The sequence below is a fragment of the Pituophis catenifer genome, unplaced genomic scaffold, assembly GCF_029215685.1.
Source record: "Pituophis catenifer annectens isolate HBS135680 unplaced genomic scaffold, rPitCat1.0.hap2 SCAF_2, whole genome shotgun sequence".
Taxonomy (NCBI): domain Eukaryota; kingdom Metazoa; phylum Chordata; class Lepidosauria; order Squamata; family Colubridae; genus Pituophis; species Pituophis catenifer.
The window spans coordinates 54,675,929-54,820,107 of NW_027256882.1; the positions used below are offsets into that span (position 1 = coordinate 54,675,929).

Consider the following 144,179-nt stretch of genomic DNA (forward strand, 5'->3'; position numbering starts at 1 on the left):
CTTTGAATCTCGCTGTTTGAGGAAGTTGCATAACATTCTCAGAGACTCTTCCCATCCTGCTTACAATCTTTTTGGACTGTTGCCTTCTGGCAGAAGATACAGAACAATTAAAACTCGGACCACACGTTTTCTGAATAGTTTTTATCCCAGAGCCATAATTGCACTCAACAATCAACTAAAGGGCCACCATCAGTGAGCTGTTGGACAGCATTACTTGGTCTGTTGTGTGGATGTTTGGGTGGTTTAGGGGTGGGGAATTGTGATGGGTGGGAATGTGTTTGGGGATTGTTATGTGTGTTGGACCTGGTCTTTGGGTGTTAAGTGAATTTCGTTGTATGGGTATACTGTGTATACACGTATAATGTTATTATTATTTAGTATTGTGGTTATTTCCATAAGAAACGACAAGAAATTTAGTAACAGGGACCTATCCTATCCTAGGCCCATTTGGACTTTCGGAAGGTGCATCACAATTAAATGAAACATAGCCAATGATGTGCATTCAGGAGTGTCAAACTCGTGGCCTCACGGCAGCGTCATATAACATATCGGGATTTTTTTCTCCTTTCGCTACACCAGGCGTGGGCGTGGCCAGCGGATGATGCATCTGGCCTGTGAGTTTGACAGCCCTGCCTGATGTACATTCGTGGAAAATTATTTAGGAAATACTATTCAATTCTATACAATTGAATTGTATACAATTGTATACTGTACATTCTCCCTCCCACCCCCCCCCAAAAAAACTTTACAGCCCTCTCTAAGCGGTTTACAGAGTCAGCCTATTGCCCCCAACAATCTGGGTCCTCATTTTACCGACCTCGGAAGGATGGAAGGCTGAATCAACCTTGAGCCTGGTGAGATTCAATCTGCCAAACTGCTGGCAGCTGGTGATCAGCAGAAGTAGCCTGCAGTACTGCACTCTAACCACTGCGCCACCGCGTTTTATAATCCCATGGAGAAAACTGCTACGGTAACAAATTAAAATATTTCATCCATACACCTGCCATCTCATGTGTAATGAAACATGTACACCCACAAGGAAGCAAACAGAGGAATGATTAATGAGTAAAACTAAATGTGCAGGTAGTCCTCAGTTAATAATGACAATGGGTACCAATAACTTTATCAAGAAGTGACAATGACTACACTGATTTATGACAACAGTTCCAGCAGCTCTATTGCCATTAAAAGAACCTTGTCATGTGATCGCTATTTGCGACCTCCTGCTGGCTTCCCCATTGCCTTTGCTTGTTGGAATCTAGCAGCAGGAGTTGCAAATAGTAGCCATATGACCACAGGATGCTGCAATCATTGTAATTGCAAGCCAGTTGCCAAGTGCCTGAATCAGGATCACAAGACCATGGGGACGCTGCGATGGCCACAACTTTGAGGACCAGGCACAAGTCTCCTCATTCAGCCCTGTCATAATTTTGAATGGTTGCTGAATAAATGGTCATTAACCGAGGATTACCTGTATAATGACAGTATAATGTGAAATGCATATAGCAATAGAAACAAAAACATGGATAAGTGTATTTCAGAGAGACACTTCCCTTTTAATTAAAAATGAAGTCAGAGTGCCAGATCGGGATTGCACTGCTAAGGACTTGGCCCCTCTGTGAATTTCATGCCAAAATCCCCTTCCCTCAGCTGTGATTTGCTACTTTAAAAAAAGTGTAACATTTAAGCAAGTCACACCTAAGCTGCATTATCAACCTGATTTCTTAGCTTTTCCATTACATAAAAAAAAATACTGACTAGATGCAGCTCAGCTGGATTTTCATTTCCAGATCACTGTCAGTGCTGAGGAAGGAAGGAAGGAAGGAAGGGAGGGAGGGAGGGAGGGAGGGAGGGAGGGAGGGAAGGAGGGAGGGAGGGAAGGAGGGAGATACGAGGCTGCAAAGGTCTTGCTACATGTCACAAAAAGAAGCAGGGGGGGGGGAAAGGTCCAGTGTGCTTATCTTTCACTTCACTGCTCTGAAGCAATGAAGCTGACAATCCTAAAATAAATAGGAAGATTATAGTGCAAACATGGTCACCTTAAATAGATCATGCATAATGCAAATTCCTCAAGTAAATTAGGACAGGGATTGTCAGTAAGAAAGTAATAATACAGAAATAACATGCTTGGAGGGAGACATTATATATGACTCCTGCCCATTTAACCTTTTTCACTTTTCCCTCTTCAAACAAGTTCATAATTCATGATTCTACTTCAAAAGAGCCGACATTCTGAACACTTTAGTATTTAAAAACTCTGCAAAGGAGGCCAATTATCTGACCTAGAATTCATCATGTTTTCTCCTAAATGGCCATTTGGAGTGTTGTGACACATGATCAGCTGCCAACAGAACCAGACGGACAAATTCTTCCACATCGAAGGTATAATTTGTAAACTTTGGATGTTTTCCTAATGTCGGGTGATGCCCCTGAAGAAATAGGAGTTAAAATTATTTTAAGGAAGCACGGAGGTAAAACTAGCATATTGAGTAATTATAATAATTCATAATAGCTGATTTATTGATCCACCCCAAAACTACCATATCAGTTAGAAACCCCTCACAGCAACGCTATTGACAGCCTAAACTAATGGCCAATTAATTTCATTACTCTTCCTCCCCCAGCTATTAATATAAAATGACTCCTTAATCAGAGCAGAGAATTTAATTTGGGCTGTAGAACAGAATCATATTTCATGTAGAAGAACTGAGAAGGGTAATACAAAAACAATTAAGACCCAAGGAAATAAAGTCCTTTCCATCCCACCACACCTTCTAGTACCTCATCCTGAGGGAACACTTTATCCTTCTTCTGCCAGGTGATGTAATGGATGCCTCTCAGCCTTGCAAGATCTAAGTAGCAACGTTCATCTTTACAATTGTACCTACGGAGATGCAGAAATGATGGGGATTTTATCAGAGACAGTTTTACCAGAAAACTAAACAGCTGTGTTTTTCTTTTTCCAGCTCTGTCCCTATAGAAAGGAGAAGCAAGTTATGGAAAGCCAAAGATCAAATATTTCATGTTTATCTTTGCCGGTGTGTAGTTGCATCTCCTATGAAACCAGAGAATAGAGAGAACAGGAAACTGCAGCAGCCACACAGTTTTAAAATATAGTATCTTCATGGACAGCAAAAGTAATCCAATTGACAAACTTGGCCATGTTCTCATGAGAGAAAAGATAAAAAAAGAAGCAGCCACAAAGAGCAAGCATATCGCCTTTGTGGTTGATAGTCACATGACTTGCCTCAGAGTGAAAGATTAGATGTGATTTTGAAGGTCTGTTTAAAAATGATCCAGGCAACAACTAGTTTTTCTGACAAACCACCCAGAAAAGGAGACTGGGTTTAGCCTGGAGGCTGCCTGCTGTCAACCTCAATCCAATAAAAGTCAGCAAACAGGGTTACCACATCGATTTGAAGAAGCATTTCTTGATTTTTACCAATTACCACCCAGGTAATTTTGACAGCTCCTGTGACACAGGAAGTCGCGCCATCCTTCACTGTCACGCATATATTAAAAAACACAAATTTGGAGCTTTCTCCGCAGCAGGAAATCCATCTTCGTGTACTGCATGCCCACACCCTCATACAAAGATATTAAACATACAAGCATAACTGCCAAGGAAAGACTTACAGTTCAAAGATGACAGCCCAATCTGGCAAAAAGAGAAGATGAGTAAGGCCTGCTCCATGCATTCCAATGAAGATATCAGAATTGTGGGTTATCTTCAACTGCTCCTTAAATTCGAGCTCCCTATATAAACCAGCATAAGGAAGACTATATACACGTATGTACACACACACACACACAAAACCCCAACATATACCTACACACAGACACACACAGACGCACACACACACACACACATTCAAGTACAAATCTATATATACACAAGTATGCGCATGTCAGAAAAAGCACAAGAGATCACTATTTGAACACAGCTCAAGGCTATGAAAAAAGTCATCTCGGAATGTAATGCATAAGAAACACATTAAAATAAAAATGTCCTTGAGCTACATCATCTTGTGTATTTCTAAACTGCCTCACAACTACACTTCCCTAGGTAGTTTGCAAATCTATTTAAATGTACAATATAAATCAAAGAGACGCAAAATGACCAAACGACAGCATGATAGTGATTAAAACCACTAGCAATAATAGCAAATGAAAATGCAGCTGACAAAAATCAAAGTAGAGCCAACGGCAAAACAGAAACAGGATTTCCTAAAGTGCCTGAAATAATAACATCTTTCAAAATGTTCATCCTGCACATTATTTCTGGGGAAACAATTTCACCGATGGATACCAGCAATAAGAAGTCTCCTTCTCTAACAAAATGAAATTCAATGGTGAAAAAAGTAAGGTTCTACATTTAGGCAAGAAAAGCAAAATGCACAGGTGCAATATATGTGGTACTTGGCTCAATAGTAGCAATTGTGAGAGGGATCTTGGAGTCCAAGTGGACAAATGTTTAAATATAAGCCAAGCAGTGTGCTGCACCTGCCAAAAAAGCCAACACAGTTCTAGGCTGCATAAACAGAGGGATAGAATCAAGATCAAGTGAAGTGTTAATACCACTTTATAATGCCTTGGTAAGGCCACACTTGGAATACTACATTCAGTTTTGGTCACCATGATGTAAAAAAGATGTTGAAACTCTAGGAAGAGCGCAGAGAAGAGCAACAAAGATGATTAGAGGACTGGAGGCTAAAACGTATGAAGAACAGTTGCAGGAACTGTGTATGTCTAGTTTAATGAAAAGAAGGACTAGGGGTGACATGATAGTAGTGTTCCGATATCTCAGGGGTTACCACAAGGAAGAGAGAGTCAAGCTATTCTCCAAAGGACCTGAGGGTAGGACAAGAAGCAATGGGTGGAAACTAATCAAGGAAAGAAGCAACCTAGAACTAAGAAGAAATTTCCAGACAGAAAAATTAATCAGTGGAACAACTTGCCTCCAGAAGTTGTGAATGCTTCAACACTGGAAGTTTTTAAGAGATTGGACAATCATTTGTCAGAAATGGTATAGGGTTTCCTGCCTAAGCAGGGGGTTGGACTTGAACACCTCCAAGGTCCCTTTCCAACTCTATTATTCTATTCTAAGGTACCTGGAGAAGGGTCTATGATTAAGACTGGTCAGACAATGGATCCATTCACTGCAGTATCTGACTGCCTAGAAGCACCTTACAAGACTGCCATGCAAATATACATTTTTAAAAAATGTGTATTTCATTGTCTAGGACCAAATCTGCTGCCAGCTCCTCTGGCCGCTGGTGGATCACAACAATGACCTTTAAAGCCCTACACGGCATGGGGCCAAGCTATCCAAAAAAAACCATCCTCAACCCATCACATTAACCTGTACCACCTGGATAGGAAGGGAAAATATCTTCTTTTAACCCTCTCAGTTAAAAGAATTTTGACTGGCAGTCTGGGAAGAGAGCCTTTTCTCACACTGTCCCTGCTCTTTGGAACATTCTCTCCCTCCTCAGTTAAGCAAGGTGAGCCCCCACTCTCCTGGCCTTTCATAAATATTTAAAGATTGCTCTGCCTTATTGCTTGGGACTCACCAGTGAGCACGCAGCAATGGGGCTGGTTAGCCCCCTGAAATTCTCCTCCCCTCCCTCTTTTTAATTAACTCTTAATGTAAAAACTTTAACTCACCTTGCCTATTTTAGGTTTTATTTTAGTTTTTATGTTTTTCACATTTTACTTCTACGCTGCCCGGAATCCCCCTATGAGGGAGATGGGCAGTTCCTAAAATGGATGGATGATAGATAGATAGACAGATAGACAGATAGACAGACAGACAGATAGATAGATCGATCGATCAGGGGTGAAATCCAATTTTTTTTACTACCAGTTCTGTGGGCATGGTTTGGTGGGCATGGTGTGGCTTGGTGGGTGTGGTTTGGTGGGCGTGGCAGGGGAAGGATACTGCAAAATCTCCATTCCCACCCCACTCCAGGGGAAGGATACTGCAAAATCCCCATTCCCTTCCCACTCCTGGGATGGTATTTGCCGTTTCTCCGAACTGCTCAAAATTTCCGCTACCAGTTCTCCAGAACCTGTCAGAACCTGCTGGATTTCACCCCTGAGATAGATAGATAGATAGATAGATAGATAGATAGATAGATAGATAGATAGATAGATAGATGGATGGATGGATGGATGGATGGATGGATGGATGGATGGATGGATGGATGGATGGACGGACAGGACAGGACAGACCCCCATCCCTGTAGATACTGATGTCATATACTGATTTGGTATGAAGAACTGCAGGCTAGCTCTACTTCTCCTTTCAGATATACTTACTTGTACTTGTAATTCACTATTTGGACATCAAATAATGGCAGTGTTTTTAAAGCACTGGCAAGCTGAAGAGGGAGAGGAAAAAACAAAAATGTTCAAGGCAATATTAAAGTTACCTTTTTCTATGTGGCAACCATAAAGCAAAGAGATTTAACCGAAGGAAAAAATGAGCAAACCTCATTCTGGTTTAATATCTTTCTATACTCTGTAGTCCGGGCAAGTATTGTAACTCTGATTTTCCCATCCTATTGAAAAACAAAAACAAACAAATTCAGCAAAAACAGTTCATTAATCAATTCATTTCACCAAAACAAAGAAAAGACCAGTAGAGTGACAACAGAAAAAATTACTGGCCTTAACAGCAACAATTAGTAGGGCGATTAAACTGTCTTTTTCTTTTAATCACCTCATTTATACAATATGCAAACACCTCAGCTGAAGCTTTAGTAGGAGTATTTGTCACAAACAACAAAGCCATTTAAGAGATTTTCAGCTACCTCTATGCCAACTCCCAGAATGTCCCTGAAGAGGCATGGGCTTTTAAATACTTTATATTTATTGAATATAAAATTGACAACATTACTGAATATTATTACTGAATCTGAACAGGGCCACTTAATATGCAGGTGAGTAATGGAGGAAAAAAGTAAGATTAGCTCTCCAAATAAAGTTATTTTCCTTCCCAATTTAAAAAAAAATCATTCAATCCTCAAGGGTAGAGTGTAAAAAAAGGAATACAAAGGTTTAACAGCATGAAATCTATTAAGATCAGCAGGAAACGTGTAGCAAATGGATGTGGAAAGCTGGAAAATGTTAGTCCCTTGTGATGAATATGCTTTATATTCTATAGTTAATACTTAAAAGAACTGAACTAATTTTTCTTCCGTAGCCTGTAAAAACTGACAAAAGTAACAGCCAAGTTAACTGAAAAATCAGCAAAATTACTGAATAGGAAACCAACAGTGATCAAGGATTTATCAGGTGGCTTTTAGAGAATAGACTTCCTAGTAGAAGAAAAGGAAACTCTTGAGTAGTGAAAATTATTCTGGGGTGACTGGATATATCAGAGCTACTGGACTTTGCTGTCCAAGGCCCTATCCTAGTTATCATGTATGTATTGTTATTTGTTTGTTGCTTTTTATGTTCCCTTTCCTCTATATCTCCATTGAGAATGCATATAGCCAGCATCCGCTTGAACCCTGCAGGAATAACTGTAGAAGATGACCAGGCTGAGCCTGAGGGGTCAAGCGCACCATCAGTCTTGAGTCTCTTCATGTCCACAAAATATCTAAGTCCAGCCCACTTTGAATTCCATTGATTCTTATCTACTGCCAATTCATTTGGACCGTTAGATGTTCAAATTCTTGTAGAGAATGTCAGCATGCAATAAACCTGTATTCATTTGAACTGCTTCGGTTCCTGATTTCCTGCACTTGACAAAATCCTCACAATCTTGTGGGTATCTTGAACTGAGAGGAAATGATTGGCTCAACATAGCTAGGAGGTGGGGGATGGGGTTAACTTGTGATATCTTCTGCCCTAATCCAATTTTCTGGCAATAGCCGTCTTTTCAAATACAGAATTCTCTATAGTGTCTTCCCAAGTAAAAAATAGGAATACTTAAACTACAAATACACCGATACAGGATATCAGAACTGTGAGGACACCGTTTCTTAAAAAAAATTCTGTCAGGATTCCTTCCTACTTTTAAAAAATTATGGAGGACCCCAAAAGAGATTTCGCTTATGTGGGTTATATTTACTGATATTTACTGTATTGAAAATTAAAATGGACACATTCATAGAATAGTTACTTACTGACTCATGTAAAAATACCAATATTAAATCCATTAGATGCTAACCCATTTTACATTAAAAATCCTATTATTTTTTAAAATAAAAGTAACAATGAGAAGAGTGACATTGTTTTTGCAAATACTGTCAAAATCTTGTAAATAATTTTGATTTCATAGATCCTTGAATGGACTCTCAGGGGTATCCAGACCACACTTTAAGAAACACTGTCAGGATATGAGAAAAGTCTTGGAAGTGGAAATTGGGGGTGGGGGGAGAGCATTCAATTTCAGTTTCATTTCAGCACAGTCAGTCTTCAAGTTACGATTGGTCATTTAACTGGTCCTCCCACTGCACTTTGCATGCTTAGCAACTGCCTGCATTCACAGCTGTTTGCAATATCCTGCAGTCACATGACTGCAAATTAACCAGCATAAGGGCCCAGATTGTTGGAGGTATTTGTGCTGACTCTGTAAACTGCTTAGAGAGGACTGTAAAGCACTGTTAAGCGGTAAATAAGTCTAAGTGCTATTGCTATTTACTTCTAGTTTCTGGCAAAAAACACCAATGGAGACAATAGATTAACTTAATGAATGCAGTATTTGCTTAATGACAATGTTCACATTACTACCATCATATTCATTTAATGACCACTACAGAAAAGTTTGTAAAATTGATCAGTCACATCATGAGTGTAAAACTCGCGGCATCATGTGGCCATCATGTGACGTCACGTGATGTCTTCCCCCTTCTCAGAGCTGGGGTGGGCGTGGCCTGCGGGTGACGCATCTAGACTGCGGGCCGCTAGTTTGACACTCCTGAGTCACATGGTTAACCAGCATAACTGTAATCCCGGCCTAAGTTATGGTCATATGTCAAGGACTACTATTGCAACCGAACTAGTACCTTAGGCCCATCTTGGGTGATATTTAATCTGTGCAATACGTGTTGGGAAAAGGCTCTGAATAATCCTGTCCCATGACAGCCGGAGATCTGCAATTAGACCAGACACAGGAATAAAATTTAAACATGTCTATGCTTTAATTTTTTTACCATATATAGAATGAGAGAGAGAGAGAGGGATAAAAACCATCATGTTTATTCAGACCCAAGTATTCTGCTTGTGTGTGTTTTTTTTAAAAGAGTGTGGTAATCTCACCAGTTTTACTCACCAATGGTGTATTATAAAACAGGCCAAACCTCATTCGAGGCAATAGTGTAAAAACTGCTTCTTTGAAGCAGACCTGGAAAAGAAGATTAACCATTTACAAGGATTTTCCTTAATATATAAGGAGAGAGGCAAATAAAGAGCACAGAGAAGAACAACAAAGATAATTAGAGGACTGGAGACTAAAACATATGAAGAACGGTTGAAGGAATTGGGTATGTCTAATATAATGAAAAGAAGGACTAGGAGTGACATGGTAGTACTGTCTCAATATCTGAGAAGCTGCCACAAAGAAGAGGGAGTCAAACTATTCTCCAAAGCACCTGAAGGCAGAACAAGAAGCAATGGATGGAAACTTATCAAGGAGAGAAGCAACCTAGAACTAAGGAGAAATTTCCTGACAGAGTTAGTGGAATGACTTGTCTCCAGAAGTTGTGGGTGCTCCAACACTGGAGTTTTTCAAAAACAGACTGGACAATCATTTGTCTGGAATGGTATAGGGTTTCCTGCTTGAGCCGGGAGTTCTTTATCTTTATCTTTTATTAGATTTATATACCGCCCTACTCCCGAAGGACTCAGGGTGGTGAACAGCATAAATAAAACAAATATAATATAAAATTTAAAAACAGTTAAAAAAACATATTAAATAGATTTGGCCCACTAATTAAAACACCCCTATTTTTAAGAACAGATTCGAATTAAAATTAAACAATTAAAAAGGGTTAGGCCAGCCCCGCTTATTGGAATAAAAAGGTCTTGAGGGCACAGCGGAAAGTGCGCAAATCCGGGATCCTCAGTATCTCTGGGGGGAGCTCGTTCCAAAGGGCAGGTGCCCCCACAGAGAAGGCTCTCCCCCTGGGGGCTGCCATCGACACTGTTTGGCCGATGGCACATTGAGGAGCCGCTCTCTGTGGGAGCGTACTGGCCGGTGAGAGGCTACCAGTGGCAGAAGGCGGTCTCGTAAATAACCAGGTCCTGAGCCATGAAGCGCTCTAAAGGTAGTAACCAATACCTTGAAGCACACCCGGAAGACCACTGGGAGCCAGTTCAGCTCGCGCAGGAGGTGTTACGTGGGAGCACCATGTCGCTCCCATAACCACCCACGCGGCCGCTTTCTGGACCAGCTGGAGCCTCCGGGTACTCCTCAAGGGGAGCCCCATGTAGAGAGCATTACAGTAGTCCAGGCGGGAAGTGATGAGGGTTTGAGTGACCGTGCATAAGGAGTCCCGATCCAGAAAGGGACGCAACTGGCGAATCAGGCGAACCTGATAAAAAATCCCCCTGGCCACAGCCGTCAGATGTTCTTCTAAGGACAGCCGTGTATCCAGGAGGACACCCAAGTTGCGAGCCCTCTCCGTGAGGGCCAACGACTCACCCCCAATAGCCAGCGATGGCGTCAACTGGTTATATCGGGACGCCGGAAACCACAGCCACTCGGTCTTGGACTGGTTGAGCCTGAGTCTGTTTCTCCCCATCCAGATCCGCACGGTCTCCAGGGACCGGGACATCACTTCAAGGGCATCGTTGGGGTGGCCCGGAGTGGAGATGTACAGCTGAGTATCATCAGCGCACTGATGGTACTTCACCGCGAAACCACAGATGATCTCACCCAGCGGCTTCATATAAATGTTGGACTAGAAGAGCTCCAAGGTCCCTTCCAACTCTATTATTCTGTTATGAAGCAGGATCTACCATATTAACACTGTGATGGAAAGTAGTTCAGAATACTTTTGGTAACTTTGTTGTACACTGCCCAGAGTCACTTGTTTGGGAGATGGGTGATTTCTCTTGTGACATATGATAATTATAAACTCTCATAACATAAAATAAGATAAGAGCCTTGATAGTACAAGGGTTTAGTGCACCCTGTTATTAACACAGCTGCCTGCAATTTCTGCTGGTTCGAATCTCTCCAAGGCTCAAGGTTGACTCAGCCTTCCATCCTTTCTAAGGTAGGTGAAATGAGGACCCAGTTTGTGGGGGCAATAAGCTGACTTTGTATAAAATATACAAAAGAATGAAGGCTATTGCTTAAAGCATTGTAAGCCGCCCTGAGTCTCCGGAGAAGGGCGGCATATAAATCAAATTAAAAAAAAAAATACTTTCAAGAAGTATTGTAATGGTAATTTAATGACGAAAGTTATGGCACGATTTTGAAAGGTAACTGGCATCATGTTGCCATTCCAGAGATGCACTTCCATTTACTAATTTCTACTATCATGGACAACAAAAGTTTGAATTATTTGTTATTTATTTATTATTAGACTTCCATGCTGTCCATCTCGCCAAGGTGACTCTAGGCAATTCTAGATAGCGTTTGACATTGGCATGTCAGATGATGATCATGGTAATTCATTAATCTTTTCAAGTTTCATAAATTATGTTTTGTGAAACTGGGAGGGACTATTATAGTTTCCTTTCTTTTCTCTTTTCTTCTTTTCTTTTCTTTTCTTTTCTTTTCTTTTCTTTTCTTTTCTTCTCTTCTCTTCTTTTCTTTTCCTTTCCTTTCCTTTCCTTCTTTCCTTCCCTTCCCTTCCCTTCCCTTCCCTTCCCTTCCTGTCTTTTGGGATTCACTCCTAGCTTACATTAAACTATAATGTAGCTCCTTGATTCATTCAAATTCAAGTAAGATGACTTCCTGGTTTATGCAGCTGGGTCAACTGCAAACAGGCAAATTCTTATCTTTAACTATTACAACTCCAGCAATCAAAGGACCAGAAGAAATTAATCACTACAAAACGTTAAACACAAATACTACAAAACAAATTATTCATTACGTTTAAAATAAAACAGTAACATTTTAAAATGATACAATATTCCATACCCTTTTTGAATCATACGATTTCAAATGTATTATTTCATAGTCTGTAAATGCTTTCCATGTTTCACTGAATAAATCTCCATATCCATATGTACTCTGAAAAAACAAACAAACTAATGCCAATAAGATTTCCCTTAATATAGTCCAAATTTGTATGTGTCCATTTCAAACAATAAGATTGGAAAGAATTTCTAAAAGAATATAGCATAAGAGATAAAATATTAATAGAGAAATATGGTAAAAATAAATATAAATTTTAGTAGTCTCCAAAGATTAAAAAAGGAAAATACAACTAAAATATGTGAAGAAAAATATGACATTGGTGCAGACTGTAGAAATATGATCTGATAACTGAACATGTTCTGTTCTGCATTTTCAATGCTCTTTTTCTGATTTTAATAGCCAAAATAATAGTGTATAATAAATATATTCTTTAAAAAGTTCTTCTTCAGCTTTATACAGTGAGTTAAAACAGTACACTGGCACCATCAACTGGCAATACTAGGAATTAAATATACTATAACAAATTTTGAAAATAGAATAGCTTAGGACAAATTCGCATTACAGCAGGTTCTGACAGGTTCTGGAGAACCGGTAGCGGAAATTTTGAGCAGTTCGGAGAACCGGGAAATACCACCTCTGGCTGGCCCCAGAATGGGGCGGGAATGGGGATTTTGCAATATCCTTCCCCTGCCATGCTCATCAAGCCACACCCACCAAGCCACACTACGCCCACCAAGCCACGCCCACAGAACCGGTAGTAAAAAATTTTTGATTTCACCACTGCATTACAGTATTATCTAGATCAGGGGTATCAAACTTGTGGCATCACGTTGTCGTCACGGGACATATTGCGATTTTTCCCCCTTCGCTAAACCGGGGATGGGCGCAGCCAGAGCATGACGCATCTAGCCGCAAGTTTGACACCACTGATCTAGATGTATCAAAAATGCAGAAAGAATGCTTTTTTTTCCAAACAGGAGACAGTCAAATGAGAAATCCAGCAGAAAAACCACATGTTAGACAAGCAGGTAGTCCTCAATTTACAACAGCCACTTAGTGACCATGCAAAGTTATTATGGATGCCCCAAAAGCAACTTCTTACAACTCATTGTCAAAGTTATGGCAGCCGCACACATAACCCCACGGTCACGTGATTGCATTTTGGGTGCTTGGCAACCAGCTCAACTTTATGGCTGTTTGCAGCATCCTGCAATCGCATGACTGCAATTTGCAATGGTGTTTTTTTTGCTGCTTTGTGGAATTTATTTCTGGTTTCTGGCAAAAAAAAAACACCAGTTGGGGAAAATTGATTCATTTAACCATAGCATTTGCTTAACAACCACCACAAAAAAGGTCAAAAAATCAGATCCGGTTAAATGATGCCTCAATTTACAATCACGAGCGCTTTTAACCATAATTCTGGATGTGGAGTGATTTGTTGAAATACAGCCTCATAGACCGGGAACAAAAGAAGAAGATAAGCATTAAGAATAAAATTACAAATACTTAATAAAAAAGCCAAATCTTATTCCTTGAGCAGAACCTTAACCGAAAGGTAAATGAGGTAAATAGTTACCTCATTTAATCATACTAACCGTTTGCGGTAGTTTATACCAATCTACAGCTGACTAACAATCCTCCCACGATAGCATAATTACAATTCATCCTAAACCTGGAACTGTTTACATCAGACAAAAAATAATATCTCAAATAATGTCACGTCCTAACCTAACCCTAACTATTCTTATGCTGCTACTTACAGTATCCCACATAACAATGTTGATATCAGTGCTGACGGTGTTGGTAACATGCTGAGTGATGTAAAGATTCACAAAGTCACAAAAATGATGGTACATGTTGACACCTAAAAGAAGGAAGAAAAATTAAGCTTGTTGTAGTAAACACAACCAGAACTACATAGACAGTCATTTACAACTAAGGCATAGGACTATGCAAAAACTATGTTCCATAGGTGCACCCGTGCCACAATGCTAAAATACAGGTACAAAATTGTGAGTTACCTAATTAATTCATGAAGTTGCCATTAAAAACACATTTAAGAAGCTGAACAAGGATGAGCTTTGAGACTAGCTCATTATTATTGCCAGCATATGGGTTTTAAATGAAATCCAATCATAAGAAGCTACTAATTTGATCAGAGCAGTAATCTTGGAGGATTTTATCTCCTTGATAAAAAGGTTTTTAAGAAAACCTTAATGAATTCATGAAAAAAAAAATCAAGTTATGATAGTTTGCTCAGCTCAGCTTATTTCACTGAACTCCAAGCTATACAGATAGCCCTCAACTTATAGCCATTTGTTTAGTGATTGTTTGAAGTTGGAATAGCACTGAAAAAGGTGACTTATGACCGTTTTTCCCACGTACGTGAAACGATCATTTCCTAATTCACACGAACAAATTATTTTTGGTCATGCAATCAAAATTAGGGCATCTGGCAACTGGTATATATTTATGACTGTTCCATTGTCCCGGGATCATGTAATCATAATTTTTAACCTTCCCAGCTGCTTCCAACAAGCAAAGTCAAGGGGAAAACCAGACTCACTAACTCAAGTGCATGATACACTTAACAACTAGAGTGATTTGCTTAACTGTGGCAAAAAAAGATTTGTAAAATGGGGCAGAATTCACTTAACAACTGCAATGGAAATGTAATAGGCTTTGTTAATTTGGGCTCAGTATGATATACAAGCCTCTCTATTACTAATTCACTTTATGTGTGAATCAGGTCATTAAGGCATGTTCATATCAATATGAGAGTAACTACAATAAGAGTTGGCAGTTATATAGAAACAATACTTTAAAGCAGGGGTCTCCAACCTTGGCAACTTTAAGCCTGGCGGACTTCAACTCCCAGAATCCCCCAGCCAGCTTTGCTGGGAGTTGAAGTCCACCAGGCTTAAAGTTGCCAAGGTTGGAGACCCCTGCTTTAAATAACTGCATAGGTTTACGCACAGAGAGTCTTTAGACCAGAGTTTCTCAACTTTAGCAACGTTAAGATATGTGGACTTCAACTTCCAGAGTTCCACAGCCAGCATGTTAGCTGGGAAACTCTGGGAATTGACATCCACACACCAAAGTTAAGAAACACTAACTTTAAAGATTAATCAAAGTATAGGTAGTCCTAGGCTTACGGCCACAACTGAACCTGAAACTTTCGTCATTGTGGTCGTAATTTGAGACACCACATGACCAGACTTCAATTTTAAATTCTTAAATCTTAAATTTGAATTTGTATTCCCACGTTTAACCTTATTTATTGGATATGCTGTTTTAATTTGTTTTTTAACTTTTGTATTTTCTGTTTCTTATTGTTGTGAGCCGCCCTGAGTCCTTCAGGAGAAGGGCGGCATACAAATCCAATCAATCAATCAATCAATCAATCAATCAATAAATAAATAAATAAATAAATAAATAAATTTATTTTACAACTGTTTTCATGACGGCTGTTACGTGAATCACTGTGGTTGTTACCCAAATCACATGGTCGTAAGTCTGAATGCAACTTATCCAAAAGGCATTTCTTGCCAATAAACAGCAAAAAAAAAAGTCACGAAATGTGAACTTGTGACCATGGGATGCTGCAATTGGTCATAAATGCAAGCAAGTTGACAAGCACATGAAAAACAATCACATGACATGGAGTAGTACAGTAGTCATAACTTCAAGGATAGGTCAAAAGTAACTTTTTTCCAAGTCCATTGTAAATTTGAATGGTCATTATGCAACCAGTCTTAAGTCAAGGAATACCTGAAGTTTATCATTCGTACCTCCTAATGTTTACAGAAATAGATCCTCTCTTATCAGTATAGAGAAATGAGGTTACTTTTTGGAATTTGAAAACACTGAAATACCTTGTACCTGCATCAAGCTTCATGAAATATGTTGGCTTCTCAACAATGACATCACAGCTGCCATCTTCCAATGGTCTGGAGCTCATCTCTGCGTACGTCTGGAGTTCAGCAAACCTGTAAAGTGAAGCGTAGAGTAGAGCACATCTTTCTCCTTCTGCCCTGGCCATTTTTTATAGAGGCAAGATTGAGAGCATTTTAACAAACTGCATCACTGTTTGGTTTGGTAGCTGAAGTGCCTCAGAGAGAAAGTCCCTACAGAGAGTGGTAAGGACAGCTGAGAAGATTATAGGAAGCTCGCTTCCTGTCATTCAGGATACTGCTTATAAGCGCTATGTGCTTAGAGCTCAAGGCATTGTTAAAGACCCCACGCAACAACTTTAGGGCTTGTTTCTGTTGCTCCCCTCTGGAAGGAGGTTTCAGAGTATTTCTAGCAGGACTTCCAGATTCTGTAACAGCTTTGTTCCCTATGCCATCCATGTGGTAAATTCGAAAGTTTCATTTTTCTCGCTATGTACATGTATACATCCAAACTAGACTGTGTTGTTTCTCTGTGTCATATAATATATGTGGGTATGTGCATATTTATTTATTTATTTATTTATTTATTTATTTATTTATTTATTTATTCATTCATTCATTCATTCATTCATTCATTCATTCATTCAAGTTTATGTAGTGTATATTGAAGCTGGTGACCCTTTGAGAGCTGTATGCAAAGAAATTTCATTTTAATGTATATCAATTAATGTACATTCAAAGTGACAATCAAATTATTTTTGTCCAGGGGTGGCAAACTCGATTTCATGAGGGCAGCATCAGGGTTATGTTTGACCTTGTGGGGCATGGCCAGCTTGATGTCACTCGTGTCAGTGTGGCCTGTGGCGGACTGAACACTCTGTCAGGGAAAACGGGCTCCTAAGCTCCGTTTTCAGCCGCGATGGTCTCCTGCAGCCCTCTGCCAGCGAAAACGGAGCTCAGGGGTGCCGCATGCAGCCCTCTTGGGCCCCATTATCAACCATGATGGCCTCCCGCAGCCCTCTGCCAGGCTCCATTTTCGCTGGCAGAAGCACTGCAGGCCAGTCCTTCTCTGTTTCAGGGCAGCCCTGCAGGCCAGATCTAATCATTCCATGGATCAGATCTGGCCCGCGGGCCTTGAATTTGACACACCTGTTCTAGTCTATTCTCTATTCTATTCTAATTACCACCATTTAAATTAGGCTTTGAAAATGTATTCCAGGCTGATTTTTAAGCAATACACCACATACACTTTCTCCTACTGTTGGTGAAGTTTTATCAAATTTGACAATTAAAATTATTTTTAATTGTAACTGAAGCCTCTTCTATAAGGCTTCAAAAGGTTAAGCTCTGCTTTGAATTCAGCCTTGTGCAACGTCTTTGATCTATAAATTAAGGGTTGGGAAAAGTAGAGACAGTATTCCCTCTGTCCAACTTTCATAGATCTAGCTAATTGGAAGATTCACGTCAAATGTGTTTACCATGAATTTCAAGCTATATCAGCAAAGACATAGTTATTAGTGACTGCAGCTACATAACAGATAGAATTTGAGACCAATTAGCAAGATCCACAGAACAGTCTAGCATGAGCAAGTTGCCAGGAGGAATTATCAGCTTTCAAAAAATGCTGTAACGGAGACTTACAACAGGGTAGCACTAGGTCCCTTCATTAAACATGATCATCTTGCAGGAAACTAAGGAAACTTGCTACTTTGTACAATGCCTGCCCTCTGGAATAGTCTCCCTTCTGAGATTCTTAGCCTTAGAAGACCAACCTTCTTAGCCTTTTGAAAGGCCATTAAGACCTGGCTAATTTCCCCGAGGGACGTGGTGGCTCAGTGACTAAGATGCTGAGCTTGTCGATCGAAAGGTCGGCAGTTTAGCGGTTTGAATCCCTAGTGCCGCATAATGGGGTGAGCTCCTGTTACTTGTCCCAGCTTCTGCCAACCAAGCAGTTCGAAAGCACGTAAAAAATGCAAGTGGAAAAATAGGGACCACCTTTGGTGGGAAGGTAACAGTCTTTCGCGCGCCTTTGGCATTTAGTCATGCTGGCCACATGACCACAGAGATGACTTCGTGCAGCGCTGGCTCTTCAGCTTTGAAACAGAGATGAGCACCGGCCCCTAGAGTCGGGAACGACTAGCACATATGTGCGAGGGGAACCTTTACCTTTATTTTCCCCTGGGATTAAGCAACAGAATAAAACAATAACAGAGTTGGAAGGGACGTTGGAGATCTTCTAGTCCCACCCGCTGCTCGGACAAGAAACCAATTTTCAGATAAACGATTGCCCAATCTCTTCTTAAAAGCCTCTAGTGATGGAGCACCCACAACTTTGGAAGGCAAGCTACTGATTAATTGTTCTAACTGTCAGGAAATTTCTCCTTAGTTCTAGGTTGGTTGTCTTCTTAATTAGTTTCTTGATTAGTCTGGATATTAGAGGATCTCATAATATGTAAATTGACATTGTAAAACGTAAAATGTAAATGTAAAAATACATTGAAAAAGTTCATAATCAAACAAAAATATAATAAAAATAATCCAATACAAAAGGAAATTGAGCCACCATGTAGTAAATAGGACAAATAGTAACATGGTGGCTCAGTTTCCTTTTGTATTGGATTATTTCTATTATATTTTTGCTTGGTTATGAGCTTTTAAAATATATTTTTTAATAAACTGTCTAGATTTATGTATTTAAGATGGGCAGCCATACACATTTTCTAAATAAATAAATAAAAAACTTATTGCTCCCATATTGTCTCTATGGAAGTGCTTTGAAAATAAAAATTGTAGGTAATTGCAGTTTGGTGTTGTGTTTACAAGCATATTTACCTATTCCTCCCAAAAAAGAGTGTGTGCTAAAAGTGGTAAAAGTGATAAGTGGTGGGGAGCATCCTCACCAGTTTTGTCTTTTGACAAGGGATTTTTTCTAGCAAGCCAAACTCGTAAGAGCAGCTACTTGGTAAATAAGCAAATTCCCCCCACTCTCGGGAGAGACGTTTGCTGAGCATAGCTTGAGCATGCTCTCAATGTTCCAAAAGTAAACACCAGCTGAAAAGAGTTGGGGAAAACTATCTTACAACATTAGAATAGAATAGAATAGAATAGAATAGAATAGAATAGAATAGAATAGAATAGAATAGAATAGAATAGAATAGAATAGAATAGAATAGAATAGAATAGAATAGAATAGAATAGAATAGAATAGAATAGAATCTCCTGCTTGAGTAGGGGGCTGAACTAGAAGACCTCCAAGATCCCTTCTATTCTATTCTATGCTATAATTGCACTCAACAATGAACTAAAGGGCCACCATCAGTGAGTTGTTGGACAGTATTACTTGGTCTGTTGTGTGGATGTTTGGGTGGTTAGGGGTGGAAAATTGTGGTGGGTGGGAGTGTGTTTGGGGATTATGTGTGTTGGACCTGGTCTTCGGGTGTTAAGTGAATTTCGTTGTATGTGTATACTGTGTATACACATACAATGACAATAAAGTTTATTCTATTCTATTCTATTCTAATCTATAGCAATTTAGATAAGTGACTGTCTAAACTCTTCTTAAAAACATCCAGTGATGGAGTGCCCACGATTTCTGCAGGCAAGCTGTTCCACTGGTTAAGTGTCCTCACTGTTCGGAAGTTTCTCCTTAATTCCAGGTTGCTTCTCTCTTTGATTAGTTTCCAACCATTGTTTCTTGTCCTGCCCTCAGGTGCTTTGGAGAATAATTTGACCCCCTCTTCTTTGTGGCAGTCCATCAAGTACTGAAATACTGCTATCATGTTCCCCTAATTCTTCTTTTCTCTAGACTAGCCAAACCCAAATCCTGCAGCCATTCTTCATATGTTTGGTCTCCAGGCCTTTGATCATTTTAGTTACTCTTCTCTGAACTTTTTAGCATAGTGGTTAGAATGCGGTATTGCAGGCTGACTCTGCCCACAGCCAGGAATTCGATCCTGACTGGCTCAAGTTTGACTCAGCCTTCCATCCTTCTGAGATAGGTGAAATGAGGAGCCAGATTGTTGGGGAAAATATGCCGATTCTATAAACCACTTTGAGTGTGCTGAAAAGCACTATGAAGCAGTATATAAGTCTAAGGGCTATTGCTATAGCCCAGTCATGATTACTGGAACAGAAAAGGAGCATCCAAGATGTCCATTCTGCCAAGATGTTGTGAAGAAATAAAACAACATACTTACAAGACTTACCAAGATTGCAAAGGACTCTTTTGTTGACCTTCAGCAAGGAAAGCTTCAGTATTCATATTGCAGTGGCCACCTATTTGACCTTTCTTGAAGAAATCTTCATTAAATCTAACCAGGGAAAGAAAGAAGATTAAAACAGGATTTTAAAAAATTAAAACCAAAAAAAAAAGGCTCATTTTTGAAATTTAGGATTTAGAAAATGCTTTATCTTAGGCTGAGCCATGAAAGCTTTGTTTTTTTAAATGTGCTAGAATTATAAAACAGACCATAAGGAAAGAAATCTGGTTCATTTCTAATGGTTTTTCCTCCACTAGAAGCAATCAAGTAATATATGAAAACATTTTTCTTTTTTTATAACACACAAGAATTCTAAGGGATTGTTAGCTGGTTCGGGTACTATATTTCCATGTACAATCCAACACATAAGGAGTCATGAGCGATTCCTTTCTCTCCAAATGTATCACTGAAAATGTGGCCTCCACAGGCTTTGGTTTATTATGATACCTCAAGAAGAATTACTGTATTTTTTGGACTATAAGACACACCTAAATTTAGAGGATTTATTGCGTTATTGCTTAATGCATTGTAAGCCGCCCTGAGTCTCTGGAGAAAGGCGGCATATAAATCTAATTTAAAAAAAATAAATAAATAAATAAAAAAAATAAAAAAAAGAGGAGGAAAACAAACAAAAAAAGTTTTTGGCCTCCGTGCACCTCATTTCTGGACCCTTTTTTTGGGCCCTTTTCCAGCCCATTTTCAGGACTTTGTTCGGCCTGTTTTTGAGGTATTTTAGGCCTGTTTCTGAGGCTTTTTTCAGGCCTTTTTGGCAGTTTTTGAAGTTTTTTTGGCCCATTTTTGAGGCTTTATTCAGCTCATTTTTGAGGCTTTCTTGGCCTGTTTTCAAGGCTTTTTTGGCCCGTTTTCGAGGCTTTTTTCAGCCTGTTTTCAAGGCTTTTTTCAGCCCTTTTTTTTAAAAAAACAGATCTAAAAAATCCTCAAAAACAGGCTGAAAAAAGGCCTGAAAACGGGGTGTGCGGAGGCCAAAAAAAAAAAAAAAACCCGATGGATGGGTGGGGGGCTTTGGCAATATTCGGTCTATAAGACACAGAGACATTTTCATCCCCTTTTGGGAGACAAAAAAGTGTGTCTTATAGTCTGAAAAATAAGGTATACATGTTCTGAAGTTTCACAGGTTCAAAGAAATTCCAATAGATGATAAAGAGGAATTACTTTGTTGCAAATGGAAAGCTTAATAGTGGAATGAAAATCTCTCCTTGGTTGCCGTGACTGTAAACCTCCAGCTTATGATTTATTCCTATACTTCCAACCTGAAAGTCTCTCTCTTAAAGCTGACAATAGTTCCCTACAGCAGAAGCCTTCCCAAATTAGCAAGTTAGAAAGTTTGTTTGAAGAAAGCAGAGTTATAAGAACCACTACATGAAAAAAAAAAAGTATTTGTTTATTTATTTGGCCCCTTTCAAAATTTGCAATGCTCAAAGTGTGTTTTGAACAGTGAAGTATTAGTACCGTTTTATAAAGCTTTAATAAGGATACACCTGGAATACTGCAACCAGGTTTGGTCACCACATTAAAAAGATGTTGAGATTTGGGAAAAATACAAAGAAGAGCAACTAAGATGATTAAAGGCCTGGAGACTTAAGACATATGAAGAACAATTGCAGGATTTGAGTTTGGCTAATCTAGAGAAAAGAAGGACTAGGGGGACATGACAGGAGTACTCCAGTACTTGAGAGGCTACCACAAAGAGGAGGGGGTCAATTTATTTTTCAAAACACCAGAGGGCAGGACAAGAAACAATGGATGGAAACTAATCAAGGAGAGAAGCAACCTGGAATTAAGGAGAAACTTCCAATAGTAAAGACAATTAACCAGTGGAACAGATTGCCATCAGAAATTATGGGTGCTTCATCCCTGGAGGTTTTTAAGAAGAGACTGGACAATCACTTGTCTGAAATGATATAGGATCTCCTACTTGAGCAGAGGGCTGGACTAGAAGACCTCTAAGGTCCCTTCTAGCTCTATTCTGATTTTGACAATTCTATTTTGCTTATTAGAAACTGATATACGATAGACCATGGTTACAATTTAAAGGGAGAGCGTGACCTTTAGTTCTTTAGCAAATTTGTCTCTCACAAAAAGGGATTCTGGGCAGCTTACGCAGTTTGACATGAAGAGGTTGAATCGCTGAAAACTTCCAAGAATCTTAGGTCTGAACTTCTTGAAAATATTACCAGTCAGTGTTGACATTAGTGAAGTAGATAGCCCATAAATCTAATCTGATCTAAGGCAATTTCTTATAAGAAGCAGTGGTTGAGGGTGGCTGATAAGATACTGGACTGATAAAGGTGACTAAGCACAAGAGCCTTGGTACTACAGTGGTTTAAAGCACCCTGTTATTAACACAGCTGCCTGCAATTTACTGCTGGTTCGAATCTCTCCAAGGCTCAAGGTTGACTCAGCCTTCCATCCTTTCTAAGGTAGGTTAAATGAGGACCCAGTTTGTGGGGGCAATAAGCTGACTTTGTATAAATATACAAAAGGATGAAGGCTATTGCTGAGCACATTGTAAGCCGCCCTGAGTCTCCGGAGAAGGGCGGCATATAAATCAAATTAAAAAAAAAAAAAAAAAAAAAAAAATCTGTTCCCTCATGGAAATGCAGTAGATTATTTCTGATCTTTTAAGCTTCTTAAAGTAATTCATTCTTCAAGCTTTTCTCTACAGCTATGAAAATCAGTCACACCCTCTGTTAAAAACGCTGTAGATTTCTGTATCCCAATATTGATCTATTAATAAGTGGAAATAAAAGAAGAAAAACAGCAAAATTTTGCTGCAGGACCAAGTGCCTTAAACTCAGAATGCAATTCCTTAAACAGGATTATCGAATAATTATGAAATACGAAGATGGCACAAACCTATCATGGTTTCTTTTCGGATGCCTTAAATCAATATATAAATTTGTTGCTTTGCAATACTGAAGGTAACGGGAACATTCAAGTGAAGCATCTCCCTGAAAGGAAATGACATAGAGATCTGTAGGTTACTATGATGCAGGCTGGCTGGCAAGTGAAAATGAATTATTTGAACTAAATCAAAAATCTGCAGCTCTATGGGTTTGAATATTAAAAAGGTCACTCATTGGGGCTGAGGTGGTAGTGACTGCAAATGTTCCCTGCTCCCATATTCAACAAGACATTTTTGTCTTTGAATCCAAAGTGTTGCACAGCCTTTGCACAGTTCCATCTTGGACACAAATCACAACTTTTATCATTCAACAAACTGGTTGTAACCTAAAAAAATGCTTCAGGGTTTAAGATCTGGATGCAGGAAGCCCTCAATTTACCAACACAATTGTGACCAGAATTCCCATCGTAAGTCATTGCAGCTGTAAATCAAGTCGGACCTGATTCTATGAAAATGTTTATGGCGTTCATTAAGCAAATCACTGTGGTGGTGAATCCATCTTCCCCAAGGGATATATTTTGCCAAAGTTGACAAAAAGGTTCGCAAATAATAATCATGGGACTGCAGGATACCGCAACCAGTGATAAATGTAAGCCAGTTTCCAAAGACCCAAATTGTGATCACAGAACCATGGAGGGCAGGGGTGGGTTCTAAATTGTTTTACTACCAGTTTTGTGGGCGTAGCTTATTTTGTGGGTGTGGCTTGATGGTCATGTGACAATTATTTAGGATTTAGCAGAGGTACTGGTCTACCAGGCTTTTAACTGCTTGCAGAGCTGTACCGATCTACCCATTTATTTTTTGCAGGCACTGGTCTACCCATTTATTTTTGCAGGCACCGGTCTACTCATTTGTTTTCTTTTAACACTGATCAGCTGTAGGGCAGCCCTTTGAAGCCGAGTTTAAACAGGCAAGAGTTTAAACAGGTTTTTTCCCTCTAGCCATCAGCTGGGACTCAGGAGGCAGCAATAGATTGGGGGTGGGGCCAAATAAAAGGTAAGAATAACGTGGAGGGTGGGGGGACGCCGGGGGGCAGAACCGGTTCGGTGACGTCATATCGTCACCGCTACCGGCTCGGGAGAACCGGGCCGAACCGGGATGAACCCACCACTGGTGGAGGGGATGTGACAGTTTAAGTGACAGAGTTGGTCATAAGTCACTTTTTCCAAGACTGCCATAATCCTGAACCATCTTTACACAAATGGCTGTAAATGGAAAACTATCTAACACTGTGATGGCAAACCTATGGCACGGGTGCCAGAGGTGGCACGTAGCACCCTCTCTGTGGGCATGTGAGCCGTCGCACCAGTTCAGCTCCGCCACGCATGCGTGTGCGCCTCCCGCCGGCCAGCTGGTCATCAGGTCTCTGCTGCGCATGTGCAGGGGGCAGGGTGTGTGTGGGGGGTGCGCATATGTGCAGGGGCAGGGCGCATATGCTGGAGGCACGCATGCATGGGGGTGGGGCACATGTGGGGGTGTGCGCATGCGTGGGGGTGGGGTGCATGTGCTGGAGGCACGTATGCGTGGGTGTGGGGGTATGCGTGGAGGCGTGCGGGGCAGGGTGCATGTGGGGGGCCGCATGCACATGTGCATGCGAGAGCTGCGCACATATTGCATTTTGGGAGTTCAGAGGTATGCACACGCTTTCGCACACATGTGCACTTTGGGCATTCGGTCCGGAAAAGGTTAGCCATCACTGATCTAACAGCACGACTATTCCTTCCTGATTCATTCCAATCTGGATCAGTATTTCTCAACCTGGGCAACTTGAAAATGTGTGGACTTTAGAGTGGTGGGTGGGGAATTCTGGGAGTTGAAGTCCACACATCTCTAGATTGCCAAGGTTGAGAAACACTGCTCTAGATTAAAGGATTTCATAATCCCTTGATTAGACATTGTCCCCATTTGGGCTATGGATACATGACTTCTCAGTAGCTGAGATAAGCATCCCCCCAGATATTTGAAACACACATACACACGGTTTTTAGAAAGTTAGTGAAGATTTGGTTATTCCACCAAGACTCAAGAGGCAAGGTCCTTATACTATCCCACTAGAGGATGAATTCGTTTTATTATACGTTGAGTATTAACTCCCAGATTTCATATAGCTTTTTTTTTTAACCAATGCTTTTAGTTTTAAAATCTGATTAGCTCTTTTTAATCCCAAATTAGAAATCTGGGGAATTTTATACCACTCAGTTGATTAGAGTGGCCTACACTCTTTGTAAATAAAAATAAATATGCCTACCGCATTCTTAGGCTTGCAATGAGTCTTCACATCTTTCATCTTTTCTTTAACGTAACCAAAATCAGCTTGCTTCCAGAAAATATCCTGGGCTTCCTCAATGGTATTAGCCCTGACATACGAAACAAACAAAAGGAATCTCTTTGAGAAAAGTGAACTACAGCAGAACATCAGGCTACAGACTGCTATGTTCTACTGCATAATCTTATAAACCAGGGGTGTCAAACTCAAGGCCCGGAGCCCGGATCCGGCCAGCGGGGTGCTCAGATCTGGTCCACAGGGCTGCCCTGAAAACAGTGGATCAACCCATGGTGTTTCTGCCAGTGAAAACGGAGCTCAGGAGAACTCAATTTTCCCTGGCAGAGGTTGCAGGAGGCCATGGCAGCTGAAAACAGAGCTTGGGAGCCCATTTTCCCTGGACGAGCGCTCGGACCACTACAGGCCCCTCCGACATGAGTGACGTTGAGCTGACCATGCCCAACCTTGGCCACGCCCCCCTCCCCCCAAGGTCAAACACAACCCTGATGCGGCCCTCAATGAAATCGAGTTTGACACCCCAGTTATAAACGATGCCCTAAATTAGTGAAGCAATGAAAAGGACATTGTTTTCAACTGTTCTCCCCCTATGCAGAAAAAAATAACACTCATGGATACCTTGATTAAAACAAAAAAGTAAACAAACCTTTAAAAAAAGGATAACCTCATGGTGGCTACCTGCACACAAACATGCATGTTTTTTGGCAATGTGTAGTTTCTGTATGTTTTTTTTTTCTTTTGTGGTGTTTCTCGACTTACAACCTCAGGATTCTAGATTGGTATTACAAAAGTCTAAGTTTGCTCAGCTGCCAAATCGAGTCAACGACAGCCAGCTATTTGACTGATTATGTGCCATCAAGTTGTTTTTGACTCCTTGCAACCACATAGATAGATCTTCTCCATGACAATCTATCCCTAATTTGGCCTTTCTAGTCTTATAATGTGACTTATCACCAGATACAGATTAACAGAGTTGGAAGGGACCTTGTAGGTCATGTAGTCCAACACCAATACCCTACACCATTTCTGACAGATGGCAGTCCAGTCTCTTCTTGAAAGCCTCCAGTGATGAAGCTTCCACAACTTTCGAAGGCAAGCTGTTCCATTGGTTGATTGCTCTCACTGTCAGAAAATTTCTCCTTATTTCTAGATTGAATCTCTCCTTGTTCAGTTTCCATCCATTATTCCTTGTCTGGCCTTCAGGTGCTTTAGAAAATAGCTTGACCCCCTCCTCTCTATGGCAGCCCCTCAAATATTGGAACACTGCTATCATGTTTCTCCAGTGTAACTCAGTCCGTCCACCCTGCTGCTGGTCATCCTCCTCTCTTTTCTTCCATATTTCCCAGTATTAGAGTCTTTTCTGGCCAACTTTTTTACTAGAGATTAAATAGTATTGATTTCAGATTGCTAAATTATTCTATTCTATAAATTAGACCCTTAATATCTCTAATACTGTATATATTTGTGCAACAAATCAGAAGGTTTAAAAGCTACTCCAAACAATAACTATCCTTCTCACATTTTGGAATGCATATACGCATCACTGAATATTTAAAAATAAAATAAACATGAGAATGTTTAGTATTGGAGTTGACCTAAGGGAAGCAGTAAGTGGGCAATTTAAATAGAATAGTTTTTGTTGAAAAGTATGAAGATTTTTTTGGCTACGGATCATGGGAATGTATCTAACATTATCCAAGAGCAAAAATATTCGCCTTTGCTGTTCTCCTTCCCTTTCTGGAACAGATCCAGGGGAAATACAAGAGGTTAAAAATAGAGAAAGGTGGCAGATATAGTTTCTTCCAACTCTCATCTAGAAGTGGACTACAATTCTCATAAAGCCAGCAACATATTGGGGTATGTTAAGGAATATTGTTATAAGGAAACGATCCAAGAACAAACAATCCCATTTCCATCTGAAACATTTCTTTTTGTTCTGAACTGCGATGAATCTCCTCAATTCCATGATGTCCCAGTGAGGAGAGGGGGGATTCAGTTGTTTCTTGAAGTAAATCATCTGAATCCATTTGAGGTGGTCCGAATGCAAGATTTTCTCCTTCAGGATTGAAAGACCCTGGAATGCCTCACACTTCTTCAGAGGTGAAGAATTTACTTCTAGAAACTACCGAATACATAATCTATAGAGCTGTGGTCCCAGATTGGTGTATTGTGTGTATGTGTATGCCTAGTTCCATGCCTATAAATTGGCCTGACTTTCAGTCTTTACTTGTTGCAACACTGCAGGGCACTTATAAAGCTCTTAACCTTCTACTGGGGGACAATAAACTATCTTCCTCAGCAACTTAATTTTCTAAAGATTTCCAGCAAAGTAAGATCCTTCTCTAACTTAACAAGTGGAAGATACTAGCTTGCATGCATGTTCGTGGGCATATGGCTGCCCCGATCACAACCTGAATTCTGCCACTGATTTACATGGCCTGGTCCCACTTCCTGGATTTGTTTGGACTGGCCTCACTTCCCTCCATGGGAACTTTTAAAAACAATTGGTTCATGTGAATTAGGAAATGATCTATTCATAAAATGAAGCTTCCTCTGTCTTTTTATGTCCAAGAGTTTTTCTCATTTCTGCTGAAGGATGAAGGTGAAGAACAAAAATGATGCAATAAACAAACCAAGGAAGGGACTGAGACAGTGGTGGGTTGCTACCGGTTCGCCCCGGTTCACCCCGGCTCCGCCTGCCCACTCAGACGTCATCAAATATGCTCCACGCATGCGCAAAAGCTTCTGTGCATGCGCAGAAGTGGCACGCAAGCAAACCGGTAGCAAAGGTAAGTGAAACCCACCCCTGGACTGACATAAAATGGCCCAGTTCTACCCTCCTTGCCATTATTCTATCTGTCCTTTTTATCAACACCATTTTAATGCTTTCTAGTCTTCCCTGGCCATACTCATTTCTTCATTACTCACTTCCTTCCAGTAAACTGATAAGTTTTCCTTCCCAGCTACAGGTAGTTCTCGACTTATAACCGTTCAAAGTTACAGCAGCACAGAAAAAAGTGACTTATGACCATTTTTCCACACTTATGATTGTCGCAGCATCCCCATGGTTACAAAATTTGGATGCTTGGCAACCGGCCTGTATTCATGATGGTTGCAGTGTCCTGGGATCACGTGGTCGCCTTTTGCAATCTTCTGAGAAGCAAAGCCAATGGGGAAGCCCACTTAACAACTGTGTTACTAGCAATAGCAATAGCAATAGCACTTAAGACTTATATACCGCTTCATAGTGCTTTTACAGCCCTCTCTAAGCAGTTTACAGAGTCAGCATATTGCCCCCAACAATCTGGGTTTTCATTTTACTGATCTCGGAAGGATGGAAGGCTGAGTCAACCTTGAGCCTGGTGAGATTTAAACTGCCAAATTGCAGGCAGCCAGCAGTCAGCAGAAGTAGCCTGCAGTACTGCACTCTAACCACTGTGCCATCGCGGCTTAACAACTGCAGTGATTTGATTAACCCCTGTGTCAAGTAAGGTCATAAAATGGGGCAAAACTCTCTGAATAACTGTCTTGCTGAGAAGCTGAAATTTTGGGTTCACCTGTGGTCGTAAGTTGAGGACCACCTGTAATTCGGGTTTTCTGGCCTGAATATGTTCAATACACTGGTGGGAAGGAGAGAGTGTTTTCCTGCAGTTTTCCCCCAACTACTTTTGTTCGTCCATGAACATTCTGCATTTTTCTGTATAAAAGTTTTGCAAATACACAGGAATAGTCATTCAACAATCCCTTTCAAATCCAACTAATTTATGTTGCTAAACATCTGCAGTATTCTTAAAGACAGAGATCTCCATATTACAAAACTTAGCCAAAGTGGAATTTCCTAATCCAAATGTTTATTTTTTTTCAATAATCAAGAATCTCATTTTTTTTTAAAAAAGACAAATTTCTAAAGTATCCATATCAACATAGGGCAGGGGTCAGCAACCTGCGGCTCTGGAGCCGCATGTGGCTCTTTCACCCCTCTGCTGCGGCTCCCTGTCACTCAAAATATGCGTCACAATCTCCAATGTGCAACATCCACCAGCACGTGATTCATTGAGCTTTTCAATCCAAATTTTTTTACTACCGGTTCTGTGGGCGTGGCTTGGTGGGTGTGGCAGGGGATGGATATTGCAAAATCTCCATTCCCACCCCACTCTGGGACCAGCCAGAGGTGGTATTTGCCAGTTCTCTGAACTACTCAAAATTTCCGCTACCGGTTCTCCAGAACCTGTCAGAACCTGCTGGATTTCACCCCTGTTTTCAACCCCCGGTAAGCCAACCATGGATAAATCCAAGAAAAGAAAAGTTTCAGAAGAAAATAGAACGTTTAATTCAACTACATATGCTAGTTTTGTGGCCGCTCAAGAAATAGGCATGGGAAGGGTTTTGTGGCTCCCGGTGTTTTCTTTTCTGTGGGAAACGGGTCCAAATGGCTCTTTGTGTGTTAACATTGCAAACCCCTGACACAAGCACCCAATAGTAGCCATTTTGTAATACTCATGATACTGTATGTGTTCAGGTGTTCAGTAGGTACATAATATATAAACACTGAATTTCATATGAAATTTTACTTCACCCATTTTTCTTCACACTTACCATCCAATTTCAGCATAATCACATGTTGGATATCCAAACCTGTTTTCTGGCTTGCAGAATTTCTCATAACCCCAACAAGCTTTCAACTTCTTCAAATGTTTCTGTCAATACAGAATTACCATTAAAATGATGCAATCAAAGTTAACTTACTCAAACATCAATTAAGATGGTCAATTTCTGCTTTTGAAAAATGTGATTAAACATTTTTAAAAATCTCGGGGGGGGGGTGTTGCAAAACAAAAATAAAAAAATCAGAACTGCATATATTTTATATTCATTGCTTGCAAAAAAACTACGAACGTATCATATTCTAAATTCATACCCACCAGACTACAAAAGAAAGAAGCATCACTCTAATACAGTCTTTCAAACTGTCTTATAAATCCATTCTAGCTGGACATTCTGGATGTTGCAATCTGAAGGTCAGGGAAGTGAGTTCTAACACATAAGTAAATAAATACATATAACAGAGTAAACATATTACTCAGTGCCACCAGCCATGCATTATACCGCTGTTATGTTATATCAACACATAAGATCGCCACTTAACTTAAAAAATAAAATTCTGGCAGGTTCGGAAAAACAATAAAACAAAACATAGATAAAAGCAAAAATTTGGTGCCTCCAAGCTCTTCCTCCAATGTGTTATTTCCCAAGTTCCAACTTCACTTCATAGAGAAAAAACCAGCTTTTTACATGTTTCTGGAAGGCCAAGAGAGTGGGGCATTGGCAAATCCTAAGGGGAAAGGTATTATAGCTCACTGAGCATTTGCCATTGTGAACAATATTCATGTATTCCTATTGTTTTCCTATTCGACTATCATCAGGGAATAAGGATCCACTGTCTAACTCAAGGCCCGGAGTGTCAAACTCAAGGCCCGGAGGCTGGAGGCCAGGGGGGTGGTTATATTTGGCTCGCGGGGCCACCCTGGAAACAGTGAAGGACTGGCCCACAGTGCCTCTGTCAGCAAAAATGGAGCTTGGGAGGGCCGCACACAGATCCCGAGTTCCGTGTCAACCCTGGAAGCCATCTTTTACTTTGGGGCTTCAGGGCTGCCAAATTTAGTGCTGTGGCAAACTGGGAGGGGGGGATTGTATGGAGCTGGAAGATATCTAGTCATAACATTCTTTCCTCTGAAAGTCAAGGACAGCCTGCCCTGCACCTGGAGTGGTGTGACTGGGAGGCATCTCCAGTTGGGACGGTATATTGATTTGTTGTTGTTGTTGATTTTTTGTTGTTGTTGTTGTTGTTGTTGTTGTTGTTGTTGTTGTTGTTATTATTATTATTATTATTATTATTATTATTATTATTATTATTATTATTATTATTATTTCTATGCCGCCCACTCTCCAAGGACTCTGGGCGGCTTACACCAAAGACAGTATACTAAATAGCATATTGCCCCCAACAATCTGGGTCCTCATTTTACCCACCTCGGAAGGATGGAAGGCTGAGTCAACCTTGAGCCGGTGAGATTTGATCCGCTGATCTGATGAACTAGCAGTCAGCTGAAGTAGCTGTAGTACTGCACCCTAACCACTGAGCCACCTCGGCTCTTTTTATTCTGTTTTTGCTGGCAGGGGCCGTCGCAGCCGAAAATGGAGCTCAGGAGCCCGCTTTCTCTGGCAGAGCGCTCGGGCCACCATAGGCGCCCCCGACATAAGTGATGTCGAGCTGGTCACACCTACCCTGGCCAAGCCCACTCTGGCCCTCCGAGGTCAAACACAACCCTGATGCAGCCCTCAATGAAATCGAGTTTGGCATCCATGGTCTAGTATCTTCAGTGGCTATGATTCTACCACCGAAGCTAAAAACTGATTAGAATTCATCTAATGTTTGCATCACTGTTAACCGATACAATTCTAAGACTGAAACAAGTCTCCATTAGGTTAGGAAAAGGAATACTTACTTTATATGGGCAAAAAGGATCTTGCCTGCAAACAGTGGCAATGCCTGGATTATTGTATAAAAAATATGGGATGTGTTCTTCTGGCAACATGATGTTTTCATAAGGATACCTTGGCTCTTGAAAAACGCTGCTGCCATTGTGAAGATATTCATCTGGTCCCGTGGCCGCTATTTTTGGAAATAGAGCTCCCAACGTAAGCAGTATTAACATGGCAGTGGGAAAAACCTAAAGAAAACACACCAAAGATTTATGGGCTGTAGAACAGCAATTCACCAGCCCTTAAACGTTTATTTTTAAACTCAAGCAGTTATATTCCCTGACACCAAAAAATTCTTGCCACTGGCATACTGTTAATATTATAGATACTAAACCAATGAGTAAGAGAAATCTGTCATCCCCAAGAGATTCTTGGGAATCAGACAGGAGAAACTATGTAGGTTTCCCAAGAGATCTATTTTCTCTGCTTCTAAAAAAGAATGGAAAGCCAAATAAACATAGTGCAGAAACATCTGATAAGACAGTGTATTCAATTTTATAAAATGTCTATCTTGTTTCTCTGAAAATAGGGTTGTACATGTGCGTTAAAAAAAACGTTTACATTTAGCCTTATAGTTAAGGAAGGGTTAAGGTCAAGGTTAAGTCAAACTCTATTGCAAGAAGTTTCTTTAAGACATGAGGAGGGATCAGATCTGATACAAACTCCACACAAAACAGTATCTGGAATTGTTTTCATGAATACACATGGGTATGTTTGCATCTTTTAAGTGGTGTTACTAACTTTGTATTTTTTTAAAAAAAAAAAAGATCTTGTTTATTTGAATTTATATGTCACCCAACTCCGATAGACTGGTATTAGTAATATAGAGAAAAAAACTTGTGTAATAAAATTGGCTCCTGCATTTTTGTTTTTGCTCACCGCTAGTGTGAAAATCTGATGTACAAAAGGTGTTTGCCTACAGCAGACATAATTAATTAATATAATATCTAGGCTGTGATTACAGTATGACTACATAAACTTTCAGAGGTAACTGTCAATAACCTTAATACTAACCCACTGGATGAGAAAAAAAGTACATGACAGCCAAAATAAGCAGATGGATTTGAGGAGTGCACTAAACTAAAACCAGCTGGATTAAAAAAGGAACAAAAGCAATAAAAATCATTTAATTGATTTATGCACTAATGTATAAAGTATGCAGCACACAGGTAGTCCTCAACTTATGACCACCATTGAGCCCAAGATTTTCATTGCTAAGCAAGGCAGTTGTTAAGTGAGTTTGTACCATTTTATGCCATAGTTGTTAAGTAAATCATTCCAGTTGTTTAGTGAAATATGTGGTCATTAAGTAAATCTGGCTTCCCCTATTGACATTGTCGGAAGCCAGCTGGGAAGGTTGCAAATGGTGATCACATGACCCCAGGACAGTGCAACTATGATAAATACCCGCTAGTTGCCAGGCGCCAGAATTTTGATCATGTGACCATGGGGATGCTACAATGAATGTGAGTGTGAAAATGGATCATAAGTCATTTTTTTCAGTACCATTTAACTTCGAATGGTTACTAAACAAATGGTTGTAACTCAAGGACTACCTGTATTTATGCACTTAGTACTGGATGTTTATTAACCTTTCAAAGTTCCAATGGAACACCCCCCCCCAAGAATACTTACAACCTGGATTTGAAGGTCCCTTGACCAGGCCCCCCCCAACCATATTTTAGGCACTCAGCAACCAGCCTGTATTTATGTCCGTTTGCAAAGTCCCACATTCACATGACTGGTGTTTGGTTTTTTTTTGCCAGAAACCAGTGTTTACTTCCAGTTTCTGCAAAAAAACTGCAGCAATGGAATTGCTTAACAACCATGGTGTTTGTTTAATCACCTGTGATCTACTTAGCAACTATCTCAAAGAAGGTCATATAATCAGTCCCGCACAACTTACAACTATAATTCTGGATGCAATTACAGCGGTAAATCAAAGACTATCTGTACTTCTAAATATTCAAAATACTTCATATGTGTTAAGCAATATTAATATAGTAAATTTTCATTTATATAAATTTTAGTTACAAAAACTAATATGGTTTTGCTCCTGAACAAGATCTCATCTAGTATTTTAAATATTTACAAAATACATACATTGAAATATTTGTAACAAAATATTTTATTTGATTGCATAAATAAACAATTAACAGTCTGCCCTTATAAACAAGTCTTATCTTAGTCTATTAAACTCAGGATTTACTGTAATTATACAATTATAATTATTAAATAAATACTATAGTCCAATATACTGTATAGAGGTCACATCATACTATATAATGAAGTGATTTATTTGGCTTGGGCTTGACATGTTGTGTAAACTCAACTAACAAAAACTTAAATAGATTTAGCCTAACTTAATTTGCCTTGTAAATCCTAGAAATTTAACAACTGATTTCTATTCCATAGTATAATATAAAATATGCAGGACTATTTTTCACTTTTTTTAAAGCGTGAAATTTAACCAGCCTGCAGGTATTCAAATGTTGACACCATATTTCAAATTGACCATTTTAACTTCTAATTCTATCTTTTGGTTTTTCTCTTCTTAGAGATGGGTTTGCAGGGAGAAAAATGGAATGGGAAAGGAAGCCAAGCCAACCATCAGCATTCCTGTTTTCTTCATTTAGACAAAGAAACAGCCATCTATCCATCCCCATTATCTCTATGCCCTTTGAGGTTAAGAAGTGTTATGCAAAATGTGGAAAGGAGTTAGAAATAGTAAGTAAAAATTATTCAAGATGTGAAATACGAAAAAAAGAAAGCAGACTTGAATCTAATGAGCACTACCATACCTTTCTATCCCTTTTAGGTCCATACACTGCTTCTCACACTGCCTAGAAAGAGGCCGGATATTTTTCTCCAGTGTCGGATCCAAAACTGGGGAGCCAAAATTGTCGTTTATTTTAATCAGTCATTCAGTGAATTAGAGGGATTCGTCCCCAAATCCTGCGTCATAAACCAAAAAAGCTGAGTTCACAAATTGTACAAAACCAAGCCAACCATATTCTGAACCTTGCCGCAGACTGCTTTTCTCTCATTGCAACATTTATTTCATCTCCGAGATGGTATTTATTCGGTAAACAGAACCTGTCTCCTTTCTTCCTCAATGTTCCTCATGTCTACAGCTATCTCCAAGTTTACATGGACATGATGACTAAGACGCTGAGCTTGTTGATTGAAAGGTTGGCAGTTCAGCAGTTCGAATCCCTAGTGCCGCCTAATGGGGTGAGCTCCCATTACTTGTCCCAGCTTCTGCCAACCTAGCAGTTCGAAAGCACGTAAAAAATGCAAGTAGAAAAATAGGGATCTCCTTTGGTGGGAAGGTAACAGCGTTCCGTGCGCCTTTGACATTTAGTCATGCCGGCCACATGATCACGGAGACGTCTTTGGACAGCGCTGGCTCTTCGGCTTTGAAACGGAGATGAACACCACCCCGCCCGTCTTGATCAACTACCACATATGTGCGAAGGGAACCTTTACCCGAAACCATCTTATATTGTTCTATTCATCTGAAAAGTATCTCACTTTATCCCCCCCCCCACGTGTCAAATTCTAAAATGTAAATTCAGATTATGGCACAGGGAACAATGCACAAAAACTACAGGAGTAAGTCAGCCATAAACCATTCAAAAGTTAGCACTGCAGAATTGGAGAGAGGAAGGGGAAAGGTTTCCGTAAACTAGAGCCAAGTTTCCAAAGACAACAGAGGAAGGGGACAATGGAAGCCTGAGTATACAAAAGCCCACATCTTTAGTTATCCTTCCTAGGACTGATCCTGATGGGTGAAAAGGGAAGTCTGTAATCCAAAATATTTGGACCACCAGCTTGGGAAAATTATAATGAAAACAGTGGTAATAAGCGTTTTACAGGGCAGGTGAGCTTTCTGAGGATATTTAAAAGAGAGCAAGAAAAGATACCAGAAAAATTGTTCAGGAAGGCATTTTCTGGTAAAAGAAATCTCATCCCCTGAAATCAGCAATGCTCTTTACGGAGACAATTGACCTGGGAGGGAGATCTCTTATTTGGACCTTGCAAATACTCTGGCTTGAGATGAATGGGATTTCCTGCCAGCCGCATTTTACTAAAGGAGAAGAGCCCAATAAGCGATTTCTTATTCTCTTCCACGAGGCTGGCATGGAGCGAAAGCCCCATTCCCCGCTGCAAATGCCCGACGGGACGAGCGAGACCCCCAGAAGAAGAGCCCCCGCAGCTGAAAGGCGGGAAGGTCCCAAGCGCCCGTCCCGGGAGAGTCACACTTACACCGGGACGCGCCAAAACTCTCCAACCCCGATCGCGATGGGAAAAGCGCGCAAGGCGAGCGAAGGGGACCAGAAACACCTCGCCTAGTTCTCAGCGGCCACCTCTACGGAGCTTCTCCGGCCGCGGCCCGGACCTTCCTTCCTTCCTTCCCTCCCCCGCGAGGAAAGAAGGCAGGCAGGCCGGCAGACAGGCTGGGAGCCCCGATGGCAGCTGCGGAAGGAGGAGCCAGCGCGGGAGGGCTCGGCCCTCCGGAAGCCAAGCCGCGCTGCTAGGGAAGCGCAATTGGGGAAGCCGGGAGAGGCTTCTCCGCCGGCCTTGCGTCCCCGGGGATTGCGAGGGCAAGAGACCCGCGCCGGATAGTCCGAGGCTGTTTTAGCCGGGAGGATCGGCATCCAAGCAGGCTGTGGGTGTCTCACGGGGGCCTCTCCTTGGCAACGGCCACAGCTCTCTGGGATGTGAACAGAGGCTCTTTCCCACGTTCACGTCATCTCGGAAGATGCCCAAACCCTTGAGAGTCTTAAAACAGCATGTCTCCAACTTTAATAAACTCTGGAAGACCAAACGACATTTTAAAAAAAGTAAAATCAGGGACACTGAAGGTTACTTCTTTCTAAAAGGGGAGGAATGAATACTGAAATGGGGCATATTTTTCATTAAGCAGCAGGTGGGGAATAAGAGAAGGTAACTAGATGCAGCTTAAATGTCTGTGGAGATTCCCAGTCATCCCAGTCATGGTTGTGATAGATGCAGCCTAGTTTGGACAGGGAATGAAGATTAATACAGAACTGTAATCATACTTTCTTCTCACTTGGCACAGCTTGGCATCCAATTCTACCATTTGAATGGCTTTTTCTCAGTGAAGAGTCCTTGCTCCCCTCTTTCAGAAATTAAAACGATTAAGGATTTTAGTTGAATATAGGCTCTGTTGTTTCTTTCAATGAACTTTTTCCTTTGGGAGTAACAAGTACTAGCATTCCACAAGGTAGTCAACTTGAGTACCTTTGTCAGCAAAAGTTTTGCCCTATGATGCACCAGTTAAACTTAAAGGGGCAAGACTTTTAATAATATATAGATATATAAATGCCAAAAATACAGCAAATAAGTTACCGTATTTTTCAAGTATAAAACACACTTTCCCCTCCCTAAAAGAGGGTGAAAATTTGGGTGTGTCTTATACACTGAATGTAGCCCCGCCAGAGGCAGTGATGGTCTGTGGCAATCCTTCAGCCTGGAACAGCTGATTGGGGGTATTCCGGGAGGCTGATCCACCCGCCAATCAGCTGCTTGTGCTGAATCAGGCTGCAATAATGTGCTGAAGCTGACCTGGCTGTTCGCTATTTGCTGCAAGGACATGTCAGAGTTTGCAGCAGCAATTACATCCAGAAAGCACACAAGTAACTGATTCAGCAGGATTCAATAACTTCTCTTTATATATAATATAACGCATGAAGTAAATATATAATACCAAAAGCAGGTTTTCCAATGTGGTAGTAAATACAAGCAAAACACAAGCAGAGGAGAGGAGTTTCAATTTCAGTTTCAGAGCTCAGCACAGCATGCAGCTTTAGTACAGAACAGTTGAGCTAAGCCACACCCAGGCTCCTTGCTGTCTCCTTGTTGCTCTCACACAGCAAATACTGTTTCAGTTTCCAAACAGCCTTCAACTCTATCACACACTGACAGGACACTAGCCAGATGAATACCGATGGATGCTGGTAGGCAGAGGCAATTTTTTTTTTATTTTTCTCCCCAAAACTAAGGTGCATCTTATACTCCAGAGCGTCTTATACTCCGAAAAATATGGTAAAATATGGTACAGTAGAACCTCTGAACGCTTCTGACCACAACCAAATTGGGTTCCGACCAAAAAATTCACCAATTTCTTTTCCCCGCAGCTGATTTTCCCTTCGCCATTTTTTTTGTAAGCACCAAATTTCCAAAATTAGGTTCGGGTCACAACCAAATTGGGTTGTGACCAAAGTTATGGAAAGGATTATGGTTGTAACCAGAGGTTCTACTGTACCTTGGAAGAAAGCTTGTTTAGGAGAGGAAAATGGAGAAATGTCAAAATGTGCAACTAGTGATAGAAAGATAGTTAGGTAGTCTTGTGAATAAATTGTTGAAACAAGGTACTATGACTATCATAAAATTGTGTGTCTATCCTTTTTTTAATATGAAAGTGATACTTGAATATGTGGGGAAACCCCTCCCTCCCGAGAATTATGAAATATTTTGGGGGATATTAAGAGGCAGAATATATTTCCCCAAAGGAGGAATGAAGAAACATGCTCTTAAAGCAGAAAGGATACCCAGTTTTTCTTAATAGCCTCCAGTAGATGCCTGAAGTCTTTAGAGATGAATATTTTGTGCCCATTAAAGACTGAGGCAGCCTATTCACAAACAAAACACCTTCACCTCCAGCGATGGGATTAAAATTTGCATTCCCCCACCCAAATTCTAAGGCCAGGACGTGACCTTTTAGGACATAATAGGTGTCAACCGTGAAGTTGGCTTAACTGTGGCCATGTTCTTTTTAGTAGCTTTTCTCTAGGGAGGTTTCTCTTCTCACTGCTTCAAGGTTGACACAGCCTGGAGTGAAGGGGCCAGGAAGGGGGGTGTAGAGATAGCTGGGGTGCTGTAGCCTAATTAAAATTCTTTCCCCTGGGAATCAAGGACGTTGGTGCTGGTGTTCGAAAGGTGGAGACTGAGGTCACCTAGCAAATGGACTGCATGCTGATTGGACCACGTCACTGGAGACTCTGGAGGGAAAAGTGACAAAAGTTTTACTATTAATTGGGTGTAAAACGGGTGGGAACTTGCCAGTTTTCCACCAGGAATGTGCCAATTTGATATGTCCCAATAAAATGTTGAGGAATTTTCCTGCTTCTGAGTTCTTATTGAATGGGATGCATTACTTGAAACCTTGATTAACCCACCACCATTGAAATAGCAAGAGACACAAAAGCCCCTTCATTGCACAATCCCAAAAACAGTTCAAACTTCAAAGTCACAGAAACCTATAAAGATCCATCCACTTTCTCAGCTGTCCCAGAACCACACGCTGGTTTTGCTCATCAATAAATGGAATCCTTCTTTCCAATTAGCCTCCATTTTATTTCCAGAGCCTTTCTCCCAGCTTGAAATTGAGCCGGATGGATTTTTTTTCTTACAGGTACAGCATGACTAACAAAAAAGTTGAGTCCAGTGGGAATGTGGTATCTAAGAAAGTTGTACAATGACAGATGAGCATCAACAACTAATAGGTACCGATTAAACTATTATGAACACTGTACACTGAGTTAGTTTGACTGTATAGGAAGAATTGCAAAATAAATATATTGAGGAGGAATGAATGAGTCAGCAGAACGAAGATCAAGAATTTTGTGGCTGAATGGAGTTGAAGAGAACTTCAAAATAAAATATGAGAAGTTTAAAGAACAAAAGGCAATATAGAAAGCACTGTATGAACACTGGGAAGTGTAATAAATAATGTTACAAACTAGCTTTAACTATATTTCATTTTGTTGTGTTTTGTCTTTAATTTCTTTGGCTTATTATTAATACTTTTTGCTTACCTTAAGAGAATTGTGATAATTTTGTATCACCGTATGTACCCATAAAACCCAACCCATGCATTGAGAACCTATTTAATCACTGATTATTTGCTTGCAAACTATTAACAGCCACTAGAATACATTATTTTTAAGAAAACAAAAAACATTATTTCAAATATTTTACTCAGACCAACCAAAATTTAAACATACTATTTACACAATGTTAACAGTGTTTTATAGTACTGTACCATATTAATGTATATACCTTATTTAAAACTAATTTACTTTATAAAATGTTAAGATTTTCTTAGACAGCTAAAACATAAATCATGTTAATACAGATACAATGAAGATTTAAGCAACTAAAATATACTGCTATAATTCATTATATTTTTTATTAAAAGCCAAACTAATATTCCCACTGGATATTAAGAAGGGCCTGGCCTGATTATTTGTCCCACTCAAATGCACTGAGATGCCCAAAGTGCCTATTGGCAGAAGTATTTTACTATATATTCTAAACTATATATTTCTTAGTAATTTGTTTCTCAAATCTTATTCTCTGTCCTTTGCAATCAAATGTGCAACTTTATTTCTATAGTAGAAAAATAATAAAAGTAACAGTATTTACAATCTGTTATGAACTCTTGCTTCTTGCAATCACTTTTTATGTTAACATTATGAAGATAACCATTTTTCAGACTATAAAATGAATATATTCATGTCCTTGTACATATCAAAACAGTCATGTGTCTACAGACATGCAAAAACTGTGGAACAGATTTATAGAGGAAGAACACATTAAAAGTGATCAAACTATTTTCAGAATAAAATATAAACAGTCTGAAACATATATTTTTAAATTTTTAATTATTTTAAAATGTAAAGGTAGGTTAAATTTCATAGACATGACATTTCTTGATTGAAATTAGTAAATTGAAGAAATATAAAGGAAATAAGATGTCAAACTGCCAAAATTACATTGCAGATTGCCTGTATTTTAGATCTATGTTTAACCAATGGTTATGAATTGGCCACATGTGATAATAATTATCTAAAAGGACAATTTATTCAAGGGTTGGATTAAAAACCTTTTAAGGATTTTGTTCTTAAGGCAAACAGAGATGTCCCAATAACAGATTGTATTCCTCTTCTCAAAAGTGAAGAATATTTATTCTAAATTAATGTAATTCAAATAAAATATAGAAGTAATTTAAAATTAAATAATATGTATATCTTTTTATAAAAAGTCATAGATTGAATTTTAGATCCAATAATCATGTTATTTTGTATTTATTAATGTACTATTTTGGTGACTAGTCACATATTATAAAGGAAAATTACATTGTCAGCAACCATTGCTCATTTTTATTTCAGAATTACTGAATTGCTAACACAAGTTATTTTTGAGTCAGTAGATTTTATCATTAGAGTGTACTGCAGTTCAATATAGTCAGGAAAATGTATGCATACTATAAAATATAAACATTTCACGTTTTCTTGAATAATTTAATTTACTTCCTGAAAATGAAACATTTCAAAATATAGATGGGTGATTCCTTAACTAAATAATTCCTAAATTTAAAAACCCTAAATATAGCAACTAACAGATGGAGAATCCTCAATATCTGTGCTACAGCTTTTTACATATAGTATAAAAAATTATTTTCCTCAGTGTAGCAGGAGCCCGTAATACAACACTTTCTTCAACTATTCAGAAACAATTTAGTTGCAGGAGGTTATTATTATATGTTTCTTCCAAGTATGACTCATATAAGTTAGTTACCAAGTTTCTACTTTAAGCTAAGTGAAACCTTTGTGGAGAGTTACCCTAGGGAAAGCAAATCTTACTAACATAAGATAATTCTCTGTTAACCAGCTAAGAAGTAAGTTACCTCTCCATATTTTCAGAAAGTGATCTTTATCTGTTTGCCAGCAGGTAAAATTTTGGTAAACATATTAAATAATTTTTCACTTTTTAGGAATATATTTTTAAAACCTTAAAAGATTTATCAAGTCAAATATCTCAGTTGAATAAAATTAATTTTCTAAAAAAGTTCCTTATAACCATGTAAAAACAATGAACCACAATAAGATGACAACAGTAATATTCTGAAAACTATATGAATATAAAGAATCTGATATTGGTGATTCTTCTGCTTCACTTAAAGAGTTAGAAAGACAATTTAAAGTACAATACTATTACTCATTTATATTCTGACAAATATTTTCTTAAAGATTAGTTTTCAAGCCATTGCATCTCATTTGAAACATTTGGAACAGGTTTACTCGCTTTTGAAATATTAGTGCACTGACACACACTGAATTAGGCCATGACGCATAAAGAACTATTTGAGTGTGAACTTTCTTACAAACATATCCCTGCATTGCCTTTCACAATTCTTTAAACTAATAAATGTTAGGCTATCTGTTTCTCTATATTATGCTGAAACACAACAAAACATTTAAAAATATACCAAATTGTATCAAGTAGAGGGTATCTGGTTGCTTTTAAAATGTAAGTTGCTCTGTGTTGTTTGCTTTAAAGAGGCAGTATAGTAAATCACATGAGCAGGATACCAAGGGTACAAAGACATCCCACCTCTTTTATTGCCTATAGCAAATCAAGTCATTGCTATTAATATAGTTCAAATACCCACAGTATTTTCCTTTAAATATCCATTTCGATAGGAATAGATAAGTATGAAGAAGTAAATTCATATCAGTGCAAATTTTCAGATATATTTTTTGAAAATCAATGCCATATTAATATATTTTGCACAATAGAACATTTCCTTGCTTTCTTCTTTTTCCAATTTTTGTATTTTTCCTACCCAGAGATTCCCAACCTCTCAGCAGTGCAAGCATTGCAGAGGTAAGAGAATCCAAATTGCCAGCAGTATCCCTTTTACTGGCATAAGGACATAGTACAACACCATCCATGTGAGAAATTCAATCATATGTTTTCACAATTAAAGTTATTACTGTACAAGTAAATGTGTATACTATGAGAGACAAGAGAGTAAGCTGGAGATAAAAATTTTTAAATATTAACAAATAATTTAATGGCTGACAGCCGGTCATCATAAAAGCACAATGATTCCTGCCATCACATCAACTCAACATTATAATCACTTTATAGTACATTTTTTTACAAATTAACTACATTTACAGAAACAGCTCTACAGTTTAATGCAACGTTGTTTTCAGATCAAAACCTGAACAATAATTAACTATGCCTTTGCTTCAGAAGTTCATCAATCTGAGTCTTGTACATATTTTTTACATCCTCAAGGTCCAATCTCAATTCTTCCGCTTCTTCTGCTTTCTCTCCATACATCTGCAGAATGGTATTGTATCTCTGATCCAAATCCTGGAACAATATTGTCCAGTAATTATAAAATTGTCCCCACAAAGATTCTTACTTTTTTCTGTCATTCCTTTTTTGTTTAATATAAGATATAATACTTTTTATGCAGTCAAAACAACACTTGTTACTATCCACTTATTATTTTATTGTAAAAATAATAGTAGTTGCTAAATGTCTGCTGCTGTTGTTCACTGCATGGTTTTACATTAGTAAGTCTCCTTTAAGTTTATTCTGAAATAAATTGACAGAAACCTACCCTTAATTGTGCACGTAACTTTGGAATCTCCTTAATTTTTTCTTCTAAGTCATCATTTTGATTTGTTAATTTCACCAGCTCTTCAGCCATTACTGATCGAGTTCTTTCAAGGTTTCCAATTTCCAACTAAAATAATATTTGACAATAAGATTTCAAAACCCATTCACTAAATTTTTAATTTAATTTGCTTTTTATTAGTTTAAGTGTTTCTAGTGCAAACCTATGTTTTATATTAATAGTAATGTATGCAAAGTAAGAGCCTAATACAAATAAAGAACACATCTTAAAACCAATTCATTCATTTATAATGTAAGTCTGAATAGTCATTGTGAACTTGGGAAAGACTGCAGACTTCTATATTTTCTAACTTGATGTACACAGGATAAAGTAAAACGAATAAATGAAAATACTTTACTAGCACACAAAAAAACCCTCAGATTTGACTTAAGGAGATGCAAGCTCATGAAATCAACATTTAGAAAAGTCTTCTATCTATGCAATCATTCTTCCTCCCTAAAGATCTCTCTCAGCTATGATTCTTCGCAAATAATTATTAGGAGTAATTGTTATTTCAATTACTATTTTCTTATTTTTGGCTTGCAACAACAGAAACAATCTACCCTGTTTCCCCGAAAATAAGACATTCCCTGATAATAAGCCCAATCGGGCTTTTGAGTACATGTGCTAAAATAAGCCCCCCCTTGAAAATAAGCCCTCCCCAAAAATATTTAAACGCATGCGCAGCCGGTCCTCGGCATTTCCTCTGGTTTCTCCACGCACCCCAAAATAATAAGACCTCCCCGAAAATAAGACCAAGCACTTATTTCAGGATTCAAAAAAATATAAGACAGGGTTTTATTTTCGGGGAAACATGGTAAAACATATGATCGTCCTACTATATTAATCCAACTACAGTTGGATCTACATTAGTTAATTACTCTGACTGGCATGTTATTAATCTTGATCACACGCTATCTAAAGAATTGATACATGATTCTCTGTTTACCTGGAGATGAGAAACCTCTCCATCCCGTAATTTTAATTGTGACTGAAGATTTTCTATAATACTTGAACCTGCTCCCATTCTCATTACGTCATACAGATTGGTCCCACTTGCAGACACTGAACCAAAGGAATGGTCATACTGGTCATCCTGCAATGCGAAATAACCATGAAATTAAATACTGAGCAAATACAAGTTAGACTGGAGCCAAATTATTTATGATTTTGTACCATAATAATGTTGATTTAAAAAAAAAAAAAAAACTCTGAAAAGAAAGCTAATAAAACGTCACGGTATGGCAACGTGGATAGACCAAGCAGACAGAAATCCCTGCATAGCCATGACAGGCATTAAATGACCTCTAGCTAGTCACTATTTTTACAGCCTAATGTATTTTTCATTTCTTGTAAAGATGTAATTGTTTGGAAAGAGATTACATATGACAGATGAATGTAACTTTTAAGAGATTAAAAGATGCCTTGGAAATAATAGTAGCAAAATGATTACTGTTATTAATTAATGTTCGAGAAAGTTTACTGCAAAATCGTTTTATTATCTGATCTTACACATGAAATATAAACTTTTTAAAAAATTTTATTTATTTATTTTAATTTGATTTATATGCCGCTCTTCTCTGGAGACTCAGGGCGGCTTACAATGCGTTAAGCAATAGCCTTCATTCTTTTGTATATTTTATACAAAGTCAGCTTATTGCCCCCACAAACTGGGTCCTCATTTCACCTACCTTAGAAAGGATGGAAGGCTGAGTCAACCTTGAGCCTTGGAGAGATTCGAACCAGCAGTAATTGCAGGCAGCTGTGTTAATAACAGGGTGCTTAGACCACTGTACTATCAAGGCTCTTTAATCTGAATTCACCAAAAGTGGATTAAGACAAAAATCTAATTTTATTTATGCCCCATATTTTGCTCTGCAGCCTTTACCGTTTCTATTTCTACTGAAAATATGCCCTCATCTGAGCAAAGAAACTTTTAGTGGATTCAACAAAAATGCTAATAAAATGCTTTAAACATAATGCTCCAGAAACATGCACAAACATCAAAAAAGGGTTGAAATGTATAAAGAGCAATACCTGACATATGAAGGATGTTTGGAGTCCTGCCATATCAACTCCACTTATGGAACTTGAGCGTGAGAGTGTTGGGGTGCTGGACACAGTTTCCATTGTTGATGAAATGTATAATTTACGCTCCTGGGAGGAAAAAGAAACAAGAAAACCATGCAAAATAGCATTTTGGAGAGATAATAAATTCCAATAGCGCAGACATAGAAAATGCAATTTCTTCTGTTACAAGTAGAATTGTCCTATTTTCAAACAGTTTAATAGCAATAGCACTTAGACTTGTATACTGCTTCATAATGCTTTAGACCATTCTTTGGGCAGTTTATAGTGTCAGCATATTGCCTACAAGAATCTGGGTCCTTATTTTACTGATGTTGGAAGGATGGAAGGATGAGTCAATTTTGAGCCTCATCAGGATCGAACTTCAGGCTATACACAGAGTTTAGCCTGCAATAGTGCATTCTAATCACTTTGCAACCAGGGCTTTAGATTTATCCCTTTCATTTTAAATTATATGTAGAAGCTGCTATTCATTCTGCTCAGGCAGCAGAATGAGTATTCAATTTTCTATTAGTACCTGATGCTTCACTAAATCATTACTGTTTTGTGTCAGCTGTAATTTATTTAATACAATGAAATAAACATCTCAAATTATGTCCAGTTAATATTCCAACAGAATAAGAGAGGATTTCTTAATACAACCAAGAGAAAAACAAAATCAGTAGAGGAAACACAATGAAACAGGAAATAGTAGGCCATGCATTAGAAAGATCCTGGGTTACCCAAAGCATATAATATATAATGCAAAACCTATATTGATGCTGACTAGAAAAGATGATACTTTCAAGATATAAACCAAAACTAAAGTACTAAAAATCAAAATTATCTCCCATCTTCCAACATTTGTTTAAGTTTCTCACATCCAGAATTATTGGACAGACAAGATCAAGTACCTTTTCTCTTGCAGATTCTTGGACAAATATTGTTTTCTTTTTTTCTTGTTCAACTTTCATTTTTTCCATTTCTAACTGAGTAGATAACAATATCTGAGGAAAGCAAAATAATATTTATTAACTGATTCTTTTTCCTGGTGAAGCAACATTATACAAAGAATTGTTAGTTAAACAAACCTTTTCTTTCTTTGCCCCTTCAACAACTTTTACATATTCTTCTTTAAGATTTTCTAGCTCAACTTCATACCTTTGTGAAAAGGAAATTATAGAAAAAAGGTATTACACATATCCTGAACTGGTATTAAATGTGCAACTGTTTACTAAATTATTACACTTATAATTTACATGAATATAAAATGACTATAAAATCTACACTCGATCAGTTTGGCTATATGATATGATCACCATCTGTGTTTATCAACACTACAGTTGGATTTGGTTGCCACGGAGTGGTGCATGTTGTGATAATAGCACCTATTCACAAATGTATCAGTGGTTAAGATCCTAATTCATCATATGCATTAGCATTACAGCAATTGCTTTCAAAATATTTTTTTAAATTACACCTCCATCGCATCCCAACTTTATTCATTGAACTGTGTGCATGCAGTTTTTACAGGAATTGAGAGATTATAAAATTTTACCTATTGTTTTCATTTTCTACTTTCTTTAGCCTGGATTTTTCTGCTTCAAGTTGAGCTTGAAGGCGACTGTTTTCTTGTCTCAGGAGACTATTTTGTGATTCAGTGGAAGAAAGTTGGATCTTGTTGGAAAGAAGTTCTTCTGTAGCAGCACGTTCTCTTTCAGTTTGTGCTGCTAAGGCAGCTTGAGATTCACCTTGAGCGGCAAGAATGAAAATATGGTGCACTATGAATTCTTACGAGTTTACAATCTGGTATTTTAAAAAGCACAACTTTTCATGAAAAATGTTGTCAGGGAAGCCCAAGTAGTCATCAGTCAAACTAGTCAATCTAATACATTAAATCTGATATAGTTATTTGAAAATTGTTGCCAGGCATGGGCTTACCCTGCACTGTGAGGAGAGCTTAATTCTTCTCTATGTGTCAATTCTAATGACCCCTTCTCCCCAACCCCCAAAGCTCTACTTTCATGGGAGAAAGTATGTCACTAGGATAATAGCAGGTACGCAGAGAAATTTCTTCAAGATATAAGCATAAGATGACAAACATGAACTTTTCCTTTATTTGCCTTCTATACTCAATAACTACCTCACTATACATTTATTATTTTTAAGAGGAAAAACAAGATACATTAAATTTCCACGCTCATCTAGTTTGGCCTTCGGATGTGCTACACAAGCAAGAAATCGGAAATGACATTTTGAGGGTGATCTCCATATTTGTATAGGCTGCTTTCCTACTGTAAAGAGTGGGAATGGGGAATGAAACAACCTTGTGAACAAAAGATAAGAAGTTTACCTGCCATAACTCCCCACCCCATATCCATTCTCTCTCACAACTGTTTTCTAATTTTACTAACTAGTTTTTAAACAAATGACAAGAGCTTTTCTGCTACTAAGAACTATTGTGGATTGAAAAGAATTACAAAAAATTCTCTGAAGAGATGAAAAACGGAATAAAAGACTATAGCTACCTGGAGGGCAGCATACCAGGTATGGTGGGGGATGGAAGAAATGTTTCCACACTAAACTAACAACAGATACAAATTCAGAACTGGCCTGCAAACAAAGCCAAGCTGTTTTTAATCTTGGAAAAACAGATTGATATGGCCAAGTGAGATTTAAGGCCAAAATGAACCAAAATTAAAGTTCATTAATTCTACTAACATGACTACAGCCAAAGAGCCAATTTTAGGAGATCTATATACCATTCATTTTCTGGACATGAATTAGTTCATCATATCACAGCCAGTCTAATGCTGCTAACAGAAATTCCAGAGCCAGATATATATTTAATTCTTCCAGGAATATGTGCATATCCACAATCAACTAAAGTGCTCTGCATAAAAGGTTTCTGACACATTCAGTCTAAGAGAGTGACAATTTTTTTTCCTTACCAAGTCTCTCAGAAAGATTTTTCTCTAGTTTTTCCCACGACAAGGTCTGTGCTCCCAGAGTAGCTTGCAAGTTTTCTATCTGCCGGAGCATAGGCCTAGTTGCAGATGTAACACTTTGACTGAGCTCTTGGTTGCGAGTCTCAGCTTCTTGAAGTCTCTGAAATTTTAAGCGGGATAAGTATCACTTGTGTTCAAGAAAACCATGAGTAACATGAAATTTTGCCAGAGCCATTATATATGGTCAAATTCCTTACAGGAAACACAACCCAAAGAATGTTAATTAGTGTTTACATGCAGTGCACTGTTCTTTCTAACACAATTAACACTGCTAAGGAGGATAAATTCTGCTACTGAACAATTTTGTTAATATTTCATACATGAATGCTAAGCTGAATTCAAGTACCTGACAGAAGTGTGCCTAGCATTTTGAATTGGAACCACCTGAGCTTGGAGTAACTGTTTTAATTGGGAAACTGGTCATGCTGATCTTGTCTGGATTGTTCTGATCTTATTAAAAGTGGTTTGAGCTGCAAATAAATGCACTCCAGATTAAAAACACATCTAATAAAGTTGAGACAGTTATTTCATGTTTGAAAAATTTTTTTTAAAAAAAGTTTTAAAATGTTTGGAATACACGGTGTCATCGTCATCATTTTAGCCATTGTCTATCCACTACAGGATGGAGGCCTCTTCCACATGTTTCTGACTGATACAGTCCTGAGTTTTCTTTTGCCAATTAGGCCTGCAATTCTTGCTGATGTCATCGATCCATCTTGTTTTAGGTCTCTTTTGTGGATGCTTTTGATCCAGTGGGATCCATTCTATGACTGTCTTGGTCCACCTGCCATCAGTTCTTCTTGCTATGTGACCAGTCCATTTCCATTTCAATTCTTTTACTCTCTTAATGATATCATATACTTTTGTTTGTTCTCTAATCCATGTACAGGTCTTTCTATCTTGTAATGCCGAGCATATATCTTTTCATGGCTCTTTGCGCCATTCCTAGCTTTTGTATCAATTGTGAGGTTAGTGTCCATGTTTCACTGGCATATATATGTTAGAGCAGGTAGCACACACTGTTCAAAAACTTCCCTTCAGACATAGGGGGAGGCTGATCTTGAAAATTATGCTTATCTTGCCAAATGCCTGCCAAACCACATTTAACACGCCTTTCAATTTCCTTTATTGTACTTTATTCCTTTATTGTACTTTGTTCCTTTATTCCCTTTATTGTTATTAAAAAATGTTAATTCTATTAAACGTAACCTGGCTCTTTTTCAGGTTTATTTTTAAGCCAAATGGTTCTCCTGCTTTGTGAAGTTCTTGTATGTGTCTTTGTATCTCTTCTGGGTCTTATGAGAAGAGAATATCATCTGCAAATCTTAAGTGATTTAAATAGGCACCACTGATTTTTATCCCATCTTTTTCCTAGGCTAGTTGGGTGTAGAACGAAATAACAAATATATTGTTCTAGTACAACCAAAGAATCTATTATTTTCTCCCCTTCTGTCTTCTATTTCTACTTCTGCTCACTGAAAGAAAATCAGAACTGTCAATGTAGCTTTATAACATTACAGAAGAAGTAAAGACACTATATCAATTCAAAAAAACTTGCTATGGTACCTGCTGAAGGTCACTAATTTCCTGGCGTAAATAATCCTCCTTTCTAGCTGCTTGTTGTTCTGCCCGCTGCAATGCAATTCTCAAGTCTGCTACCTATACAACAGAAATAAAGACACAATGGACCACACACTAAAAATGCAAACCTAGCACATTTTAATCTACTAGTATCATACAATATATTCAGGTTGCTAGATTTAGGAAATAATTGTTTGGAACAATTATTCTGCTTAACAAATTAACATTTTTTAGGCATAGTATGGATCACCAGCAAACAATTTGAGGTACAAGAACAATGCTTTAATTGAATTCTGCACAACAAATGTTGCTGCAGAACTGATGCAACAGTGAGATGGGCAGCATAGAAATTTAATAAACAAACAAACGAACAAACAAATCCTTCTAACATTCAAAGGTAGTAATCCATTAGAAATATATAAACTTTCCCACATATTTTACTTAAAATGTCTCATCAGTTTAGTGGTTTCTGACATAATAGTCTTAATAATTTATCTATTCATAATTATAAATATTTTTAGAAAAACAAGACCATTAAGGATAACATCAATTTAAGAACAATGAATATCAGAATAGTAAAAGCAATGATACTGTATGTAATATAATTGCAAAAGCCAGATTCAGAGAAAGAGCAAGTAAAATCTTCAAAGTATTAATTTGGAAATAGCAATCAAAATACCATGGATGGTAAGATGGACCATCCAATCACTTCTGGATCAAAACAAAGACCATTGCTTCCATTTCCTTGAGGAAATTATCAGAAAGCAGAAATTTACAAATTTTGGACATATAATGAGTAGAAACAATATTATGTCTGGCAAAGTTGAGAGAAGTAATGCTAAAGAAAACAACGGATAAAGAAATGTATTAAATTCAATACTGTTTTGGGAAGAAATGCAGGTTATTGATGGTGAGCATTTGTATGTGTATACAAAAGACTTAAACATGGCTTGATGACAACTAACTAGCTATCTGACATAAGATATTTCAAGATGCATTCTTTGATGTTAAATCTAAGCCCTGCAAAATACATTGCAAAATACAGTATTGTAATACCACCTGCAAGACTTATTCAACGTTTAATTGAACACTTACCTGAATTGCTAAAGCTTCTTGTTGTTGATGAGCCTCCTCCTGGGCCTTTTCCAGAATTAAACCCAGCTCCTCCTTAACTTTAATTTCGTGACTTAATGCTGCTTCTTGCACTTCACAGTCTTTTGCAGCATTAGTTTTATGAAGATCTGCAAGTTCTCTGGGGGAAAAAAAATGTTCCCATGGATTATTTTCTGAATATTTGTATCTTGGTATCTTCCAAATGTGGTCTAGGATTAGAAGTAATATCTGAGACAGGTTCATTTTAGTTTAGACAGATTTATAAAGTTACCCAACTCAGTGGCTTAGTGGCTTTGGGCAACATAATATACAAAAACAAACAATAAAGCAGAAAAATAAATCCAAAAGAACATAAAACAAACAGATTATATTTTGTGTATTATATACACAAAATATAAAACAGCAACCAAGAGCAATAATCAAACAATCAAAATGGGTTTGGGGGCTATAGGAAGAAGAAACGAGGAAAATTCTGCCGAGCATGTAGAAGCTCATAACTTAACAATTGATAAAATATTATATTTCATTAATGTATTATTTATTATTTCAATTTATATGGCTATCCCCATGCCATTATAATTAATAGAGTAATAAAACATTGAAATATCACAAAATTTGAGTATATTGGCTGCAGAGTATTAAAAACGACAGCTTAAAATGGGCACATATCAATACACTTTCTGTAATTGTAATGGATGATAATTGTTTTATGTTTTAAGTTTTGTTTAAAAATAAAAAAAAAATCCAAAAAAAAAATATGGGCACATATGTCATCCTGGCCCAGGGACAGGGGAGAGATACAGTAGGGGGAGGAGACAGCTTTTCAAGGTCCTTTTTGGAGGCTGGCAGGTCAGAATCAATGCATCATGTTGGATATATCCTCTATGAGAGCAGCTTTCTCTGACTCCTACCATATTGTTTGATATTTTAAAATGAAATAGCACACATATTGCACAAACAAAATATTTAAGTGCTATAAAGGGAAAGCATTCCTGGCCCTGATTCTGATAACAGACTTACTTGTATGCATTATCAAGAGCTGCCTGTGAACTTCTGTTTTTTTCTTCAAGATCTTCAAGATCTACTTGAAGTCGTGTAAGATCCTTCACTTGGCATTCAACAACGCTATTTAGCTGCTTGATGTTCTCTCTATGTTGTTTTTCAATTTCTTCTTTGCCATCCAACACCTGCAATTAAAAAAAGCTATAACCATCTAATTTATAGTTTTTAATCTATGAAACAATTGAAATTACTTTAGACATGAAATGACTTTCAGAATACTTTTTTTGTTTAATGCAAAAACATAGTTAGAAAAGTAAGCAGTGAAAACAAAACAGCCAGATATTAATTGTATAAAATATTGTAAGTATGACAAAAGCAGAAGACAATTTTGCTGCAACTGATGTGCTTCCATCACTTTTAAAAGCAAATTAAAAAGTGCATGTATTTCCAAAAAATTATTTATTTTGTATGTCAGAAAAAAGTAAAAACAAACCAGATTGTTTTAATCAGTTAAGCATGTATTGATTTATCAATTTATTTAACCCCAGTTAAATTTAGACATTTTCATGAAAAAGAAAAATGTTTTGTTTTGATTTTTGAAAATAAACTTTCATTGTGACTTCCTGAGTACCGTGCATTCAGACAGAGCAAAAGCATTCAAATTATTTCAAATGTTCTGCAAAAGAGAACAATCGAAGCCTGAAATAAACCACTATTGGAATTGTTTTGCTCTAGAGTCATAAAAGTAAGAGACACCATACCTCATGTTGAATGTGTCTGCACCCAACATATAGAAATATTGCCTTCAAAATTATTTAAAATAAAACATTGAAAAGGTAAAATAAAAAATCTGCCATTGAAAAATATGGAAGGCAGAAAAAATTACTTTTTGCAGGCAACTGTCACACCAAACCCAACAAGAAGCAAACAATGTTAGCTGGATTTATGTCAACAGCCCAAGAAAAGCAGCAATAAAATATATAGTTCTTTTTCCCTGTACATTTAAGAGAAGCGTCTTTATAATGCATATGAATGCTCAGATTTAGTATTATGAACCTGGCTTTATTTATTTTTTTGCAACAGCTATAAAAATACAAGTTTGGCAATGCCCCCAAAATAAATCTCTGAATAGCAGTATCATTTTTGCATTTCCAATGCTATTCCACCAAAGCTCAGTAAATATAAGTGTTACTACATGCAATCTCAGTCAACAGTATTTACAGCTCGTTAAGAGTATACTGTACACTTCTGCATTTGTGCCTCCAAAGAAATTACCCCGATAGAGAACAAATGGGACAAATATATTACATTTTCCTCATCACCAGAACAAGTCTTATAATTCTGTGTCTCACTTCCCTACTTCCTGTCTTATCCTATCATATGTAGTCAATAGTATCAGGGAAGGGAGGTGCCTGATGTTTTATTGGCTACAGCTGAAAGAAAATTTAAATAATAAGCTAATCATAATTTGGGAAGCCACAAGTTGGTGATATAAGTCTAAAGACTAAATGTTTCCCACTGCAAAATCTAGAGATCTGGAACAATATGGATTTGAGTATATCCTCATTCTCTGCTCAATTTGAAGGCCTTTTCAAATGTATGAAAGTATATGTGAAAGCATTACTTCAATGTCTAATTCAAAATACCTCATATAGTTAGCTCTTCTCATAACTAGGATCCATATGCCTCAAAATCTACTTTCTCCTGATGAACTGGGTACTTTCAAACTAGGAGGACCAGGAGCAATTTTATTGGAGGTTGTAAAACAATAAAATATTAAGGTTGGTTTTTTTTAAAGATCAGGATTGTACAGACAAAGGGAGGGATGCTTAGAAGTTTGTGAAGTGTGACTATGTCCTATGTAGTAATAAAAACTATCCACTGGCAACAAAGCTACTAAAAATAATTAAATCAAGAAAGTAAGTTGAAAGTTAGTCTTTTATTAATTTTGCCTATAAATTTCCTGGACAAATTTAACCTCAATAAAATTACTAGTATTATTCAAGAGGAGAGTTGCACAAATTCAATTATCATTTTACACAATCACAGTGTCAGGAAGTCTGGAAACTGCTGTAGAAGACTATTGTCTTCTATAGAAAAATCCCTTCTTTGTCTGTCATACTGCTTGAGATATAAACTGGAGCTGTACCATAATAGCTCTGAAATTAACAACATTGCATTTCAGTACATTTCCTTTTGGAAGCTGCATTAGGAGATAAGCTTTACAAAAAATAAAATAATCAGCCCAGGAAGAATGGGTGGTGTCTAAAAGTCTAAAAATTAATCCAACCTGTTTCAGATGTTGCAACTCTTCTTCTAATTCCTTAATTTTCTTATTCTGCTTTGTATTGGTATTTTCTCTTTCTTTCTCCTTGGCTCTTAATTTCTTAATAATGTTAGAATTTTGTAACTGCTGTTTTGAAAGTTTTTCTCCTGAAAAGAAATATTGGATCTAATTAATTAAATCTTATGCATATCTAATAGAGGAGTATAACTTTTTACATTCCGGGGCACCACTCAAATTATCCAAGCAGTTGAAACATTTATTACAAGTAATAATATTACAATTTGCTTTAACTAAGTTCCATTTTAAAATAATACTTCATACTCACCTTCTTCTAGTAATCCTTTAATTTGTTCATCTTTCTCCTTTAGTAATTCTGCTGTTTCATTGCTGTTCAATCTAGTTGCTAGATCTTCTTTGAGAACCTTTATTTCCTAAGATAAAGACAGTTCATCCATATTATTTGTATACATTAAACATGACTTGAAAAAAGAAAATGTCATCTGAGGGCTCATGAAGTAGGGCCTCCCCAGTAAATGTCTGTGTCAGGGTTTTGATCGATCCCATTTTTGGCTCTGGGATAATCTCACCATTAATTAGAGGATGGACCATGGCTTTCTCCAAGTTGCAATATTCTGAAATAAAACCCGAAGAAGTATTCTCTAATAAAACTCTTTTATTTGTAAAAAGTAACAAAACATCTATCTATCTAATTAGCTACATCTTGGCAGCGTTCCTCTGCCGGACCATTCCTGGCAGAGAGAACAAAGGAAAGAGTAGTAATGAAGGAATGGAATGTAGGACATGCGCAGTAAAAATACTGATAAGGAACTTGGCAAACTACAGTAAGTCTATTAGTCCCAAAATATGAAGCTCAGCTGGGAAATACAAGAACGCAGTGACAATCCCCTTCTTTGCCAGTTGAGCGAAACATCAGGTACATCATCAAATAAGGCACATCTTCTTACGCAGATACTCGTGTTGAGCTGCTGGGAGCGGTTTGTTGAGGATGTCAGCAATTTGATCATGTGTAGATACATACTGCATTTTGACAAAACCTTTTTTCACTAAATGTTTTATGTTTTGATAACGGATGTCAATGTGTCTGGACCTAGAACCTGTGAAATGAGATTCAGAAATATAAACCACCGATTCATTGTCTTTCATCACGGTGATTGGTTGAATCGGACGTGTCCAGATATCTGTGACCAAAGCATCAAACCAAGTTAGAGAATTACATGCATCTGAAACACAAGCATATTCAGCTTCGGTAGATGAACAAGAAACAAAATTCTGTTTACGCACTTGCCAATAAACAGGACATCCATTTAAGAACATCATATAACCTGAAGTACTTTTACGTGATTTCTTATCACTCGCCCAATCAGAATCTGCATAACAACATAATTCTGCATAATCAGTATGTGTTGGTTCTAACAATAATTTCATGTGTTTAGTGTATTTTAGGTATCTCAATAATTTCTTAATACATGTCCAATGAAACTGTTTTGCCTTACCTACGTGTCGAGATAAGAGATTAACACTAAGTTCAATGTCGGGTCTGGTCCAACTACTAATGTACAATAGTGACCCAATGACTGAACGATAAAGTGTTTGATCCTCGAACTCAGGACTTGCTTCTTGTGTCAAGTTGTGAAAATCTGTTTGCATGGGTGTCTTTGTTGCGTTAGCATCCTTCATGTTGCAATGATGCAAAATTTGTTCAATTTTATCTTCTTGTGAAAGACTAAACCGCTTCTGTGTTTTTTCAATCTGAACACCTAAATAAGTGCTAATGTGACCCAATGATTTCAATGTGAAGTATCTCTGCAAAGCTTTGGCAAAAATCTCACTCATTTGTTTATTTGGACCAATATAAACAATATCATCAACATAAACAAGAACTATCTCATATGCATTGTTAGATCTTTTTGTGAACACGCACTCATCAGTTTCAGACTTAATAAAGCCCATTGAATTTAGTTTGTCAGTAAGACATAAATACCACATTAAACCAGACTATTTCAGACCATAAAGACTTTTGTTTAGAAACCAGGTATCCCCTTCTTGCTGTCAGAATCCTGGAGGGCTTTTCACGTAGATCTCTTGATCTAGTTCTGCATGTAGATAAGCCGTGTCAACATCAAACTGGAAAACTTCTAAACCAAGGATAGTTGCAGTTGCTAAAGCAATTTTTACACTCTCAGTTCGAACTGTCGGTGAATAGGTATTTGTGTAGTCCTCAGGATAACGTTAAGCGAAACCCTGAGCTACAAGTCTGGCCTTGTACAGTGACTCACCATTTGGTTTCTTTTTGATTCTGTAGACCCATCGAGTGCCAATGACCCTTTTGTTTGCTGGAGGTTTTGCAGGTGTAAACACTTTGAGTTTCTTTAGACTGTCCATTTCAGCTTGCATTGCTTCATACCATTTGTCTTGCTCTGAATCAGGAAGATGTTTGATTTGTGTGAACGTATCAGGTGGAAGTGTAACATTGCAAATCAAAGGCAAGGGTGCTTTTGTCAGTTGCCAAGAATATCATTGTGGAGGGATTCCTTTTGTGGCCCTCTTGGAACGTCTCGGAACAACTGTCCAGTCTTCTTCTACTTCGTCCTCGTCCTCACTTTTGTCGCTAGTGTCAGCATCCACGGCTTGCGAAGACGGAACATCGGGTTGAGAAGAACCAGTAGAATCTTGATCATCAATCTGCGTGGCATCAGCAGTATCATCTCTAGGAAAATAAACTCCAGGATCATTGGAATGAATCCTGGACCAGTCAACATCTTCCTCAAAATTAGCAGATTGGAAAATCACAATTACATATTTAGAGTCAATAAATTTGCTCCATTTTGAGTTATCATCAATACCCATAAATCTCAGTCTCTTTGCTGCTGGACTTCCTTTTCTTCTTTGAGCTAAGGGAATGTTCACCATAGCATATGAACCAAAAATATGGATGTTTTTAAGATCGGGCTTGTAGCCATACAACATGAAGAAAGGAGTCTGATTCATTACACTGCTCCAAGTACGGTTTACAATGTAATTTGCATATTTTATAGCTTCACCCCAGTATATCATATCAAGGTTGGCGTCTTCTAGGAGACAACGCATCATGGTTTGCAGGACCCCTTGTCTTCGTTCTACGACCCCATTATGAGCCGGTGTGTAAGGGGCCGAAGTCTGATGAAGAATTCCATTCTTACGCATCCAGTCCTGGAAACGCTGAGACATGAATTCGGCACCACGATCACTCTGGATTCTGGCGATGCGAACTTGGTGTTGGGTAGAAACAAGGGCTGCAAAGTCTTTAAAGATCTGAAAGGTCTCAGATTTTTCTTTCATAGGGTATACATATCCATATCTAGAGTAATTATCAACAATTGTTAGAAAATATTTTCTACCACCAAATGATGGCAGGAAAGCACCAACTATGTCAGTGTGAACCAAATCAAAAATGCGTGTTGACAGGCGTGTAGCGTGTTTGGGAATGGCTGCTGCTTTAGATTTGGCCTTTTTGCAGACAGCACAATCCAAAAACACCTCACACCCCTTTAGATCCAAACCTTTTGCGAACTCCAGCATCTTCCTAAGAACACGGAAACTGGCATGCCCCAATCTTCTATGCCATTTGTAGATACACCTAGAATGCAAAGGTTTACCAGTTAGTGAATTCTCAACATTAACAGTTTTATGAGGAACCTCAGGCTTGCTCTGAGCAACCTGTTTACCAATTCTATTTTTGTTGGCTTTAGGACCCTTTGGAATAGCAACAGCATCTCTCTCTGGGCCTGTGCTCTCCCTTTTTGGAGTTTGTATACTTGCCTGTGTTTGCGGTTTAGGCTTTGGCTTTAAGTAATAAACACCACCAATTAATATGGTTTCAGCAACAATATCTCCATCTTTAACTATGTAACTTGCATTTTCAAGGTGGTGAACCTGGAACTTTAACATTCTAGACAAGCGACTCTGACTAAGCAAATTACTGGTTGCTGTTGGTATATAATAAACATCAGGAATGAATGCATCGAGCTCTTCAACATAAACAGTTCCTTTTCCTTTGACCTGACAAGGATGATTGGAAAAAGAATAAAGTTCACGTAGTTCAGGTTCAGGCTCGTGCATCTCTGTGAAAAGTTCCTTTCTGTAGGTAACATGCAATGCTGCACCACTGTCCAAAGTCCACAGGAGTCGTCTGTCGTACTCTGGTTGAGGTTGTGGATCATTGGTTAAAGCCAATGTGGCAAGTGGAGCTTGTGGATCACGCCGGGGACCATGACGACCTTGTCTTCCACCTCTGCCTCTGCCTCTGGAGTCTGTTCCTCTGGGCTGGTATGAGACAGGAGCTGGAACTCGTTGGGGACAATCTCGGGTGGCATGTCCCACACGATTGCAGGTGTTGCACCTTGGCATCCTTGGAGCGTAGGCTCTTCCTCGGAAGGGGCGCCTAGCTGGAGTTCTTGATGCGGGTGGTCCTCTCAAGTGTGGAGTAGCTAGCATGAGTGCTTCTTCTTCAATTAAAAGTCTGCATACATTGTCCACTGTGCGTTGAGCAATAGGGACTTGGTTAATCTTTGCAATGGCATCTTTCCATTCATAGTTCAAAGAGTTAATAATAATGCTGATCATTTGAATATCATCAATATTATGGCCTCTTTCTCTCAATTCTGTTCTGATTCCTTTCAGTTTGGTCAAGTGCCCTCCAATTTGTTCACCAGGTTTCAATCTCGAACCGTGGAGTTCAGACATGAGTAAACATGAAGATTCAATTGAGACAGGCCTGTAGCAATTTTCCAATTGAGCCCAAATTTGTCGGGCTGTTGTATTTGGTGGAAAAGTGACCTGCACTTCAGTATCCATGGACATCAATAATGTTGTGCGAGCTCTAATCTCTAAGTCTCTTATTGCAAAAGTCCATGGCTGTGCAGGAGGATTAAAAATCATGCAGTGAGTGCCTTCTCTAAGAAGCAATAGTGTAATCTCACTGACCCAGGCTTTATAATTATGTCCTGACATTTTTAGTTTTGACTCACCAGTTAGTGGAGAGATAGAAAATGCCTGGTAAGGAGCATGCATTTGGTATGCTGGCTGTGCTGGCAGAAATGCCTGTGGTATTTGCTGTGCCTGTTGTGGACCTAAAAATGGTCTTGGTTGTGCCATTGGAGGTGGACCAGGAGCTGGCCCTGTTTGCACTTGTGGCTGAGGCACATATGCAGGCATTTGTGGCTGCTGTTGCATTGGAATCTGCTGTATTCCAGCTGCCATTTGTGCTTGAGTTTGCCTTTGCTGCATTGAGCGTGGTTGTGTTCCATCTAAAAAGACACCAGCACCACCAGGGGGTGTTGGAGATGGGGTCTGTGGAGACACTTGTGGCATTTCAGCTTGAACATTTGAACGAGCGAAGGACATGTTTGCTAGCGTCTGCTGCAACAATTCAAAGTGCTCATCTAAGCTCCGTTCTCTTTCAGCTTCCTGTAGTAAATTACTTTCGCCAGCAGATGGTGCTGCACCTTTAACTTCGGGCAGCCCAGTTACAAGAAATGACTGAGTGGCAGGTTTACATGTAACTTGATCAGGGAGACTTTTATGTGACGTGTGCATTGCTCTCTGTTTTAATTGGCCTGACACAGAATCCACCAGGGGGTGTGTCTTTGGCTCTGAGGAAGAAAGCAAGATGGCGCTTTTAGAGATTCTTAAGTCACGAGGCTCTGTCTTATCTTGCTCAAGCATAGACAAATCCTTCTTAAACCGAGACAGTTCATTTTCATAATATTTTACGTGCTCACGATAGGATTTGATGGCCATCTCACGCCGAGTGAGTTCAAGGCTTTGAGGAGGATAGTAAATTACTTCTCTCTCTATGTGGGAGGAAGAATGCTCGGCAGTTTGTGAAAGCTTTCTTGGCCTAGCACCAAGCACATCATAATCTGAGGGCTCCGGGAGGATAGATTTATAGCATGCAAATTGAGAAGAAAAAGCTACCGACCTCAGTCGCAATTCATTATCTTCAAAAGCAGCTGTTCTGTTATCTCTCCCTTGATGCGTTTCCGAAAGCATTTTTTGATCTTCCTCATCCATGGCCCCTTCTTGTTCAAGTTGCGTGGCTGTAGCAAGGGGCTGGAATCTTGAGGGCCTTTCTATCTCCTGCTCTTCATCCGAAGAGGATAAAGCTTTGGGCTTCATTCTGCCCTTTTTCTTCTGTTTCGGCATCTTAGCAAAAATAATTAGCGTACCTCAGTAGCTAAAAATCAATCATCTAGCTAATTAGCCTAGGCCAGTGATGGCTAATCTTTTTGCCGTCGCGTGCCAAAAGTAGGGGGAGCGGGGTGGGGTCACTGGTGCGTGTGCCCACATCCATAATTCAATGCGCCCTGTCCTCTCACACATGTGCTCGTGACACAACCACCCCCATATTTCCCCCTGCTTTTGGCACGTGATGGCCTGGTGGGCCCGGTAGGCCCGTTTTTCCCCCTCCCCAGGCTCCAGAGGCTTTCTAGGAGCCTGGGGAGGGCAAAAACAGCCTTCCCCATCCCCCCTTCTGGCCTTCCAGAGGCCAGAAACAGCCAGTTTCCTGACTTCCGGTGGGACCAGAAAGCCTGAAATTCAATTGGCTGGTGCCCACATGCACACTGGAGCTGAACTTGGGCAACACTCGCGTGCCCACCAATATGGTTCCCCGTGCCACCTGTGGCACCCGTGCCATAGGTTCGCCATCACGGGCCTAGGCGGTCTTATCAGAAATAACAAGCAAGGAAAAAACCATAATTTCAACCATCCTCTGCTACCAGGTGTCAGGGTTTTGATCGATCCCATTTTTGGCTCTGGGATAATCTCACCATTAATTAGAGGATGGACGGTGGCTTTCTCCAAATTGCAATATTCTGAAATAAAACCCGAAGAAGTATTCTCTAATAAAACTCTTTTATTTGTAAAAAGTAACAAAACATCTATCTATCTAATTAGCTACATCTTGGCAGCGTTCCTCTGCCGGACCATTCCTGGCAGAGAGAACAAAGGAAAGAGTAGTAATGAAGGAATGGAATGTAGGACATGCGCAGTAAAAATACTGATAAGGAACTTGGCAAACTACAGTAAGTCTATTAGTCCAAAAATATGAAGCTCAGCTGGGAAATACAAGAACGCAGTGACAGTCCTCTCTTACTGGAACAGTCATTCCTGAGCTTTCAAAAAGCTATTAAGAGCTGAGTTTTCTAGTGTGCCTTTGGAATCTCAGTTGTCGTCTTTGATCCCATCTGCAGGGAGGGGAATTGTTATATGGGTTGTTTATGCTATCTGGCATATTTTGACATATTTCTTATATTGTTCATAATACAATTGTATAGTTTTTATATCCAATTATTGTATTGTATTGAGTGGTGTGGTAGCCTAGTGGTGAAGACCTTGCCTCCCACTCGGAGGCAGATGTTTCTCTCCTAGGGCACAAAGAGAAAATACCTGCTGTGAACTCCGTCTGGCATCAAGAAGGGCATCCGGCCAATAAACACTCAGCTCCCTCCAGTATCCCAAATTAAAGGATTACAGGGTCATAAAAAATGAGTTTTATTGTATTGGGTGTATAAGCTCAGAACAAAGTTACGATTGGAGTAGTATATAACCCAAGTAAAAATATAAAGTAAGTCAAAAATAAAAATTCAGACAAACTAGAACAAATTCATAGAAAAGGACCAGAAATGAAATCCTAGGAAAAGAGACGGAAGGAACTAAATATACTGAGCCTTGAGAAGAAAGGAGAATAGATATAATACCACTCTTTAAGTATCTGAAAGAATAAAGAAATTTAAGCCCTATTCTGCATCACCATAGAAGGCAGGGCATGAAGTAATTATAGAAAGAAATTATGACTATGTTTAGGAAAATACCGTATTTTTTGGAGTATAAGATGCACTGGACTATAAGATGCACCTATTTTTTTTGGTGAGGAAAAGAAGAAAAAGAAATCTCCCTCTGCCTCTGAGCAATTTTGCCTCGTTGCAAATAGCAAACAGCCTGCTTTACTTTCATTTTCGTTTTCAGCATAGCTTGATTAGTACAAAGGGGAAAAAAATTGCTCCAGCAATTTTCTTCCTTGCAGCAAGCAGCAGAGGCCTGCACAAGACAGCTAACAGCAAAACAGCTGAGAGTCGGGAGGCCGATCCAATCAATTTGTGATAATTAGGCTGTGCTGAAGCTGAAAGGAGCTGTTTTTTTCTTGTTGCTTGCTGCAAGGAGGTAACTGCTGGGAGGCAGAGGCCAAAGGGTGTGGGCCAGTGGCTGGGTGGGACTACATTCAGTGTATAAGACGCACCTAAATTGTCACCCCCTTTTAGGAGGGAAAAAGGTGCGTCTTATACTCCAAAAAATACGGTATTCCAAAAAAAGAACACAGTTCAGTAATGGAGCCAACGAACATGTTTATCTCTATTTCTGAACTTAGCAAATTGTTAGATTTGATGACTTAAATGACCTCTACCAGGTCTATGATTTTCTCTTGAGGTGTATGAAATATTTTAAATTGTACTGAAACTTGAAGTATTTCCATAATTATATCAGAATACTTCCAGTGAGGTCTGGTCAACCAATACTACACACATCTTTTTTCTACCAAACATCACATTTCTCCAGCCTTAAAGTTATTTCACATCATTTATGGTGGCTTCCAAAATAACTTTTATAATATGGGTCAGAGATTAACACATCTCACTCATAAACAAAGGGCAATTACCTTTTTAGCTGTATCTCTTTCTTTGCATGCTAGCTGAACTTTTTTTTCTGCATCTGCTATTCGTTGAGCAAATTCTTCCTTAAGAGATGAAATACTACTATTCTCTTCTTTCATTTTGAAGATTTCACTAAACATAAAATAATTAAATAATTATGTGTGTACTGACATACATTTGAAATCTTTCTAAAAATACATATATAAAACAATAGCTCACAAAATGTAGACCGAGTGGCTGTGGCTTCCGGCATCCCGATATAGTTAGTTGGTGCCATCGCTGACTATTGGGGGCGAGTCGTTGGCCCCCACAGAGAGGGCTCGCAACTTGGGCATCCTCCTGGATACACGGCTGTCTTTAGAAGAGCATATGACGGCTGTGGCCAGGGGGGCTTTTTATCAGGTTCGCCTGATCAGCCAGTTGCGTCCCTTTCTGGATCGGGATGCCTTAAGCAAGGTCACTCATGCTCTCGTCACGTCCCGCCTGGACTACTGTAATGCTCTCTACATGGGGCTCCCCTTGAAGAGCAACCGGAGGCTCCAACTGGTCCAGAATGCGGCTGTGCGGGTGGTTATGGGGGCGACCGGCGCTCCCATGTAACACCTCTCCTGCGTGAGCTGCATTGGCTCCCAGTGGTCTTCTGGGTGCGCTTCAAGGTATTGGTTACCATCTTTAGAGCGCTCCATGGCTTAGGACCCGGGTATTTACGAGACCGCCTTCTGCCACAGATAGCCTCCCACCGACCAGTACGCTCCCACAGAGAGGGGCTCTCAGGGTGCTGTCGGTCAAACAATGCCAACTGGCGGCCCCCAGGGGGAGAGCCTTCTCTGTGGGGGCACCTACCCTATGGAACGAGCTGCCCCCGGAGATACGGCGGATCCTGGATCTACGCACCTTTCGCCGTGCCCTAAAGATGTTTTTATTCCAACAAGCTGGGCTGGCCTAACTCTTTTAAATTGTTTTAATTTTTAAACTGTTTAATTATGGGTTTTAATACAGGGGTGCTTTTAATTGTGGGCCAAATTAATTTAATCGGATTTTAATACTGTTTTTAAATTTTGTGTTTCTTGTGTTTTATCTGTGGGCTGTTCACTGCCCCGAGTCCTTTGGGAGAAGGGCGGTATATAAATATAAACAATAAATAAATAAATAAATTTTAGTTCTCAAGCTGAAGGTACTAAAACAAGTGACAAAGTCAACTGAGTATCATCCATTGAAGAGAAAAAACTCAGTGGCTCACAGAGTCATATTTTCCAGTCGTATTTCTTCTTTAATGATTGAGCAAAGCGCTTATTAAATTCCTTGACACAGTTCATATAGGTAGTATCACAGACCAACCGTGGCTATGTTGGTGTTGCTTTATGTATCCATTTATCCTTATTAAGACAGATTCCAATCAATTCTGTATTATTCAGTTATGTTAATTATGTTAATTCATTTAAAATGTGTTAAAGATTTTAAATGAGCAGTTATAATAAATTAAATTTCAGTCACAAGATCATTTACGCAAAATCCATCAAAATCCATTTACCAAAGGGATCAGAATGTTTTAACATGCTTTGAATAGGAAACTTACTCTTTAAGGTTATCACAGGTTTCTTCTAAGTGTGCCTTTTCTTTACTAACGCTTAGTAGACGTGCTTCCCTCACCTCTAGTTTTTCCGTCAGTGAATCAATAATCTGTAGATTATAAAAATGGTATAGTTATTAAAAATGAAGTCTTTTGGGGCTTTAATGTAAAAACAAAACATAGAGGTCTTCTCAAAAGCTTCCTTTAATGCCACAAAGAAATTTAACAGTTAACCTATGACACTTTGGAAACTTTCCAAAGGATTTTTTTTATTCAGAACAAACAACTGATCACTATACATAGAACTATGCAATGATCTACTTTTGCTAAAGTCTAGAGACTCAAATTCAAGCCTTACTCAGCTCTAAAGCCCTCTGGAAACTTGAAACCTACCACTTTTTTTGACACAAAAACTTATTCCGTAGAGTTATTCACAGGTTCTTGAATAAAATATGTGGCATAAAATATTTTATTGAAGAAGATATTCTCTCCACTCTAAGGGAACATTTTTCTAGGATATAAAATCTGTCTTAGTTTTTATCAAATATATCTCAACAAATCCAAAGCAAATATACATTTTATATCTATGATTTCATGCACAGAATTGAATGCACATATGAATAGGAGACACATAAGTTATTTTATAATATTAATTCTGCAGATAGTCCTTAACAACCATTCACTCAGCAACCGTTTGTACTTAAATGGTGCTGAACAAGTGACCAAGCCTCCTACTTACAACAATCACAGTGTCACGTGATTGTAATCAGGGCACTGGGTGATTGACTTCCAAATAAAATGTTGCAGAGTTCTGGGGTGACTCAATCGCCATTTGCAACCTTCACTCCTGGCTTCCAACAAGCAAAGTTAATGGGAAGAGTAAAAGGATATCAGGAATGGTTAACATCATGCTTAACAATGGTACAACCTTCACTGCTGGCTTCCGACAAGCAAAGTCAAGAGGGAAGCTGGTAGGAAGCTGCAAATCACATGACATCACTTAATAAGGATAGAGGATCCAATTAACAATGGCAACCAGTTGTGATAAAAATAAAAAGCAGATAAAACAGAAACCACATCCAAACAGGTCTAAGCAGAAGAATGCCACACTGCTTTCCATTAGAGAGACATGATATAACCCATCTTAAGAGGACAAAAATAAAAATAAGTATTACCTTGCAAAGCTCTTGTTTTTCACATTGTACAGTAGACATTTTTTCATTTGAGAGCTGAAGTACCACTTTCCCTTCCTTCTGACTTTGTTCTTCATCAGTCTGCGCTGAAATAGCCAAGACATCGGGCTGTTCAGAATTAACAGGGGTTGCACTTCGTCCACTCTCTTCCATTTCCATTTCTTCCATGGGAACAACAAGACTTTCAGTTAGGATTTCATCAGACATACTTTTTATAGGTTCAGTCTCATCACACTTTGGAGTTGGAGAGTTGACAGCGATGGAAGTTGAAATACCCCCCCGACCTGATAATTCATCATCCGAGTTTATTTCACTTATGCTACGACTGTCTAAAGACTGTACACTAAAGGAGTCTATTCTTTCAAAAGCATCAGAGGAACAGCAACTCTCTGTCAATTTATTAAAGTCTTCTAGGCGATTGTATTCCGTACAAGCAGATGCCGTCAGAAGCTGAAAGGAGGTTTGCATCAGATGGAGACTGGCTTTTGAATCAGCTCCTTCTTGCCTTGAACTAGCTGAGCTCTCACTTATAACACTTTCATGGTCCAAAACTTCAATATCACTAGTTGTAGATGTCCCTGAGGAGAAAGTGCTAATTGGAGGTGAAGGGGTATTGCTTTGCCTGTCTTCGCTTTTTCGCTCTTTAGTGTCCAAACTTGAATTTTTTGTGTCTGCTGGCAGAGCTTGTGGAGAGACATCATTCTCATGCCCAGAACTATCACTCCTTGAATCTGACTTCACAACAGAGGTGGATTCTGCTACTGTGACATTCTGAGATGCTTCTTGACAAGTGCTTGTACTATTGTTTCCATCATAGCTGATGGTGAGATTGAATTGTTCTGAATTGGCTTCCTCTAAGCTTTCCTGATCATCGTTAAAGCTCTTCAATTCTACAGAAAAGTCTTTTGTTTCTGTTTCTGGCAGGTCAATATGCAGGGGTTCCTGCAGTGTGCTTTTTATTTCTTCTTTGGGATGCTGCGATTTGGCAGGTGGTTTAGAAACCACTGGGCTTTGCTGTATGCTCTGGACACCGGTTGGTGGGAGAAAGGCACTAAAGAAAGATTCTGATTCATCTACCACAGTTCTCTGAACTGGTTTGGTAATGGCTGCAGGAGATGATATTGGCTGACTTTGGGTTTCTACATTTGTATTGGTCCCCCAAGTAGAAGTATCCCATCTTCCACTTGTTAGAGAACCTTTTCCTATTACAAATGAGAAAAAAGAGAAATCAAAGGTAAACAATTAAACATATAGTATATTAAGAATTACGTAACAATCCAGATCAGTTATATTTCATACATGGTATAAACTACTACAGCAATAATTGTATGCCCACAAGGTTTCTACCTTTCTGTACTTCTAAAGGGCACTAGTCATGATTCCTCAAAAACACCGTTATTTATTACAGACCAATACAAAGGTGGCGGGAAAGTTGGTTGCAGGTATTAGCAAGTAGGTAGGTCCAGGCATAATAATAAATTATGTTTTCTTTTCTAAAGTTCTCTTCATTTAAAAATTAGAATCTTCTGCTTCTATTTTTAACTGACTGCATTTCAAGGATTATGTTAAAATCTAAATAATTTGGAATTAGTTAAATACAGTTCACTGAAATTAAATCTCTAGATGAAGAATAGTCTTTTAAATCAAAACAAATTAAAATCAGCCAGTTTGTATCTTAAACATAGCAGTAAACGTGATCAAATAAAATCTGAAATTGAAAATGGTAACCTCCTTCTCTTAATCACAGTAGAAACGGGATCCAAAGTTTGTTTCCTTAATAGTAAACCTAAATTCTTAGGTCCATATAATATAAAATGTAATTAACATATATTCACTGCTATTCTCAGACTTTTGAACTCCCTGACAAATCAGACAGTGCTCATGCTCTCTCTTCCTCATATTTCTGCTTAATCATTTATATAAGCATTGCTTTAGTGCACGAGTTTTCAATACCGAGAGTTATGCTATTTATATTTTATGTAAATATTTATATCGTTCCAATATGATTCTGCATTATCTGTAGTGCTTTTAATATTTATTAATATTTATTTATTTATTTATTTATTGGTTCGATTTATATGCTGCCCTTTTCCGGAGACTCAGGGCGGCTTACAATGCGTTAAGCAATAGCCTTCATACTTTTGTATATACCTGCTTAGTAGGGCTTTTGCCCCCCCCCCCCCCCGCGGTGTTCTTTTTTATACAGTCAGCTTATTGCCCCCGCAAACCGGGTCCTCATTTTACCTACCTCGAAAGGATGGAAGGCTGAGTCAACCTTGAGCCTGGTGAGATTTGAATTTGCAGTAATTGCAGGCAGCTGGTGTTACTTAACAGTGCTTTAGTCTGCTGCGCCACCAAGGCTCTTATATCTTTAATTAATTAACATAAAAACAAATTAAACACTTCTGAATATTATTATTTCTTGGAATGTTGTAATATAAATGCTGTACAAAAAAGTTATCTCAGTAAGTCTATTGTCCACCGAACCATTGCTACAGAAACAGCTGTCTTTTCTATCATAATGCTATTCTATCAGTGTTTAGGAAGTTTTGCATTGATCATACAAAGACTTCAAAAAAAACTATATCTCAGGAAGCATAGCCACAGAATAGAAGTCTCACACATACATTCAACAGTTATTGGTAATTTTAAGAATTACAAGAACAATGTATCTATAAGACTGGCACAGTCTATTTATAAAGAAAATTGCAGAAAATTTATATTGGACAAAGTTATATTTTGAGAGGCTCAAAATGTTCATTTAACCAACAGAATCAGATGCAACATATGTATGCAAGAAACAATATCTATGTTAGATAAGGAATTTTTAATGATGCATCAGTTGAAGAAATACGTTATTTGGGATATTGTTTAATAAATTCTTGCAGCTTCTTACACTGTTTATAAATTATATTTGTATACTTTGCATTAACATTTTCAAACTTTTTCACAAATACACTCAAGTACTAAAAGATAATTGCACAACTACATTATAGATTGTTTACCTTCTTCCTATTTTTAATTAAGTTTTAGGTAAAATATATATTTGGTAATTCAAAGCTCCAAAAATCATTATGTCACACAAAATTTGGATCAAAGGCTTCTCCTCAGGAGGATGTTATATTATATTCCTTACATAGTCTAGAAATGGGAATGGAAATATTATAAGCCTACATAATTATTTCTTATGCAATTAAATCAAGCAGAATATAGCAATTTGGGAGAAATCAAAGTATTTATATGTAAAACTACTAAGGCAGCATAATTCAAATGAACTTATGTTTTTTAGAAAAGAGTTATCAAAAATAATTCATGTTTTGGTTTTCTTTTGTGAAAAACTGTTCTTTTTTTTTATTTTTATATTTTTTTTTATTTGATTTATATGCCGCCCTTCTCCGGAGACTCAGGGCGGCTTACAATGCGTTAAGCAATAGCCTTCATTCTTTTGTATATTTTATACAAAGTCAGCTTATTGCCCCCACAAACTGGGTCCTCATTTCACCTACCTTAGAAAGGATGGAAGGCTGAGTCAACCTTGAGCCTTGGAGAGATTCGAACCAGCAGAAATTGCAGGCAGCTGTGTTAATAACAGGGTGCACTAAACCCCTGTACTATCAAGGCTCTTTCACCTATTTAATGCATCTATCAACTTCAATCTAATTGAACAAATAGAGGAAAAATAACAAACTTTTTTTTCTGAATAGTTCATTGTGCTACAAATACAGTAAGAATAATTGCTACATTAGTTGACTTTTTCCTCCCACCATTTCAATATGACAATATTCTGTAACTTATTAACTTTGCCATGGCAAACTACAGTTGAGAAAAACAAATTTAACACTCCTCTAAGATAGTGTAATTATACTATTACAGATAGTGTAGTTACAAGACCATAGTGTAATTTTTATACTGAAGTTTACTCAGTACATCAATGTGATCTTCTGTAGACCAAAAAAGCCATAAATAGAACTGAATAACAATGTTCATATTATATAACTAGAGGAAAATATGGAATCATCTAAAGTTGAGAACAAGAAATATGAAACACACAATTGTTATCAGTTAACAAGCACAAAATTTAATATTTTTAAAGTGTCTGCACTGTTATCCCCTCTATCCCTCTAATTCCAGCATGGCAGGATTTCATGTATGGTAAATTAAGATTGTCTAAAAGGAATAGAAGTGGGCGACTTAGAAATATCAGGACACATTTAAGGAAAATTTGAAATGTAACTTTATTCCCAACTTCCTGGAAATGAAAGCCATTCATTTTAATAGGTACATTTAATGGGTACACTGATGTAATATAATATAATGTTATGTTATGCACATATATGTATATAGGATTGTGTGTCTGTTAGTATGATCTATTGGGTTAGGGTTTTTCTTCTTTCTTTCACTTATGAGTCATTGAGATGCATTTTGTGTTTGGGGGGGCTGCACTAAGGAAGGCTCATCCAATCTCATTGTACACATGTTGTGCATTGACAATAAAGGTTTGAATTGGAATTGAATTTGGTACATATTTATAGAATAGCGGTATCAATGAGGATAGCCGCAGGTGTGTGTGTGTGTGTGTGTGTGTGTGTGTGTGTGTTTTTTTCCCAATCCCCATCTAACATCTATCCTAGTCCAAGAAAACACATAGAAATGTGCAGTTGTATGTTCAACGTGCAGAATCCGATCACAGAACCGATGTTATTGTAACCGGTTACTTTCTGCACAAACTTCTTTACCTTTAATCCAGAGCTTTATTAATTATTATTATTATATACTTTATTCATTAAACATGAAACTCAGTCAACTGAACATTCAAAAATGCATCACAAATACCAGTGACTGGTGCTAATGGTTGATACGGATTGCTGCCAGCATCCTAGGTATCAACCAAGTACCTTCTTAAGATGTACGATGTTCCAAGTAGCGCAGTTTTTTGCAGTTCCGCTGGTGTTATTGCAGGAAGCTGCAATTATTATTATTATTATTATTATTATTATTATTATTATTATTATTATTATTATTTTCATTAAATATGAAACTCAGTCAACTGAACATTTAAAAATGTGTCACGAATATCATTTGATTGGTGCTAATGGTTGATGCGGGTTGCTGCCAGCGTCCTAGGTATCATCATCATCATCATGGTCATTATTCAAAGACCTTTTCCAAGAAGCAAGCTTGAGCGAGAGGGCTGACCTCATCATGTTGACACCACTGAAGAAACAAACAAAATACAGGGTTGCCACCAAAGGAGAGGCGTGCAAGAAGGTATATGGGAGGCACGTCAAGCGAAGGGTTTGCCGATGTTTACGTGGTGTGCGCTCCCTCGAGGTAGGGACGGGAGGGGTACAAGTTCTCCCCTTCTTCCTCACCCTCCCCCCCCCCCGCGGCCACCTTACCTGCCTCTCCTACACGGGACGGGGCAGCTCCGGCAGGACCCCCCTCGCCCTCCTCTTCCTCCTCGCCTTGGATATCCAGCACTCGGTCGATGGACTTCTGCGCCTGAGACAGAGCCTGCTTGGCGAAGGTCGAGAGCTGCGATGCGTTGAACCAACTCATTTTCCTCTGCTCGAGCCCGACCGGGCCCCTCCGCCTCGACCTTCCTCCGCTTCTCTCTCTCTCTCTCTCTCTCTCTCTCTCTCAGCGGTCTCCAGAGCTGTAATGCTCGAACCGCCGCCCGCCGTCGGCCATGACGGAACTACCAACCCGGATATGGCACGCGCCCGAGGGGTGAGGTGGGGGGGAACAGTCGCGTTAACTGCGCAGGCGCGATCGTCCAGCTTCCACGTAGGAAAACAAGCCGGCGCGCCCTCGCGTAGCAAACACCGCCCACGTGACGCCAATTCTCGTTGCCATGGTCACGCAAAGCGCCGGTCACCCCGGCGTAGGGATTTCATCGAGGGAAGTTTCCCCTCCTACTCCCCACCTCGCTTTCGTGACGTCACTGGGGAGAATTTTTTTCCCCCCATTTCCGCACAGGTATACTTTTCGACTTTTTGTGGTTATACCGGGGTTCTCCTCTTTCTATTTAAATCGATATAATTTATTTTTAAATAAACGTTATTTTATTAACTGCCAACAGCCCAGCGAGGTTCGGAGGAGCCCCGTTTGGAACATGCAAAGGCTTCTTTTTGCAAAGAACTTCAGTTGAGCTCTTTTGTAGAAGACAGGAAGAAAAAACTACAATATATCATACATTGTCAGTGGGATTTAGTGGGTATTAGATCTAGCTCAGTGTAATTATCCACAACTAGTTGCTTCTTGACTGGCATCTGTTTAGAGATGGCTTTTGCTTTAAAATAATTATTAAAATTTACATTCATTCTGCAGTTCTCAACCTCGTCGTACCCACATAAATTAACAAAATAGGTTAATTTTAGATAGTATTTATTAATAAATAGTCTAGTAGTGAAACACCAATCCTGAATATCAGTGGGCAACACCATGCATAATAGTCATTCATATTTGCCAATATACAAATTTAATTATCCATCAATGGTAGTTGTGTACAATCTTTCACTCAGTTTGGGGGGGGGGAATCTAAATTTGGCAGTACAGATAGCTGACAATGCAATAAAGGCATTAACTAAAGTGAGAAATAGGCTGTTTTATTAAACTGGTTCTCTGAACTAAATTATGTATACATATTAAAATGCAACTTAAAATCTGTGTCCACTGTACTCTTGTGTGCATCCAGAGGTGCTTTAAGAATGAATCCATTGGCCTTCAGGAGTTCCATGTAGCAGTGTTGGCATTACGAGATTACAAATTGAATAAAATTACTATACAACAGCTTTCTGTACATTATGAGCTTTTACACAAGTAACATCAACCAAATATTGGTTTGCAAGAACAGTTCTAAAATAAGAGCAATTTATTTAAACTTTCATCAATGCTTATATAAATAGAGATTATGTCAGGATAACTCAAGCTTTTTTCCCCTGTACAGAAGTAGTTTAGAGATGTTCTTCAGTGTCTGTTTATATCACCTGCATTCATTTCAAGTAGTAAAATGAAGTCTGAAAAGTACAGTTTGTGGTGTTGTGACATCCGCAACTGCAAGCTCCTGACCATCGACGAGGCCCAGCTCTGCAATGTTAAAAGCATAATATTTAAAAGTCATTTCTATATAGAGAGATATTTCCAGAATTGAAAGAAAAGAAATAAATCTGGAACTTTTATGGAACAAAAACACATCTGGAGAAAACTGAAATAGAGCAGATATTCTGTTACTCTGTTATTCTGTAATATATGTATAATTAGGTTCATTCAAAATTATTATTGGTCTACACATAACCCTCCAATTACAACCACAACTGAACCCAAAATTTCCATTGTCAAGTAAGGTAACTGTCAAGTGAGTTTTGCCCCATTTTATGACCCTTTTGCCACAGTTGTTAAGTGAATTGCTGCAGCTGTTAAATGAATCATGCAGTCATTTAGCAAATTGGCTACCCCCATTGTCTTTGCTTGTCGGAAGCCAGCTGGGAAGATTACAAATGGTGATCAAATGACCCTGGGACAGTGCAATTGTCATAAATAACATGCCATTTCCCAAGCACTCAATTTCAATCACATGACCATTGGGATGATGCAACCAGTGTGAAAACTGGTCCTAAATCACTTTTTTACAGTGCTGTAGTAACACTGAAAAGTCAGTAAACGAATGGTGGTAAGTCAAGGACTACCTGTATAACATATACCATTATAAAATTATCAGCTTTATTTTAAAATTATTTTATTTTTGTTACAGTTGGCACAAACTGTTGATTTGAAATAGACCTACTCTTGCCTTTTTAATAAAAGTGGTAGGTAAGCTCGTCACTGAAAATAAGAAAAACTTAAGAGCTGCATAAGCAACTCAAAAGCAGTTGATTATATAGGAATTTAACATTCCTATTATTTGTAAAGCTGCTGATCATTGATGTTACATTTTATATAACATACATGATTTACTCAAATATTGTCAATATAGTTCCTTCAATCTATTCATTGCTGCAATGACACAGCAAAAATGGTGCTGAGCTGACGATGTTCATGTCTTTACTCCATGACTTCACTTTTCTTTCCACTATGCAGTTATATAATGGGAATCTCACTAAGGTGAATGTGGCCCACAGAACTTCTACAGAAAAGAAAAAAGACTGAAAACTAAATCAAACCCCCTTGACAGTTTTTAATTGCTTTGTGTATATACATTCTAATAGTGTGATATAACTTGCAACATATTGTTGTTTCAACACCTACAAGCTTTGAAGAAAATTATTTTAATGTGTAAGAGGATGTCACTGTATTTTATTATATACCAATGCCATATCTGCCTAAAGCAAATTTTAGTAGCATTTTTGACACCTACTGCATACCAGATAAATACCGTTTCCCCAAAAATAAGACATCCCAATAATAAACCCAATTGGGCTTTTGAGCGCATGCGCTAAAATAATAAGCCCTCCCCCAAAAAATAAGCCCTCCCCAAAAATATTTAAACGCAGAACTAGAAATCAGGTAGACGGCAAGAGGAGCCCCATCTTGTTCCAAGCGCCCCAAAATAATAAGACCTCCCTGAAAATAAGGCCAAGCGCTTATTTTGGGTTAAAAAAAATATAAGACAGGGTCTTATTTTTGGGGAAACTCAGTACAAACAGGAATCAAGAGTGCACACACTTTTTTTTTAATTTAGTAGCATGGCCGAACATGCTTTAATTGTTAACTATTAAACATTACCTTTTAAAGTCTTTGAAAGGTTTGGCCTTGTTCGTTCTTCAATTGAAGCTACTGACTGCAGAAGGAGAGAAAATATACAACATGCATTCTATAATTTTCCCAGATCCAAACATGCATTTTTTGATTTTTACTTAGATCTGCACAAATGTTTGAGTGCTAAAATGAATCACAGATTCATGAAGAAGTAAGAAAATAGATACTGTACCTTTACAGGGAGGATACATAAGATATGGGTGTGGCCTACTGATGAAAGCAAACGAGCTAGAAATAGATCTATATAGGTCTCCCACCTAGCAGGAAGAGCTTGCTAGCTGTTAGAAGAAAAAAAAAGCCCAGAATCGAGTGGATGTGATTCTATTGAGCTGGTGGTGCAGAAAAACCTTGGTTACGTAGGGAAAACCTGGCTAGAAGAAAAACACACATAAACCCTACGAAGAAGTAAGAAAATAGATACTATACCTTTACAGGGAGGATACATAAGATATGGGTGTGGCCTACTGATGAAAGCAAACGAGCTAGAAATAGATCTATATAGGTCTCCCACCTAGCAGGAAGAGCTTGCTAGCTGTTAGAAAAGAAAAAAGCCCAGAATCGAGTGGATGTGTTTCTACTGAGCTGGTGCTGCAGAAAAACCTTATATATATGTTACCTGTAAATAAAGTGTTTTATTTCTTCCATATATTGTAGCAGTTATTGCAGGAGATTTCATTTGCCTGTGCAAAGAAAAAAAATCAAGACAACTAATTAAAATTTTAAAACAAGTATCTCCATGATCTACCAAACCTACATTTTTAGACTCTAATATTATTTACAAATCTATAAATAATTGTATCCAATACTTACAATGAAGCACTATTTGTTAAATAATCCAAGACTTCCTGTAGTTTAGCCGATGGAGAAAATTCTATATTTTGAGGAAGTTGACTACAAGCCAGACAATTCTCCTAGAAAGCAACAAATGGAACATCTGATATCATTTTAAAAAGTAAAAAAGTGAAACCCAAAGGGCTACAATTCTATGGTGAGGACTCTTTCCTGAGGTGAGGGAAATAAAGTTTCCAAAGGAAAGGAATGGATCAGGAGCATTTTTAAATCTGAATGATCCAGTACTAACTCCTCACTCCCCAAACAATTGAAGTCTCTGATCAATTAGTTCTTCTATTGAAGCAAAGCCTTGTATCTGTCAGAACTCCTTGATTTTGATATAGGATTGCTCTGTCAAATTGACCCAAATCCTGTCCAAACATACAAGGAATTCTCCAAGTGAAAAAAAAATCAAGTCTAGTTTTTTCTGGACCCAATACACAGTGCTGTCTTTGTTGTTAATCTTTCTTTCTAAATTCATATATAAAGTCTAACATTGTGTTCAGGTTCACATGACAGTTTAACTAATCCTAAATTCTCTGTCACCAGTGATGTTTGATATATGTGAATATGAAATTCTTATACTAGCATTTCAGGAAGTAAGTGGAATTTCAGCTCCCACAAGTAAATACCCAGAACTACAAAAGCTGCGTACTTGCAAACCTATTTTTAGTCATAGTTTAGCCTCCTCCTGTGCTATTGCGCTTATGCTTGCATAGAGCTGTATCAGGTTTTTCTAACAGAAAAGGGGAATCACAATCAATGCTATACACTTCAATGTATAAGAGTACATAAGAACTGCTAATTTCTGTAATAGGTATTATTGGGTATTTTTGCTCCTTATAAAGGTTTGTTATTGCTCCGTAGCCTATAACTGAAATATTGCTATTGAACTGATGTATGTTAACTTTAGCATCCTTAACTGTGAATCAAAAAGGAATTTGGCAGAGGTCTTTTTCTTTTTTATTCTAAATACATGTACAAAGAATAGGCATTCAAATCTAAAGAGGATTAACCTGTTCTAAAAGAAATCTATGTTTGCCCGGTCACATGCCCAACCTATGGCTGGACAACAGACAATGAAGAACTAGACTATTTGGTCAAGAGTCCAGAAAAATTACAAGGATATCAATCAGAAAAGATTTGAAGGACATGTAGACAGTTGCAAGAGGAAGGAAATTATCCCCTTTCTTTCTACTAATGGAAACTACTTCTACTCACTGAAACTCATCAAAGGATACTATTTATAGCCTTTTATTATTCCAATCTTAATTGCTTTGCTTAATAATGGGGGAGCATAAAATAAGTTATATAACCAACTTCTTGTATAGATGTAAAATGAAGATTTGACAAAGTATACTGATTTTGTGATTTTAATGGCTTAGAGTTCTTGCAGCTTTTGAAAGAAATTCAATTGAAGCATCTATTAAAATATGCTAATTTTCTCCAGTGTTGGAATCAGTGTGATATATGCATTACCATACCAACGACAACTCTAGGTCAGGAACACATCATATTTTCTTTAGTAACCTTATCAGATAAGTTCTTACCACCATCTAATATGTTCCTTCCAACAGCCAACAAGACAGATGAATACAGAATTTTGAATTAGGATAGTTAAATAAACTTTTTGGGTATAGCACTTGAGAATAAAGTAAGTGAAGATCAAAACCAAACAAAGGTAAGAAAACTGTATGCAGCAATACTAACCTTCTTTTCAGCTTCAAACATGTATGTATAAAGACCATCAACATCATTGAACACCAAATAGTTGTTCAGAGGCATGTATGCACTGCAAAGAAATGATTATTAGTATATAAGCAGGAAGCCTGCTAAGGATTTATAAGCAGCTAGTTCACAAAAATATTAATTAAGTTACCTTGTGGCTATTTTAAAGACTTCAGTAGCACATATAGCTAGAAATAGAAAAATAACCAAATTATTTAAATATTTAAAAGGGAAAAGTATAGGTAAAATATACTATTTATAACCACCTAGAAATATAAGAATTTTAGTTGTGTTTAAACATGCCTGAAAGTTTTGATATGCTTATACTTAAGAAAGTCAGATTTTATTTAAATAAAGTTACATACTAAGCATGGGCAGGGAAAGTTTCTGGAACTTGACTCACAAGGAAGCCAAGTAAAAAAGCAAATCTTATAGCCCTTCCCCACCTCTTTGGAATGCTCACCCCAGCACTGGAATAATTAGCAAGAAGGAAACTAATGCTTCTATTTACGCACTTTGGTGAGGAAGAGATTACTAGTGAGTAAGCAATTACACGATGGAGAATATAGAGCAAGAGCAAGAACAATGAGTTTATGCTGTTTGTCTACCGTGTTTCCCCAAAAATAAGACCCTGTCTTATATTTTTTTGAACCCTGAAATCAGGGCCGGATTTAGATGAAAAGAGGCCCTAGGCTATTCCACTTATGAGGCCCTTTCACCTATAGTGAAAGTGTAATTTTAATTTTGCTAACAATTTGAATGTAGGCCCCTCTTGATCTTGAGGCCCTAGGCTGAAGCCTAGTTAGCCTATAGAAAAATCCGGCCCTGCCTGAAATAAGCGCTTGGCCTTATTGCCATACGCTCAAAAGCCCGATTGAGCTTATTATCAGGGGATGTCTTATTTGGGGGGAAACAGTTACAGCAAGCCCCCAGCCACTTAGGAGGCAAACAAAATCCTTTAGTGTGAAACTGATTATAGAGTCTTGTCAGTATCAGGCAGCAGGAGCAACAAGTGGGAGGGTTCTAATTCACCAATTAAATTCACAGAGCTGTGCTTGTTAACTTGCATTTAGCACTTTTTAGGGAAGGACTATGCTGCAGAGAAAGCAGCTCAGGAAGAGATGTTGAAGCAAGCTTTCCATCCTGCAAAGGCGGTGAGGAGAGAAAGAGCCAGGCATAGGACAACAAATACTATAGTTTATTGGCAATAAGCCCCTTTCAACTCAGGAAGAAGTTCCTTTTCTGGATACATTTAAGTTATTCTGTTAAGTGTGTACCATAAAATTCTTTTTTCTGATCTATTTAGGCTAGTCTTGTATAGAAAGAAAACCATCAGAAACTACCCTGTTTTTATCTGGAATCCCCAGCATTATTGTTAAACACAAACAAGTAGTTGATTTCTGATAGTACTATACCTGCAATTACAGCATTTGTTGATGCTACTGCTGGAATTATCCGCTTTACAACTCCTGCATTTGGGGAAGCACCATACAGCATGTTATTTTTTTTATAGAAAACAGCAATAAAACATGTTGTATAACCAACCAACCTGACCAGAGTTAACACTTTCAGTCTTTTTTCAACTTTGGAAAAGCGCATATTTTACTGTGAAAACATGGGTTCTAAAATGTCAGCCCTGTCCATTCTGTGGATCACAACAGAGTACTCACGCAACATGTGAATAAAACACAGCGCAACCCATTCTAAGTCACCACTGAGTATAAAAAGCTAATCATCAGAACAAAAGTACAAAGTTGACCAAGAGTTCTTGCTGAATCTTACCCTGTGTAAGCCTATAAGTTAGACCTTTAATATTAAATTGTGATGCCCTCTCTATAGATTTTTCAAAAATCCATTGTATGTGTTCTGGGTCATCTCCATCTAGGGAAACACCTTCTGCAACAGAATAGATAAAGCACTTTATTTAAACATACCATCGTGATGACTTGTAATTTATCTTATATCAAAACTATATACTTTGAACAATGTACAATCTTTCAAAGTTATAACAGACCGGCCCCAAATGCCCTCCCTGAAATGACATGACATTTCAGGCGCTCAGCAACCAATCTGCGTTTAGAAGTGTTTGTAGTATCCTGCATTCATACAATTACAACATTTACATTTCTGCCGATCCCCCTCCCTCGTCATTTATTTCTGGTTTTCAGCAAAAAAATCTCTAAAGCGAACAATAGGTTTGCTTAATGATCTTGGCATTCACTTAACCATTGCAAAAAATAAAAGGTCATATAATCAGGTCAGTCATGTGGATGACCCGTTTTACAACTATAAAGACTTACAACCTTAACGAGCAGGCTCCATTACAGCCTACCAATAACTAGAGTAAATTTTACAAGTATTGATTTTTTTCCAAAAGAATCAGAAAAATCACAATAGAATGAAACAGGCTTTCCATGATCTTAACTGTATCATACAAGGAGAGAGACATTCTGTACATTATTCTTTCATTTCTTACACTGATTCAGCTTTAAAAAGAGTTTACTGATTTACCTCCAAAAGGTTGTTCCTTGGGCCATTGCAATATTCTAACATACTCAATACAGTGTTCTGGTAGACGAGGCATTGAAGCAATTGTACACATAGGAAAATTTACCTGGAAAAAAAAATAAATGAATAACATGAATTTTGCAAGAGGTTTAAAAGGATGACTATTTTTAAAAGATCATTATTTTTCAGCTACCTGTGGTGGATAAAGTTCAAGTGTACATTCAATACAAGCTGTCATGCCTGGAATAATCACACGTGCATTTCCTTTAAAACCTTCTGTTCCTCCATCAATCAAAGGTATAATAGAACTTGGATCTATCACCCCATCTTCATAGTTTAAAAGGGAAATCTAGGGAACAAAATAGAATGTATTGTATTAGGTTCTTTCCTTCTTTCTCTCAGCAACAAAATCAATAATTCAGCAAGATAAGCAGAAGTGGTAGTATCTGAAATAATTATAGGATTAACAGCAGTGGCCATTTCTGGTCCAGAGTGCGACAGAATTATAACAATCCATCTTTCAAAACTAAGAGGAAATTATTATGTCTCATTTCTGTAAGTACATTGACTGAATACTGTCCTCTTCAAGTAATTTCAACCCTATAGTGGCTCAAATTATTGGTGCAAATTAAGTATATATTGACACAGTTTATATATGCAATATAATCCTTGACTGCAAGAGAATGCTATTCTAATTTTCATACTGCAAATGAAAAGCATGAGTTGTCAGCAGCTTAAACCCTCTAAAAACAGCCAGCTCATTAGAATCTATCAACTGTCATAATAAATTGCTGCTGGTGAAAAATACAACTCAGGCAATTATGTGTTAAAGCCATTCTTCAAATTTTGATATATCCGTTTTCTTAATTAGAAAAAAATATTATTGAAAGTATACTGCAATTATATTAAATATATAAAATATATAAAAGTATATTAATGGGAAAAACATTCAGAATAATGGAAAGCAAAGTAATTTATTGAAGTTCTATCAAAATCAATGTGAAATTCATTGTGGTAATTCTAAGTCATAATCTTGTGAATCACCTATGTGGAGTTTGAATATTAACCCAAGATTAAAAGCAGAGAAATTTATGAAAACAATGTGCATAACCATGTACCTAAAAACAACGTTGCCATATATTTTATATCAAAACTAAAACTGAAACTTTCTTTTTTATTATTATTATTGAAAAGTTTTATAAGAAATACAAACATTTTCTCCCCCCACCCTTCCCCCCCTCCCCCCCACCCCTCTTTCTAGACTTCCCAGAACAAGCACAGGGTATAGACATTCACAAACGTAAAACTAAAATATGCTAACAAATTATTGCATTCATATTTTCCCTAGATCTTTAACTCCTTATAACTCAAAAAACTATAAACATAAACTACTTAAAAATATTTCATTCATAAGCTATATGAATCTTCTTATTTGGATACTTCTTTTGTATATAGTCAATCCATCTTCTCCATTCTGATATGTATCTTTCATTTGAATGGTCTTTAAGATATGATGAAATTTTTGCCATCTCAGCCAAATGCACAACTTTTAGTGTCCATTCCTCAATGGTGGGTGGATCTTCCTTCTTCCAGTACTGTGCCACCAGTAACCTGGCAGCTGTTATTAAATTCAAAACCAATTTTGTCTCTATTACAGTACAATCCGTAACTATTCCCAGCAAAAAGAACTGTGATGTAAATTTATTTTTTTTCCTTAAAATGAAACTTTCTTGAATTACTGAATTCTAGTGTATTTTGTTTAAAACCCCCCACAAATTTTAGTAAAAATACTTACCAACATGCCATTTATCCATCTTCTTGCAATAATTGAATCCAAACCACATACAATTATATGAAATTCTAAAAGAAAACAAATATAATCATTCCTTTGTTCCAAATAATTAACTATACTAATTATAGTGTATGTTTATCATCTTACTTGGCAAAACAGGAATTGCTATTTTCACAATAGGGCATGAAAACTTACGTCTATAGAAACTTTCATCCAGATCCTGAATCTTTTTATAATGTCTAAAAGCACACAGTAAAGGAAATATTTTAAGCAATTATCGGGTCACTGTAGAATGGCTATTAATATCACAGTCTACAAAGAGAACAAATATTTAACACTAACACCAAAGGCTTTAAAAGGCTCCCCAGTTGATTAATTCCCCAGTTTGAAGTATTTGAAACATTGTTTAAAATTAAATTGATGAAGTTCAGCAGCTTTTATGGAATAAACTAACCATTTTCAACAACTGGAGAAAAACAGATAGTCGTGGATGTTTCGTCTATGGGTTTCTGAAAGTATGTAATCCAATACCATGGCAAATAGTTTCTGGAATATTCTCTGTTTTGCCTTCAAGTCAGAACTGATTCCTGGCAACTACAATGGACAAGTCTATGCAAGTTTTGAGGCAACATTTTTGGAAGGGTTTTGCCATTTTTGTCTTCTGATTGAAAAAGAGTTTCTGGCCTAAAGTTGGCTTCTATACATAAGGTAGAGTTAGAACTTGGGTTTACTCCAGTCCTACTCCAGTGCCTTGCCCAATAGACTATTCAAGCTCTCATACAGCAGTAGTCCAAACATTACTGTTCTGGAGAACATTGCAATGTTCTATTTTTCTTCTAGACTACATCAATCTGGCCATTTCCAAAGAATTCTGGTATCATACAGGTAGTCCTTGCTTAATGACTGTTTCAAGTTATGATGGACTTTTTTAAAAATTACTTACAGCCTGTCGTCAGAGTTATGATTGATACAAACACACACCATGACATAATTGCATTTCGGGCTCTTAGCAACCGGTTTGCATTTATGACCTGTTATAGTGTCCCATGGTCATGTGATCACAATTTGCAACATTTTTACCATTTTCCAGCAGAAAATGGCAAAAATACCCATTGTATAGTCTAGATTTGCTGAACGACTGTGGTAACTCAACAACCATTAAAAAAAAAGTTGTAAAATTGAGTCAGGTCATATGTGGACCCACTTATTGATTGCAACAACTTACGACCAAAATTCTAAATGGTGATTATAAGTCAAAAGCTACCTGTAGTTTTCTAGGAGAGTAACTTGAATATCCCTATTGGAATAGATATGTCTGGGTTTATACAGTGTGGTTTTTTTCTTATAGTTTTCAGCCCCTGAAAGCCTCTGAACTACTTAAAAAATGTTAATGAGAGTACACAAGCCTGGTCAGGCAAAAATTAACATCAGATGTTGTATATTTCATCAGCAATATATAATGCTGCCTTGGAAAAATCAATCCATTTTCATGTTGCATTATTCTAATAAATGTAATGTTTCAGTGTTAAAATACATCTCTCAGAATAAGTGCTTAGTTAAGATTCCAAGGTGCAATTACCTACAGGTAGTCCTCGAATTACAACAGTTCATTTAGTGACCGGTCGAAGCTACAACAGGATTGAAAAAAGTGACTTGTGGCCGTTTTTTCACACTTATGACCACTGCAGCATCCCTGTGGTCATGTGATCAAAATTCGGATGCTTGGCAACTGGTTCATATTTATGAAGGTTGCAGTGTCCTCGGGCCATCACATGATCATCTTCTGTGATCTTTTGATAAGCAAAGTCAATGGGGAAGCCAAAGCCAGGGGAAGCCACTTAACAACCGTGTTACTAATTTAACAATTTCAGTGATTCACTTAACAACCATTGCAAGGAAAGTCATAAAATGGAGCAAAATTCACTTAACAGAATGTCTCACTTTATTATTATTATTATTATTATTATTATTATTGTTATTATTATTATTGTTGTTGTTGTTTTAAAAGTAAAACAATGGACATTGCTCAACGTCTCTGGTTTCTAACGTTTACGTCAAAATCAAGTTAATAAGTAATCTAGAATGTCTCACTTAACAGAAATGTTGGAGGTCAATTGTGTTTTAAGTGGAGGATTACCTGTATTATACTATTACAAATAAATAGAACGAGTATTCCTCGTAGGTTTAAAAAACCACTGCCTTTGAATGTCACAGAATGACTCTAACAATAAAAAAAAAGATGGGGCTGCAGCTATCCATCTCTGGAAGTATTCTGTGCTTTTTAATAAATATATATATATATATATATATATATATATATATATATATACACACACACACACACACACACACACACACACACACACACATTAAAGAAACCAAGCATCATGCAGTATTTCTTCAAGGAAGGATACGGTACAACGGCACAATTGGGAATGCGGCTATTGAGAAATTCAGCAGCGACTTCTGCCTTAGGACGCCCAACATCTTTAGGTCTGCAAAGCATCAGTACATGTTAGAGCATTAAATTTCTCACACTCATACAATGTATTCTGTATCAACAATGATGATATCTGCTCTTCGAAGTAGGCAAATTAAATTTGCATTCGGCTTCATTTCAATTCTCAGTAGAAATTTAAAACATTCACAGTAAAAGTACAGGGGTAAAATAAAACTTCTAATTGTGAAATAAGTCCAACGTAAACAATATAATTAAAGATGGCTCCAAATAGGTTAACACTTCCATCTTCAACATCTGTCTAAATGTCCTCAGGGATGTTGTCAATCTGATCTCTACAAGGAAGCTGTCTGGAGGGTTGATGCTGCCCCTGAAAAGCAGAGCCATCTTCCTTCAGCAGCATTTATTTGCTAATGGTGGAGACACTAGGCATACTTTTCCTCTAGATGATCTAAAAAGTCCAACAGATTCAGGTTGGAATGGTAATGATCTTTGTACAAAATGGTGTAATTCACTGAATTCTGCATTTCGTACAAAAATTAACAGATTGTCTGAGTATATAGTTCATGTCCAAAGAGAAGCGTTAAGTTTAAAGCTTACCGAAACAAGAACTGCCTGTTCAAGTTAGATACATCAATAGTGTCCATATCAATTACATGAATCTGTCTAAAACCAGATAGTGCCTGTGAAGACAGAGAAAAGAAGGTTATAAAAATAATACATATTGTTTTCATCGTTATGAACTTGCTGCTTTTGAAAACTATCAATATTTGGCAGTATTGTAGTTAATAATAAAGGTACTGAACAAGTCATAGTCCCCAGCTCTTATTTGAGGCCAGACAGCCTACAAAGTCTGCCCAGCTAAAATTTGATAAAAATCTATGCAACATATTTCTGCTTGTGGGATGGGAACACAACATCAAGGAGAGAGAGTGTGGCAGAAAACCATGGTCCCGTGCCATGTGGGCTTCAAAGGTGATAACCCAGCACCTTTAATGAAACTGGGAGCTACAGCAGCTCATGCAACAGCAGTGTAATATAGGTGAACCTAGGCTGCTCAACATTATATGCTGCTGTGTTCTGGACCTGCATAGGTAGTCCTTGGTTAATGACCACTCATTCAGCAACAATTTGAAGTTACAGCCATCTCAGCAATCCTGCAGACATGTGATAGCGATTTGGATACTTGGCAACCAGCTCACACCCCTCAGCCTGCACTCTATAGCACAGCACCATAGCGGCCTCCAGCTCATCTACCCACACTTGAGAGAAGTCACCTCCTGTCCACTGAGCCATGCTTGCACCACAACAGCCACTTCTCTACTTATCAGCCTCTTTGTGAGACACCCAGGACTTGCAACTTCCTGCTAGCTTCCCCACTGACCCTGCTTGTGATGGGAATGGGAATGGTTGGGATTGCCATTGCTAAGCAATACGGTTATGTGATGTTGCCCATTATGTCCACATCACTTGGGGATGGAAATTCTGATTCCAATTATCATCATTAAGTGACAACTAGTAACCTCTTGGTGGTTTTCAAGGACTCCCCCACAGAGAGTACTCTGTAGTAATTCAGACATGAGTGACTGAGCAAGGACTTCCGATCAAGGAAAGGGAGCAAGTAGCATAGACGATGAATCTGTGCAAAGGCCCCCTAACCATTCTTGTCACTTGGGTCATCAAGCAGAAGCTGTTAATCTAGAGGGGGTGCCATCCCATTCAAAATCAAAGATGACAAATCACCAGGCCTTTTGGGGGTGGGGGGCAGCAAAGACCCAAAGCCAATCCATCTTGCCAGGGTTGAGTCAAACTAAGTTCCTTCCCACTCAGATACTGACACCTTCCAACACCTGTCAGCACGACAACAGCATCACCTGTCCAGCCAGGATGGAGATGTATAACTGGGTAACTTTCATGACAACCTATTTTTCAGTTGTTTCCTCTTACTTGAATTCACTAAAATGAACCCTGTCAGTTAAAAATCACAACCAAATGCCCTTCTTTTGTCCATGCAAAACTGCATTTCATTTTATGACCAACTTAACCTATTAGTCTACAGGTAGATTTTAAAATTTTCATCTAGCCGTCATCGCAGCTAAGGCAACCTAGTGCTTCCTTATAAATTAATGTTTGTTACTATTTTGTAAAAGTTGCCAATATTTTAAAAATACTGGGAGAATCTCTGAAAAAACATGTTTATATTTTTCTTTTATAGGGTTACATAGATATGAACAATCTGACAGATGGATGTGTTTTATGTATTCATTCTGTATATATTTTTTTTAATTTCTGCATGCTATTTGTAGTAACCTTATTGCCTGAAAACTCTTATATTTTTTATATATGCATATCAAGTCACATGGCGTGATCCACTCAGCGTAAGTCAAGAGAAAACCAGGCAAAATGAACTATGATAGTAAATAAAGTGTGTAGGGTAAAATGTAAAAAGATTAAAAAAAAAAATTACCAGATTTTTCAGGAGTTCACATCCTAATCCTCCAGCTCCAATTACTAGAACTTTACATGTATTTAAGAGAAAATCAAGGGGCTGTAAAGAACCAAAACAAGCAATTTATTTAAAGTAAAACATAATACTTCCACCAAAATGATTGCATTAAACAATACCTTAAAAAGCCAAAACTTGTACAATACACTGTAAATCAGAATTTGCCTTCTGGCAGTATAGAATTACTACAGAAAATCCTGCACTGATGCTTCTATATGCAATGAATATTTAAGCAGAACGCAAAGAATCTAATGGCAATACAACTAATCTCAATGGATTTAACATCAGACTGCATATCTCTACATTAATTAATGTAATGTACACAATGACACTCTCATTATAATTGTCTTTATATGCTTCCCTCTGTGGGCAAAGCAACGTCTTTTAATGTATGTGCACGTACAAATATGCGTGTCAAATGTTTCAACTTTCAACTTCCAAACATTGGGGTGTTCAAAAGTTGTGACATGCCTTGGGGATTGTAAAAAATATTTTGGTTACTTTAATATAATTTAGATGTGCTTGGTAAGTAACTACATAAATATCATAACTTTTTAAGATTTTGTTTCACAGGCACACACATGCTTTTATATATTCAGCAGTGAATCCCACTGACATAAGCATGAATTCTTCTCAGACTATGTTCTTTAAATTGAATGTGCATTCATTAATCAGGGTTTGGAACAGCATTAACGAGTACTCTCAGGTTTATTTTAATCAATATCAAAATGATCAGATGCAGAGAAAAATCTCTATGATCAGAAACATTCAGCAAGTGTGCACACATGCCATGAGGTTGTTCGGAGAACGAAACACACAATCCCATAGCAATCTATTTTTCCTTAAACCAGAAGGTCAAATGTTAAATCCATTCAACTTATCCATCTTCCTATAGTTAAATGTGTGCTTAAATATCTCGTGTGTATAAACAATTCAAGATTTTTAAGAGCTGCACTTATAAACTGGTAATATATATGACAAAACTGAAATAAGCAATTCAATATTATATTACTCTTTTCAATACAGCTTCTGTAATTTCATAGTTTCTTCTTCTCTACCCAGTGTCCCAAGATTTTATTCTTATTTTCGATACTAAACATGATCTTTTTTACATATTACATTTTGGAAAACTATTAGAAAAGTAGTTGGTTCATTTTTAGAAGTTTGCAGACTTGTTCATCTTTCATTACTGAGTAACAAACAGAAGCATTCACAATAGTTTGCAATACAATACTTGTATTTAAAAGAACCGTTTCTCACTTGAGTGCCTGGCTCGAAATCAGGGTGTATGAATGGTCCAGATCGCTCGAGGAACTTCTTGACATGGTTCCAGCGACCTTCCCAGTCTCCATTGTCCCCACACCCACCATCAACAGCCATTCTGCACAGAACATAGAAACTCAGCTGCAAAAAAAGGTATGAAAACACGCACAAATAGACAAAAAACATGATCCCCCCAAGCTTAGTCTTTCCCTTTGACCTGCTGAAATATGTTTATCGCTGTACAAGTCATAATGAGCTAGGTATTATCAGTTTCATTGGATAATATTAAGGAAATAAAGTATATAGCTATAGAAAAATTGACTGTGTTGATTATGGCCAATTAACATATACCTGTTTATTGTAGATTTACTAAAAAAAAATCCTGTTAAAATTAAATTAAGTATTAAGTTATGTACTCTTAAAAACTAAATGTTCTGGTTAGCTTTCTAGAATAAAGATGAAAATACTACTTGAACTGAAAAAGAACAAAAAAGCAAAAATCTACTTACTCAGATTCTGTTTACAAAAAAAATCAATTAAGCTTGGGGCATTTGACATAGATGCATATAGGCCATCCAATCCAAAAGAAGATTGATTGTTTGAATAATTCATTTTCAAATCTGATAAATAATCCAAATACTTTTAAAATACCTAATTTAAATAAATCAAAATTTAGACATGTACTCTAAAAAATTTTCAATTATATTGCTATTATATGTTTACTTTTTAATTATGCTTCACTGCAAGGTAATTTGTGAAAGTTTTCATCTTGATCTATTAAAAGGTGAGGTATAACTCAAACAAATAAATAGTAGTCTTTGATAATGTTAAAAATTAACATGAAAGTGTAGTTGCTGAGAACTAATGTTCTTAATGTAGGATGGCAGAAGGTATGGAAACATTCCAAATTTAACATGTTTTCAGTTCATAAAAATCTATTTCCAACTTACTATCAATCATAAAACTATAGATTCTATTATGAGTTATTCTGATTATTCTGGAACATTCCAAGCTCAAAATGGTTCCATCCAAGCCTTACAAAATTAAGTTTGCTTTAAGTCTCAAATCAGAGATATGGGTTGGAAATTTTTCTCCTTCACTTAAGTTTGATAGCTTTGAAATCATGTTTTGCTGTTGTGAATAGTGAATTAATTGTCCAATAGTGTTTCCAATATTCCAGTGAAAATAATTTTATCCCATGTTTGAAAGCTTTTAATTTAAATGTGCTGTACAAACCTATCAGTTTTTTCCACATCCAATAAATAATACAGTCAAAAGACTTGTGCAGACTATGAATATTAAAAATATGTTGAATTTTATTTGCACAGAAAAAAGTATTTTCTGTAATGTCCTCATTGCCATGCACAATACTTCTGACATGGCCAGAGCAACCTGCATGAAGCTCAAAATGTTTGCAATGCAAAACACTGGGCACATTTTATAAAATTAAGAAATACTACATTTTACAGCCAATAAATATTTTAAATGATTTTTCAAATGTTATTTTGTATTTTATTTTAAATGATTTTTTTATGATTTTGTGTTTGAAAAATCATCCATTTCCAAGAAATGTAACCCAAATATACCTTTCCCACAAAAATGTATCTTTTAGTTTTAAAAGCCAAAATAGTATGTTTATTTTTTGTGTGACAGACTTTATTTCAAGGCTGCTGTTATGCCATATGCACTGCCCACAGTCATAAGACTGGGATGGTATGAAAATTATGCTAATAAAAAAAAATCACTTCACAAGTTTAGGGAGTAACCATACCAAGAGTTATCTTTGGCCAGTTTTTCTTCATCTGTAATTAGTTAACTACTCATAATGCTAATTATTTTCTTTCTACATTATGTGCTGGCAAACATGAAACATCATGAAGAGACACCCTTCCCTTTTTAATCTCTGCAGGAGTATCACTTATTTTAGCATTTACTTAAAAGCAGATAACTTTTTTGGCAAAATTTAAGATCCTGATTTTGGATTTTTTTTTTTATGCTTGTAAAATGTTGATACACAAGTATCCTTTACAAAAACATGGTTAAAGTGTGTGAACTGAATTCTCATTCAATCATAGTTCTTAATAAAGTAGGAAGGACGATACCCAGTTTAGATTGGAGTTGAATTCACATATTCCCGAATCTCCCCTGCATATAGAAAGCTATCAGAGGAGAAAGGCTTCCATCCCAATAGACTTCTTCCCAATCTGAACTTGGATAATCAAGAGATAAGAGTTCTGTGAAAAACTATTTTTCCTGCTTTTGGATTTTCCACATTTTTGATATTTAATGTTAACAGAGTTTCATATTTCTTAATAAACAAATCAAAGTAAAATTAGATGCTTGCTTCGTTTATTTCTTAATATTATCCAATATGGATGTGTGCTGGTATAAAAAAGTAACAACCCCTTAGATTCAATAATCTGCTGTACAATTTAAGAATGGAAATCAAATGGTTCCATGGTTTTAAACCATAAATGGTTTTATGAGGATTATCATTTCAGGTCCTGCTACAGTCCATAACATTAGTACAAATAGCCCTCATTTAGCAGTCACAATTGGGACAGGCAGAGTTGTCATTACGCAAAATGGTCACTAAATAGGAAATCACCTGATCATAACTGTGGTTTCTTTTTACCCACATAAAAGGAAAATCTTTATTTTCAAATAAAGATTTGAATTGAATTGAATGCCCACTCCCCCCCCCCTTTTAAATCATCATCCTGATTATCCTGCAGTGATAATCAGTAAAAAAGGGAATTAACATTAGTATTTACATGGGGGAGGGGGGAAGAGATTACAACACAGTAAGCAGGTACATAATGGGGTATGCACATCAAAAGGAATGTGCTAGTTCCAGTTGTTTACCTAGTAGAGGTGCAGCTGCCAGCCCCCCCCCCCCTCCAGCCACCTGGGAGGCAAATAAAGACCTTTAGTATGAAACTGATTAGGATCTTGTCAGTGTCAGTCAGCAGAGAGGAGGGTTCTAATCAGTTAAGATCAGAGCTGAGCTTGTTAGCTTGCAGTTAGCACTTTTTAGAGAAGTGCTGCAAGAAAAGTAACTCAGGCAGATTGCTTGTTTAGAAAACCTTTCTAGGGGAGAGCAAAGAATAGGACAGGCACAGGACAACATATACTGCCTAATGGTGAAAAGTCATCGAAAGACACTACAAAGGTCATAAATGCAGGCATTGGTAGCAAAGTTACTATTTCATCACTCTTGTAACTGCAAACAGTCACTGTCCAGGGTAGTCACTAAATAAGGTGCACTTGTAGATGACATTTTTGGTAACAGTCACTGACTAAGAAATAAAACATTTCAGAAAATCCAAAAGGGGTAAACACTTTCTCACAGAACTGTAATCTCCTGAGGAAGAACCAAGGGAATCCACATCTGTGATTAACAGATACTTGTGACCAGTTCTTTTCATGTTAAATATAGTTTACCGTAATTCAACCCTTGCCACAATCTTATTACAATGTTTAATCTCTTCAATTTGACAGTAATGTGTCTTGGACATGACATTAGTCCTGCATTGAAACAATTGCACTTGTTGCCAGTTGCTCAATATACTATACAAAGCCTAATGCAGCAATAACCCAAATTTTCTACTCCTTATGCGAATAGGCAGAAATACATCAGGTATCGTTTCTAAGTTCTAAGTATGTGTGTGTGTGTGTGTATTTACATACATACACACGCACACATATACCATATATATATATATATTAAAATGTATTTATTTTGTCAAGCACAAGTATTAGATAACATAAGTATAAACATGATTTGAATACATGAAATGGATACTAATAAAAGGGAACATTAGGACAGGGACGGTAGGCACGCTGGTGCGCTTATGCACGCCCCTTATATATACACACACACACACACATATTCCGAAAGATCTCCTGTATGGAGAATTAGTGCAGGGAAAGCGCCTCAGAGGGAGGCCACAGCTGTGGTATAAGGATATCTGCAAGAGGAACCTAAAGGCCCTGGGAATGGACATTAACAACTGGGAAACCTTGACCTCCGATCGTTCAGCTTGGAGGCTAAAGACACAGCATGGCCTTCTCCAATTTGAAGAGACACTTGTTCGGCAGGCTGAGGCAAAGAGGCAGTCCCAGAACCAGCGAAATCTGGGGGCTGGGCAGGGGACAGAATGTATCTGCCCTCACTGTAGAAGGGATTGCCACTCTCGAATTGGCCTTTTTAGTCACATTAGATGCTGTTTTAGGACCTCTTTCCAGAGCACCATAGTCTCTTGAGACTGAAGGATGCCAATGAATTTCAAATCCTGCATTCTACCTTTTGCGTTTCATGGCAAGCAGGGTAGAAAGGGAGAAGGGAGAGAATTTTGGGGCGTTCTTAGAATATATTTTATATATATATATATATATATGAGGTCCTGGGAATTATAATATATATAAATATTATATATATTTAATATATCTAAAATATATATTTTATATATTATTTTACATATATATATGTGTGTGTGTGTGTATTTCTCTTTAGCCAGGTTCTTCCCATGTAAACCAAGATTTTTATGCAGCCCTAGTTCAGTGAAATCACAATCTACTAGTTTCTAGGCTTTTTTTCTGGCAACCAGCAAACACTCTGCTGCCCATTGGGAGACTAAGGAGACTAGTGGATTGTGATTTCACTGAACTAGGGCTGCATAAAAATCTTGGTTTACGTAGGAAAAACCTGGCTAAAGAGAAATACACATAAAGCCTACAAAAAGGAAAGGAAACATACATGTATGTATGTATGTATGTATGTATGTATGTATGTATGTAAAAGTATTACTACAGGTTTAGGATCCTCCACCACCAACCCCCTACCCCCGGCCCCCAATCCTCCTGCCATGAACAGCATTGCTTTTGCTGCTGCCCGGGCCTTTTCAGGGCAGTAGGCGCTAGTCCCACGTGCTCTGCGAAAGAAGCCCGGGCGGTGGTGATGGTGGTGGTGGTGATGGTAAGGCAAGCCGGGCTCCTGCATCCCTTCCGAACAATCCCCGCCTCCCGCGACCCCGGCTCCCCACCCACCCACCACCCTCCTCGCCTCTTCCTTGCTCTTCAAGCGCTCCCCTCTTGCCCTCCCCCGCACTGACCCCATCTCTCTCTGCCTCTCTCCCGCTAGCCGCCGCCGCCGCTCCTCTAGCCTCCTTCTTTTCTTCTCCCTATAACGAGAGAGAATAAAAGAAGGGTCAGTCACCGACCGGGTCAGGCTCATAGACTCGCTCCCCCGCCACCACCAGGAAGGCGGGCGGGGATGTGGGAGGGGGGGGCAGAGGCGAAAAAAAGGGGGGGGCTCCCCGCCACCATCCCGGAGCCTGTTCCAGGCAGCGACGGCGGGGAGGGATTAAGGAAAGGAAACGAGCAGGCGCGTTGGTACTTACGGCTCTTCGCCATCCGCCATAGCAAACCTCCCACCTTTTTTTTTTTTCCCCTCTCTTCCCACAATGCACCATGACAGGAAGTGCCTTGCCGGCCACGTGCTGAAGCCATAGAGTTATTTTTGCCGGCGGGGTTTTGAGTAAAGAGCTGTTATTGCTGTTATTGTTGTTGCTCTCTCCCGAGTTCGATGTAGAGATAAGAAGAGGAAAGGTTACTGCCGCCACCTCCGGTTGTCAGGTGCGGCGGGTCTCGCAAAGCAAGCGATTACATCCATTGTGCTGCACTGCGGGGCTTGCTTCTGAGTATATCGAAAAAGTAATATATCAAGAAATGTTAGTGGTTGTCTTTCTGTGCGATTAAGACTGGGTTCTTCTCGCTTGCAAATCGGAACCGGACGTGTTGAATTGGTCTCTTTCTTAAAGACCGGAATGACAATCGTTAAGTTTGTTAAATTCCTAAAGAGATGAGATACCAATTCAAGGCGACGGTAGAGCGCCACCTAAGGGATATCTCTAGCAGAGGCAGCCAGAAAAATCTATGGGGTCTCCAGAAAAAAAAAATGACGTAATACTGCAACAAAACCAGTAGGGATGGAATGAATAATAAGTGCTCGTCCCGCCAAAAGCAAAGTTTGAAACGATTAAAATCTAGGATTAAATAGTAGGCAGCCTAAAGTTTTTTTACTCGCCGTAATAAGGGTAGATCTGATGTGGATTTCTTCAATATTTATTGAATCTGCAATCTTGCTAAACTAATCACTTTCCTTCTAGATTAAATTAAAATTCTCAAGGCATTATGCATCAAAAGACTGTCTTCTTGGAACTATTTTATCAATGGATAGATAATAAAGCATGGAGATGAAATATTATATATGAAATGAAATTTGGATAAAATGTTTAAGCACTTGTTTTTTTCTGATAGAGGTAAGAATATCTGTCATATAATGAGAGTTTGAAAATTTTGAGAGCACGAAATGATTTTCACCGATCAAAATACTGTCTGTAAGCGTTTGGAAAGTTGATGTTTTTATGTTGTTTTTGTTTAAAAAATAAAAAACCTTTTTGGGGGAAAAAAGACTTTGTCTTCTTTCTAAAGACAAGAAGTGCAAGATGAGCATCTTTGAATAGGACTTCTAGATCAAAGTTTCGTCTGAGACTAAAACACATGAAGAACGGTTACAGGAACTGGGCATGGCTAGTCTAGTGAAGAAAAGGACCAGGGGAGACATGATAGCAGAGTTCCAATATTTGAGGGGCTGCCACAGAGAGGAAGGGGTCAAGCTATATTCCAAAGCACCTGAAGGCCAGACAAAGAATAATGGATGGAAACTGAACAAGGAGAGATTCAACCTGGAAGTAAGGAGAAATTTTCTGACAGTGAGAACCATCAACCAATGGAACAGAAGTTGCCTTCGGAGGTTGTGGGAGCTTCATCACTTGAGACTTTCAAGAAGAGACTGGACTGCCATCTGTCAGAAATGGTGTAGGGCAGTGGTTCTCAACCTTCCTAATGCCACGACCCTTTAATACAGTTCCTCATGTTGTGGTGACCCCCAACCAGGGGTGGGTTCTAAATTTTTTTACTACCGGTTCTGTGGGCATGGCTTATTTTGTGGGCGTGGCTTGGAGGTCATGTGACTGGGTGGGCGTGGCTAGCTGATCATGTGACCGGGTGGGCGTGGCTAGCTGGTCATGTGACCGGGTGGGCGTGGCTATGTGTATAGGGACTACTCAGAGGGCTGAAAAAAGTCATTTCTGACAGGTCCTCGCACTTTTGATTGGTCCTCACACTTATGACCATCCTCACATTTATGCCCGTGCAGCATTCTTAACAACCATGTCACTCATTTCACAACTGCTTCTTTTCACCATGGTGATAAGATAGGGCAAAAAACGTAAAATGTGAGGATAGTCGTAAATTCGAGATCTGGTCAAAAGTGCGAGGACCAGTCAGAAATAACTTTTTCAGCCCTCTGAGAAGTCCATATGCATAAAAGGATACAGCAATAGAGAGGGATGAAGGAAGGGAAGGGAAATTAGAGTAGGAGTGAGGGTAAGAGAGGGAGGAAGAGAGGAGGAGAAGGAGAAAGGAAGTAGGAAGGAGAAGAAGAGGAGGGGAAGAGAAAGTAAGAAGGAAAGAAAAGAGAGAGGTGGTAGGTTTGAGGAGAAAGATTGCTGTACAATAAAAAAGATGAAAGGGAAGAAAGCCAACCCCAAACAAATATAAAGATATTAAGATAAAGAATGAATTGTTAAACTTTAAAGAATAAAAGAGAACAAATATGAATAAATAAAAAGAATAATTAGAAACACACATACAAACATACAATGTATTTTCTTTGAACAGAGTATTTGGCCGGTTCACAAATTTAAACAGTGTTTAGTCATTTCAATTAAATTTACAATTTCTATATTTCCTTTTTGCCATATTTATTCATCTATTTTTGTAAAAAACCAATATTACTCTTCATCCTCATCTCTAATCTTAATCAAATTCAATTTTTCCCTTCTATTCTATATTATACCCCTTCCCATTGTCATCTATTTTTATATCCATCCTCACATTGGTTAATTATGTAATATTACAGTTGTTTAATATAAATTCAACATTTTAATATAAATCAATTAGTTATATAACTACCTTTTTTGTATATTAATCAATATGAACATGAATATTCCAATTATTTCCATGCAATCCAATTTCTTAAAAATCAATTAAATTTACCAATAATAAACCAAATAATTTCCCCCATATATTCCTCCAAACCACAACTTAACCATTTCTGCTTTCAACACAATATACAATTAATAGTATCTCAATTATTACAATTCCTTAGTTAAATAGAGCTTTTTTTCTTTTGTGTTTTAAAATCTTGAACTCTCCTTTTTTTCCCTAAATTTCCCATTGTTTGCACCTACCTTTTTTGGTGAGGAAAAAGAAAAGAAATCTGCCTGCCTAATTTTCCAATGTTGCAGCAACAGCAAAGCCAACAGCCTGCTTTACTTTCAGTTTCGTTTTTCAGCATAGCTAGGGGAAAAAAATCTGCTCCAGCAAGCAGCAGAGCCCTGAGCAAAACAGCTGAGACCAAATCAGCTGAGGGTCGGGAGACGATCTAATCAAGGGCTAATTAGCCTATGCTGAAGCTCCGCGGGCCAATAAAATTACAAAAAAACATGAACCATTTGTTAAATTGCTGGCTCACCCGCCCCTTGCCCACCATTATTTATTGGCAATAAATAGCGGTGCGGAGGGGCAGGGCAAGCCAGCAATTTAACAAACGGTTTGGCCGAACCCCCTAAACCTGGCAGAATCCCACCACTGGCTATAGGGCGGCCCTTTGAAGCCCCGCGGCAAGAATTTAAAACAGTTTTTTTTCCTCTAGCCATCAGCTGGGACTCAGGAGGCAGCAATAGATTGGGAGTGGGCGGGGTAAGCGAACGGCCGGCGATCCAACAGAGCAGAGAGTGAGGGTGAGTGAAGGTGTGGGGGGGGGCGAGAGAGGGCTTTGGCGACCCTTGTGAAATGGCCGTTCGACCCCCAAAGGGGTCGCGACCCCCAGGTTGAGAACCGCTGGTGTAGGATCTCCTACTTGGGGTGGGGGTTTGGACTAGATGACCCACAAGATCCCTTCCAACTCTTAAAAAAAAAGTTGTAAAAAAAGAAGAAGTGATTCCTACCCTTTAACCTTACTAGGAGTGATCTATAATGGGCTGGCTGACAATCAGCCAACAGATTAAATCCAGTCTAGGCAGAGATGCTTATTACTGAATAAAAAGTTTTACTCCTAGTTCAGTCTGTTTTAGAAGGGTTATTTTCTGCGGATTCAAAACATGGTACCCAAAGCAAATACGGCTCACTGCAGTATCTATTGTTAATGGTGCACACTGGAGGAATTCTCTCCAGAGAATAGTGGAAGGCCTGCAGACGAAAGAATGCACTCGTACTTCAGAATTTCAGAAAGGAGCAGAAAGTGATAATCATACATCCGTATAATGAATGGTAATGAAAGTATAAATATTCAAACCTCAAGTTACTTCCCCACCCTTCTACTGTCATTATCTTCAAGAAGGAACCATCCAAGTGAGAAAGAAACAAATTATGTTGCTACAGAAATTTTGATAAGATTTACTGAGAACCCAGGCACTTCAAGGTTGCCTTTTTAGAGGCCAATCTAGTTTACTAATGTGTTCCCAGCTCCTCTAAGAATTTGTTTCCTGACAATTCACCCTGAAAGATCAGTTCCATAGATTGGTCCTTGGATTTTCACAGATTAGTAACGAGGTGTTTTTATATGTTTACATTCAGTGCATTAGTTGGAATTGCTGCTGAGTCATTCTTTACTTGCAACTACATTAGCCATTGTGTCCTGAGATAAGCTACCTTGAAAGAGGGTTTGTTGGAGCAAAATGTTGCAATTTTAATTGGTGTATGCTACTGGAGTGAAACTAATCAGTGTTTGTTATTGAAGAGATCCTGTTGAAGAGTCAATAAGGCCCCTTCCCATACTCAAAAGTCTTCATAGGTGGTCAATTAATTTTTAGACCCGATTCAGAAAATTTAAAACTTAGGATCTAGCTACTTGAGGTAATTACTCACCCTTCTCCTATAAACCAACCCAATTGTTAAGATCTGCAGGAGAAACTGTATTCCATTTTCCTCACTGATTTTTCTTATAGATTATAGATTCTGCCCCTTTGGAACAGTTGGTTGATATGTAGTTTCTGTAGTTGCATCTTTAAAACTGACATAAACATTTCAAAGGAATAATTGTTTCTCCAACTTTGCACTTTTCCAAAACTTCTAGTAAAACATTTACTAGATTGTTAAAGGCTTGAGAAGGACTGTGAAATCAGTATTCAGGGCAAGAAAATTATGCTATATGCCTTTTTCTCTTACTTGAAAGATCTGTTGAATACCACAGTCTACAGGTAGTCCTCGACTTATGACCACAATTGAGCGCCAAATTTCCATTGCTAAGCAAGACAGTTGTTAAATGAGTTTTGCTCCGTTTTCCTTTCTTACCACACTTGTTAAGTAAATCACTGCAGTTGTTACTAACTTTAGTAGTATGGTTAAGCGAATCTGGCTTCCTCATTGACTATTGTCAGAAGGGTGCAAAAAGGCCTGACACTGCAGCCATCATAAATACATGCCAGTTGCCAAGTGCGCAAATTTTGATCATGTGACAGTGCTGCTAAATGAAGTCACTAAATGAATGGTTGTAAGTCAAGGACTACCTGTACCTGTAAGCTAGTCAAGATACAACATGAACAAACTGGATCAAAGAAGATATTATATACTGTTAAGATCAGTCAAGAACAATGTCTCAATAGTTTCCAGGTGGATTTCAGCCTAACTTTTTTAAAAAAAATTATAAGGCTAACATTGACCTTATCTACTCCACCATTATCATCCAGCTGGTGGGTGGTTAAGTCATTAATAGGGCCAACTTTTCATTGGCTCAGAGGTGGACAAATGACACATTATTCCAGTTGAGCTGTGGGCCAAGGGAAAAAATTGTACAACAGCTCCAAGCATTCTTTACATATGAATAAACTTACACCTGCTGAGTATAAATCTTTGCCTTGAAAAGGAAGGAAGGACAATGTGCAAGGATGAATGAGTAAAGGAGAGCTCTAGGGCACATTGTTGGTATAAACAAATAAAGGCTTCGCCGTGCCTTTATTATTTATAAATAACTCAAGGGAGGAAAGGTACCTAATACTCCTCCCTCCTATTTTCCCTCAACAGGTGCATTGGGCTGAGAAACAATGTTCCAAGTCACCAGGCTGGTTTTTTATGCCTAAAGTAGAATTAAAACTCATCTCCTCATTCTGAGGCCAGGACCTTAACCACTAGTTTAGATTTTCTTTTTCCTAAATCTTACTTCAATCACTTTTGCTAATTACATATCACTTTTTTTTGACACATTATAACTTTTGTTTACCCTAACAGAAAATAACATGGTGGATACGTATGAAATACACTTCCTGTATATTATAATTATGTTTATCCCACAAGCATAAATACACCTTGGCCTTTTTTTTTAAAAAAAAAAAAGTATGTTTAAGTTCATTTCAGCTCTTCAATAAATTTCATCTGTCTGCTCCTCCATGCTTCCAACAAGGTCATCATCATTCAATCTAATGGAACTGAAGTCTGACCTTACTCTTCACTCAAATTCTTAGATGGGGTCGCATCCTGAAACACTAAAGCCAACTCAATTATTCTGTTTTAACAGTAAAATCTCCACATCAGGAAGGAAGGAGTGGAGGTTTTTTTTTTAACTAACTATAGTATCGCTAAGTATTGCTGCAATGTCCACAAGAAAAAAACTGGTTACAGAATTATAGATGTCAACTGGTGCCAATTTTTTGGAGATATCAATAACAATTATTGGAAAAATACATTTACTCACATACTTATCGGCTCTCCACTCATGTAAATTAGGGAATGACCCTAACGATTTGAGATTATGTATTTACATAACAGGGATGTTACTATTCATGATTAATGTCAGTATTATTTTTAATTTATTCTATGTCTATTGCTGGTCGAGGACCGTAATAAAGTTTTATTCAAAGTTTTTAACTAACTAACTCACTCACTCACTCTCCGTATCTCTCTCTCTCTCTGTGTGTGCTAATTTTGCAGGCAAAGCAACCATAAATGCAAGCCTGATGAACTTGGCCAGCCCCGTCGCTCTTAACCAGGTTTTGCTGACGTCTCGCTGCCGCCTCTTGTAGCGCTGTTGCTGCCGCTCCTGCCGCAGAAAGCCGGATGGGAGAGTCACTATGGACGTGCAAGTCGCGCCGCTGAGATCGTGGGACGATTTCATCCCGGGCCACGACCGCTTCGCCGTGCCGGATTTCAAAGACATCTCCAAATGGAACAACCGGGTGGTCAGCAACCTGCTCTATTACCAGACCAATTACCTCGTGGTGGCTGCCGTGGTGTTTTCCATCGTGGGGTAAGCGCGCGCCTCGGAGGATGAGTGGCGTGGAACCCCGGGAATAGCTTTGTCCCCTAAAGCTAAGCAGGGCAACGCGAAGATATATATATATATATATATATATATATATATTGCCCCCTGCCCCCCATTACAGAAGGATCGCCGTGGGGAGGGGAAAAAAAAGGACGGCATCGCTTGCAATGGGATTGCGCTTAGGCTGCCATTCTGATGTGGGAAGCAGCCCTTATGGAGTAATAAGGCTTCCGGTTTAGAAGAGCTGCTCCCAAAATGCCTCGAACCATCTTCCCCCACCTGGAGCACCGCGGCCCCGTTGCAGTGACAACTCCCAGAATTAGGCCTACCTTCCCCGTTTTTAAGATGGAGGGAATATAACGTGTGCGCAGCTGTTTGCCCTCGTGCATTTCCTAAAGTTAAACGAGGCTTGGTGGTAAAGCAGCGAATGAGATGGTTTCAACAAGAGAGAGTTGGGCATGTTTGAGAATCTTGGATGTAATCTCAGGATAAATATTTAGATACAGTAAAGGCAGTCCGGTTTTCATTTTCAACCTTCCTTTTATAATTTTTTTTAAAAAAGAAGCTATTTGTGCTTTATGTAATAAACTGCAAGAGATGCAGCTCCAGCAAAAAAAAATAAAAAAAAAATTAAAATTCCATTTTAAGAGTTGCCACATAAGGTTTTTGGTTTGCAGGCTTTCTAAGGTGTGGTTTGAGGTGGAGCAAGTAAACATTAAGTTTCTCTTTGGAGGCCATTGATGACCTAGGATGTGACTAATAGTATATATTTTGGCCATCAAGTGGCCTTTAAAGGGATTATCAAAAAAAAAATTCTTTAGTTTAAAATGGGTGTCTCTCTTTTTAAATGCAGCTGTATCTTTAAAATAGTGTTTTGTTTCTGCAGTGCTCATGGGAGCACTAAAGATGAAATCATCACAGTGCTACTTTGTGTCTAGGGTATGTTTAGTATTTCAGTAGCCTTATTGATTAGTGCTACTTGAAAAAGTAAATGATGTGTCACTGTTTAAATAATTCAGCATTTCAAAAGCATTTCTCAGTTAATAACTATGGCGACATGACCTTTTGAGGGGATATAACTCTCCTTAAACATGAACACAATTTCCTCTGGACTTGAAAAAATTATGAAATATGAAAATGCATTTGGTGCTACCATTGTATAAATAAAATGCAGCCAGATCACAGGTGGGTTCTACTTACCTTTACTACTGGTTTGCAACGGGATTGCAAACCAGTCCGAACCGGGGGCAACCCACCACTGAGCCAGATAATACATATTCAATATAACCAATGAAATTTGTTGAGTAATATTTTTGTCTTTGTGGAACATGCATTTATAGGTAGTCCTTGACTTACGACCAATGGAGTGCAAAAGCAAGACAGTTAAGTGAATTTTGCCCTTTATGGTTTTTCTTGTTACAGTTAAGTGAATTGCTGCAATTTGTTAAGTGAATCTGGCTTCCCCATTGATTTTGTCAGGTGGTTGCAAAAGATGATCACATGACCCCGGACACTGCAACCATCATAAATTCAGGCCACTTGCCAAGAATCCAAATTTTGATCATGTGACCATGGGGATGCTGCAACGGTTGTGTGAAAAATATTTTTTATTTATTTATAAAATCTATTGGCTGCCCATCTTACCTTAGGGTAACTCTGAAAGGCTTACAGTTACATATAAGCTAAAACATAAAAAGTTAAAAACAAACATTAAAAATGGTCAGATTTTCTGTGCTGGTGTAATTTCGAACTGTTGCTAAACAAATAGTCATAAGTCAAGGACTATCTGTACTTCAAATGGAGGGCCTGGTGGCTCAGCAGACTGATAGCATTGTGATTAACACCAGCTGCCTGCAATTACTGCTGGTTCGAATCTCTCCAAGGCTCAAGGTTGACTCAGCCTTCCATCCTTTCTAAGGTAGGTAAAATAAGGACCCAGATTGTGGGGGCAATAAGCTGACTTTGTATAAATATACAAAAGTATGAAGGCTATTGCTTAACGCATTGTAAGCCGCCCTGAGTCTCTGGAGAAGGGCGGCATATAAATCAAATTTAAAAAAAAAATACTGCTTAAATATTGTATGTTAATATATAAAATATATTCTATGTGACATAATATTGTATATCAACATACAATAGTCTATAACTAAAAGATATGTTATATAATGGAATGTGCACCTGCAGGAATGGGGGGAAGGGGTTAGCAACACAGGGCTTTCCCAGAGATCTGCCCAAATTCAGAGACTCCACAGTCCCAAGATGGATTAGGGAGGGGAAAGAGTTTAAGGTAGCAGCACCCTAGAATCTCTTGGTATATCTAGTAGATTAGAAGATTATAGCTTTAGTTTGGCAAGTTTCTGTCCATTAGGTGTAATTAAAGGATTGGATTCAATTGGATTTTGCTGTCTTGTTTCAGGCTTGGGCCTGGCAAGTTAACAGTAAAATATTATACCCTATTTTCCCCAAAATAAGACATCCCCTGATAATAAGACCAATTGGGCTATTGAGCGCATGGCAATAAGGCCAAGTGCTTATTTCAGGGTTCAAAAAAATATAAGACAGGGTCTTATTTTCGGGGAAACACAGTATAGATATTGTGGTAGATCGTGATTTTGATTTCAAACTTGTTTTTCAACCTTAAATAATAGTATAAAAGCAGCATATTCATAACATCTCCAATATTTTCTTCATGCTCTATGCTGTTTTTTGGCCAATTGTTTTTTGGCTAATCAGATATGTTCTAAGTTCCTTCATTTGGATAGAGGACAATGGCTGTATACCAGAAAATGAGAATGCCATTACTTTTAGTAATGGTTATATACTAATGGTTATATTCAGAAGTGGATATCAATTTACCCTGTTTCCCCTAAAATAAGACATCCCCTAATATTCAATCGGGCTTTTGAGCACATGCACTAAAATAAGCCCCCCTTAAAATAAGCCCTCTCTGAAAATATTTAAATGCATGGGCAGCCGGTCCCCACCATTTCCTCTGGTTTCCTCCACATGCCCCAAAATAATAACACCTCTCCGAAAATAAGGCCAAGCGCTTATTTTGGGGTTCAAAAAAATATAGGACAGGGTCTTATCTTCGGGGAAACATGGGTAGTTTGCTACTGGTTCGTTCATGCGCAGAAGCTTCTGCACAGAAGTGTCCAGGCGGGTGGGCAGAGTTTCCCGCCACTGCCGCTACCGGTTCGCCCAATCTGGGACAAACTGGTAGCAACCCACCACTGGTTATATTGGTGTTTGTTTAAAGTGACTGGAGTCTAATATTGCGACTAATATCTTCTTCTCTAAAATTGAATTGGTATTCTCTACAGCATATGTGATCCACAGTACTGCTTTATAATGCCCCCACCTCAGATAATTTATTTATTTATTAATCAAATTTCTATACCGCCCTACTCCCGAAGGACTCAGGGCGGTGAACAGCCAAGATAAAATACAGATAATACAAATATTAAAAGTCCCTTAAAATTATTAAATATTTTGGCCGAAACACAGATTAAAACACCCAATTTATAAGATCAAACGAATTAAAAATTTAAAAGAGGAGAGTTAGGCCAGGCCTGCCTGCTGAAATAAAAAAGTTTTGAGAGCACGACGAAACGTATGCAGGTCCGGGATCCTCCGTATCTCTGGGGGGAGCTCGTTCCAGATGGTAGGTGCCCCCACAGAGAAGGCTCTCCCCCTGGGAGAGATAATGTTGGTTTGTTTCTTTGAAATGATTATATCACAACTATCTGCCCTCAACATTTATGACCGCTCACAGAAACAAAGCGGGCCTTTGAATATTTCCGTTGATGGGCAAGAGACTATATGAGAAGTCAATTTTTTATGCATGATGTTTCTAAACCACCGATAATTTTACAGGTCACCGCTTGAAACTTGGCACCTTGCTACATTCAGGATGGTCTTCTCCAAATAGAATTTGATCTGAAGAGGATGCTATGAGTTCTTACCCATAGAGAAATCAAAGGGGTTGGAAACCCAGAAAATGACATTGACATTGGCAGCCCCCTCTGGGGTTAGTCTACCCCCCCATTCATTTATCCTTTCATTTGAAGACTTTCCTCTTCTGCAGGGCTTCCTTGGAGTGGTTTTGGATTCTTAAGATCATGCAGATAACTATATTCGTAGGAACCCTTCCAGCAGTTATTGATACTTATAGTATTATGGGGGTTTGTACAGCCAAAATACTGGGCTGGGTTTATCATTTTTATTTTCTAAATATAAATATGGGGTCTATCAGGAAGCTAGAGGCATTCTGAGCCACAAAAACGATACTAAATTTAAGTTTGTAGCTTGAAACTTCCGCTGTGGGTGAGCAGGAAGCTAGTGGAGGTGCCTGCATTGCTTTCTTGTGGTTCATATAACCAGCATTCTGCTTGCTGCTATATGTAGGTTGGAGTGTCAAAATAAAATGTATTGGAGAATGTTTTCTATTTCCTGTACAACAGATGTTAGAAGTTAATCCAGTATCAGCTCGTTCGTTTGCTTGTTTATTCAGAGGAACCTTTAGCATGGGTGAAATGCTCCCAGTTCGGACCGGATTGCCCGATCCGGTAGCGATGGCGGCGGGTGGTTTGGAGAACCGGTAGCAAAAATCCCTGCAAGCCCCCACCCCCCCCCCCGTTCCCAGCTGAGCCGCGCTCAGAGGCTTTTTTTTTTTTACTTTTAAAAGCATTTGTTCTACAACCTCTTCGGCCAAAAAAATGCTTTTAAAAGTAAAAAGAAAAAGCCTCTGATAATCACACAGCTCAGCTGGGATCGTCAGAGGCTTCTAAAAGCATTTTTTTTCTGCAGCCTCTTAAGGTTGTAGAAAAAATGCTTTTAAAAGTAAAAAAAAAAAGGCCACGCGCACCCAGTCACATTACCCACCACCACCACCAAGAAGCCGCGCCCACAGAACCGGTAGTAACAAATTTTACATTTCACCACTGCTTTAGCATATTTGTTGCTGGTTTTGTGGTGCCACCAGCTGACTTTTGATGCAACATTTTCCACCCAGGGACACCTTTTATTTCTGAGCAGGAGCACAGAGCATCCATCAGTTGATTATTGATACTGGATACTTTCCTCTCCTGGCTCTTCCTGCCGTCACTATATATAACAAATAAATAAACAAACCTGTTCCTCAGTAAGGAGAACTAACGTTCTTCTCAAGTCTCCGGTTTGAACATTGTCTGCATAACATCAACCTCAGATTACCAGAGTACTACCACGGTACTCTATATCTACAAAGAAATTTGTGCTGGCTGATAATACTCAGTAAATCTCTCTTGACAAGAACTATATTTATGGGGGGATCATATGAGTAACCTTGCTTCTGATATCATCTATGGTATATAATGACTATAGCTTGGAGAACTTCAGATGATATCAGGCCTGATGGATTACTTACCTTCAATAAGATGGTATCAATACTGAATGTCTGCCGTTGGAGAAGAAGCTATTTTGCAATGGCTTAACATTCTTTAAAAGTAACAATGCATACAGACTCCCTGATTCAACTGTTGCTCTTGCAAGACCAGATAATTGTAGGAAGCATACAGGGATAGGTTTGATAGGTGCTACACTGCTTCTTTTCTCAGTTTCGGAATGCGCTAGCAATTTAAGTTCGGGGAAGAAAGTTTCCTGCCAGTCCAGGGTTTGCAATATTTATTCATTTATTTGGTAATTTATTTAATGAGATTTATCATTGTTGTTGTCGTCAGCCATTCCGTCGTGTCCAACCCTCGGCCACTCCATGGACCAGCACTCTCCATGCCCCTCTGTCTTCTCTCAGATCTGCCACGGTCATCTCGATGTCATCTTTTATAGCAGGGGTGTCAAACTCGATTTCATTGAGGGCCACATCAGGGTTGTGTTTGACCTCGGGGGCCTGGGATGGGCGTGGCCAGCTCGACGTCCTGCAGCCCGCGCATGGCCCTCCCGAGCTCCGTTTTCGCTGGCAGAGGGCTGCAGGAGGACATCGCAGCCGAAAAGGGAGCTCGGGAGGGCCTCCTGCAACCCTCTCCCGAGCTCCATTTTCGCTGGCAGAGGCACTGCGGGCTGGTCCTTCACTGTTTCCAGGGTGGCCCCATGGGCCAGATCTAAACACCCATCTGGCTCGTGGGCCTTGAGTTTGACATTCCTGTTTTATAGTGTCCAGCCAGGAGGTACTAGGATGGCCCCTTTCTCTTTTTTCTGCTGATCATTCCCAGCAAGATTGACTCTTCAAATGAGTCAGCTTTCATGACATGACCAAAGTATGACAGTCTCTGTTTGGTGACCTTGGCTTCAAGTGATATTTTTGGTGAGGTTCGGTCTAGAACTTCTTTGTTTTTGTGGTTTTTGCAGTCCATGGGATGCATAATAGTCACCTCCAGAGCACCACAGTTCAAAGGCATCTACCCTTCTCCTATCTACATTTTTCAGGCCCAGGTTTCACAGCACAAGTAGCAATTGGAAAAATTATTGTGTTAACTAATCTGAGTTTGGTTGTGAGGCTGATGTCTTTACTCTTCCAGACATTGTTCATGACAGACATTGCAGTTCTTCCAAGTGTCTTCTGATCTTGGGATGCAGTCACCACTTTAGTTGATTTGGTAGAGCCCATGAAAATGATTCCAATTTACTTTTTTTCCCCTAGTTTGTTGTTCAGTAAATTTTAAAAGTAATATGCCATTCAAATATTCATCCATTTTTTGCTATGTGCAATGTAAGTTAGCTTATGTCTTGTTTCTAATTGTTTCACATCATTTGGTAAGGTACTTTCTGTTTTTAAACCGCTTTTCATTTGATGCAAGAAAGATAAATAACCTTCTCATAAATGCTTTATTAGCCTCCCATATTGTGATTTAGAAGTTTCAGAAATTAAATTCCTGTTGACTTTTCAATTTATGTTGACACATATCTTTAATGTTGTCTCGAAAACTTAATAAATGGTTTTTATTACATTTGTTCAATCTGGAGATTTCCATGTTCAGTTTTACAATATTGGATTATGATCTGCATATATAGATGGTGCCACTTCTACATCAAATCAACCATGAATCTGAACTCCAACTCATATATTTTGGATTCAGGAATAAAATTTGTGACTGAAGAGTAGTAAATATACTTTGTTTATTGTCTCTGTTTTGGATATGTGGAGATACAATGTCATATAGTTTGGGACAATGTGAATAAATTTTTAAATAATACTATTTAGTAAAGCTGATTTATCCAGAAGAGAGTGTAGGAAGAAATATCCATCTGGTTCAGTTCCAAGCTGGGAGAAAGGCATTGGAGACAAAATGGAGGCTGGCGGCTGATTGGAAAAAGAGTCCATTTATGGTACAGCTGACAAAATGGAGTTATGAGTGAGAGGTTTTTATACCTTCTTTGGGCTGTGCACTTGAACTTCCTGTTCCTGTTCAAGAACATGTATTCTATTGGCTGTTGTCAGACTCCCATGGGGCCAATAGGGGTTATGTAGGGGTCATAACTGGCTCTATAGGCAAAGTACAAATCCTAGATGTTTGTCTCAGGTAAGATTGGTTGAAGTCTCTGAGGGTGATGTAATGAAGGGGCGTGGGGCAATTCCTATTGTGCCTAATCCTATCTTTGTTCAGACCTTGCAGGGAATTTCAAAATATCCTGTCTTGAATGGATTTCTGCCTGCAGTATTTGCTTTGCCTATGAATAGAGCTACCTAGATACTTGGCTTCTTTCAATAAGCTCCTTATCCCTTAAGTGCTGACATCTGCTGAGGCTATTAAGAAAGGTGGGGGCTGCTTTCTGTCTCCAAGAGCATATGTCTCCATTTCTCCCTTTAGTGAAATATAATATTCTGCCTTTTTAATATTCCTCAAAATATTTCATTCTTCAAGGGGGGGGGGTTTAGCTTCCCGCAACAGAATAAAACACATTTGTATCCCAATTTTTAAAATATCATTTATATTTAAGAGTTAGAAATGGTTCATAACCCTTATTGGCCTTCTTAATAACTTCTTAATAAAAATTATAATTTCTAAATTGCAAAGATTCAAATCTTTGATTACAATGAAATGTACATCCAAATTGTAATATATGCTGCCAACTCAGCTATTCATTTTCTGCATTCCTTGAGCACCAGAAGCAGACCACTCAAAGGAAAAGTCTAGTCTGTTAGTAAAATGACTAATAGCAATTTTGAATCATTGAGTCATATTGGGATGATTGGGAATTACAGGCATTAAACCTACATATCTCACTTCTGCGGTTGTGCTGGTTTGGGATAGTGAGAATTGGAAGTTATTGTCTGGCACATCTAGAAGGATCTGATTGGGGAAAAACTGATTTAAACACTATTTTTAAAGATTTTAAACTAGCTCTATAGGATCCTTGAAAATCTGAGTTGTTTCTATGACCTTGGTACACATCCTTAATTGGCTCTGGGAGGCTCAAAAATTATGAGAACCAAACAAATTTTCCTCATAATAATGTAGTGTAGTCCTCATAATAATGTAGTAAGTCACAAGACAGCTGATACTGACAAATTGTAGCTTGTGCGTTGAGTACCAAACGAACAATGAGTACCAGGACAATGCGTCAGAATGTGTTGAGTACCAAATTCGATGAGCTTCAAAGCAGTTGAGTACCAAGGTACCACTGTATACCATATAAATTACATTTATTAAGGTAGAACATTTTAGATTGTACATAGAAAGGTCCATGCCTTTTCTATGAATTGGAGAAGAGAGGGCAGTCATGCAGTCTTGAAACAAGTTGCAGCTGTTTTAAAAACAATTTCACACTCATACATGCTCCAAACCACCTTCTCAGAATAGAATTCAAAAGACCGCATAGCCATAATAGATAGGGAAAATAAAATGATGAAATAAATTTCAGTGTGGATAGTTCTGAGAACAACTCCTGGAATTGTTTACTTCGAACTATTTTAAAAATAAGATTCCATATGGTCACACACTAGATCAACCTACAAACATTTATGCAGTTAAATATTCTGAATGGCTAATCTTGGGACATGTTAATCGCTTACCATTAAGAGGGTATTTGTTGTTACAAAGTTTTTAAAAACCTAATCTTGGTTATGTTGTTTTATTCAGATGACATCGCTAACTGTAATGTTGGAATCAATAACACATTCAATTCAAGAGACGTAAATATCAGTTTGAATTGCCCATGTATACTATTCCATCTTATTGTGGTTTCTATTTCCATTCACTGTCTCGAAAAACTAGAACGTTTAATGTTGACTCACTGCAGGGAAACATATGGCAACCTAGTAAACCTTTCCTGATCTCTTTCTGCCAAATCTAGTAAGGTTGCCAGCTGTCATTATGATTACTGCTTTAAAATGTGCTGAATCTTTCTAGGCAGGAAATCATCCTTGCCTAAGAAGAATACATTATTTTAAATAAAGCAGCCAGAGAGAAGAAATCATGGTGCTTTTATTTTATTTATTTGATTTACATGCCAATCACACTGTCGAGCAACTCTAGGCAGTTTACAATGTCACGAAATAATGAGAATATTAAAAAAAAAAAGCATTAAAAGTGAAAGCTTTCCCTGCCTTATACTTATTTACTTGAGTTCATATCAGGGATCAGTCAGATCCACACCTGGTCTTTCTCTTCTGGTGCTCCAGGCAATGTTTCTGATGCTTCACCTCCGAGGATTTGCAGGAAAGTAACGTACACCCTGAGACTGTCACGTTGAAAGACAATCGGCAACCTGTCAAAATATTGAAAAACATCCTAAGCAACATCTGAAGGTGCTTCGGATCCATCAGGTGCCTCATGGGTGCTGCCCCATTTGGGGGGGGGGGTTTCCTAAATAGCAGTTAATTTTGCTTAGACCAGAAGTGACCTGACCATGCGTGACAGGGGATTCAGTACGATGTTCTTTGTGACAAATGTGAGTGTTAATATACAACCACCTTCATGTGTCAGACCAGAGTTTCTAGCAGCTGTAAAATGATTGGTCAGGGCTCGGTCAATGGTTCCATTAAACAATCCTCTGAAGTTGATTAATCTGAGAGAGTGGGCCTCCTCTTTGCCTCTCTGGCATGTAGCAAGGTCAAAAATTACTGTCTCCAAAATGTGGTAGCTCAGGTGTAATGTGGAAGCCAAAAAACAATGTAATTTCGTATCAGTTGAGTTAAATTCCTTGCTCTGCATCCTGCTAGAAATGTGATATTTGTACTGCATTAGTTTGTGACTCGCCAAACTAATAGCAGCTCATCAATCAATGCTTCTAGGTGTAGGTATTTATTTAGCATATGGCATACAATGTCAGGGAAATCTACACATGCTGGACATAATTCAGTCTTGACAACCTAAATTGCTAGTTCATTCGGCACTTCCGTGCCTATCCTTGGTGTACCACAGGGGGAGAACTAGCTTACACCAGCAAACTAGTGGCATTCAGGTTGCTGACTCTTCCAGGTTCCCCCACCGGTCTCTTCTCGCTTCTTCATCGTGACTTGTGTCATGATGGCTCATGTCCAGCCAGGTCAAGTGCTGGTTTCTGCACTCTGCGCACACAAACACAGCTAGGTTTTTCCCACTGAAGTGGTACCCATTTATCTACTTGCAGTATCACATGCTTTTGAATTGCTGGGGTGGGCAGGAGCCAGGGAGCATGCAGTGGGAGCTTGGCTCATCTTGCAGAGCCGGTCTCGAACGGCTGGAGTGCAGACCATTAAGCTGCTGTGCCACCGCATCCCTTAGGTCAGGGGTGTCAAACTCGATTTCATGGAGGGCCGCATCAGTGTTGTGTTTGACCTGGGGGGCCAGGGTGGGTGTGGCCAGGGTGGGCCTGGCCAGCTCAATGTCACTCATGTCGGGGGCGCCTGTGGTGGCCCGAGCACTCTGCCAGTGAAAACAGGCTCCCGAGCTCCATTTTCAGCTGCGACAGCCTCCTGCAACCCTCTGCCAGTCAAAATGGAGCTCAGGAGAGCTGCGTGCAGCCCTCGCAAGCTCTGTTTTCGCTAGCAGAGGCACCACGGGCCAGTACTTTACTGTTTCCAGGGCGACCCTGTGGGCCAGATCTGGCCCCCAGGCCTTGATTTTGACACTCCTGCCCTAGGTGTAGATTAAATATGTACACGTAGATTAGGCTCTGGACAACATTAGAAAGATAGCTTTGCATGTTGTTCAACTAATCCCCTACCGAGTCTTGGCCTAATATTTCAGAGCTAACTTTTAAACTAAGTTGTTTGCGATAATTTTTTTTTTTTTGTACTAAATGCAGTATACAAAGCTTACATTTTTAGAGCAACATTCCCTATGAAATAAATATACAGCAGTGATTTCTGCCTGGAGTTAACTGTTCAGTTTTTCCAGGCAGAATTTCCAGAAAGGTTTTTTTTCCCTTCTCTAAATATAGCTGACCAGAAGTGACTCAGACATTGAACAGAGACTGCTTGTAGTACGACGCTCTGGATTTCAAATGAGTGACAACAACAGGTGATCAACAACTGTTGTGAAGGAAAAGTGATTGACACTTGCTAATTCCAGCTGTATCTGTGGCATCCAATATTTTGACAATCTTAAACGAACTGAACCCTATTGGTTGTTTATGAGAGTGGACACTAGTGGACGTGTCATAGCAGGCAGTGTTCCAGAATTAGCTTTGGACAGGACATCAAGAATGATTCATTCACAAACTGGGCAGTTTAGAACAGGACATATTTCTTTGCCCAGAACATAGCTGGCAACCCAAATATACTTCATTGTACAACATTATTACAGATGTTTCACCATGACCATAGTCAAAAGTCCAGTGGTCTGTTCTTCCGTGTTGTCTCGTAAGAGTTGCCTTTGGTTTATTATCCTTCTTTGACTAAACAAAGATAGATGATGATATTATTTTCCAAAATTTTTCCAATAATTTACCTACGATCAGTGGTCAAACTAAGTTTCCTTTGATGCAGATAAGGAAGATGACATTTGTGGATCTAATGCAGCCTTCCCCAATTAAATGTCTGCCATACTGTCTAGGGATGATGTGACTTGTCATTTGGCATTTCTGAAGGATGTTTTAGAGAAAATTGAATAAATACTTGAATTAGATACACACCCACACAGAGAGAGAGAGAGCATTGTATAAATGAAGACAACAGTTCAAGAGTCTTGGTGTATATATTTTTCATTGTTAATCATTCACTAACTATACTTCTCTGCCATTTGGAGTTTAAATACCAGTAGTTACTTCCTGAGCTATGTTAGGTTTTTAGGATGCAAATAACTTTGAAACCATCTTATTTATTTGAATTGTAATGCGGTGTGTTTGTATTCTGCTGTTCGATTTAATTATAAATATTTTTCAAACGTGTATTCCATCTGATTCCCAGTGACTTTGGGCAGCTTTCAACAATCTGCATTAACAGAAGGATTAGGTTGCATTAACAGAGGGATAGAATCAAGATCACATGAAGTGTTAATGCCACTTTATAAAGCCATGGGAAGACCACACTTGGAATACTGCATCCAGTTTTGGTCGCCACGATGTAAAAAAGATGTGGAGACTCTAGAAAGAGTGCAGAGAAGAGCAACAAAGATGATTAGGGGACTAGAGACTAAAACATATGAAGAACAGTTGCAGGAACTGGGTATGTCTAGTTTAATGAAAAGAAGGACTAGGGGAGACATGATACCATTGTTCTGATATCTCAGGGGCTGCCACAAAGAAGAGGGAGTCAAGCTATTCTCCAAAGCACCTGAGGGCAGGACAAGAAGCAATGGGTGGAAACTAAACTCACAGGCGGTCATACAGCTCAGAGACAGAGAGTCTGAAGCCAAGAGGCTCAATGTTTCTACTTGGGTATGAAGAAGCTGGCTTGTCCTGTTGTGCCATTCTCACTTGTTCTGCCCTGTTCACCATTGTCCATATCTTTGCAGGTTTCTGAATCCCCTGAATATGCTGCTTGGCATCCTTGTGGTGATCCTGGTCTTCACAGCATTCGTGTTTGCATCCCACAAAAAAGACTTCATTTGCAAGTTTAAGAAGCACTACCCTGCTGCCTTTGTCATAGCAATTATGTTACTGAGCTACATCCTGATATCCTTTTTCGGAGGCGTCATGGTGTTTCTGTTTGGAATCACGTTTCCTTTGTTCTGTGAGTTTTTCTTATATTGTCCATAGCCAAGCATAAAACTGAATGTCAGTTCCTTCTGCAGCTGCTTTCATTTCTCTCCGTAAAACGTTAGGTGTCAAGAAACATTTCTCATTAACTGCAAATAGACAGAGACATCAATAGATGATTTTACTGGTGATATTCAGGTGCAGGGGTTTTTATTTACAGTCCAGATGGCAGGGTAACAGTTTTAACGGTGAAGCCTCCAGCCACGTTTAGCAGGATTTTCTTTTGTTTGCCCCCAAGAGTTTTGGGGCTAGATTGGTGGCTGTATGAATTGGATTAATAAATACATAAATACCTGGCTGGCTGTTCATTTAGATCAGAGGTCTTCAAACTTGGCAGCTTTTAAGACTTGTGGACTTCAACTCCCAGAATTCTCCAGCCAGCATAGCTGACTGGAGAATTCTGGGAGTTGAAGTCCACAAGTCTTAAAGCTGCCAAGTTTGGGGACCCCTGATTTAGATGAACTAATATTACATTAATTAGACTAGGCTAGATTGCAGAACTCCCATCACCAGCGGAACAAAAAATCAATAATCTCTTCATTCAGAATCAAGGATCTGAAAAATATAAATGTTACGTTTTGCGTACGCATGATAAGATTTTGTTCCCAAGTGGATTTTGTTTTTCTCAGTGGCTAGGTTAGCCAAAACTGTTGCTAATAGGAGTCTTAGAAAGGATTTACTTATAATTCATAATTTCAACTTGAACAAGAAGCTATTCTGTTACTGTTAACCCAGGATAAAAAGTCTCTCACAAGCATGTAATTATTCCTTATATGAGTACATTGAATGATGTGGTTGACATATCATGTTAAGCTATGATATTGAAACCGTTAATATGCAATAAACCACAGTTCGTTTGGTTCACTCAATGTACTGAGCCAGTGTTTTTCAGCCGTGGCAGTTTGAAGATGTGTGGACTTCAACTCCAAGTTCAGGAGTTTTGAAGTCCAATGTCTTCAAGTCATCAAGGCTGAAAAACACCGCACTAAACCATAAACTTCAGTTCACAAGTTTCAGTCGCTGGGTTCATACAATCCGTTAAGAATGCCAAACCAAACCAAACACTTTAGGATTTAGCATGCTATATGACAATTCTGTCATATAGCATGCTAAGAACACGGTGGCTCAGTGGCTAACCGTGAGATTGTTGATTGAAAAGTCGGCAGTTCAGTGGTTCAAATCCCTAGTGCCGTGTAACAGGGTGAGGTCCCGTTACTTGTCCCAGCTTCTGCAGTTCGAAAGCATGTAAAAAATGCAAGGAGAAAAATAGGGACCACCTTTGGTGGGAAGGTAACAGCGTTCTATGCGCCTTTGGCATTTAGTCATGCCAGCCACATGACCACGGAGATGTCTTCGGACAGTGCTGGCTCTTCGGCTTTGAAACAGAGATGAGCACTGCCCTTAGAGTCGAAAACAACTAGCACATATGTGCGAGGGAAACCTTTACCTTTATGACAATTCTGAAATTCAATAAAAAAAATTGACTGGGTTCACAGATCATACACAAAATGCGGCTCATGGTATTTGTTTTTTTTTACTTGATATATGAATGCATCTTATAGCTTATCAATCAAGATTAATAGCTTAGACTATTGTGGTTTAGTTGACCAATTATGATTTTTTTTTAAAAAAAACTGACTATTGCTTTAACACAGTATGTCAATTGAGCAGTTATGTTGGTTGCCACTGTAACAGTGTCAAGTCTTTTTCGCCAGTTATCTAAGTAAAGAATACCTGTGGTTTACTCTTGTTTTCCTTTCCCTAGTGATGTTTCTTCATGCATCCTTGAGGCTTCGAAATATAAAGAACAAGATGGAGAACAAGATAGAAAGCATTGGTTTAAAGAAGACTCCCATGGGAATTATCCTGGATCTTCTCGAACAACAGGAGGAGACCATTTCCAAACTAGCCGATTACCTGGCTAAAGCAAAGGATTAATTAAACAGGCAGTTTATATTGGGGAATTTGTTCATTTTGTCCAACATCATTTCTCAGTCTGTGAGCGGGAAGTCAATGCAGACTGCAAGAGTTGAAGTATGGCAAAATAAAACACCCCAAGTGGTCCAAGTTTCCTCTGCACAGGGTGGTAGTATCCCGTTTATAACCTGTCAAAAGTGTCTGAGGTACAAATGCATTGGGTAATTTACAGCAGGGGTCTCCAACCTTGGCAACTTTAAGCCTGGTGGACTTCAACTCGCAGAATTCCCCAGTCAGCTTTGGGAATTCTGGGAGTTGAAGTCCGCCAGACTTAAAGTTGCCAAGGTTGGAGACCCCTGATTTATGGCACTCACTAGTGTAGAAAGGTAGACTTAACTTCTTTCAGACTCTTTTATCTCTATGTTAAGTATTTTCCAAACTGCCTATTTTGTGGCCATTCTAAATGCACAGTATTCTTTTGACCTTCAAGCAACATGACTGTGTGCTACTGCACATATCCAAACGACTGTTTTTGAGTGCAAAAATAAATCTTAATTTATGTACATCCTTTTGAGAGGGACGTGGTTTCCCTATGGAGAAATAGAGACCTGCAATTAGAAGTATGATATGCCCATTTTGTTGTGGGATATTTGAATCCGTCTCCCATCTAGCAGCTGAATCCTTCCCCACCTCCCCCTGCATGAGTTGCAAGCTTGCACAGATAACACCTAGCCAATAACATTCCTTCTTTGTTCTTTCTGTATGCATATGAAGAATTGTACTGTTAGGGGCAGATTTTGTAACAGGAGGAACATGACTTTCTGTGCATGCCCACGCACAGGTATTATACATGCTTTAGTAATAATATTTAGTAATTGTCAGGCTTGAGATCTGCCATTACATAGAATTATGAATCTCCTTGAGTGTATGACTGGAAAACCAAATCTTATTGTTTGTTAATATCTCATACTGACACTTGATTTAAATTTTGTGCAAGAAAAATAAATAATATTTAAAATACCACAAACTTCTTCCTTTCCTTTTTCTGTTCCACTTACATGCAACATTATTTATGCTGCAAATAGCAAGTTAGAAAAGAAACTCATCCAATTCTTTCTTTGTGAGACTGATATTACCGTATTTTTCAGAGTATAAGACGCACCGGAGTATAAGACGTACCTTTTAGGGGGGGGGAAGGTGCATCTTATACTCTGAAAAATACGGTAACTAATGTTAGCTCTGTAACTCCCTATCCCTAGCTCTTCCTTCTGGAACTGGAACTAAAATAGTAACATTTTTTGGGAAAGTTACTTGTAAAATGCAACAAATTATTTGTTGGAGAATATGTGTGTGTTTTCCAGCATAAAAAAATGTAGGTCCAGTGACCTACATTTGATTTGCTTGTTGTATTACAATGCATTGGTTCTTCCAATGCATTGGTTTAGTTTAGTTTTCAGCTTTGTCATTTTAATTAAATTACGAAATAGTAAAGTTGTATTTAGTATGTAGAAATGCCACTATAATTTTGAACAATGTTCCCTTCATGTCCTTATTTAAATAGATTTGTCTCTGAAATACAACATTCCAATAAATAGGCACCCCATTTGGTTGACATTTGCTATTGGTACAATTACTTGTATCAGTTTAAGGTAGAGGAGGTCCTTTCAGGCTTTTGTATTACTATTCTATATAAAGTTATAAAGCTACAAAGCTATTCTTATGGAATTGTTATCATAGCAAAATTCCAAAGAAGAGAACCTCCATATTTGGTCTTGGAATAAATTGTACATGTGCTAAAACCAAGTGAAAAGGAGAAGAATAGCAAATAGGTAGCTATTTTAGAGGGGACGTGATGGCTCAGTGGCTAAGACGCTGAACTTGTTGATCAGAAAGTTCGACAGTTCGAATCCCTAGTGCCGGATAACAGAGTGACTCCCGTTACTTGCCCCAGCTTCTGCCAACCTAGCAGTTCAAAAGCACATAAAAATGTAAGTAGAAAAATAGGGACCACCTTTGATGGGAAGGTAACAGCGTTCCGTGCGCCTTCAGTGTTTAGTCATGCTGGCCACATGACCACGGAGTTGTCTTCAGACAGCGTTGGCTCTTCGGCTTAGAAACGGAGATGAGCACCGCCTCCTAGAGTTGGGAAAGACTAGCACGTATGTGTGATGGGAGACTTGTGGGAAAAGTTGTTACTGTAGCTTCACTTTCGGATTTTTTGCTAGCATTTCTTAGTGACTCAATAAAGTAACCTCAGATTGTTTCGGTTTTAGTTTTTGTAGCAAATTAAATGGTTGTTTCACCACTGCTTCATCTGCCTTCAGGGAGAAGCTAATATGTTGGGCTACGAGAACTAGACAACGAAAATTTGGATAACCAGTTGATGGCATCGAGAATCTCAGAAAACTCTGCCATCTAGTGATTATATGTATTTTTGCAGCACAGATCTGGTAGCCCAAATATTGTACCTAATGTAGATAAAAGGCATATTTAAAAACATGGAATAATAAAGTAGTGCATGGAAAGGATTATTGCCTTATGACAAGGAGGACTATAACAATACATGGTAACTGTGATTGCTTGATAGTGCCGACTTTATTCTTGAAGTTTCTTATTGTGCCTATCTGTTCTGTTAGGAGATGTGATTAACCACAGATGTATCATGCAATGATAGGCATTCAGAAACAGAAGGTGATGGCTGACATCTTTTGATGGGGCAATTTTGAATCATGCAAACCAGGCAGGGGTGAAATCCAGCAGGTTCTGACAGGTTCTGGAGAACCGGTAGCAGAAATTTTGAGCAGTTCGGAGAACCGGTAGCAGAAATTTTGAGCAGTTCGGAGAACCGGTAGCGGAAATTTTGAGTAATTTGAAGAACCAGCAAATACCATCTCTGGCTGGCCCCAGAGTGGGGTGGGAATGGAGATTTTGCAATATCCTTCCCCCAGGAGTGGGGAGGGAATGGGGATTGTGCAGTATCCTTCCCCTGCCACGCCCACCAAGCCACACCACGCCCACCAAGTCACGCCCAAAGAACCGGTAGTAAAAAAATTTGGATTTCACCACTGAAACCAGGGTATTCCCTCTGACACTCTTATGGAAGTGAAAGTTGAACAGAATAGGAAAAGTATTGATGCTTTTTGAACTTTGATGTTTTAAAGAACTCCTGAGGATATCACAGACAGCCAAGAAAACAAACCGATGGATTGTTGAACAAATTAATCCAGAGTTCTCAATTGAGGCACAAATGACCAGGCTTCAATTATCCTACTTCTCTTATACCATGCAGAGAGCTCTCTAGAAAAAGGTCTAATCCTGGCAAAGGTGAAAGGAAGGAGAAGAAGAGGACAACCTGCAGCAGGGTGGATAGGCTCTTTTACAATAGCGGAATGCAGTGTTGGAAGAGTTGAAGGAACTGGTGAGGGGCAGACTCAAGTAGAAAACTATGTGGTCACTAAGAGTTGACAACAACTTGATGACATGTAAACCACCTAATCAAGAAGTATGAAAACACTAAACTCTATTTGAAATAATAAAAAAAAAATACTTGTAGCTCAGGTTTTAGATTTTAGAATAGAATAGAATAACAGAGTTGGAAGGGACCTTAGATCAGTGGTGGGTTGCTCCCGGTTCGGTCCAGTTCTTGCAAACTGGTAGTAAAAACAGTGGGAGGCTCCGCCCACCCACCCGGATATCATCATGGATGATCTGCGCATGCACAGAACCCACCCCTGCCTTAGAGGTCATCTAGTCCAACCCTCTGCTTAGGCAGGAAACCCTATACCATTTCAGACAAATGGTTATCCAATCTCGTTTTAAAAACTTCCAGTGTTGGAGCATTCACAACTTCTGGAGGCAATTTGTTCCACTGATTAATTGTTCTAACTGTCAGAAAATTTCTCCTTAGTTCTAGGTTGCTTCTCTCCTTGATTAGTTTCCACCCATTGCTTCTTGTCCTGCCCTCAGGTGCTTTGGAGAATAGCTTGACTCCCTCTTCTTTGTGGCAGCCCCTGAGATATTGGAACACTGCTATCATGTCAACCCTAGTCCTTCTTTTCATCAAACTAGACATACCCAAATTTTGGCAGTGGTTTGCCCTCCAAGCTTGTTTCAATTTAGTTTCTGAACATTTCTGAACAACCAATCAAACAACCAACTGACCACACTGGCACATAAAATATAAGTTAAGGAGAATAATGTCGACCCTGAAGATGACGCATGTTACTTGGAGGCTTGACAAATAGGACAAAAAAATCCTGATGATGTTACCTAGTCTGGTAACAAAACGTTTATGTTCAGAATCCAGGCACTCGGCAACTGACTCATGACAGTTGCATTGTCCCTGGGACATTATCCCTTTTGTGACCTTCTGACAAGCAAAGTCAATGAGGAAGTCAGATTCACCTAACACCAGTGTTACTAACTTAACAACTGCAACGATCCACTTAAAAACTGGCAAGAAAGCTCACAAAATGGGACAAAATTCACTTAATAACTGTCTCGCTTGGCAACAGAAATTTTGGGCTCGATTGTGATTGTAAGTCGATTGTAAGTTACCTGTAATTTAGCGGTTATCCAGATTTTTTGCTCTACCTTCTATTTGTAACTTTTATTGCAACTCTTCACAGGTGATTATACCTGCTTGATGTGCTTGTTTGCCTCTAGCCTGTGGGCAGGGTCACAAACAAATGCAAGCTCCTTACATTATTGTTGTGGTGGTGCCTGAAATGGAACTGAGGTGAGATTGGGAATCAAATCCAGGAGCCATATGCTGAAGGGGTGTTGTCAAAAATCTCCCTGAGTGTTGGAAAAGACTGCCCAGTTCTATCACCCACAAAAAACTGTAGGACTCCAAAGATCACCTAGACCTAAGACAGGGGACTTTATTCCATCCCAGATAAATGGCTGTCCAATCTTTTCTTTAAAATCTCCAAGAATGGAGCACTCACAATTCTGGGATGCAAGCTGTTCCATTGGTTAATTGTTCTCACTTCAGGAATTTTTTCCTTATATATTCAGGTTGGGTATCACTTTAATGAGTTTCTTCTCATTGCTGTTTGTCCTGCCCTCAGGTGCTTTGGAGAATAGGTTGATCTCATTTCTGTGACCGCCCTCAAGTACTGGAAGACAGCTATCATATCACCCATAATCCTTCTCTTTGTTAGGCGAGATATATCTTATTCCCTTAACTATTTATCATATGGTTTAGCTTCCAGACTTCTTACCATCTTGCTCTTTTCTGCACTCTTTCTAGGGTCTCAGCATCTTTTTTTTTTTGTATCATGGTGACCATAAATGGATGCAGTACAGAGGTGGGTTTCAGCAGGTTCTGACAATTTCTGGAGAACCAGTAGCGGAAATTTTGAGTAGTTCAGAGAACCGGTAGTAAAAATTCTGACTGGCCCCGCCCACATCTATTCTCTGCCTCCCACGTCCCAGCTGATTGGGAGGAAATGGGGATTTTGCAGTAACCTTTCCCTGGAGTGGGATGGGAATGGACATTTTACAGTATCCTTCCCCTGCCATGCCCACCAAGCCCATGCCATGCCCACCAAGTGACACCCACAGAACCGGTAGTAAAAAAATTTGAAACCTACCATTGATGCAGTATTCCAAGTGCAGCCTCATTAGTGCAATACAGAGTGATACAGAGTGCAATACAGAGTGCAATACAGAGTGCAATACAGAGTGACAAGAAGTGACACTTCTTGTGATCTTCATGCTGTCCCTTTGTTGATGCAGTCTAGGACTGCATTGGCTTTTTTTTTGGCAATTGGAGCATACTACTGGCTCATACTTAAGTGGTGGTCCACTAAGACGCACAGATCTTTTTCACAATTACTACTGTAGACCTGGGTTATTATCATAGGTACTACTGTTGACCCAAAGATGTGATATGCAGAAATCTTAAAAAGGAACACTTATTTTGAGAAGAGAAACCCCTATTCTATACAGTATGCACTATTTATACAATCTCCATTGCAGTTACCTCAAGCTAAAGACAGATATATTCATCTGAAAGATGGTGTTTATTTCCCTTGTAACATCCTTCATTTAACAAAAATAAAATTAGTTGTGATTAACAAAAAGATAAGGTTTTAAAACTGGCAGGTATGCCCAGTGGTGGGATTCAGCCAGTTCACACCTATTCGGGAGAACCGGTTGTTAACTTTCTAAGCAGTTCGGACAATTCGGAGATTTCTTCTTGTTGGAAGAAATCTTATTTTGTTTTTTCCACTTTACAGGGCTAATCTTGTAAGGAAGGCAGGAAGGAAACATTCTGGTGTTGTTTCTAGTCTAATCTTTATTGCCCTGCTTACAGAAACTGCCTTTCTGGATAACCCCGTATTACATTGTAATAGCTAAGGCAAAGCGCCCATCGACATGAGTGACATTGAGTTGGCCACACTCACACGGTCACATGACCACCGAGCCACGCCGACCCAGCTGGTCATTAGGGCAGAGAACCGATTGTTAAATTATTGTTGTTTTAATTTACGGCCAGAATATCTAATTATTTTAATACTGTTTTTTAAATTTTGTATGCTTTGTTTTTACTTAGGCTGTGCACCACCCTGAGTCCTATTTGGAGAAGGGCGGTATAGAAATTTAAACAAATAAATAAATAAATAAATTTGAATCCCACCACTGAGTATGCCCCACAACTACAGGTGAGTGGAAGAATGAAACAATAATACCACAACAGGATGCGCAATGTGCTTCTGTAAAACGTAGGAGAGAAGGTCATATGGAGACAGTACATTTTCCTGACGAACTGATGACAGGGATGGCACAATGATTAAACGAGACAGGTGAAGTAGCCCTTTCCATTTCTGCCTCTCCCCAAAATAAAAATACATCTGGTTGCTTGAGATCGTAAGTCAGCAATCATCACTTCAACAGACCACATGCTTTAAACATTGTTCCCATGTCTTCATGACACCCAGCTGAAGGAATCAATTCCTGAAACCCTCTGAAGCAACACTTGAATAGTCTGGTGCTTTTTCTAGATTTTTCCTTCAGCAGAACAGGGTGCTTTATTCCAGCTCTTTGGGAACAGGTACCTGTGTGGGAATTGTAATAAAATGTATGAATTGGAGAAGGAAATGGCCAGAGAGAAAGAGAGAAAGCTTTTAAATTATATAAGCAGCATAAATGTTGTAAAAGACACAGTAAAATTGAAAACAATTTCTTGACATACTTTCTGGCAAAACATCAAAGCAGCTCTTATGCAACAAAACATACCGTGAAGCTAAAGTATTTTTCTTGGAAAGTAACTCGGTTGCAGAGAAATGCTATTCAACAACCCAAGATTTTGCTGTTCCAAAAGTAAAACATTTCTGCGGTATCCCACACCAAACTGTGTTTCCACCGTACAACAAAGTGTTGTATTTATTATGTTATTATGTATTTGTATTTATTATGTTAAAATGCTTTAACATAATAAATCAGGGACACAAGAGTTTGGGAACAGTTTTATCACATTTTATGTATCTGGTAAAAATCCTTAATCTCGTAATAGTTGTCATCATTTTTTTGTGTCAGATTTAGTTCAATGCAATTTAAAATAATAATTAAGGTTTTTTTAAAAATCTGACAAACAAGAAAATGTTAATACTGCCTTAAGTTTTTCCCACTTGCAAGTAGAAATGTATTGTTTCTATGCATATTTAGAATAAGTTGTAAATTTTAAGATAAATTTTAAAAATTCCTCCCAGATAATATACTAATCCCCCCATTAAACACAAAATTCAGAACTTAAACTCAGTTATACCAAAATCTGTGTAGAGTGTTTGTCTCAATGCAATTTTTATCTTATAATCATTACTAATAATTTTTATTTGCTAGGGTTGATTTGCAATTCCTGTTCATACTAGTTCTGCTTTAGGCATGAAAGCTGACTGGGTGACTTTGGGCCAGTCATTCTCAGCCGAACCCTACCACACACAGGACTGTTGATATGGGGAAAGTAGAAGAGGGAAAGAATGTTAGGTATGTTCACTGCCTTAAGTTATTTATGCAAATAATAAAGACAGAAGATAAATCAATTGATTGATCAATCACATTTGAAACTGACTAGGGTTTTCCTACATTTTCTCTTTTGGAAAGACAATTTACCCATAATGCCATAGTGCAAAGAACTACCACTGGCTGTACTAGTATATACTGCTTGACTTTGACCTTGGAAACTTATATCTGCACCTCTGAGGGTGGCATAATTTACTACTGGGGAATGACTTCACTCATTAACAGGTGCAACATACTGGCCTTGCCCCATGTGAGAGCTTCTGAGGCATCCCAATCAATCTAAAGAGAGACATTGAATCCAGAGCTGCTCGATATGAAACCCAACCTGCTGTGTAAATGAGAAGGGGGGTGTCAGGTGTGCTTCCTTCAAAGTCCAGGAAAGAATAAGCCAAACTCCATTATTTATAGAGAAATGTACTTTTACTAGAAAATGAAGTGAACGCAACCCAGGGAAAGCTGAAACTAAGCAAGAGGCGCGGAAATTGCATCTAGAAAGCATCCCCCTCCCACTGTCCATCATCAATCATCCAATCCAAAGGTCTCCCAGAGGTCAGGTGGAAGGACGTCTGGCATCGTCATCCATCAGGAACGCAATGACGGTTGGTCTGATAGCCCCTTCAGAGATTCGGTTTCGTTTCTTTGAAAACTCCTCCCACACGCTTCCCTCCCATGCCCCCTAGCTCTCCCCCTCCCGTTTCTTATGGCAGCCAAAGCAGTAAAGGCGGAGGCTGACATTCAGCCCCTCTGCAGAAAAGACGTTAGTCCTAAATAGGAAAAAGAAAAGGGAAAAGGGAAGACAAAATACAATACAGAAATTAAGGTTTATCAGGATATTTGGTATGAAACAGCTGTACTTTCTTTGGGGCCCGCACATCACATTTATTCACCCACTCAGTTTGAGACAAAGGAAAATGTTTCCAGGCCACCAGATATTGCACTTTACTGTGGTGCTTCCTAGAGTCTAAAATTTCTTTAACTTCAAAATGTTGCTCCCCTTCTATCAGTATGGGGACCGGAGGGGAGTCTTGGCCCGGCCATAAAGGGGACGAGTGTTCTGGTTTCAACAAGCTAACATGAAACACAGGGTGGATTCATCTCAAAGTTTTTGGCAACTCCAATTCAACTGTTACTGGATTAATAAGTCTAGTGACTCGGAAAGGACCCACATTCTTGGGTCCAAGCTTTTTTTATTTCTGGGAGATCTGTAAGTAGTTGGTGGAAAGATAAATCCTGTTGCCCACTTTATACACATGTGCAGGGGACCTTCTTTTATCAGCTTGGGTCTTATGTGCTCGGTGTGCATCATCTAAAGCTTTTCGAGTTACTGCCCAAGTGCTCCTTAGCTGTTCAATCCACTCAATCAAAGATGGGTTCTGTGGGTCATCTTGTGGTAGCTCGGGGATCGGCACAAATTCCTGACCCGATGCTACCTTAAATGGAGTGAACCCGGTGCTGCTGTTATGGAGTTATTATATGCCACCTCCGCAAATGGCAACAGGTCCACCCAATTGTCTTGCTGGTAATTTACATAACATCTCAGATACTGTTCTAATTGATTCTCTTACAAGCCCCATTAGTCTGGGGGTGGTGGGTGGAGCTTAGCCCCTGGGCGGAGTCTATCAACCGTAAAAATTCCTTCCAAACGTTGGAAGTAAATTGTACACCCCTGTCCGAAATTATATGTTTTGGAGCTCCATGTAGTCGGTAAATCTGACGAATAAACAATTTTGCAAGGGTTTTAGCTGAAGGAATTTTTGAACAGGGGATGAAGTGTACTTGTTTGGAAAACAACTCCGTTACTGCCCAAATGACGGTGCACCCCTCACTCTCTGATAGGTCCACAATAAAATCCATGGATATCTCTTTCCAAGGGGCATTCAGCCTTGCCACACTTTGAAGTAACCCAGGTGGCTTCCCCGAAGGTCTTTTAGCTGAGGCACACACTGGACAGCTAGCCACATATGCCTCTATGTCTTTTTTGAGTGCAGGCCACCAAAATTGTGTTTTAACGAGATGTAGAGTTTTAACAAATCCAAAGTGTCCCGCCGCCTTGGCGTCATGAGCGTATTGCAACACTGTTACTCTTACACTGGCAGGGACATACAATTTTGCCCCAATCCAAGCTAGACTATCACGTAGTGTACATTCATTTGAGTGGGTTTTAAACCATTCGTCAGTTTCCAGGGCTTCTCGTAGTTTCTGAAGCAAATCGCCCAAGAGCCCTGGCTCGGCCTTTGTCTGCGCTCTGGTAGTCACTGGTGCTGCTAATTGTGTCAAAGGGATGATAGGTCGAACCACTTCCTTCTTGCTGCTGTTATATTGAAGCAATCTGGAGAGTGCATCCGCCATGAAGTTCTTTCCACCAGGAAGGTAGTGTAGAGTGAAATTGAAGCAATTGAAGTGCTGGGCCCAACGAACTTGTTTTGGTGACAGTTTACGCAGTGTTTTCAACGCTTCCAGATTTTTATGATCGAAAGGATGCTTTGCTCCTTCTAGAAATTGTCTCCACGTTAACAATGCAACTGCAAAAGCCCCCTTTTCCCATATGGCCCATCTCCTTTCAGTTTCTGATAATTTTCGGGACATGTAAGCACAGGGTTGTAGTTCCCCTTCTGCATTCTTTTGCAAAAGTACTGCTCCCACAGCTACGTCGCTCGCATCAGCCTGTACTACAAAAGGCTGTTCCATGTCTGGATGTTTGAGTACTGGTTCAGCAGCAAACAGCCGTTTCAACTTTTCAAATGCGGCTTGACAGTCCATGGTCCATTCAAGTGGTCGTGAGGGCCTTGGTTTTACTTCACCTTTAGTTTTCAGAAGATTTGTTATTGGTAATGTGATTTTGGCAAACGAGGGGATAAATTGTCTATAAAAATTTGCAAATCCCAGGAAACTCTGCAGTTGTTTGCGGGTGCGTGGTGCTGCCCATTCCAGTACCACCCGAACTTTCCCAGGGTCCATCTCTATCCCCTCATGCGATATGCGATACCCAAGATAATCAATTTTGCTTTGGTGAAACTCACACTTAGAAAGTTTGGCATATAGTTCAGCAGCTCTGAGTTTTTTCAGGACAGTTCGCACCAATTTCACATGGTCGTCCATGTTCTCAGAGTAGATAAGAATGTCATCCAAGTAGACCAACACCCCCTTATACAGGTGCTCGTGTAACACTTCATTTATCAATTGCATGAACACAGCAGGGGCTCCTTGTAACCCAAACGGGAGCACTCTAAACTGGAAACATCCCAGTGGGCAATTAAATGCTGTCTTCCATTCATCCCCTTCTTTAATTCTCACTCAGTAGTATGCCTATCGTAAATCAAGTTTAGTGAAGACTTTTCCCTTTCCTAAGTGCGCTAACATGTCTTTCATGAGTGGCAGGGGGTAAACGTTTTCCACGCAAATAGCAAATAGCGTTCAAATTTTGGTAATCAACTACCAGGCGAAAGGAGCCATCTTTCTTTTCCCGGAACAATACCGGCGCCGCCACTCTGGGTCTGGCTGGTTGGATGAACCCCCATTCTAGGTTTTTATCAATGAAGTTCTGCAATTCCCCTAATTCTCGAGGGGTCATGGGGTAGATTTTTGGCTTAGGGATCTTCACCCCAGGGAATATTTCAATGGTACAGTCTGTAGCCCTGTGGGGAGGCAGCACATCCAAGGCCCTTTCACTAAAAACTTCACGGAGATCCCAATACTCCTTTGGAATCTTCTCCTCCCCCTCGATGTGGCCTATTGCCACTTCTGCCCTTTCGGGTTTTATACCATCCTCCAGGGGGTTTTTTTCCCTCTCTAGTCTCAGTTTTCCGGCGCGGATGCGCAAGACCCCCATCTTCCAGTTAACCCATGGGTTCATCTACGGAGCCAGAGCAGTCCAAGTATAAAGGGTTGTTCCATGCCCGGGGCCACAATAAATCTGAGGTTCTCTACATGGTCTCCCAACTGCATTTCAATGGGTTTGGTCACAAAGCTGGCTGGGCCCCCTCCTGCAATTGATCCGTCCAACTGACAGAACGCAATGGGCCTTTTTGACGTTTTAAGTCTCAGGCCCATTTTCTCCACCACCTTCGGGCTGATTATGCACCTGGTGCATCCAGAGTCTAATAGGGCTAACATCTGCACCTGTGTCCCTGCAGATGGTACCCTTATTTCTATGGGGATGAGCATGGGGTCCTCTGTGTGACTCACCCGATCATTGGAGTCGGAATCGGAATCCGTCCCGCTGTTGTCGTCGGTGGTCAGAGTTCCCAGCTCACCCTGGTTTCGGGGAGGGAACTCAATGACTTCTCCTTTCAGAGCAATGCCGCAGGTTTTTGCGGGTATTTTGTTGGCCTTCTTGGGTCCCGAGCCAGCAGCCTTTGGCACTGGTTTGGAGAAACATTTGGCAGCCCGATCTCCTTCCTTTCCACAATTGAAGCAGGTGAAGGGCTTCGATTTGGATTTGAGTTCTGCTCTCCCCTCAGCCATCTTTGGTGCTTCTTAACGGTAAAAGGAGGATGACTGGTCTCCTGCATGCCCTCCTCGGGCCAGCTCGATCTCCACATCCTCAGCTACTATATACCAACTCTGCAAGTCTTCAGGGACCCCCCGGCCTCTATAGTCCTAGTATATCTCTTCATTCAGCCCATCTTTGAAGCTCTCCAGTAGAGCCACTTCTGACCACCCTGTCATGTAGGGTGCCAGCTCGCGAAATTCTTGGGTATACTCTGCCACAGATCTCCAGCCCTGCTGGATGCCCTTCATTCTGAGTCTCGCCTTCCGTTCAGCTAGGTGGTCTTCAAACCGCCTCCTAAGAGCCCCCATGAACTGGTTGTAATTCCTCAGCAAAGGGGAGTTATTATTGTGGAGGACCACCATCCAGTCAGCTGCTACTCCCTCTAAGGCGTTCGTGACGCATCTCACTAAGCGGCATCTGATAAGTAGTCCTCCCCCCAGTCCTGCATGTGGTTCCACACTTGGGTCAAAAAATACCCCAAGGTCTTCGGATTCCCATCATATTTCCCGGATGGGGGGGGATTTTTGGTTTTTTACACCTGCGGGGGGGGGGGGCTGCAAGGCTGGGGGTCCCTGGCCTGCTGCATCCCTCACTTGAGCTGCAGAAGCCTGAGATATTCTTTCCTCAGCTTCTTCTTCCTCTCCCCCACAGGCTGTCTCTTCTGGCTCCCCCTTGGGGCCGTCTCCTCCCTTCTTCACAGGGAACCCATAAGACTCACGGCTTTCACGGCTTTCCTCAACATCACGGAGAAGTTGCAATGCTTGTGCCAACATGAGGCTTTCCTTTTGCTCTTGCAGCCACACTGCCTCTTTCTTACGGGGTCTGGAGCTGGTTACTCCCTGGGGGGGTCCCCCCCCAGTCCAGCAGTCTTCCTACTCCTTTCGACCATCTGGCTTCCTCAGGCTCCTCTCTCAGCTGGAGCTTTTCCAACCATTCAGCAGCCTCTTTCTCTGCTTGAAGAGAAGTTATCGTAGAACCCGATGCCCCCATCTGGTCTTCTTCACTCTCTTGGTCTGACATAATTTGGATTTCAGTCCCCTCGGTTTTTATCCGGGATGACTGGAGTGAGTTTCAGCTTAGTGTCAGGTGTGCTTCCTTCAAAGTCCAGGAAAGAATAAGCCAAACTCCATTATTTATAGAGAAATGTACTTTTACTAGAAAATGAAGTGAACGCAACCCAGGGAAAGCTGAAACTAAGCAAGAGGCGTGGAAATTGCATCTAGAAAGCATCCCCCTCCCACTGTCCATCGTCAATCATCCAATCCAAAGGTCTCCCAGAGGTCAGGTGGAAGGACGTCTGGCATTGTCATCCATCAGGAACGCAATGACGGTTGGTCTGATAGCCCCTTCAGAGATTCGGTTTCGTTTCTTTGAAAACTCCTCCCACACGCTTCCCTCCCATGCCCCCTAACTCTCCCCCTCCCATTTCTTATGGCAGCCAAAGCAGTAAAGGTGGAGGCTGACAGGGGGATTGTGGCAGAAAATGCAGTTCATCTCCTACAGTGCTTTCAGTAGATATGTTATTGGAGTAGCCTCGTCCCAACTTCGAAGGATTTGTAAACATTCTCAAATGCAGCAGCTAGAGAAGCAAAGATCAACCCAGTGAAGCAGCCAATTGTTAGCTTTCTTTTATCTACTTCCTTGAGGGTATGCAGGTGCATGCATGAAACAGAGAGACGTGTATGGATACAGTACTTCAAATGCTTTAAGTTGAAACCCATATAATGCTATTAGAGATCCTTACAAAGTGTTGCAGTTTCATTTTTGGTTATCATTACATAGCAAAAGGATACCTTATGTTAGTAGTCACCATTGATGGGCATGTTCCAAGCATCTGCAACTTAGAAATGTACTAATTTGCCTCCTTGTTTCTATTGATCATTCACCCCTTGATAAGAATGCTCCTAAATTCACAGGCCAACATACAGAAAACCATTTAAGCATTATAGAATGCTTGTCTGCATGGAAATTCTTTGATTTTAGTCAAAGAAAGTCTTATTCTAGGAAAAAATATTATGAGCAGGTGGATATGAAAAGATCAATTTTGTTTTCTATAGATATTATTGTAAAATGGCTTGTATGGAGGTGTTGGCTGCTGGGGGTTCGCAGGGATTCGGGAGAACCTCTAGCTAAGATTCTGTGCAGTTCAGAGAACTCCCAAATCCACTGCTGGCTGGCCCCTCCCACCCCTCCCGTCCCCTCCCAGGAGTCCCCGTGCAGCCTGTTTTGGATGCAGGTAAGTTCAGGGTGTGCACGGAGGCTCGGGGAGAGCGAAAAACAGGCCTACTGGAAGTTCGGGAAGTCCGGAAATGAGCCTGTTTCTGGCTTCCAGAGGGCCTCTGGAGCCTGGGGAGGTTGTTTTCACCCTCCCAGAGGCTCGAGGAAAGCCTCCGGAGCCCGGGGAGGGCAAAAATGCCCCCTTCCACTGTGGTGTAAGAGGCCAACTAGGCCATGCCCACCATGGCCACGTCCACCCAGCAACCGGGCAGAGAACCCCTTGCTAAAATTTTTGAAGCCCTCTGGTGTCTCCCAGATTTTTTGAACTATGGTTTCCATAATTTGTTGCCTGTAACCATGTGGGTGGGAGCCGAAGTCCAAAATATCTGAAGAGCATGAAGCTGCCTATCTCCCTGCTGAAGCAAAGAAATCATATGATAACTAAAATTGAATTGTTGTGTGAAAGCTTTTAGAGGTAGTCCTTGACTTATGACTGGTCATGTAACGTCTATTCAAAGTTACCACAGACCCCTACTCCAAAAGGTACTTACAACCAAGTTCTGAAGTTTTGGTGGCCAGCCCCACTCCTGTGGTCCCATGACTACATTCCAGGTCTTGGCAAATTGGCATTTATGAACATTTACACATGATCATGTGACTGATATACGACGTTTGCCAAAACCAGACTTTTACTTCCAGGTTTTGGTGGAAAAAAAAACACAGCGGGTTTGTTTAATGACCACAATATTCACTTAACAATCATTGCAAAAAAGGTAGTAAAACTGATGACCTGCTTTACGCCTATTATGACTTATGACCATAATGGGCGGGCTCCATTACAGTCATAAGCTGAGGACTACCTATAATACTAATCATATTTTATCAGCTGTTATTTCTGCCTTTTCTAAGAGCAGCAATCAAATCAACAGTTAAGAGGGACTTACTCATATTGCAACACATTGGTTGTTCCTTGAGTCACCCAATACTTACCGGCTTCAAATAAGCTACATTACTCTGGCGAATATCATTAAGTAGCTTGTCTCTTGGAGTGGTCTCAACCAAAGGAGGGGGCCGCCTTCTCGGAATAGGTTTTAGGGTCTTAATCACATCTTTGAGGTTGGTTTTTTCAGCTGGCTCTACATATTCCTGGATAGAAGGTTTGCGCTTTGTCCTCTTGAGCTTCACTGTCTTGAAAGCGGGAAGGTCACTACTGCTTTCCTTCTCAGGTTCTTCTCTTATAGCAGGTTCATTTCTTCGGCCAACAGGTGGGGTTTTGGGAACTGCTGTCATTGGAGGTTGCATTGAAAGAGGCATCATCGAAGCCGGTATCGGTCCTCCTAGCAATTCCCACATCCCAGGAGGCAACCCAAGTCCGTTCTCCAACATGGCAATGAATTCTTTCTGCTGCTTTAACTGTTGCAGTTTTTGCTCCTCCATCCTTTTCTGTCTCTGCTTATCAAGGTTTCTGCTGAGGAGATTAGTGACCACCATTCTGGGTCCTGGAAGTTCAAAGTGGTAGCCTATCTTAAGAAGTGTAGGGTTGGCTTTCAGGAGTCTGGCAATCTCCATTTCTGATTGATGACCCAACATACTTCTCTGATTGTGGAAACGTAGCTCCGTAAGCTTCTCGTTGTACTGTAGGCATCTCATGATGGCAACAATCCCTTTACCTGAGATGAAATTGGAATCGATATTCAGAGTGATAATACTCCTATTTTCACGCAGCATGTTGGCCAAAGCAAAAGCTACATTGTCATCTGCCCCAACATTGGCTAAACTGAATGTTTTGATGTGCTTGTTCTTCTTCATGGCATTGACAAAGTCCACTAGCATCTCCTTGGGGATGTTCTCAATGTTGTTTAAGTTGAGTTCTGTTGTTTCTGGGTCATTTCTCCGGACTCTTTCTAGACTCCCTTCTAAATTAGTTTGATTTCCTGAAGGCCGTGCACTTAATTTAATAAAACTAGTGTCTAGAGCTAATTTTTTGGGAATATTTAATTTTGAAACTTTCTTTTCATTTTCTCCTTTTTCACCCGATTCTGTGTATGATGATCCTGTAGTTTCCTGTGTGCTCTTGCCATTCTCATGAAGTTTTTTTGTTTCCAGATCTCTCTTCTCTGATTCTTCTATTTTCTCTTCTTCTTCCTCCTCCTCTTCCTCCTCCTCTTCCTCCTCTTCCTCTTCTTCATCCTCTTCTTCCTCTTCCTCCTCTTCCTCTTCCTGATCCATTTGTTTGTTCTTTTTGTAATCATTTATGTCTTCATTTGCAGCATTGTTGGCCATTGGCTTTTCACTGCTACTATTGGCAACATTTTCTTCAGAATATTCTCTGAAGGGTCTCTATAAAACAAAATGCTAAGAGCTGAAATAATTTTAAATCGTTTTGCCACATCATTTGAACGAGACTAAGAAGGTTGATGAATTTGTTTTTCTGTTATGAAGATTTACAAGAAAGGCATCATAATATACTTACATAATCAGCATTAAGATATTTATTTATTTTTCAGATTTTTGGACTGCCCATCTCAGAATAACTGAGTTGTAAGGGACCAGAGGTGTCAAACTTGCCCACCCTGGAAACAGGAAAGGACTGGCCCACGGTGCCTCTGCCAGTGAAAATGGAGCTCTGGGAGGCCGCACATGTCCCCCTGGGCTCTGTTTTCACTGGCAGAGGGCTGCAGGAGGCCATCACGGCCAAAAATGGAGCTTCAAGTGATGTTGAGCTGGCCATGCCCACCCTGGCCATACCCCCCCAGCCCCCTCCCCCAAGATCAAACACAACTGATGTGATCCTCAATGAAACTGAGTTTGACACCCCTGTCTCAGCCCAACCCACCCCACCCCCAAGCAGGAAACCCTATACCATTTTAGACAAAATCTCCCTCTGAGAGGAAATCTGGGCAGCATACAATAAAATGTTATAAAAGAACAATATCTAAAATTTAAAAATTTAGAAGGAGGCAAGGATGATTAAACACTGTTAAAATTAGTTAAAAGATGAAGGGAAAGCTGCCACGGCATCAGCCTGCCCCACAGCTGTGTGATCCCCTAGGGCAGTGTTTCTCAACCTTGGTAGCTTGAAGATGAGTGGACTTCAACTCCCAGAATCCCCCAGCCAGTACCCACATTACACCAATTCTCCGTGAGCACTGGCTCCCTATTGGTCTCCGGGCACAATTCAAGGTGTTGGTTATTACCTTTAAATCCCTACATGGCTCAGGGCCAGGTTATTTCAAGACCGCCTTCTACCGCCTTCTACCACATAGTTCCCAGCGACCGGTAAGATCCCACAGAGTTGGCCTCCTCCGGGTCCCATCAGCTAAACAATGCCGGCTGGCAGGCCTGCGGGGGACGGCCTTCTCTGTGGCAGCCCCAGCTCTCTGGAACCAGTTACCTCCTGAGGTCTGGACCATCCCCACCCTATTGGTCTTCCGAAAAGCGGTGAAGACCTGTCTATTCCGGCAGGCCTGGGGCCGTTGATCTCACTGTTGCGATCGTGTGAGGTCTAGCCATGAAAGGTGTGAATGGGTTTTAATGTTTTAATGTTTAAATATTTTTATAATGGTTTTTTAAAAAATGCATTGTAAGCCGCCCTGAGTCTTCGGAGAAAGGCGGCATATAAATTGAATTAATTAAATTAAATTAATTAAATTCAGTGCCTTTATGTGTAACCTGCAGCCCTAAATTATGTCATTTCCTTAGCCAACTTTTTTCCTTTCTAGCAATAGTACATTAACAAAACCAGATTTCAGAGGCCTGTGTGCTAACTTTCTTGACAACAAAATGCCGATTTGCTATTATTGCGGGCTGCACAATTGTCCTTCCTGTATTAAAAAATGAGTAGTAACAGAGGTGGGGGGTTTTTGTACACATTAGTTTCAACCTAGTTTTTGTAAACGAGGACTGACTTAAAACTAGTAATAATCAGGCATCTAAAGAAGATTTTTAAAAAAAATAATAATAATGAGCTAGAGTAGCAGTTGCACCAAATAATCATTCTGGTAATTTCTGGACCAGTCTACAATACTGAATGTTCTTTAGAGCATACTTTATGGTAAACCATCGGGCCAAATAACACTTAGCAATAGTACTTAGACTTATATACCCCTTCATAGTGCTTTACAACCCTCTCTAAGTGGTTTACAATATTAGCATATTGCCCCCAACAATCTGGGTCCTCACTTTACCGACCTTGGAAAGATGGAAGACTGAGTCAACCTTGAGCCGCTCAGAATCGAACTCCTGGAATGAGCAGTGAGTTGGCCTGCAGTACTGCATTCTAACCACTGTGCAAATATGTATAGTTGGAAGTGATACATATTTATACTATGCGGAATAAAAACCCGAGCCTGGTTATAATCCTGCTTATATGCCTTTTTGTGCTTGCCCCCTTTTGAAATATGCATACCATTTGGAAACATCCCTGATATAATTTTTCAGTCTTGTTCTCTGCTCTTCCACCAATCTCTTTTCCTTTGCCATCTGCTCAATGGAGGGATCATCACTCAGAACCAGGGCCGGATTTTCCTATAAGCTAACTAGGCTTCAGCCTAGGGCCTCAAGATCAAGAGGGGCCTACATTCAAATTGTTAGCAAAATTAAAATTACACTTTCACTATAGGTGAAAGGGCCTCATAAGTGGAATAGCCTAGGGCCTCTTTTCATCTAAATCCGGCCCTGCTCAGAACCTCTGCACCCCCAAGCATCATTTGCTAAGACTAGTTTAGAAGAGAGAAATAATACAAAACATGACTCTCTTATTATAGAATTCGTACATTTGATTATGCTTTAATTTGAGAATTACCTCATAAGAAAAGGGAGCATCAAGTGAACTTATTCCCATCACAAAGTCAAGTCTGTTCAAATATGAGAGAATGTATCTCATGTACAATTTATTCTTAATTCAAGTGCTTTTCTCAGTGGTTACATAAACTCATTTTTTTAAGCACTGTGCATAGACAGTAAGTATAGTCAAGGCTATGGTTTTCCCAGTTGCAATGTATGGCTGTGAAAGTTGGACCATAAGAAAGGCTGAGCACCAAAGAATTGAGGCCTTTGAACTATAGTACTGGAGAAGACTCCTGCAAGTCCCTTGGACTGCAAGGCGATCAAACAGGTCAGTCCCAGAGGAGATCAACCCTGACTGCTCTTTAGAAGGCCAGATCCTGAAGATGAAACTCAAATACTTTGGCCACCTAATGAGAAGGAAGGACTCACTGGAGAAGAGCCTAATGCTGGGAAAGATTGAGGGCAAAAGAAGAACGGGACAACAGAGAATGAGGTGGCTGGATGGAGTCACTGAAGCAGTCGGCGTGAGTTTAAATGGACTTCAGAGGATGATAGAGAACAGGAAGGCCTGGAGGAACGTTGTCCATGGGGTCACGACTTCGCAACTAACAACAGCAAAATAGACAGTAAATTTACTGATAAACTGATATATGCAATGCCCTTTTAGAGGCTAAATACTATTGCAGAACACACTTACTGAATACCTCTGGAATATCAGTTAATGTCTTCCAGAGAATGGCATGAGATTGGCCTCTTGGCAGTCTAGTTATTGAGTACCTCAAGAGCCTCACCGAGATGATCTTGTCTCTGATGCTATTCAAGATATGCAGGAAACTGCTTGGTATGGATTCTAGGAGTTATAAAGTGGGGTATAAAATAACAGCAGTGGGTGACAACTCCCAGCTTCATTCTTCTCTAACATCAGCATCATGGGAGGCCGCAAGCTGCCTAATCTGGTTCTGGATTGTATGAGGATCAAAAACTCACGTTGCATTATGAGAATTTGGATTCAGTGCATTCAGAAACTGAGTGAGTTCAGGAACTTCAAAAACTTCCTGCTTTATATTAACATGAGGATATTTTTCCTACGAAGAAGAGAATTTTCAGTTTGGGGTGTTGGCTTATTGTTGTTGTTGTGCTAACAGCACCTACAACCACTCTTAGCAGCCAGACTCCTTCTCAGTCTGGAATTATTTGTAAATCAAGATTGGATGATGGTATTGAATTCTATGTGGGATTATCCTGAAGTACAAAAATTATTAACTATGGCAGAATTTGTTATGTGCATATTACATCTTGTTAACAACTGTGTTAAAAGTTGCCAATCTGAAGGAAAAAACATAGTCCAATTGCCTTTTGAAAAAACACCTTTGAGACAATACTTATCAAAGTAGATTTCATCAGGACCAGGTGAAAGATTCTAATTCTATGTATCTGTTTGGTAATTCTAGTATCAGCCTTTTACTGGGAATCTGTGAAATCTTTCTATATTGTACATACTATGGGTATTCATCCTTTTTCTGGCTGAGAATCACTCACTAACCTTTGATATCTGCACTGATTGCCTGCCTCCCAAAATTGATCAAGTCAAAATCAAGTTAAATTAAAATAATTACATAATCTTAATAAAATTTCTGTTAAATCTGCTAAACAAATTATGATGAAAGTATGGTGATCCTATTAACAGGATTATCCACTTTTAATATGATTAAATATACATGAATTATCAGACTTCACTTTAGCACCCAACTGCTTCTGTACTGATATCTGGTGTTTCATTGACACTAAATCATTAGACAATAGTTAAAACATATCTAACAATTAGAAACAACCTAGGAAGTGCAACAGCTTGTATATCATTTTCTCTAAGGATCTTAGTCGATGTTTCCAAACCATGGCAACTTATAGATACATGGTCTTCAATTCCTAGAATTCCCTATTCAATTTGATCATTGCTAAGAATTCTGGGAGTTGTAGCACTTAGAAAATTCACGGGAGATGAAGTCAGACATATCAGAAGACACCAGAAGAAGGTCCAGATAGTATGACTTAGGCAGGTTCACTTGGCTCTTTGTGGAGGATGGGCTTTATTAGGTGAAGATGATCCTTATGGACTTTTTTCCAGATCTTTGTGATTTTGTCTGATAAAAATCTTGTGAAATATTCTTCTCCATATAGGAAACAGTTTAGTTTGCATAATTTAATTAATCTAATAACTGTTCATTATGGTGGTTCAATGGTTAGAATGCAGTATTGCAGGCAAACTCTGCCCACACCCTGGAGTTCGATCCTGACCGGCTCAAGGTTGACTCAGTCTTCCATCCTTCCGAGGTTGGTAAAATGAGGATTCAGATGGGGGCAATATGCTGACTTGTAAACTGCCCAGAGAATGCTGAAAAGCACTATGGTATATAAATCTAAGTAATATTGCTATTGTTATTCCTATTTTTATTGAACAAATTTATTCAGCTGCCCAGAAGGAACTCAGACAGGTAAATAGGAATATAAATGTAATAAAATTAGTTTTTAAAAAAGAGCATTTCGGAATGTTCATTATTAATATGATATGTTAGTTGGATTGAGATTTCAAGATTATTTGATAGTAATAGCTATTTATATTTTAATATCAGGTAACAGTAAATGGTGGAATATCATGTATTTTAGACTATTTTTTATTTAACCAGACTGGAGATGTAAATTTTATCCTAGGGATCCATAAAATTATCTAATCCATAAAATCACAGAGCATGGAAAGGCTTGTAGGTTCAACCTGCTGTGTAGTGCAGGAATAATAAAATATATTATTAGCATGCTTTAGTTTACTACATGCAAAAAAATATTCTAAAGCCTATTTTAAAGTACGTACATCTGCTTAAATTCAAGACCTATTTATTGGAAGTGTGGATAAGAGCAGCATGTTAGCAGATGCTCATCAAACCCTGTGATAAAATATGGAATAGCACCTGTACGCAGAATATTTATATTTCCTGTTCCTTACCTCCGAAGGTAATAGCGTGACTGGTATCCTTTCATCATCATGCATTCGTCTGGAGGCCTTCTCCCAATACAGGTAATCAACAAGAGATCTGTGATCAAAGTTTCCTGTCGGAGGTTTCTCCGTCTGATCCTTCTGTATCATTCCAACAGGCACTTTGGGGTCTGGAGCCATGACTTCCATTTCACACTGTAGTTCTCTCAGTTCCTCAGGAGATAAGTTTGCTAAGATTTCATCCTCATCTATCTCTCCCGAACAGAAGTCCTCTTGGTCAGAGTTTTGGCTGAGCTCAGACATGTTCTTTATTGATTAAAAAAATAACCACGGGGCAGATACTTGGAGGGAAAAAACAAACAAACGTCCGAAGTAGAAAAAAGGATGGTAATTCTTTCTTTGAAAAATCTTCAGTGTTCCTTGGTGTTTGTGGGGTGTATATTTTCTCTCCCTCCGTCAGAGAGAATAACACAGCTCTGTCTTAGATGATGCTTCAGGAAGAGTGAGGGAGGATTGAAACATATGGTACATCTAAATTAAGCATGGCTTAGGCAGAGCAAGAAAATTTATGGAGGTGCTGCCATATTCTGTTTTGAGTAGCTTATGTCAGCTGTATAAGCCCTTTTGACATTTTGGTACAGCTGCTTGGGGTATTGCCACAATCATATTCTAGAGGATTCCTGCAGTTATACCATTTTCAATGGCTCATGATATATACTAAAGTTTTAGAATATGAGAAAATGAAGGGTTGTGCGTGAATTGTATTTAAATCTGTTGGGAACTCTTAAGATTTGTCTGGGTGACCTTATGAACTAATAGTTTTCACCCTTGATCCAGAGCTTTACAACTGTTTCAAAACGATTGATTTATGAAGATCAGATTAAATGACATTAGCAAATATCTTGTTGTTATTGACACCAGAACTAAGGGATGTCCTTGGAAATATGCAGTCACTAACAAATCAAATGGCCAAGGCAGCAGCAGCCACAGCACTGTTAATTGCAAAAGAAAATGAAAATAGTATTAGAATGTTATAGTGTACATTGTTCGATGTTTTTGAAGAATTGCTTGGATCCCATAACAAATTATAAAGGTATTAGATCTGGTGTGAAAGGATCTGTACAATCATTAGTTGGCAGCAAAGAAATACAGACAATTCTTTCTGCTGTCATTTGGTGGTGACCTGGATTGCCATATCCAGTGACTTTACAAATGATCTATGTAGAGAAACCAATGGGCAACTATTTACTGTATTTTGTTCAAAAACCTGAACATTGTTAATTATTTAATTGGAATTGGATTGAATTCCAATCAAATAAATAAGGATTGAAAGGAACACGGTGGCTCAATGGTAAAACGCTGAGCTTGTCGATCGAAAGGTTGGCAGTTCAGCGGTTCGAATCCCTAGTTTCGCGTGTAACGGGGTGAGCTCCCGTTACTTGTCCCAGCTTCTGCAGTTCGAAAGCACGTAAAAAATGCAAGTAGAAAAATAGGGACCACCTTTGATGGGAAGGTAACAGCATTCCGTGCGCCTTTGGCATTTAGTCATGCCAGTCACATGACCACGGAGACGTCTTCGGACAGCGCTGCCTCTTCGGCTTAGAAACAGAGATGAGTAGCGTCCCCTAGAATTGGGAACAACTAGCACATATGCGCAAAGGGAAACTTTACCTTTACCTTTAAGGATTGAAAATATACTTATGCATTAAAATGCCAGTATTGCATAACAGGGATTAAAATCCAGGAGCATAAAAACAAATAGAGTTGTAAATTGAAATATTTTCTCCATGAAAATTCTGATTTGTTCAACTCCCACTCCACCCCCAAATATGACATTACTTATATGAATGCACATGTACTTATTAAAAAATGCACATGCACTGTTGGAAGGCTGCTTTTAAAGAACAGATGGACCTTCCAGTACAAGTCATGGAGATGTGTGTTATATTTGTCACTTGTACTGTATAGTAGAAACAAGAACTTGTGAATCTCTGTTTCATCATTGCTCTGGTGACTCAGTCACAGCTTATTTCATCTCATAACTTATTTTTTCTGGGAGGCCTTTGACTTCATCCTTTTGTGTTCCTCCCAAGTGAATTATACATCATATAAATGTATTTGATGTACTGTATTAACCCATCTCTACTTCACCCTTAACGTGTAGAAATTAAGAACTGAAGATGAAATCTCATTTCCTCTTTCACTTTTGATTCTACACACAATCTGAGGAAGAGTCATTCACCACTTGGTGGTGGGGATCAGGGGTGGGTTCTACTTACCTTTACTACCAGTTCGCAACGGGATCGCGTGCACGCGCTTGCAAGCTTCTGCGCATGCGCAGATAGCTTCTGATGACATCAGGGTCAGCGGCAGAGCCTCCTGCCAGTTTTACTACCGGTTCTATAGAAGGAGGTAGATATCAACTCTCAATTCTCAACAACCCCAGGCTGCATAATAGTAATAATAAAGAATATTAGGACTTCCACAGGGCAAAATGTGGAGGGCAACAGGCTTCCTTGCTGTCAACCTTGTGAGGTAATCCAGAGAAGGATAGAATGAACATCCAGATGAACTGATCCTACTTTATTGCAAGGTTACATTAAGAGAATCTTCCAAGACTCTGTATTTCTCCCTTCCCCTCTTTAGAAGGGATCCCACCCCTCTAGTTTTCCAGTAGTCTCTATGGATGCTCCAACACTGGAGGTCTTTAAGAAGAGATTGACAACCATTTGCCTGAAATGGTATAGGGTTTCCTGCCTGAGCAGAGGGTTGGACTAGAAGACCTCCAAGGTTCCTTCCAACTCTCTGTTATTCTGTATTTCTTCTGAAATGCTTCTCATGCTTTCCCCTCATCTGCAGACTGAGTCAGACCATTATCAGACCATTGCCCTGGCCGTAGGGCTCCCTCCTGTCATTCCTACATACCATCCCACCTGCCAAGATGATCGGTAAGTAAAACCTTCGGGAACCCCCAGAAGCTATTGATGGAGCCAATTCCACTGTAATCGCTACCACATTAACAAAATGCAATGGTTATTCAGTAAAAATCAAACCACAGTAATTGTTAATAAACTCAGTGAGCAACTTGGTTCCCATCCTAACTTATCTGCACGTCTAACAGGCATTGACAGAGTTCCTACCGGTAGATGTGTTACATCTGATCTCATGGCCACATACCAGTTGAACATATTTCTCTCCACAACAAATAAGAACTACCTTAGCAACCAACCTTGGACTTGCTTGGTCTCTTGATTCTCCCAGAAAGAAAACTGAGCCATTTGTTTGGTACTTGGTATCTATTTCACTGAAACAGTTCTTGATTCAACTGAAAGATTAAGTTGAAAGAAAGCAAATATGCAATTTATATCGATTGCACAGTACCCACGGTTATACATTATGCTCACATATTTTATTTTCTTGAACAGAAAAAAAATAGTCTAGGGATGAGAACTTGCAGAACCAGATTTTGATAACGTAAGAGGACAATCTTCAGCATAGATACAGTGCTCGGTTATGTAGCAACTATTATCTTTCTATTAAAATCGTACTGTGCAGAGCAGTTGTTTTTTAGCCCTGAATGCAAAGACACACACACATAAATACACATGAATATAATTAGGGTTCAGTTATATGAATGTCCATATGAGATAAGGGGTAGTTCTAAAAATTTTTACTACCGGTTTCGTGGGTGTGGCTTATTTTGTGGGCGTGGTTTGATGGTCATGTGACAATTCTTTAGGATTTAGCAGAGGTACTGGTCTACCAGGCTTTTAACTGCTTGCAGAGCTGTACAGGTCTACCCATTTGTTTTTGGAGGCATCGGTCTACTCATTTGTTTTTGGAGGCATCGGTCTACCCATTTGTTTTTCCAGCGCACTGGTCTACCACTATACTACCTTTTAACACTGATCAGCTGTAGGGCGGCCCTTTGAAGCCCCGCGGCAAGAGTTTAAACAGTTTTTTTCCTTCTAGCCGATCAGCTGAGACTCGTGGCAGCGAATAGATTGGGGACGGGGCTAAATAAAAGGTAAGAATAATGCGGGGGGAGGGCGGGAGGGCCCAGCTCCCAAACAAAGAAAACCGGTTCGGTGATGTCATATTGTCACCACTACCTCCGAACCGGGCCGAACCGGGAGGAACCCACCACTGTATGAGATGTAATTTGGTTGTTTTATAATGCTTTCCAAACAGAAATGAAGAACTGGACATACCAGACCATCTTCAATTACACTGGAATTGTTTAAAGACCAACAGAGTATATTGTGATGGGGAGAGAATGTAGATAGTCCTTGACTTACATTTAGTGACCGTTCAAAGTTACAACAACATTGAAAAAAGCGACTTCTGATCATTTTTCAGACTTGTGACCATTGCAGTATCCCTATCGTCACATGATCAAAATTTGGACGCTTGGAAACTGGTTCGTACTTATGACTGTTGCAGTGTCCCAAAGTCATGTGATCCCTTTTTGTAACCTTCTGACAAGCAAAGTCAATGGGGAAGCCAGATTCACTTAACAATCGTGTGACTACCATAACTGCAGTGATTCACTTAATAACAGGCAAGAAATGTCATAAAATGGAGGCAAAAGTCATTTGACAACTGTCTGGCTTAGAAGTAGAAAGTTTTGGGCTCAATTTGTCTGAAATGGTATAGGGCAGTAATGGTTAACCTTTTTGGTGCCGAGTGCCCAAAGCACACATGTGTGTGTACAAATGCACACTCACATGCCAGAGCCCCCAAAATGCAATGCAAGCGACCCCCAAGCATGTGCCCCACCTTCCCGTGTCCCGTTTTGGCTTCCAGGTTGGTGCTGGAGGCTTTCCAGGCCCAAAACGGGGTGCGGGGAGCCTCGTGCCCCAATTTGGGCCTGGAAAACTTCCCACACCAACCTGGAAGCCAAAACGGGGCACATAGGTGCCGCGCGAAGTTCCCCTGTGCCCCGATATTGGCCTGGAAAGCCTCCTGCACCAACTTACATCCCCCCACGCATATCCCCCCATGCACCCCACCCAGTGATGGGATTCAGCCAGTTCGCACCACTTCGGGAGAACCGGTTGTTAACTTTCTGAGCAGTTTGGCAAACTGGTTGTTGGAAGAAATCATTGGGGCAGAGAACCGGTTGTTAAATTACTTGAATCCCACCACTGACCCAACCCCCCACGCATGCACAGCAGAGACCCAAAGACCAGCTGGCCGGTGGGAGGCGCACACGCATGCGCGGTGCAGCTGGGCTGGGGCAACAGCTGGTGTGCCCACAGAGAGGGCTCTGCATGCCACCTGTGGCACACATTTATTTTATTTTATTTTATTTTAATTTGATTTATATGCCGCCCTTCTCCGGAGACTCAGGGCGGCTTACAGTGCGTTAAGCAATAGCCTTCATCCTTTTGTATATTTATACAAAGTCAGTTTATTGCCCCCACAAACTGGGTCCTCATTTAACCTACCTTAGAAAGGATGGAAGGCTGAGTCAACCTTGAGCCTTGGAGAGATTCGAACCAGCAGTAAATTGCAGGCAGCTGTGTTAATAACAGGGTGCTTTAAACCACTGTAGTACCAAGGCTCTTGTACCATAGGTTCGCCATAGTTCGGGTATAGGGCTTCCTGCTTGAGGAGGGGGTTGGACTAGAAGACCTCCAAGGTCCCTTCCAACTCAGCTATTCTATTCTATTCTATTCTATTCTATTCTATTCTATTCTATTCTATTCTATTCTATTCTATTCTATTCTATTATTCTATTCTAGTTATAAGTTGTGGACTACCTCTAATGAAAACTTGCCTCGGATGTCAAAGTGAGCTTAGTTACTGTTTAAACAGGGATCTTTCCTGCCAGTTCTGGGAAAGCTAACAGGGGCATATAGGAATCTTTTTTTTTTAAATTTGATTTATATGCCGCCCTTCTCCAGAGACTCAGGGCGGCTTACAATGCGTTAAGCAATAGCCTTCATACTTTTGTATATTTATACAAAGTCAGCTTATTGCTCCCACAATCTGGGTCCTCATTTCACCTACCTTTGAAAGGATGGAAGGCTGAGTCAACCTTGAGCCTGGTGAGATTTGAACTTGCAGTAATTTGAACTATGGATTTTTTTTTTTGATTTGCAGAGTTTGGTTCTTATCAGAAAATTGAGGAGTTTAACCGCAGGCAAAACTTGATACTATGGCAAATTTGGCCATTGTTAAAAGTGTTTCTTTTTAAAGTGTAATCATAATGCAAACTCTGCTGCTTTCCGATATGATTTAATAAAAGTAGCTACTTTCATCTTTGCTCTTCCTTGCCTGTAGATGCTTCTCTTGCTTAAATAGCCAGGTTCTAATAGCCACTAAGCTTTTAAAGCAATGTTTCTCAATCGTG

The 144,179-nt window shown here is 39.2% G+C and overlaps 6 protein-coding genes across 9 annotated transcripts; 1 reads left to right on the forward strand and 5 right to left on the reverse strand.

Annotated features, from left to right (window-relative positions):
* Positions 1 to 2,088: 2,088 nt before the first annotated feature.
* Positions 2,089 to 36,406, reverse strand: EOGT (EGF domain specific O-linked N-acetylglucosamine transferase). Its single transcript, XM_070933547.1, has 17 exons — positions 36,275 to 36,406; positions 34,807 to 34,960; positions 31,969 to 32,193; positions 30,059 to 30,159; positions 25,430 to 25,538; positions 23,133 to 23,227; positions 20,202 to 20,306; positions 15,986 to 16,092; positions 13,864 to 13,967; positions 12,104 to 12,196; positions 9,284 to 9,355; positions 9,018 to 9,104; positions 6,495 to 6,563; positions 6,322 to 6,383; positions 3,637 to 3,756; positions 2,782 to 2,884; positions 2,089 to 2,429 (listed from the first exon to the last, which is right to left on the reverse strand). The coding sequence occupies exons 3-17, from the start codon at positions 32,176 to 32,178 to the stop codon at positions 2,283 to 2,285; spliced, it is 1,584 nt and encodes a 527-aa protein (XP_070789648.1). The 5' UTR covers positions 32,179 to 32,193; positions 34,807 to 34,960; positions 36,275 to 36,406; the 3' UTR covers positions 2,089 to 2,282.
* Positions 36,407 to 40,097: 3,691 nt separating this feature from the next.
* TMF1 (TATA element modulatory factor 1) lies at positions 40,098 to 71,713 on the reverse strand. Its single transcript, XM_070936854.1, has 17 exons — positions 71,443 to 71,713; positions 66,026 to 67,245; positions 64,857 to 64,960; positions 63,286 to 63,412; positions 54,895 to 55,000; positions 54,573 to 54,715; positions 52,301 to 52,467; positions 51,263 to 51,419; positions 50,153 to 50,245; positions 48,530 to 48,686; positions 47,137 to 47,329; positions 46,670 to 46,739; positions 46,493 to 46,585; positions 45,549 to 45,668; positions 44,461 to 44,607; positions 43,455 to 43,580; positions 40,098 to 43,201 (listed from the first exon to the last, which is right to left on the reverse strand). The coding sequence occupies exons 1-17, from the start codon at positions 71,600 to 71,602 to the stop codon at positions 43,058 to 43,060; spliced, it is 3,327 nt and encodes a 1,108-aa protein (XP_070792955.1). The 5' UTR covers positions 71,603 to 71,713; the 3' UTR covers positions 40,098 to 43,057.
* LOC139313475 (uncharacterized) lies at positions 56,640 to 60,773 on the reverse strand. The gene is made up of 2 exons (XM_070939079.1): positions 58,886 to 60,773; positions 56,640 to 56,725 (listed from the first exon to the last, which is right to left on the reverse strand). Exons 1-2 carry the CDS (start codon positions 60,771 to 60,773, stop codon positions 56,640 to 56,642), a joined length of 1,974 nt encoding a protein of 657 aa, XP_070795180.1.
* A 700-nt stretch (positions 71,714 to 72,413) lies between the features above and the next one.
* UBA3 (ubiquitin like modifier activating enzyme 3) lies at positions 72,414 to 93,360 on the reverse strand. Of its 3 annotated transcripts, none has more exons than XM_070933548.1 (18): positions 93,289 to 93,360; positions 93,001 to 93,069; positions 87,884 to 88,027; positions 86,585 to 86,665; positions 84,718 to 84,800; positions 84,074 to 84,154; positions 81,855 to 81,898; positions 81,663 to 81,727; positions 80,061 to 80,216; positions 79,871 to 79,973; positions 79,142 to 79,255; positions 78,775 to 78,828; positions 77,511 to 77,547; positions 77,342 to 77,423; positions 75,611 to 75,711; positions 75,417 to 75,480; positions 74,768 to 74,822; positions 72,414 to 73,132 (listed from the first exon to the last, which is right to left on the reverse strand). In XM_070933548.1, the coding sequence occupies exons 1-18, from the start codon at positions 93,358 to 93,360 to the stop codon at positions 73,044 to 73,046; spliced, it is 1,494 nt and encodes a 497-aa protein (XP_070789649.1). In that variant the 3' UTR covers positions 72,414 to 73,043. The 3 variants fall into 3 exon arrangements, with proteins under 3 accessions (XP_070789649.1, XP_070789650.1, XP_070789651.1); XM_070933549.1 differs by having other exon boundaries at positions 87,884 to 88,004; positions 93,289 to 93,333; XM_070933550.1 differs by lacking the exon at positions 93,001 to 93,069 and having other exon boundaries at positions 87,884 to 88,004; positions 93,289 to 93,333.
* Positions 93,361 to 100,067: 6,707 nt separating this feature from the next.
* Positions 100,068 to 116,334, forward strand: ARL6IP5 (ARF like GTPase 6 interacting protein 5). The gene is made up of 3 exons (XM_070933551.1): positions 100,068 to 100,256; positions 113,147 to 113,364; positions 115,156 to 116,334. The coding sequence occupies exons 1-3, from the start codon at positions 100,081 to 100,083 to the stop codon at positions 115,326 to 115,328; spliced, it is 567 nt and encodes a 188-aa protein (XP_070789652.1). The 5' UTR covers positions 100,068 to 100,080; the 3' UTR covers positions 115,329 to 116,334.
* Positions 116,335 to 121,315: 4,981 nt separating this feature from the next.
* On the reverse strand, positions 121,316 to 138,334 carry LMOD3 (leiomodin 3). 2 transcript variants are annotated; one of them, XM_070936856.1, is made up of 3 exons: positions 137,831 to 138,334; positions 131,035 to 132,384; positions 121,316 to 122,371 (listed from the first exon to the last, which is right to left on the reverse strand). In XM_070936856.1, the coding sequence occupies exons 1-3, from the start codon at positions 138,122 to 138,124 to the stop codon at positions 122,345 to 122,347; spliced, it is 1,671 nt and encodes a 556-aa protein (XP_070792957.1). In that variant the 5' UTR covers positions 138,125 to 138,334; the 3' UTR covers positions 121,316 to 122,344. The 2 variants fall into 2 exon arrangements, with proteins under 2 accessions (XP_070792957.1, XP_070792958.1); XM_070936857.1 differs by lacking the exon at positions 121,316 to 122,371 and adding an exon at positions 123,751 to 124,099.
* Between the last annotated feature and the right edge of the window lie 5,845 nt (positions 138,335 to 144,179).

Bases quoted from the DNA above. Each gene is read 5' to 3' on its own strand.
- EOGT (XM_070933547.1), bottom strand. From the start codon at position 32,178: ATGTTAATACTGCTTACGTTGGGAGCTCTATTTCCAAAAATAGCGGCC. The intron at 30,160-31,968 runs GTAAGTATTCCT...CTGTATTGACAG, and splicing joins ATCCTTTTTGCCCATATAAA to AAACATTTGAAGAAGTTGAA. The intron at 20,307-23,132 runs GTTTGTGCCATC...TTCCCTGGTTAG, and splicing joins CCGAAAAGAAACCATGATAG to ATTTAATGAAGATTTCTTCA.
- LOC139313475 (XM_070939079.1), bottom strand. From the start codon at position 60,773: ATGCCGAAACAGAAGAAAAAGGGCAGAATGAAGCCCAAAGCTTTATCC. The intron at 56,726-58,885 runs GAACAGACTCCA...TCCTTGGTTTAG, and splicing joins TGTCTCATACCAGCCCAGAG to AAGTTTTCCAGTTTGATGTT.
- TMF1 (XM_070936854.1), bottom strand. From the start codon at position 71,602: ATGAGTTGGTTCAACGCATCGCAGCTCTCGACCTTCGCCAAGCAGGCT. The intron at 67,246-71,442 runs GTAAGGTGGCCG...CATTTGTAATAG, and splicing joins GTCCCGTGTAGGAGAGGCAG to GAAAAGGTTCTCTAACAAGT. The intron at 47,330-48,529 runs GTAAGGAAAAAA...TTGCCGCTCAAG, and splicing joins AAATCTTTCTGAGAGACTTG to GTGAATCTCAAGCTGCCTTA.
- UBA3 (XM_070933548.1), bottom strand. From the start codon at position 93,360: ATGGTGCATTGTGGGAAGAGAGGGGAAAAAAAAAAAAGGTGGGAGGTT. The intron at 86,666-87,883 runs GTGAGAAACGGT...GGTTCTTTACAG, and splicing joins ATTTCGAGCCAGGCACTCAA to CCCCTTGATTTTCTCTTAAA. The intron at 75,712-77,341 runs GTTAGTATTGCT...GTTGCTTTCTAG, and splicing joins TGTTTGAAGCTGAAAAGAAG to GAGAATTGTCTGGCTTGTAG.
- ARL6IP5 (XM_070933551.1), top strand. From the start codon at position 100,081: ATGGACGTGCAAGTCGCGCCGCTGAGATCGTGGGACGATTTCATCCCG. The intron at 100,257-113,146 runs GTAAGCGCGCGC...ATATCTTTGCAG, and splicing joins GTGGTGTTTTCCATCGTGGG to GTTTCTGAATCCCCTGAATA. The intron at 113,365-115,155 runs GTGAGTTTTTCT...TCCTTTCCCTAG, and splicing joins AATCACGTTTCCTTTGTTCT to TGATGTTTCTTCATGCATCC.
- LMOD3 (XM_070936856.1), bottom strand. From the start codon at position 138,124: ATGTCTGAGCTCAGCCAAAACTCTGACCAAGAGGACTTCTGTTCGGGA. The intron at 132,385-137,830 runs GTAAGGAACAGG...TTTGTTTTATAG, and splicing joins TCACGCTATTACCTTCGGAG to AGACCCTTCAGAGAATATTC. The intron at 122,372-131,034 runs GTAAGTATTGGG...ATTCCCACACAG, and splicing joins ATGTAGCTTATTTGAAGCCG to GTACCTGTTCCCAAAGAGCT.